At 32.0% G+C, this 137,567-nt stretch overlaps 12 protein-coding genes across 37 annotated transcripts; 7 read left to right on the plus strand and 5 right to left on the minus strand.

Moving 5' to 3' along the window:
- Positions 1–1,431: 1,431 nt before the first annotated feature.
- Positions 1,432–6,643, minus strand: LOC7478357 (developmentally-regulated G-protein 2). Of its 3 annotated transcripts, none has more exons than XM_052451243.1 (12): positions 6,522–6,643; positions 6,287–6,381; positions 6,140–6,207; positions 5,723–5,799; positions 5,106–5,286; positions 4,822–4,878; positions 4,146–4,220; positions 3,588–3,707; positions 2,862–3,032; positions 2,372–2,485; positions 2,083–2,253; positions 1,432–1,748 (listed from the first exon to the last, which is right to left on the minus strand). In XM_052451243.1, the coding sequence occupies exons 2-12, from the start codon at positions 6,354–6,356 to the stop codon at positions 1,650–1,652; spliced, it is 1,203 nt and encodes a 400-aa protein (XP_052307203.1). In that variant the 5' UTR covers positions 6,357–6,381; positions 6,522–6,643; the 3' UTR covers positions 1,432–1,649. The 3 variants fall into 3 exon arrangements, with proteins under 3 accessions (XP_052307203.1, XP_052307205.1, XP_052307204.1); XM_052451245.1 differs by having other exon boundaries at positions 6,287–6,418; positions 6,522–6,638; XM_052451244.1 differs by having other exon boundaries at positions 6,287–6,411; positions 6,522–6,582.
- An 8,729-nt stretch (positions 6,644–15,372) lies between these two features.
- On the minus strand, positions 15,373–23,711 carry LOC7475702 (uncharacterized). 8 transcript variants are annotated; one of them, XM_024597835.2, is made up of 11 exons: positions 23,536–23,711; positions 23,088–23,122; positions 22,871–22,989; positions 20,467–20,641; positions 19,864–19,922; positions 18,092–18,895; positions 17,435–17,569; positions 16,965–17,102; positions 16,157–16,444; positions 15,959–16,009; positions 15,373–15,780 (listed from the first exon to the last, which is right to left on the minus strand). In XM_024597835.2, exons 4-11 carry the CDS (start codon positions 20,594–20,596, stop codon positions 15,613–15,615), a joined length of 1,773 nt encoding a protein of 590 aa, XP_024453603.1. In that variant the 5' UTR covers positions 20,597–20,641; positions 22,871–22,989; positions 23,088–23,122; positions 23,536–23,711; the 3' UTR covers positions 15,373–15,612. The 8 variants fall into 8 exon arrangements, with proteins under 8 accessions (XP_024453603.1, XP_024453602.1, XP_024453597.1 ...); XM_024597834.2 differs by lacking the exon at positions 23,088–23,122; XM_024597829.2 differs by lacking the exon at positions 23,088–23,122 and having other exon boundaries at positions 22,871–23,033.
- A 4,902-nt stretch (positions 23,712–28,613) lies between these two features.
- LOC7478356 (uncharacterized protein At5g02240) lies at positions 28,614–31,491 on the plus strand. Its single transcript, XM_024597080.2, has 9 exons — positions 28,614–28,853; positions 28,944–29,030; positions 29,148–29,206; positions 29,290–29,385; positions 29,500–29,577; positions 30,526–30,588; positions 30,678–30,851; positions 30,986–31,081; positions 31,245–31,491. The coding sequence occupies exons 1-9, from the start codon at positions 28,676–28,678 to the stop codon at positions 31,326–31,328; spliced, it is 915 nt and encodes a 304-aa protein (XP_024452848.1). The 5' UTR covers positions 28,614–28,675; the 3' UTR covers positions 31,329–31,491.
- A 4,817-nt stretch (positions 31,492–36,308) lies between these two features.
- On the minus strand, positions 36,309–38,182 carry LOC7475701 (protein ELF4-LIKE 4). Of its 4 annotated transcripts, none has more exons than XM_024597917.2 (2): positions 38,104–38,182; positions 36,309–36,877 (listed from the first exon to the last, which is right to left on the minus strand). In XM_024597917.2, the coding sequence occupies exon 2, from the start codon at positions 36,837–36,839 to the stop codon at positions 36,495–36,497; it is 345 nt and encodes a 114-aa protein (XP_024453685.1). In that variant the 5' UTR covers positions 36,840–36,877; positions 38,104–38,182; the 3' UTR covers positions 36,309–36,494. The 4 variants fall into 4 exon arrangements, with proteins under 4 accessions (XP_024453685.1, XP_002303249.1, XP_052306939.1 ...); XM_002303213.4 differs by lacking the exon at positions 38,104–38,182 and adding an exon at positions 37,825–38,097; XM_052450979.1 differs by lacking the exon at positions 38,104–38,182 and adding an exon at positions 37,207–37,796.
- A 100-nt stretch (positions 38,183–38,282) lies between these two features.
- On the plus strand, positions 38,283–50,969 carry LOC112326972 (uncharacterized). 6 transcript variants are annotated; one of them, XR_002981017.2, is made up of 18 exons: positions 38,284–38,777; positions 39,133–39,475; positions 39,564–39,635; positions 39,744–39,806; positions 39,907–40,116; positions 40,560–41,162; positions 41,284–42,015; positions 42,493–42,774; positions 43,043–43,198; positions 43,365–43,786; positions 44,188–44,671; positions 45,005–45,334; positions 46,114–46,873; positions 46,988–47,046; positions 47,554–48,024; positions 48,762–48,800; positions 50,133–50,401; positions 50,484–50,969. XR_002981017.2 is itself a non-coding variant. In XM_024597911.2 (17 exons), exons 1-17 carry the CDS (start codon positions 38,425–38,427, stop codon positions 50,316–50,318), a joined length of 5,565 nt encoding a protein of 1,854 aa, XP_024453679.1. In that variant the 5' UTR covers positions 38,284–38,424; the 3' UTR covers positions 50,319–50,969. The 6 variants fall into 6 exon arrangements, 5 of the variants coding, with proteins under 5 accessions (XP_024453681.1, XP_024453679.1, XP_024453680.1 ...); XM_024597911.2 differs by having other exon boundaries at positions 50,133–50,969; XM_024597912.2 differs by having other exon boundaries at positions 44,188–44,590; positions 50,133–50,969.
- Positions 50,970–60,465: 9,496 nt separating this feature from the next.
- On the plus strand, positions 60,466–67,959 carry LOC7478355 (transcription initiation factor TFIID subunit 12b). 2 transcript variants are annotated; one of them, XM_024597596.2, is made up of 9 exons: positions 60,467–61,220; positions 62,094–62,309; positions 62,948–63,550; positions 63,673–63,747; positions 65,206–65,284; positions 66,138–66,202; positions 66,606–66,641; positions 66,735–66,983; positions 67,467–67,959. In XM_024597596.2, the coding sequence occupies exons 1-8, from the start codon at positions 60,600–60,602 to the stop codon at positions 66,915–66,917; spliced, it is 1,878 nt and encodes a 625-aa protein (XP_024453364.1). In that variant the 5' UTR covers positions 60,467–60,599; the 3' UTR covers positions 66,918–66,983; positions 67,467–67,959. The 2 variants fall into 2 exon arrangements, with proteins under 2 accessions (XP_024453365.1, XP_024453364.1); XM_024597597.2 differs by lacking the exon at positions 67,467–67,959 and having other exon boundaries at positions 60,466–61,220; positions 66,517–66,641; positions 66,735–66,882.
- Positions 67,960–68,873: 914 nt separating this feature from the next.
- LOC7475699 (uncharacterized) lies at positions 68,874–70,862 on the minus strand. Its single transcript, XM_002303212.4, has one exon. The coding sequence runs from the start codon at positions 70,860–70,862 to the stop codon at positions 68,874–68,876; it is 1,989 nt and encodes a 662-aa protein (XP_002303248.3).
- A 9,295-nt stretch (positions 70,863–80,157) lies between these two features.
- LOC112326996 (uncharacterized) lies at positions 80,158–83,032 on the plus strand. Its single transcript, XM_052451456.1, has 5 exons — positions 80,158–80,435; positions 80,507–80,606; positions 80,716–80,983; positions 82,551–82,760; positions 82,989–83,032. Exons 1-5 carry the CDS (start codon positions 80,377–80,379, stop codon positions 83,030–83,032), a joined length of 681 nt encoding a protein of 226 aa, XP_052307416.1. The 5' UTR covers positions 80,158–80,376.
- Positions 83,033–83,205: 173 nt separating this feature from the next.
- Positions 83,206–84,517, plus strand: LOC127905099 (uncharacterized). Its single transcript, XM_052451457.1, has 3 exons — positions 83,206–83,703; positions 83,786–83,896; positions 83,987–84,517. The coding sequence occupies exons 1-3, from the start codon at positions 83,563–83,565 to the stop codon at positions 84,515–84,517; spliced, it is 783 nt and encodes a 260-aa protein (XP_052307417.1). The 5' UTR covers positions 83,206–83,562.
- Positions 84,518–94,713: 10,196 nt separating this feature from the next.
- LOC112326971 (ubiquitin-like protein ATG12) lies at positions 94,714–99,075 on the plus strand. Of its 7 annotated transcripts, none has more exons than XR_002981015.2 (7): positions 94,720–94,989; positions 96,131–96,215; positions 96,322–96,380; positions 97,426–97,494; positions 97,595–97,657; positions 98,324–98,508; positions 98,609–98,789. XR_002981015.2 is itself a non-coding variant. In XM_024597906.2 (7 exons), exons 3-7 carry the CDS (start codon positions 96,182–96,184, stop codon positions 98,666–98,668), a joined length of 285 nt encoding a protein of 94 aa, XP_024453674.1. In that variant the 5' UTR covers positions 94,722–94,989; positions 95,100–95,230; positions 96,131–96,181; the 3' UTR covers positions 98,669–99,075. The 7 variants fall into 7 exon arrangements, 6 of the variants coding, with proteins under 6 accessions (XP_052307474.1, XP_052307473.1, XP_024453676.1 ...); XM_024597906.2 differs by lacking the exon at positions 98,324–98,508 and adding an exon at positions 95,100–95,230 and having other exon boundaries at positions 94,722–94,989; positions 98,609–99,075; XM_024597908.2 differs by lacking the exon at positions 98,324–98,508 and having other exon boundaries at positions 94,721–94,989; positions 96,145–96,215; positions 98,609–99,075.
- Positions 99,076–101,781: 2,706 nt separating this feature from the next.
- On the minus strand, positions 101,782–102,952 carry LOC18096868 (transcription factor MYB3). Its single transcript, XM_006385451.3, has 3 exons — positions 102,671–102,952; positions 102,411–102,540; positions 101,782–102,191 (listed from the first exon to the last, which is right to left on the minus strand). Exons 1-3 carry the CDS (start codon positions 102,822–102,824, stop codon positions 101,882–101,884), a joined length of 594 nt encoding a protein of 197 aa, XP_006385513.2. The 5' UTR covers positions 102,825–102,952; the 3' UTR covers positions 101,782–101,881.
- A 20,483-nt stretch (positions 102,953–123,435) lies between these two features.
- On the plus strand, positions 123,436–126,750 carry LOC7478352 (AP2-like ethylene-responsive transcription factor AIL1). 2 transcript variants are annotated; one of them, XM_002304102.4, is made up of 8 exons: positions 123,436–123,862; positions 123,997–124,654; positions 124,772–124,854; positions 125,201–125,289; positions 125,410–125,483; positions 125,573–125,623; positions 125,850–125,926; positions 126,213–126,750. In XM_002304102.4, exons 1-8 carry the CDS (start codon positions 123,703–123,705, stop codon positions 126,713–126,715), a joined length of 1,695 nt encoding a protein of 564 aa, XP_002304138.1. In that variant the 5' UTR covers positions 123,436–123,702; the 3' UTR covers positions 126,716–126,750. The 2 variants fall into 2 exon arrangements, with proteins under 2 accessions (XP_002304138.1, XP_024453035.1); XM_024597267.2 differs by having other exon boundaries at positions 123,997–124,854.
- Positions 126,751–137,567: the final 10,817 nt, after the last annotated feature.

A 137,567-nucleotide genomic window follows, 5' to 3' on the forward strand; every position in this document is an offset into this window, starting at 1 on the left:
GGTCATAGAACTTCATCTCATAATTCAGCATCGACATGTCTCCTTGCACTAAAGCCAGTAATTCCTGCTCCTTCACCTTACGATGGTACGATGAATAGATTGATGTTCAAACTGGTCCCTAAAGTTGATCCATGACCATGAATCTGTTGATCTCTTCGATCTCATTGTATCCTACCAAGACCGTGCTCTGTTAGAAAATAGATGGGTGGCACAATTACATCTGGTTCATCCAAAGGGGTTCACATCTCGGCTCCCTTATACTATTCACAATACACACCAACGTGACTGCAATATTTGCTGGTACTCTCATCACTAGTGTTGTCTACACTATCAGAGCCACTAGGGTTGTCGGGGCCGATGTATTAGGCAACGCTTCAATCATTACACTCATAATTTAAGCTATAAATGTTGGGTCAGCATTCAGAATAGGGGGCTACTGCAAGTACTGCCATTGTGGCTGAAGGTACAACATTTTGTCTTGGCTTATTCGACTTCCCAGGATGTGATACTACTCCCTACCTCAAATTAGCATCCCCTTGAGGTCCAATCGACTCCCCTAATCTCAACTATCTCAACTGAGGTGGTATTAGTGGCATGTAAGAGGCAATATCCTCCAAGTGGTTCTTTCCCTCCCTTTCCTCGAATCCCTCCTGCCAGATCTATTTTCTTATGGACGAATTATTTTTTATAATTTTTTAAATCATTTGAATTATATCAATAAAAAAATTATATAATCTTTTTTATGGCATTTCTTAGGTGCTGTCTCCGCATCTACTTACTTTTGTGTCTTATTTTGTCTCCATTTATTAAAGGTCAAGCAGACATTATAGGCATTGCATTGCAAAGAGCTTTGCTTTGAGACAGATGGTAAGAGGAATCAAAATGATATGTGATTGACAAACTAATATATATATATATATATATATATATATATATATATATATATAGAGAGAGAGAGAGAGAGAGAGAGAGAGAACATCATTTATAGTGCCAAGAGTTTCTTGCATGATTCCTTGTAAATTAATTCGTTGTTTGGCACTATGATAAATTTTACTTTTTAAAATACTTTCATATTTCTTCACCTATCAAAAATATTAAACTAATTTTTTTTATGTATTTTTTGATAGCTTTAACATATTAATGTTAAAAATAAAAAATAAATTGAACTATCATTTTAATATTTTCAATTTAAAAATAATTTACATCACAATATCATGATCAAACTCTTGTATTTAACTACAAGTTAAAAGGATTTTTACTCCAATTACATCATAACATGTTCCTTGATAATCCTAAATAAAATACAACTCAATACACATTTTCTTTTCAGGTTTTTTACTTCGGAAGAATTACGCTTCATTTAGGATAAGGCTTACTTGTTTTATGTTTTAGGTAAAAGACTATACAGTAACCAGTCACAAATGCGAGCAGTACATCCAAGACTCTAGTTCTTCCATGCCCTAAAAAATAATAATGTTGAAACAACGATAAGCAATCAAAAAAACAAAACAAAACAAAAGGAAAGGGATAATATGTTTAGCTAATGTTTCACAGTTAAGTATTGACACATTGTGCTATTGAGTTAATAATATTGCTGAATTCACAACTCAAAAGATTTGTAGCATCATAATGCCAAGCAGCTGATGTTCTTATGTCTTCAATGGAGCTTTCTTCTCTCTGTCAGATATGCGGGCAGGAGCTGTTGAATGTGATTTGAACCGACCCCTTCCTCCTCCATCTTCCCTTTCCTGGATAAACAAAATAGACAGCTTTCAATTTTCCAAACATATAACTTCAGCTCTTTGTGGTAAAAGGAAGTGTAAAGAAAAAAATTCAGATGAAAAAGCATTAAGCATTAATAGATCATCTGAAGTCTAAAAAATATTTGCCCGCATGCAAACTTTTAAGATCTTTGACTTTAAGAATGTCTAAAATGGAATCATACAGCAAGGGGCATAAGGTTTAGGGTGAATTCTTGGATGTGAAAGTTCCTAGTCATAAAGGTTATTGACATAGTTCTATACAGCATGCATTGAGAATCATGCAGTGATTTTTTTCATGATCAAGATACTGATGCCTCACCTTTTTCTTAACAATCTGAACTACATCCTCATCTTGGAGAACATGACCAAGGCCACAGTGCTGCGGGTAGTGCCTTGCGCTTGTACCCCACACAAGCACATATTTCACATCCTTAATTAAATTTCTGTGTATGTGATTGCAGAAGTCTTCAACCGTGCACCCACCTCTATCCTGTCATCCACGATGAGAACTAATTAAGCAACATGGAGCTAGGGACTACAAACATAAAGCATAAATTACACGTGAGATGCATAGATTAACTGAAGAAAAGGACCAATTTGTCACATACAGCTGAAAGAACTACAGGATCACTAAAATCAGGTTGCTGGCCTTGTGGTTTTGTGTAGACTCTCACAAGCCCCATTGCTTCCCACATTTTTGCTAGTAGTCTGTCAAAATTGAGCTGTTGAGGAAACAAGAAATAGAACACATGAATATGATGTTTATCAATCCAATCACAGATTGGAAACTTACAAGTAACATTTTGTTCAAATCATCTTAGCTTTAAAATTGATTTTGGATAAGCATAGATGCTATGAAATTGTGCTTTGCAAAATGGAGCGCAGGAAAAACATGCATCAAGTGCATGAAGTAAGATGCACCTGACAACAAAACTCAAGACATACAGCATCTTGTTGCAAGTTCGAATTAAGATGGTTGTTGGGTCACATTCTTCTGTTTGCCACAAGTTGTATACAAAAACCAAGTGCATCTTACACCCAAAGGAAAGAGAAAGGGAGAACCATATTTCTCAAAAAATTAATTAATAGAGAACCTGCCTTTAAATTGCAGCTAATGACAACAGAGTTTGGCTGGCGAGCTAACTTGTCCACGTCATCAATACCTATAACATCTATCTTGTTATAGACATATATGCACTTCATGTATTTACGATTACCCTCGATCACATCTATTAGATCATCCACTGTTGCATCCTCGCGGAATAGCACCTACAACCAAATTCATCAGTAATAAGCATCCAGGTTTTTGGTAGCTAGTGAAAGAGCAGATATAGTGTAATTGCAATAATAAAAACCGAGGTGCAAAACCGAGTTGAGAGACTACTGGAAAACATCAAAGTTGAAGATTAAACATAAGAGGCAGGAAAAAAAAAATAGTAAGCTCAAGAGGAAATCATCTTCGATGTCTTCATTATCATCCATAGCATTTAATAAACAATCATTTTGTATTGTAGGCAAAAGTGATTAATCTCTTTATTATCAAAAAGAGAAGAGAAAAGAGAGTTTGTCACACCAAAGGAAAGCACTAATTTGAGGCTAACATAAGCAGGAAAAAGAAAAGTTATGGGCAACTAAGCATAATAGCAACTCCCAGTGGCCTTTTTAGATCTCTTTAGTTCCACTATTCCTATCAGCAAAAGTTGTTGCATACCAAACAATTGCTTAGTCTGATCGACTTTCAAACTGAAAAACAAGTGTCCAATAACTTTGCTAACCGTGGGGAGAGAAAAACCATAAATGTCATCTGCAAAATGTAGAAAATACCTCTGCATTGTGAATTTTGTATTCATGTAGAATCTGATAACAAAGCTTCTCATCTACATGAGTTAGATGCAAAGTGCTGTTGAAAGAGATGCCCCCTGTTTTTTTCTTCTTGAAATAAATCTGACAGAGAAAGAGAAACGCAAAGCCAAAATTAAGCAAGTCAAGATCCATAAATCCTAAGAGCTACTACAAGAAAATAAACACATGTTTGACCTCTGCCACACAAGATCAGACCTGACTTGAAATAAAGTTTAACATCTTGCAAAGTATGACCAAAAGGTTTCCTAGTTACACAATGCTAAAAGAACTTCTTTGATAAGAAGAAAGTTGCAAGGAGATGAAAGTTTATCCAATAAAAAATAACTGAGACCTTAATTCAGGTCAATGTCCCCGACATGCCATAAAAGTAAAATAGACCAAAGGCACAACCCAACAATAAGTCATTTCTTAAGTATGCATCTGCACTATGAGTTTCAAGTTATTTTAGACTTTAACAACCAAAGTAACCATTTAGATTGTTATCAACAATTTAAATCACATTCTCAAAAATAAACTCACTTGAGGTGGTCTCTTGTTTAAGCGCAAACCTACAGCTTCTAGTTCCCTGGTTAATATTTGTCGATGACCCTCACTCTGCACCATTTAGCATAATAATTAAATTGATGCTAGAAGATCAGGGAAAGCATTAGCCAAAAGCAGTTACAACAAGGAATAATATAAATGTCATGCAGTTGAAATGCATGCCCACCAAGAAAAATCAAAAGAAAGAAAAAAGGAGGATGTCAATGTGGCAATATTTCCAATAAGTTTCCAGCAAAGAATCTGAGATCAAACATTTTTATTAAGGAAACAAGAAGAGGGGGGATGTTACAAGCAATTAGACCAAAGCAACTACTAGAGACGGAAGAACATTAAATGTCAACGATTGAAGCAACCCATGAAATATCCTGACAACAGCTGGTCATACTTGAGAAAGAACACAGGAAATGCTATCATGCAAAACATTATGCCAAAATGATAATATTAAATTTTCCTGTCAGTACTTGTATTTTGAGATGCACAAAAGAAAGTGGGATTGAATATGAAAAGCTCAAAGGTGTTTTTCCAGTTAAAAGAAGTGAACAATATGGTCTGTCCCATAATCTAATGAGTAAATATCAGTTTATCACAAGAAGATTTACATCCACTCATCACAAGGATTAGCAGTCAAAACACTGTGCAGGTAGACACTTACTTTTGAGGCATCAAGAACCATCAACACAATGTCTGAAGACTTGGAAACAGCAATAACCTGAGAAAAAAGGAAGATTTTATCAAAATTGTTCTTATTCCAATGTACTCGAGACAAGAAAAGATATAGAGAACCATTCAACCCAATAACCACCACAGCCCTCCATGAAGACATTCTATCAATCCTTTTAACTTACATGGCATCTCACACTCATCAATAGTCATATAAACAGGTGGTCAAATCCCATGAAAAGAGACAAACAAGCAGACAAGCAAGTCTTCTTTTACCTGTCTTCCACGTCCCTTGCCTTCAGAAGCGCCTTCAATAATTCCAGGGAGGTCAAGCAGTTGAATTTTGGTATCGTTATAATGTATAATCCCAGGAATACAGGTAAGTGTTGTGAACTCATATGATGCAGCTTCTGAATGTGTGCCCGTTAACATTGTTAAAAGTGTTGACTTCCCCACACTGCAACCACATAGGAAAATTTCTCTCTGGCATTGCCATTTGTACATGTAAACAAGCTACATTATTCTTATGTGACTAGCCAAACATTGATGAACCGATCACATTACCCATTCAGAGATAGTATCAGTCATGCAAATGTGCAAACCTACATACATGAAGCAGATTTAAAGATACAAAGAACCGTTTCTTTTTCTAAATAAGGCACTTCAAATTCAGGCTATTAAATTGGAAGTCCTGATATAGAAGAAAAACATTTGGACAAACCAACTAAACCACTAAACACTTACTGAGGCAGACGATTGGTCTACTTTATTGCATTTTGCAGGAAGAGGTTCTATTATAAAGTTAGTAAAGCCTATGTGAATGCGTGCACAAGCATAATTTTTTGATATGTCAATGCATGTTCACATGTTTGAAAATAATCAAGACACCAGACCTTGGAAATCCAATTAGCGCGACACGTCCATGGCCAAATTTTGTAACTTCAAAACCATCTCCAGCTCCACTAGAACCCTGATTCAGAAGCCATTAGAATGAAGCCTCGAACAGATGTAAAACAGTGGCCAACAAAGATAAGATGAAAAGGACACAGAAAATCCAAAAACCAAAAGCAACCCGCAGTCTACAATACGCTAGAGATACCAAGAAAACCGTAACTTCAAAATAACTAGCTCAACTTTTCACCCTTTTGGGCCAACCCAAACAATACCGTACAAGTTTCAAGGACAGAGCAATATTTATGAAGATTCAATCCACTGAAATAGCAAGCAATTTGCTACGAAGAAAAAAAGATTTAAGTGAAGCTGTGATCAACAAACACCCAATGAGTAAATGGTAAGGAAAGTTGCATTACTTTAGGAGGCTCCAATAGTTGTGTCCTTAGCTTTGCTATCTTTGCCTTGAGCTGACCAAGATGATACTCTGTAATATTACGGTCATCATTCAAACCAAAAAGAAAAAACCAATAAATTTTTTAAAAAAATGATAATAGAAACAAAACCTGTGGCTTTATTTTTCTGGGTACGGGCCATCTCGGCCTCGATTTCTTTGATCTTCTCAATGATCCCCATTTTTGCTTCTTTGTTCTAGTTGCCACTAATTTTTATAGATTGGAAAAGGTTCAAACTGTTAACTATCATAAAAATCAATGCAGAAAAGAAATTAGTAGTTTATATGAAGATATAACAACGTGAGCAGCAGAGAGATAAAGATGACTCGATTGATGGGTGACTCACCGGAACTGAGTGGAGGAGGCGGTGTGAGTGGCGAGATGGAAGTGGTGGGGGTATTTTCTCTTTTAAGCAGTTGGCCGAGAGAGAAGAACGAAAAAATAGGGCTTTTTAGAATTAGAATCAGAAAGGAATAGATTTTTGTTGTTTGGGGGCCCATTTTAAAAGATCCAAGACTATTCACTAACTCTCCATTCCTTTTTTATTTTATTTTATTTTATTTTATTTTTCGGTGTTATGTTATAAGAAAAAACATATTACCGTTTTTTTTTTTTTTTCAGTAAGGATCCGAAGAGTCTATTTGGCTTTTTTTTCTAGTTCTTACTGAGAAAAAAATCACAGTATTTGGTTAGATTTTAAAAATCAATCATTTAAGTTTTTAGAGCATTTTTATAAATAAATAAAAAAATTTAAATATAAATTATTTTTTATTACAAAAGGCATGAGGATTTCTTGTTTTATTTAAAAAATAAAATATAATCTTAAATGTTTTAAAATTAACTAACTTCAATCTTTTTTACTTTAGATGTAGTAATTAAATAATATTTAATTGCACAATTAGTAACCTTAAATATTTTCAATTATTTTATTTTAAATATAACGTCTCAGCTTTTATTGATTTTAATTAAATTATTTTGTAGTTCTATTTATTGAAAATATATGTAATGTTTTTATTATTGCTTCTTTTTACTTGTGTTTTTTAATGATATTTGTGTGTTTTCAAGAGAAAAATATTATTTCTTAAGCCATTCATTTGTTTTTTAAAAGAATATTTAAATTTTTAAATAATTTATTTAATGTAAGTTATGTTCTTAATGATAATTTTTAATATAAATGATTTTACAAACACCACAGCACATCACTTCATTATTAAACAATTTGATGTATTTAATTTCCTGAGGTTTTATTATGGATTCACATAGTGAAAAAAAAAATGGTCCTTGGGTTTTTTTCATTATGGTTCCTTAATAGTTTTTTTTTTTTATCATTTAACATTGTTTTGATTTGGAATTGTTATGTGATTGATTTTTCTGTCTACGTGTGATAACCTCACAAGATCGAGAGAAAATTACGCTACTCGGTTGATGCTTGATTTGGCAAGATCAAATTTAATTTCATTGATTTAAAAAAATTAGAGATTTAGGGATCGAAATTGAAAATTAAACAAATGTTCAGTCATTTTTATTTGCTAACATCAGGGAGTTGATTTGCATGGTCTGAGAGGGGGGGAGTTAGCAAAGTTAGACAAGATTGGAATGGGCAAGGGAAGTTTTTTTTTTTTGCCATCCAACTTTTTTTTTTTCTAATTTGATCCTTTCACGTTGACTTTTTTCTTATCTGAATTGGTTGTTTGTTTTGGTCCCCTAGGTTTTTTTCATTTTGATCCCTCATTTTTTTTCTTTTTAATTGGTCATTTAACATTGTGTTGATCTGGGATTGGTCTTTGTGATTTATTTCATGCTTGTGTATGGGAACCTCACAATGTCAGAGGAATATTATGACTCTCGGTTGATGCTTGATTTAGCAAAATCAAATTTAGTTTCATTGATTTTAAAGAATTAAAGATTCAGGGATCAAAATTGAAGATTAAACAAATGTTTAGTCCCTTTTATTTGCTAACATCAGGGACTAACTTACATGGTTAAGGGAAGTTTTTTTTTATCACCCAACTTTTTTTTTCTAGTTTGATCCTTTTATATACTTTTTTTTATTCATTCACACTGTAATATCAATTTTATACCTGATAATATTTTATCTGATTTTATTACATGCTCACAAAATTATGAAAACTGTAATTCTTATCGGCTGAATTTTGTATGTAATGAAATTATAAATAGTTTAATAGAATAATAAAAAATATTTTATATCAAGTATTATTTATTTCATGATGTAATAAGAGTAGTTAATTCTATAATATTTAAATTTAAAACCATCAATATTAATATATATATATATTAAAATTATTTTATAACCTCAATTTCAAAAGCATTTTTAACCAAACACATTAAACTATTTTTTCTTCAACCTCAATTTCAACCACAGTTTTAACCAAACACCTATTTTTTCAAATCAACATCAACTAAAAGTACTTTTTATAAACAACTTTTTTCAAACCACAACCACAACAGCTACCGCAATACCAAACACACTCTTAGTTAGGAGTGGGTCCATTAAGCCCAAACTTGAATGCTTCTTTTTAAAAAGCTCTTATTTTTAAAATTATCAATAAAATTCATCTAAATAAAATAATTAAAATTATTTTTGTAAAATATTAGTAGTTTAAAATATATTTTTTTAGAAATGTATTAAAATAAAAATTATTATTTTTTAAAAATTATTTTTTACACCAAAACAATCTGAAAAAATAAAAAAATTATTTTAAATAAATAAAAATTTTAAAATTTTTAAAAACACGGTTAAACATGCCCTTCAGCATGCTTCATTAGGTAGTATGATTGAAAGGACATTTGGAGTTAAAAATAAAAAAATAAGATTTGATACCATGAAAAGCATGGGTGAACCTAATGACAATATTAAAACCAAAAACACAAAAAAATTGATTTTCGCTACTTCCATTGTACATTATTATTTAACAAGTGCCGATCTACATAATAAGGACTTGGGTCTTTTGGGATTGCATTTTAAAATGGTGTTTTTTAAAAATTTAAATCTTTTTTTTATATTTTTCTGATATTAAACATAAATTTTTAAAAAATATTTACTGATATACTCCTAAACACTACAATCTTTAACAACGGAGGTCGGTCAAAAACTTGTAAGTGAAGAAGCCACCGAAGAGGAGAATTATATTAGTATAGATGATGAAAGTCTAACAGAATATCTTCAAAATTATTTTGACATTGAAGGGAGGTTTGCTTATTTTATATTATTTCTATCAAAATAATATGGGTAATTTTTTTTACTACAGAAGGCATATGAAAATGTCTCGAAGGAGAGATTTTCCGACAAATCTCTTTCTTGTATAGAAGCCTGACGTACTAAAAGCTTTGTTTGGATGTCCATTTCAACTTCAGAAAGATCTACTAATGCAAATGGTGTATGACTCTTAAATCCACCCCACCATTATTATTTTTTGGACAACCAAGTATATTGGGATATTTTATATGATAAAAATTGGTACGGGTTAAAAAATAAAGAATAAGTAAAAATATTATTATATATTTTCTGATACTCAGAATACAAGACAAGTAATCTATTTATATATATATAAAAAAAAACATTAATGGACACTAGAAAGCTCAAGTGTCATGAAATATCAAGAAACTAAACTCAAGAGTCATGAAGTCTACGAGATTCTAATGATCATTCAATATATATAATTATAGACTTTATATCTCTTCCACTTTAATGACCATGTATTAAAAATATGTCTCATTAAAACCTTATAAAGAAAAGCCTAATAAAAAAAACCTAAGCAAAGAAAAAGAGGTATAACATTCTTGTGTGATTTTTGAATACTTCAAAATTCAATAGAAGATTTTATATAGATAATTCAAGATCCATATATGAATACTTTATGATTCACAAAAAATATCAAATTGTCTCACTAAAACCTTGCAAAGTAAAACCCAATGAGAAAAACCTAAGCAAAGAAAAACTCAATGGGAAAAACCTAAGCAAAGAAAAAGGAGTATAATTTACATTGATTTCACCTCAAAAGTACATGTTTTATGATGAATCTTTAAAATGACGCATTCTAATATTATGGACAAGCTTTTTTAAAGTTGAGGCCGGTAAAGATTTTATAAATGAGTCTACTAAATTATTATTTTATATAATTTGTTTGATATCAATTTTTCATTTTGGTTGAAGCTCATGGGTATAAAAGAACTTTGGTAATATATGCTTTGTTTTGTATCCTTTAATGTAGTCTCCTCTAAGTTAAGTGATGTAGGCAAAATTATCTTCAAACAATATTGTGGGACTATCTTCAATGATTGACAATTCATATTTTTCTTTAATATACTGGATAATTGACCCTAGCCATATATATTCTCAACTTGCTTCATGGATTGCAATAATTTCTGAATGATTTGATGAAGCAGCCACTAATGTTTGTTTGACAAATCTCCAAGAAATTGGAGTACCTCCATAGATAAATAGATAACATGTTTGTAATCTTCTTTTATGAGGATCAAAGAAATAACCTGCATCTGCATATTCAATCAATTGTGAATTCGATTCATTATCAAAATAACCCCATTTTAGTTGTCCCATGGAGATAGCAAAGTATATGTTTAAACTCATTCTAGTGTATTTTATTATGCGAGTGGAACTATATCTTGCCAATAAATTGACTGCAAAAATTATATATGGTCTTGTATAATTTGCAAAATACATGAGTACTCCAATAGCACTAAGATATAGTACTTCAGAATCAAGAATTTATTCATCCTTTTCTAGTGGTTGAAAAGGATATTTCTTCGCATTAAGTGATCGAACAATCATAGGTGTACTCAAATGATAAGCATTGTTCATGTGCTTTAGGACCTTTTTTATATACATCAATTGATGGACAAATATTTCATTTGAAAGATGTTCAATATGTAAACCAAGATAAAATCTTATCTTTCTGAAATCTTTCATCTCAAATTCTTCTTTCAAATAGGTTATAGTTTTCATGAGCTCTTCAGAGTACCAATAAGATTTAAATCATCAATATATATTGCAACAATAGCAAATTCTAATGTGGTTTTCTTAATAAAAACACATAGGCAAATCTCATTATTCTCAGACCCTTTTTTCTAGGAGGTTTTCACTAAGATGATTATATCATATTTGACCAGATTGCTTCAACCCATAATTTTTTTTTTTGTTTAATATAATTAACACTTATGGGTTTATCATAAAAGGTTTCAAGCATTTTGAATCCTTCAGGGATTTTAATGTGGATATTTTTATCTCATGATCCACATAGATATGTTGTAACTACATTCATTAAATGCATATTTAGAGTTTCTAAAACTACTAAACCAATAAAAAATTTGAAAGTAATTGCATTCATAACTAGAGAATAAATTTCCTTATAATCAATGTCAGGTCTATGTGAGAAACCTTGTACAACAAATTATGCCTTTTATCGCATAATTTCATTGTTCTTATTTTGTTTTCTAATGAAAACCCACTAATATCCAACAAACATAACACATTTTAGGTGTATGAACTACAAGTCCAAATACTTCACGTTTTGCAAGTGAGTTTAACTTTGTTTGGATTGTTTTTTTCACATTGGTCAATTACTTTTATGTCGACATTTTTCAACAGTTTTTAGTTTGATTTCATCATCACTTCTGGTGATGCCAAAAGCAACTTTAAATGCAAATACATCACTTATGACAATTTTATCTTGATCCAAAATCTCTCTTTACGAACATAGTTTATAAAAATCTCATTATTTCCAAGTACCTTGATCTCTTTAAGAGATGCCTCTTCAAGAGGTTTCTCTTTAGGAGAATCAATATTAAGAGATGATTTGGACACAATATTTATCGCTTGTTTTATGGTTGAGGACTCTTCAAGAGTACTATTATCTATTTGTTGTGATTTTTGTTTTCTAGGATTTTTGTCTTTAGCGACAACAAGTCTTTCGCACTTCAAGCATATTATAAATTTATTTGCTGCTAAGTTGCCTTTTTTTTTTCTTTAAGGATTTCAATTCTAGATGGAGCATTTACAGCTGGAATGTGGAATTTAACCACTTTTTCATTGTTGGTGAAAACATTCGGTTTTTGATTTGTAATATTTTATAAATGAATTATCTTTTGAACTTCAAGTTCATATTGATTTGTTCTTAGATCACAATGAGGTAACTTCAGGTTATTCCAAGTATTGGTTGTAAATACTTCAGACACTAACTTTTATTTCCCTAATGATAAGAAAATGTTCTCATCAAAATGAGTCTTAAAAACATCATCAGTCAAATATTTAAGAAATCTAATAATAGATAGAGAATCAAAATCAACATAAATTTCTATTCTATGTTGTGGATCCATTGTAGTCTTTTATAAGTGTGGTACATGCCTATGTATTGTACAATTAAAAGTTCATAAATAAAATATATTTGGTGGTATACCAAAAACAAGTTGTAAATAAATATATTTATGGTAAGCATTTGATCTAATTCTAAACAATGATACAACATGTAATATAACATGTCCCCAAACAGGTGTATGTACATGAGCAATTAATTGAAGTCGCTTTATAAATGATTCTACTAGACCATTTTGAGTATGTACATGAGCAATAGGATGTTCAACATCAATTCCAATTGAAGTGAAAAAATTATCAAACGTTTGAGAAGTAAACTCACTAGCATTATGTATTTGAATTTTCTTGATTGGATAATCAAGAAATTACGCCCGTAATTTGATAATCTATGTTATTAATCTAGCAAATGTAACATTTCGATTAGAAAGTACACAAACATGTGACCATTTACTTGATGCATCAATTAATGTCATAAAATAGCTAAAAGGTCTGCATGGTGGATGAATAAGTCCACATATATCTCCTTGAATTCTTTCGAGAAAAGATGGTGATTCTATAACAACCATTAATGGAGATGGTTTGGTAATTAATTTACTTGAGAACATGCAGCGCATGAATTTTCATTTGGTAAAAAAATCTTCAGGTTCTTTAAAGGATGTCCATGTGAATTCTTAATAATCTATCGCATCATTATTATCCCGGATGTCCAAGTCGATAATACCAAAGCATAAATATTTTTGGGTTGGAGCACTTTTGATGTACCGCAACATTTGTTTCAATAAATTTCATGATCATATCATAAATTTCAGAAAAGAAAGCATGCAATTTTTCGAGTATAAGCTCCTGACCTGAAATACATGAAATAATATAAAGATATTCTTTTCTATCTTCATCTATTATTTCAATATAATAACCATTAGCACATGTATCATTAAAATTGAGTAAATTTCTTCTAGACCCAAGTGAATATAATGCATCTCTGATGCCTAGTTTTGTGTTATTTGGTAACAAAATATTAGCTCTTCCAGAACCTTTAATCATGTTTGTTGGACCTGATATTATAGTGACATTAGTTTTGATTAATGTTAAATATTCAAAGTATTTCTTTTCCTTGAGAATTGTGCGTGTTGTTGAATAGTCTGCCAGATATAAATTTTTATCATGAAAAGTCATGCTCTATTTCAAATATAATTAAATTTTATTATTTAACTAAAATAAAATTGATATTGTTTATTGAAAATACAATAAAAATATCATAATAAAAATAAAAAATATTAATTATCCTCAAGAATTCTATCATATTCTTTCTTGTCTTTTAGATAAAGGTTCCATTCATTTTAGGGAATAGTTTAGAACATGTGGGATGACATTGATGATTTTTCATCAAAAGTTCATGATTTGTTCAACCACGAGAATACATGAAATTAGTTCTAAATATCTCTTGAAATTACATTGTCTATATTGTTGCTGTAAGACAATATTCGCATGAAAAGTGGAGAATGTTTTTTCTAACATTTGGTCTTCTGTGATATTTTCACCACACAGTTCCAACTGTGAGGTAATTTAAAAAAATAATAACTATATTCATTAACCAATTTAAAATCTTGCAATCTCATGTGTAACCAATCATAACAAGTTTGAAGAAGTATGATAAACTTTTGGTGGTCATATCTTTCTTTTAGATTTTACCGCAGAATAAAAGAATCTTTTATTATGAGATATTCAGCTTTTATTTCTTTATAAAGATTATGGCAAGTATAAGAAAAGGAAATGAGAACATTAAATGATACTAGGAAACCCAGGAGTCATGAAAAACCAAGAGATTAAATCCAAGAGTCATGAAATTCAAGAGATTTTAATGTGCATTTAATATTTATAATTTTATATTTTATAACAGTTTGGATTGTTTAATGTATTTTTTATATAGACGAATATTTATTACATGCTAAACCTCCATGTATATTAATGATTTTTGTTTTCAACGGCACATTTACAGCTAATTTAGTTGATTAATTTTTTTTCCTTGCAGCACATTAACTAAACAACGAAAAGAATTAAGATTTTTTTGTTGGTATGAAGAATGAAGCTACTCTCAACAAAAAAAATTTCATCCTTTTTAAAATTTGTTCTTATTTTTTTTTTTTTTTATCCTTTTGTGATCTAATTCCCTGAAATAAAATGTAAAACATGGAGAAAATGCATGGTTAATTTAGAAGTTTTTAAAGTTTTCTTTTTTTATCAAAAGTTCATTTTATTTATAAAAACTCCTTGAAAAACAACAAGGAAGAGAGAGTTGGTTTGCTATATTCTTAACAGATTCCTCTTCACAGAAAAGAAAAGGTGGTTTTCCTCTCAAAACATGGTGGAAAAAACAATTGCAACAGGCAACTGGGTAAAATCTCCTTTTGCTTTGTCGTGAGCAATTCCTGATTTAAATTTGCAACATAACACGGAAGCCTAATGCAAATGAATTGGATTACTAAATAGAGATCTCCTTTGCTTTGACAAATAAAAATCCGAGCATGAAACCTCCACTGTAAAAGTGACATTCAATAATATGGCTTTGGCAAATATAGGCGACTTGCATTCCACCATTAAAATTTCTATCCGATTCGGGTCCTACTTGAAAATTGTTAGAGTAATAAAGTTCCTGGTTTCAGTATTTTATCAGCCCCCTTTCCATTTGCTGCCAAGTATACATTTACAAATACAAAAGAATTTCAAGCATTGAAGGCAACGACACAACAGAAGTCCGAGCAACGAGTGCTGCTGCCATGCACAAATATAAAGCTTCAGAGGAACTTGCATTGCACGAGGAGATCATGTGCATTTTGTGAAAGGAACATCCTGAATAAAACCTTCAGTGTCTATTATTTCTGCTCACAAGATAACACTTATCTATAGTTACATGAAAGCTTATGGCGAACTATTTTTAACTAAAAGGGGTCTAAAATCGAAGGTGTTTCTAAACTGTGACTGTAATAGTTAGTAGCTACACAAACCCCACGGTAGAAGAAGTCCACTGGAGTCCAAACTGGCATCATGGGTTATCAGCAATTTGTACAACTGAAATCTAGTAGATACAAAGCTACAAGAACCCCGTTTGTTTTTCATGTACATTTTTTCTAGTGCTCCCAGCAATCTTGGTCGAGCTAAGATTTGGCAGAACCTGTGCTTGCATCTCCGCGAGCTCTCTCACTTTTAACAAAATTGGAGCAGGAATGGGCATTGCACCAGTACTTTTCCGGGAATTCATCTATATTGTTAACCACAGAAAACCAAAAGCATTAAAGTCCATGCAAACACAATCAATAACACCATTTTATTTTTTTCAAAGATGAAATCAATAATCACGATTCTCAAGAGGACGTGGAGCGCAAATCAACATTAAGCAACAAGTCCTGCATTGGAGGGGGTTAGGAGCGATTTCTTACTCCGTTATCTTGAGGCGCCAAGCTGGCTTTCAGCAGATTCCTCCACTTGTCCTGGACATTAAATCCTTTCAGTAAAAAAATATACAGAACTGCATCTAAAGAAAACACTTGCTGAAATTGAAAGGGTACCAAGAATTCTTGGTGGAGATGTATTTGTATGGAAATACAAAAACATGGACCAAAGAACCAAGGAGATACCTTGAGATCAACAGAGGTGCGGTATGAATAGGATGCAAATGCAAGTCGTTTGATCTCAGACCACCTTCCAGCTCCATACCTAGAGACACCCTCAACCAGCTTCATCACCTCAGAGAGAGTCCAAGCTCGATGATGTTTCCTTCTAATTCCACCTTTAGGTGTAGGAACAGTAACTACATTGTCATCTGAATCCCTAGATGAATTAATGCATTTCAGCTCTGTGTTATGTCCCAAGCCAATCGCACTCATCACTGAGAACTGCTTATCTTTCTCTGGCACACCTATAAACTGGGTAATAAAACAGGTACCAATCAGCAATATAACTACCATGGAATTGGTCCACAAACATAAAAGTTATGGCATTATCTTTCTCTTATGATATAGCAAACCAACATGGATTTCAGTTGTCTAGTATGAATGCAAAACACTAGAACCAAAGCATAGTGACAAACAAGCAATCCAGCAGCATGTCACTCATTTGACTGACAGCGTTCATCTATCCAAAATATTGACATAGCACATGAAAATTGCATTCCAAGCTAATTCTGTTCCAATCCAGTTTGTAGAACCAGAAATTTATTACCGCAACAAGATCCACGCCTTTTTAATGTCGCTCACCTCTTTAAGTCTAGAAGGGGCAGTGGCAGGCATCTCTCTATTGACACAACCACTAGGTCTTAAAGAGTATTATAAAGCCCCTTCATCCCTCTCTCGTTATATATCACCAATGGATACCACTTCTTCCTCATGTTTCCTTAATTATTACAATATTATTTAAATTTGCATGACAAATTTTAATTGTTCTTACCTGATGATGAACATGTTCAGGGGTAGAGCTGGCTTTCAAGACTCTGCTTTCCTTCCCATCATCTAGTGGAAAACTATGATCACCAAGGGCTTTCTTTACCAACGTAGCTTCCATGCCCATGCCACTTGGATTGAATTTCTACAGAATGCCATTCACGTTAAACCATGGTTGCATTCATGTTGAAATACAAACAAACAAATAAAATTAGTTGAAATAAAGGTGATAGCAGATTGAAAAGCAACAATGATATTAACCCAAAAACATGCAAGCACTTGTGTACGTGCACAGAGATTCACATTGCTTAAGAGATGGTAAAGGCAAGAAAAAAATAATGGTTATAGTTCTGACACCATGCTAGAAACCAATCCCTCTCTCATTATATATCACCAATGGATACCACTCATACCTCATGTTTCCTTAATTATTACAATATTACTTGAATTTGCATGACAGGTTTTAATTGTCCTTACCTGATGATGAACATGTTCAGGGGTAGAGCTGGCTTTCAAGACTCTGCTCTCCTTCCCATCATCTGGTGGAAAACTATGATCACCAAGGGCTTTCTTTACCGTAGCTTCCATGCCCATGCCACTTGGATTGAATTTCTACAGAAAGCCATTCACATTAAACCACGGTTGCATTCATGTTGAAAAAAAAATAATAAATAAAATTAGTTGAAATAAAGGTGATAGCAGATTGACAAGCAAGATGATATTAACCCAAAAACATGCAAGCTCTTGTGTATGTGCACAGAGATTCACATTGCTTCAGAGACGGTAAAGGCAAGAAAAAAATAACAGTTATAGTTCTGACAGCATGCTAGAAACCATTCCCAGGCACTTGCTCAACTTAGATGCTGTCACCATCAGTCAAATTGAAAATACTTAGCTAAATCAGAATTTGATTTAGACACCCCAATCGAACATATGAAAGAATAGGAAGGGGAAGCAATTGCAACTCCAACTCCACAAATATAAGCTTTAAGTTCAGAGAAACTTCAATTAAAAAGCAGCAAGTAGTTCTAGCAGGAACCAAAGAAAATCAAGAACCATCATCTCATGAAGACAGTATACACAACAATAAACAAGTTAAAAAACATTATCTAATCACATGCATATTATACATACCAAAAGAGCCATGAAATTTTTCCTTGGACGGCTTCTTCGAACCCGAGAAACACATGGAACCTGAATCCCATATCCTCCAAGAGAATCCAGCCTTGTAACAACAGTTCTCCCACCTAAAGGGACATTTCTAACCAGCCTAACATGAGATTTTAGGGATATCAGTCCATGTCCAGAATTTTTAGCCAAATTCATTAACCTTCCATTAGACTCTTTGGACTCCACTTCTGAAAGTTCTTCGATATATCGCTTTGTGGGCTTCCGAGCTCTTTTAGCAGCTCTCTGTTCTGTTTGATGATCATCACTTCCAGAATTGTCATCTAAGTTGGGATTTTCCAGTCTTTTTTCAGGTACAACTTGATGATAATCCAATTGGCTAACAAGGCTAGTTGGTAAGTCTTTCTGATTGCCAATTGGTGGGTCCTCAGCATAGGAACCATCCATACAGTTAGAGATTTCTCCATTCCCTTTCTTAACCAATTTGTTATCTTTAATTATAAAAGAAGTCACTGAAACATCACAAGAATTTGTCAATCCCATGGAAATCCTTCTCTTAAGCCATTGCTTATCCTTGACAGTAGTTTCTCGGCCAAATGTTGCTTTAAAAGTTTCATGGAGTTCTTTTATTGATAGATTGTCCAGGCATATTTCCCCCTTCAACTTGGAAAAATCAGGTTTTGTAGTAACAACAGACAAAGTTGACCCACCAGCTACCAGTTTATCTGAAGAATGAGAGCACTCCCCAAAACTCCCAGATTGATTAAAATGGCTTTCACTCAAACTTGGTGCCAGAGAAGGGACAGTTTCCTGCAAGGGAATTTCACATTGGAGCTTCGCATCAATATGGAGCAATTTATCATGCTGATCACAACACTGGCTGTCTACAATCAAATAAGCAGAAGAACAATAAGGAGATCCGCATGCTAAGCGGAGCCTCTGTTCCTCTTTCACCTTTTGCAACATCTCCTTGATGTACTAGAAGAGATTTTGAAGGCTGAGACGGTCCAAGACATCAATGGTTCAAATTAATGTCAAGAAAATTGTACAAGCAGAAAACAGCCAGAAAAGGAAAAGAAGAAGATATAAAAAATTAAAAATAAGGAAAATAAAGAACAGGATGGAAGCCAACTGCTGGAAGAGTTTATACAAATGGTACACAAATGGATACCTGACAATATCACTGGCTTGCCTAAAAGTATGTAGTGTATTCTAAACTCCCGGGCCCACTGCAGATTTTCTCACCCAGGCTATATATCAGAGAGTGAATTTTACTATTTAAGTAGATCCTTGTGGTTTACACCTTTGATCACAGACCTATAAATCTAACACAAATACAAGGGTTGTCACAGGTTGATTTTGAGTTAACCTAGAACCATTTGACAAGAATTGAACAGTAAAGACAACACTGAAGTCTTACAGCCTACATCACTAGAATGGTGACCTCAACTTAAAAACCATGTGCCCCATATGACATGTAAACAAACGAAAAGATGATTGGGAAAAACAGTAGGAAAAGAAAGCCTTAAATTTTTGCACAAATGATCTCCGGAGAACTAAAAGTTTCCTCCTACATTAGCAATAATGATATTTCTTCAAAAGTGGAATACAAGAATGATGACTTGACTAATTTCAACAATTGAGACTCTACATTACAAAATATTACAGCATGGTGCCACCAATTATCAGGTACCTGAGAGAAATAGATTCATTACCGAAGCAGTAGCATTTGGTGAAGTGGAAGTGCTAACATCTAAAATAAAAAGAAGCGGACATACCTCAAGCCTTGCATTCAATTTATCTGGATCAGCTTCTTTGTTCCTAGATTGCAACAAACCTGGCATATATTGTTCATTCAGATATGCAGAGGAGAAACAGGCAGAAAGTAAAATAAAACAGAACCTAAATTTAAGGTAGAAAAAATTATTTGATCAGCCAAGATGACGACACAGAACAAACTGAAAGGCACACCAGATCTTGAATCTTGAATGAACTGGAAGAGGCCATACAACAATGTACTCTATTAGAGAACAAAAATTAAGCTCAAATAACTGTTTTCCTGTAGATAATATAACTAATAGTTGATTTTGAAGATTTGATGATTCTAGAAGGAAGGTTTATGGTTAAAGAGAGTTAAGATGGTTAGCTCAGATTATTTGGACGGATAAAGATAACACAACCCAGAAGAGAAAACCAAAGAAGGAAAAAGGATTCTGACAAATGAAGGATTTGAAAACAGAGACACCCAAAAACATTAGCCCATGTATGACACAGTATGCATGAACTCTGGTGAATCTACATACAAAACTCTGTTTGACCTTAAATTTGGAACTGGAAATATAATATCAACTATAAAGTAGCACTAGTAACAAAAACAAAACCTTCCAGGCTTTCTAATTGGGCTATCCCAGAGGAAGATCCTTCATTGGAAATGCACCCTACAGTCTGCCCAGGGTCTGCATAGATATGCATTTCACATTTGTCATCTATAAGCAGACTCTCTACCTCCATTAATTCATCATCTGTTGCAGGTACTATTCTCCCATCTCCTTCCAGCTGCAAATTTGATAGGGACATCAACCATCACAAGTTCATAATAATAACTTCAATGAAGAAAGCAACTTGAGATATAAATAATGAAAAAAGAAATTTGAGGCCAACACATATTTGGTCAGACAGAGGTCTGGCTTCCAGGAATAAAAGTTAATGCATATCGCTTCTAGTTAAATTCATTACTGATTACTAAAGGAAGAAATCACAATATCCTCCTAAATGATTTAGCAGGTGAGTTACCATGATCGGAGATCAATAAAACTCAATAACTCCTTGATACAATAACCACAGTTTCAAATTAACATCAACGTAATGAAAAGACAGAACAATGTTGACAATAAGCTGGGAAGGTAACATCAATTTAGCAAACCATTCAGAACATTACAAGAGTTTAAATCTGCAACATCAAAATATGAGCAGTAGGGTTGACAGTTCAAAAGAAAAGGCTAAAAGAACTTGAAAGATATGAGCATGCCCTTGTTATGTTTCCTGTCTTCACACTAGCAATGTGGAAAATTCAGAAAGTATTAGCTCATCTTTCTAGAGTAAACAACTTTCACAAATATAGAGTTCAACCATAGTCTGATAGACAGCATGGATGTGGGATATGGAGAGGGATCCTAACACCGTGATGCATAACAAGTGTATGTGCAGACAGGTAGAGAGTGAGTGGGGAACAGATTCGTATAAGGTTCAGATTTTCAAAAATTTAACCACATGCAACTTGGGCATTTCCCAACATAATAAACCTAAAACCTACTAGCAGAAACAATGAATCACACATATAAAGATAAAGCACCAGTGTGGTCATCAATTTTGTTATCTTTTTCCAATAACAGAACCAAAGTTTCTAAAAAGAAACAACCTACCAGATAAATTGTTTCAGCAGTTACAAATTTACATAATAAGATATTCCAGACGATGGCCCTGTGTTTTTTACTTGAATTTCAAGAATTTCAAATAGTTGTAAACTGAAGACCACCCTGGTCACATCGCTCGCACTGTTTACTGATATTCCCAGTGACAATAATAACATTTATCTCAGATGAGGAGGAAAGTCAAATAAAGCAAGTGGACATTGACCAGCCACAGAGATGTAAAAGAGGAAAGATAGAGAAGAAAAGAAAAGTGAACATCTGAACAAACTACAAAGGAGAAGATGCAGAAATTTCAAATTCCATGTCTTTCCTTCAGTTCTGAGAATGCAAAGACTAAATGCTAGAGTGAGAGACACCAAGCAAAACAACAAAAATAAATAGATATGTGATGTAAATGAAATTGACTAAAGAAAGATCCATTGATAATTATTAGCAACTGGACACCAAATCGCTTAAAGAATTTCTGGTTTACTTCTTCAAAAGCATGCTACACTTTCCAACCAACAGTCTAGGAACTTGAGCCAATGCCCAATGCAGTTCGATTCTACCAGTGTGATCTTGACTGTTCAGGTAAACATGCGGGAGAGGCAGCTGAATAGGGACCCCCAGAAGTAGCTTAGATAAGGTAGCCAGCTATAACTACTAAACTAGCCAACAAGCCAAAGAATGATTAATCATCAACTTGGTCTACATGCTTAAGGAAATTGGAATTTACACAAGCAGGGTACAACCTTGGTGGTAGGCATCTTGCACAGACAATGTCATCAAGAAGGTCATCACTATAATATGTTCAAGAGTTACATTTACTTGCCAATATTGTGTGGTCAGAACTCTTACGAAGGACATTCAAGAATATACTCGGATGGTTATAAATTTCAGCTAACTAATGACCAAGTGATCCAAATAACACCAGGGTTTCAAATTCCTGAGTTTACATGGAACAAATTCTTTGACTCCTAAAGATCAATAACACTAGAGATTTTGATATTTGCGTCATCTAATAGTAAAATGAACTCACCCCACATAACATGGATGAAAAGGTAGTTCTATCAATTTGAACTAACCCAACATAGCACAAGATGAAAAGGTAGATCTATCAATTTTTCACTGTTCGCTACTAGTTTGAATCAGAATTACTAACACAAGCAACCTCATTCTATGTTTATGCCCAAAACAAGTCCAATTTCCATATTTGCCTGCTTAAATTTTACTATAACATTGAAGCCTTGTCAATAGTCTTCATTTCACAGCTATAAAAAGAAAACCTAATAGCTAAAAAGTATCGAATACATAACCATAAGTCTATTATACAACTGAAACAAGAACCCAGTATAGATATATTCAAGAAATTTACCCGAACAAGCTTGTATACAACTGGGTCGGAAATCTGCTTGGGCGAAGACAAGGAAGAAGTACTGTTACGAATCCCACACTCCTTGAGCTTAGCTTCATCATTCCCCTCAACTTCAACCACTGTTTCCATGGAAAATCCAGCACATGCAACTCAAATACACAAACTGAAAACTCCAGACAATAAACAAAAAACACACAACAAATAGTTAACTCTTTACCTCTAAAAAATCTAAACTTTATCCATCACAAAGAACTGAAACATAAAAACTACACTAAATCAGGTTTCTAAAGAAGATTGCATCAAAATCCAAATAATCCCTAATTTCCACATGATCAATCAAAACCAAATTACTTCATGGCTTACCAACTGTAATTTTCCTAGTTCAGAATTTTACATGAAAAACTTCGCACTTTGCAGCTTAATCAAGTGTAAACAAAGATAAATTCAGAAAAAAGAAACTGATTTTTTTTAGTTAGTGCAAGAAAATTCAATTGCAATGCGCAAATTTAGGATTTCTAAGCTCTATTGAAAATCATTGAAAATGATGGTTAAAATCAAGCGTAATTTGTGAAACAAATTTGCATCTTTTGAGGCTCAGGTAATATCATATAAACTTAACAAAAAAAAATATGAAAAGGAAAAGGAGAGAGCGAGTTGAAACTCACCATAGGAAGGAAAAAGAAGCTAGAGGCCGAGTTGACTCAGTTACGTGCCACTGAGTTGATGTGAAAACCAGTTTTGAGTGAAATTTGAGTGGAGAGAGAGAGATGGTTTTGGCTTTCTGTTATGGCTCGCTTTTCCAGTACGCTGTGTTCACTGATACGTTTCTGGATCCCAAACTTCCTGTTATTTGGAATTTATACAAGCTTGGAATCCGAAAGATTGTTTATATAAACTCTTATTTATTAGCTGGAAAGTTGTTTTATTTTAAAATAAATTTTGAAGAAGTAAATTTTAAAAAAATAAATTATTTTTTGATGTTTGGTACTGTAATGAAAAATAAGTTGGAAAATATTTTCCAGTATTTGGTTATGTCATGGAAAATGAGTTGAAAAATAACTTATTAATATTTTATTTTTCTCAAATTTATTAAAATAATAAGGAACAAATCTTACAAATTAAAAAGTTAAATGAGAATGATATTGAAAAAAAATATAATTTCATAAATTATCTCAAATAAAATAAATAATAGAGATCAAATCTAAAAAATAAAAAAAATAAAAGATGAAGAAATTAAAATAATAATAATTAACATTTCATAAATTATTTCAAATAAAATAAGTAACAATCAAAAAAATGAGGACCAAATTTGATACATAAAAAATTTCAATAAAAAAATGATAAGGGAAAAGCAAATAACAATTATAAAAATAAGGACCAAAGTTAATATAAAAATTAAATTTTAAGAGATGAAATTGAAAAATAAATATTCAAAACAAAATATATATAACAATCAAAAGTTTGAGAACCAAATTTGATATAATCAGCAAATAATATGACATTTCTAAATTTTTTACAACTTCCGGAAAGTGTTTTCCGCCCAAATTTTTCAGGAAAACAATTTCCTGAAAACCAAACTAAATTTTTCTTTGACTGGAAAGTGTTTTCCGTTGACCAACTTTTCTAATGGCAAACAAACATAGAAAAGTTTGGAAAGTAGTTTCCTGGAAAATGAATTACAGGAAACAAATATAGCCTTAAAATATTTATGGGGTTTGTTTTTTTTTTTCTCTTTCTTTTTTTTTCTTCATTTTATGGGGTTTGTTTTGAGTAAAATAATTAGAAGAAATTTTCTATTTTTTCCAGAAATACTGTTCATATAAAATATTTTATAATTAATTTATAAATTTGATTATTTAATAAAAAATATCTCAATTTAATAAATTTTTGTTTCAATTATCATCACTCCACTACTTTATTGCCACTATTATTACCTACACCATATCATCTTAGAATTATCATTTCATCTTCGTCACTTTTAATATTATTATCATCATTTATTACTCTACTTATAATAATATTTTTTCAGTACTTTTATAATATCTCACATTAGAAGCGAGCATCTAAAGTCAGCGTCTTATTAGTAGTGGTGGTTGCTAACATCTTTAGACGCATTTTGGGACCATGCGTGGTTGCAAAGAACAAATCCATGAAGATGGTAAGGCCCAAAATGGACAATATCTGGCAAGTTGAGCCGGACTATTACAACTCTTACTTTATCTCCAAATTTATTTTTTTATTATTATTACTATCACCTTATCATCATTATTATCTAATAATCTTATTCTATAATTATTTTATTTTTCACACCATTAATTATATGCACGATTTTTTTCCATTACAAAACAAATGTCTCCTAGCATGAAAAAAAAATCACCTACATGCAACATTGCAACTAGAGAACATGGTTTTTAAACCACGTACGATCCTAAGATTGTTATGCCTTAATTATATAATAGGAGTATCTCCAACCCCGTCAATTATCTTATGAATATATTTTCCCAATAATTTCAATTAAGAGCATCATTATGCCTTTTTATATAATAGAAATGCTTCCACAAACACCTTCATAATAGGGCACAATAAAACTTTACATGATAAAATATAAATAGCTTCATGAGAGAATTATTAATTGTTGAATCCATTGAAGTGTTGAGAAATATTTTATTATTTTCACAAAATATTTCTTGTGTGCTCACGAATAATACAGCATATTTCTCATAACTTTATCAAGAATTTATTACTTGTTGAATCCATTGAAGTGTCATTAAATAAGATATATTATTTTATTTATTAGAAACAAATCTCAAGTAAAAAAAATGTTGTATTGATATTTTAAAAATAAATAAATAAATTTGTGAACTAAAGTTAACTCTCTTGACCCAATCTCTAGTCTCAAGCTTAATAAATATAAAAAATACGATAAAAAAAAAATGCATGCAAGCTAGGTGTGTTGGCCAATCCATGCGCGTAACCTAAAAAATAGCTTAACCTAGTCAACTTGTCAATTCCACGACAACAAACATAAAATTTGGATAACTTATAAAATGAAAAGCAACAAAAAAAAAACAAGCATGAAGATCAATTCTAAAAAAAAATAATATAAAAGGATGCAATAAAAAAATAATTTTATAAAAAAACCTAAAAAAGACTAAAGTCAACTCATGTTAACCTTTTAAACCCATGACTCAATAAAAAAATATTAAAGGATAAAACATTATTTTTAAATAAACATAAGTAAAAAGAATGAGGGGAAAATTCGACATGAAAAAAATTAAAATCAAATTATGAGGGATGAAATTGAAACAAAATTTAATTAGTGGAAGAACTTAAGAATATCAAAAGAATAAAAATAAAATTTGATATAAAAAATTAATAAAATATAGTGATTAGGAACGAAATTAAAGAAAAAATCAATAAAATAAGATAAAAAATAAAATAAATAGCAATAAAAAAACTATTAAATATAAAATATAAATAGTAGGACACTCCATATATTTATTTATAAAAAATCTAATTGTTTTTAAATCAACTTGAGTAAAAAAAAAATGAAAGAAAAGATAAATAAGCTTATAGAAAAACAACTTTATTTTTGTTGCCTCGTAATTTAACCGTGCTTAGAAAATAAAAAGGTCTAAAAGACTCCCCGGTGAAGTTAATATTTATTTGCTAATTAAATCATTTAACTATTTATAGTAGAAATTAAAATTAAAATTTGTCTCTAATCAATTGACTAATAACTAACTAATGTGTCTAGCCGTAATGTTAGTGAATGTTTTATGAAGAGTCAAAGTGATGAAAGTACTCTTCATGATATAGTTATCAAATCACTAATATAACTATAATATAACAAGTTGAAGATAATTACGCCAAGGCATGCATCATGTTGTCTTTTAAAAAAAATAAAATGATACGTGTTGTTTATAAATTTAATCCGGTGCGTTTGCTTATAGTTTTGAAACTCAGCTTAGCAAGTCGAGTTAGAATTCGATCAATCCGAGACTGGAACCAGATTGAATTTAAAAAAAGTTAAGGAAATGAAAAATTCAGGGTGACTCGGTGACTCGGCAAGACTCGATAAAAAATCCGGTTGCAACTCGTTGATTTTTGTTTTTTTACTGAAACGATGTTGTTTTAATTTTTTTTTAAAAAAATTGATCTGGACGACCCGGAATCTGGATCTTGGATTGGACCGGTCACCAGACCGGGTTTAAAAACTATGATTTCATGCGAAATCTTAGTGGTATATTAAGCTAACCATTAAAACTCTAGATTACATTCCTTGCTTGAATAAGTACGAAAATAAAATATCATTGATAGTATATTTTAAACTTTAAAGTATGGTAGTATATTTTAAACCACACTAACAAAATAATCAAAGATTGGTTTTTATATTTTAAACATAAAAAATGTTCCCAACTTACCCAAACGATAACTTTTTATAAATAAATTAAGAATTTATTTGAAATTATTGTAGATGTTTTTTTTAAAATATTTTTTATTTGAAAATATTTAAAATAATAATTTTTTATTTTTTAAAATTTATTTTTAACTTCAGCACAATCTAAAAATATAAAAAAATTAATTTAAAGCTAAAAAAACTTTAAATGTTTTTAAAAATACAATTAAACTATAATACCAAACGACCTAAATAACCATTTATAAAAACCATTAATCATTGTTACCATTGGTCATCATGATTATATCATGTCATGCAATGCAACGCAAGAGTATGAAGTCTCCTTATGTTAATTGATTGAGAAAGACAGATATCTAAGAAATTAAAATTAATTGTCTACTCGTTTGTTTGCTGAAAAGTAATATTTTTTTAAAAGTAAATTTTGGAAAAATAAATTCCGAGAAAATAAATTATTTTTTGATGTTTGGTAGTGTAATAAAAAATAAATTAGAAAACACTTTCCAGTGTTTTGTTATGTCATGGAAAATAAGGTGGAAAATAATTTATTTTTCTTAAGTTTATCAAAATAATGAGGAATAAATCTTATAAATTAAAAAGTTGAATGAGAATGAAATTGAGAATGAAATTGAAAAAAAAATATAATTTCATAAATTATTTCAAATAAAATAAATAATAATCAAAATAATACAGATCAAATTTAAAAAATAAAAATAAATAAAAGATGAAGAAATTAAAATAATAATAATTAACATTTCATAAATTATTTCAAATAAAATAAGTAGTAATCAAAAGAATGAGGATCAAATTTGATACATAAAAAATTTTAATAAAAAAATGATAAGGGAAAAGCAAATAACAATTATAAAAATGACGACCAAAGTTAATATATAAATTAAATTTTAAGAGATGAAATTGAAAAATAAATATTAAAAACAAAATATATATAACAATCAAAAGTTTGAGGATCAAATTTGTATAATCAGCAAACAACATGACATTTCTAAATTTTTCACAATTTTCAAAAAGTGTTTTCTGCCCAAATTTTATAGGAAAACACTTTCCTGAAAACTAAGTCAAATTTTTCTTTAACTAGAAAGTATTTTCTGTTGACCAACTTTTTTAATAGCAAACAAACACAGAAAAATTTAAAAAATAATTTTTTAAAAAGTGAATTTTAGAAAAGAAATATAGCCATAAAGTTGAAAGGAAATTGAGTCCTGGGGGCATATTTAACAAATTCCTTGATTTGGGAAGCAAAGTGTACGGCCCTTCGAACTTTAGGAGGGTTTTGTGATGTAGCCATGCTGTAGTGTTATCTACTACTTTCAAGCGGGAATGGAAACGGTTGGACAAGAAAACAGCACAAGCTCTATAGTCTATCAAAAATGGCCACAGCTCTTCCTTCAACTGCTTTTTGCCAAACTTCTTTCACTTTCCCTTCTCAGAATCCATGCAAAGTTAAGAGTCCATCTCTCATATTCCGTACCAAAAGTCATGGTCTTATTCGTTGTTCAGCCAAGAAGAAAATAAGCTTCGTGGACCAAATTCTTGATTACATTGAAGGTACAGCATAATGTATGTCTGAGCAAGAAGCATTCCTTGGTGGTCAGATTCATAATTGAGAAATGACCGTGCCTCCTTGTTTAATTTCAGGGGGGCCCAAGTTAAGGAAATGGTACGGGGCACCTGATCTTCTGCCAAAAGATGGATCTGATACGGAAGATGAAGATGAATTGCCAGGTAATGCTTTGGTTATAGCAATATGTGGGTGCTTATATTTATGATTCTTTTCATGGTTTTTTCATTTCAATTGCTTTTCATTTGTTTTAAGAAATCTGGTCTCTTTTTCAAACACAGAAAAGAATGAAGTCAGAGACGCAGTTCTGGTCACAGATGGAGATAGCGAGATTGGTCAGGTGTGCTTCAGTCATAAATACTGATGTGGTTAAACAAGTGTTGATTACATTAATCTAAGCCTTGTGATATCTAGCTTATGTAGATGATAATATTGTCATTGATTGTAAAAAAAGCTCGAGTTAAAGCATTGGTGAAGGATAAGCGGACTGCCATGGAAGCTTTTGGAACTTATGTTGAGGTAGATGCATGCTAAACAGTGAGAATCTCATGTTCATTTATATATCTTTCTTAACTGGCTGATGATTTCATTTATCGACTTATCATGGTTCTTGTGTATCTGTCTGCGAGAAAGTCAATGGCAGGAGATGCAAGTAGCAAGCCATTCCTTAAGAAAGCTCTGAGAGGTGTTCGTGCAATTATCTGCCCAAATGTACGTTTTTATGGGAATTCTATGTTTTCTCCATTTAGTTCCCTCATTTTTCTGTTCAGTGACAATATAATTTCGCCAATAGAAATCTGACTTCTTCTCTTTATGTGTTTCTGTGCCGACTGTGATAGTATTGATTTGCAATTTACCATCGTAGCTGTTACCTTAGTGTTGAGCATATCCTCAATCAAATTAGAGCTCTTACTTATCTCTGCACTTTGCTCATTAAATAAATTTATCAGGAATCCGACATTAGTCACGCACTTCATAGTGTAAGGTGCGCTTCATCAATCCAACTGGGCTCGCTATGCAGATTATGATGTCGGCATCAATCTAGATGAGTGCGTTTTGAATTTCATGAGAATGTATGAATATCCTGTAATAGTTTCAAAAGAAGCTATTGATCAAGATGGTTGCGCTCCAGAGCACACCCTGTCAAATCTTTTTGAGTTAATTTGGCTTTGAAATCCTACTTCTAGGCATATGGTTTTGGATAGTTTTTCCTACTTTATTGAGGCCATATACAGTATTGAAATGGTTCAAATATTGGTGCAAACCAGCAGCCAAGTAACTGGACTGCCAGTCCACATCTCAGTGGGATGTCAATTGTCACCCACTCGCAGCGGATGAGCACGTGGGAATGAGACAGAAAGTTGGTGTTCAATCCTTGTACAGAACTGATATGTTTGTACGCAGGCACGCTCATATCTTAGCGTTCTTGTTGTTTACTTTTAACCATTTGTCTTTTCAGTACAGGCAGCCAAGCCGATAAAATTCTTCAGAAAATTAAGTTAATAGTGAAATCATTACAAGCTGGTATATACTTCTGTGTAAAATTATTAACATTTTATTAGATAAATAAAGGCAATCACTTGTAAATGACTCTCTATACTTCAAAGTATGCGTAGTAATGGGCTTCCCTGACTACATGTAAATGGCTTTCCATACCAGGAAGGCTTCCTGTCTAATGGTGGGGACTTGCAAGGTGTAAAACATGTAATCCTCTTGTCCCAGGTATCTCTCTTTCTGTCTCTCTTTCTCCCCGGGTCTAATTAGGAGAACACCATAATTTCCAATAATGTTGAGGTTTAATAAGGGTACAGTTATCTGTATATAGAGGTAGCGGTGGCATACAAGCTCTCATGAAAAACAATGCAAGAAAATTGGCTGAGAAAGATGAATCAACGCTCGTAGCCTCGGGAATTCCTTACACCATCATCAGAGTTGGCATGTTGCAAGATACACCTGGCGGCACACAAGGTTTCAGCTTTGAAAAGGTATTTTAGTTTCAACGAGGTAGCCTGATGTTTTTTTTTTTATGGATGAAGCACTGGCATGAATTTAGCCCATCAAAACCCTTACTGGATTTGGGCAAAAACGCTTACAAGTTGTGTAAAATTGATGATGACAGGGTAGTGCAGAGAAGGGGAGTCTTAGCAAAGAGGATGCTGCCTTCATCTGTGTGGAAGCTCTTGACGTCGTCCCTCAAATAGGGTTTACATTCGAGGTCGGTGAAATATGAAACTAGTCTATCCATTCATGAATCTTCCGTACAAGTCAAGGCTTGTTTACTGCATCCTTATTTATTTATTTATTCCGACCATGCCATTATCTTCCGATCTTCTCTTATTTATTTTAGCAACTGATTGTCTGCTTCATTCTATAAACAGGCGGTCAACGGAGAAGAGAAGGTTTCAGATTGGAAAGAGCGTTTAACCAGATTGATGGAGAAATCAGAGCAGCAGCATCCTTGATGTTTCTCAATTCAAGGCATGTAAACGTGTTCCTATTTCTTCATCTGCTCCCTCAGCTTAGAAACCCTGTATTTTACAAAGAACTGGCCATGGGTGACCTCTGTTGCCATGAACAATTTGAGCAGCTTAAAACTATCCATCAATCCTCAGTCCTTTTACACCATCATGTTCGTACTTCGCTTTCGAATATGACTTCTTTTACTTTTAATGAAGCTCAAAAATCGCACGTACTTGGTGTTGGGATCCTACTAGCCCACACCCACAAAGTACATCTTCAAGTTGAGCACTAGATGTCAGTGGGTTTTAGCCGCCGTACTCAGAGCGCCTGTGTAATGATGACCGTTGTTTTTTAAGTCTTTTTTTAGAAATATATTTTTAAAAATCAGTATAGGAAAACAATTTAAAAATAAAAAGAATAATGTAAAAAAATAAATTTTAATTTTTTTTTAAAAGTGGGATAGAAATGCTGTCCCAGGCCTGGTCAGCATTCAGATGTTGTCCCTAGAATACTACGGCTCCACCGTAGAGGCAGGAGGTACGGAAAGCACTCACTCTCTTCCACTTCTTTTAAACAGTGATCCAGCCCTGCACATCATCATACCGACATGCAGCGTACTGAAACATGGAAACTGTGTTCGACGGGGATATAATTTTTTTAATTAAAAATATATTAAGATAATATTTTTTAATATTATCGTTTAAAGATATTTAAAAATAAATAAAAAATACTTTAAAATCTAAAAATACCGAAAAAACCATTAGAATGCAGACACAAAAATCTGTCTTTAGGGACTGATGCCCTTTAGGCTTTAGGCTTCAACCCTACTTTCCGCGGAGAACATGTCAGAGTTTTTTTTTTCCTTTAATTTTTTAAACCAAAATCTTCTTGTCCATCCTTTTCCATGACACCTTGGAGATTCTCCATTTACTCGCACTACTCGTTGATTCAGATATTATTGTATTTGAGAGTGTGTTTATGTTTTTTAAAAATTTATTTAAAAATATATTAAAATAATATATTTTTATTTTTTAAAAATTATTTTTGACATCAATGTATCAAAATAATCTAAAAACACCAAAAAAATATTAATTTAAAATAAAAATAAATAAAAAAATTTAAATTTTTTCAAAAGTACTTTTAAAACACAGAAACTAGCAGGATTTTAATAGAATATACAAGGATAAATTATCACTAAGTCCCTGTTTTTTTTTTATTCCGGTATTTAAAAGTTTTGATCGAGCTGGATCAACTAATTAAAAAATAAAACCCTCTTAATAATAATATATTTTATTTATAAATCTTGAATTCAAACCTTGTTTAAAAAAAACCAACCACCAAACTACTTGAACTAACCACTTAATTTCTATTTGAAAACAAATTAATTAGTTCTTATAGGAAAAAAGAATAAAATAGTCATTTGACTGACCATGTTATAAAATGGTATTTTACTCAAAATATATTATTTTCTCCTCTACCTATCTATCCTTTTCTTTTCCTTTGCTATTTCTTAAAAAAAAAAACATGAAAAGGATTAAATTATAAATGGATTTAAGAATATGAAGATTAAATATATAATTTCAGAAAGCATGGAAACTAATTTATTAGTCCTACAAGAACTGAGTTATAGTTAACTCAGTACAATAAGTCTGCAAAATAAGCAAGCAGAGGAGGCCTTTCGATTTTACTTTGTACTTGGGTTGAAGACATGTCGTCGTGCAAGCTAGAGAAGGCTATGAAATAGCTACAAGACGCACAGTCTGTGTTTGGAAAATGATGATTTTTTAAAATGTTTTTTTTAATTAAAAATATATTAAAATATTTTTTTATATTTTTAATATCAACTTTAAATCAATTAAACAAATATTTTCTTAAACAAAAAGAAATTTTAAAAGCAGAACATACCATGCACAATGTCAAATGAGCAATTAATATAGGTGATAAAGAAAATAATATAAAATTATTTTGAAACATATATATATATATATATATTTGTGGATCTATATATAAGTAAGTAATTACAACTACAAACTAAAATAATATCATTTTTTACCATACTGTGTTATTGAACAGTGCTATATTTTATTTTTATTTTATCATCAAATCTTTTATTTTTTATTTTTATAATTTTATCCTCGTATATTATGCTAAGAATGTTTTATTTATTGAGATAGATTCTTTTTGCATTTCGTGAATGTGAAGTATTGGAGAAAATTTCAACCACTAATTAAAGATAAATTTTACAGAAATAAATTTAAGGTTATGGTTAAACAAATAATAAATTAAAAGAGTAAGTAGCAAGAGAAACAAAAAATAGAGAAAGCTCTTTGTTCAAAAGGTAAAAGAAACTTCCATTTTTCCCATGAAGTTTTAATTTATGCATTATTTGGTCTATGAAGTTTTAGGAATTTACTTTTTGATTTTAAAGTTTATTTTTTCACGTTTCAATCTATGAATTTTAAAATAAAAAAACAAAATTACTTGAAAAATAAAAGGATAAATGAAGGGGTTGGTTGGAAACATTCTCATTATGAAAATGACTAATCTTAATGTCAATGAGTTTGTTTTACAAAAACAAATTCTATGAAGATAGTTTGAATTTTACATCTTGCTAAAATTATATTTCAGAATCTAGAAAGGTTTTTTTATTCGGTTTAATTTTGAATTCTTAAACCGATTAGAAGGTTTGTTTTGGTAAAAATAGACTTAATAAGGTTTATATGATGTTTTTAAAATATTTACATGTGAACAAATTTGAAAAATAATATTTTTAATTCAAAATCTCATTTTCCAACTTTTCAAACACCAAATATTAATTATAGTTTGAACCAATAAACAATACATCATCTGCATAAATAAATAAATAAATAAATAAATAACATTTCATCTATCTTATTAAAAAAAATTAAACCATGCTATCCACTCTTTTTTGAATAAAAAAATAGAAAAATCCATGCACGCCTACTTGTTTTTTTTAGGCCAGGCATGGTGGCTTATCCTCCTAGGTTTAAGTGACAGAACTTTTTTTATACTGGCCTACAATTTTTTTTAAAATTCATTTTTAATACTTTTAAATAAAAGTCATTATAAATAAAATAATTTAAATGATAGTTATTATATATAAATCTAATATGCATTTTTTTAATAAAAAATATGCTCTTAAATATTCAATAAAAATAAAATATCTATTTTATTATTATAATTTTTTTTTAGATTAAGTATTTTTCCCCTTTTATCAAGTGCGAATTATCAAATCATGATTTTTTATTTTTTTAATCAAAATTTACCTTTAATAAGTTTTTATTTATAAAAAACAAAAATGATTTTTATAAAAATATTGTTGTAAGAAAAAATACAGAGTTTAGTTGAGTTTCAGTTAAAGAGATGCATTTTTTTTCTCCATAATTCAAATAATTAAAATTTTATCAAATATTTATCTTAAATGGCTTTAGTTTTTATTTAAAAACATCTTACCGGAAGAAAAAACACACGAATAAAAAAAGAAAAAATACATATTTTTTCTCCATAATTTAAGTTAAGTTGTGGTCTTCTTTTGTAAATATTTATTTTAATCACATCATAACTGATAAAAATAGATTTTCAAAACTTTCCCGTGACAGAGAAAAACTATTCCTGAAAGAAGCCGAGCCTAGTTGTGGTGTATAATTGAGCGAGCTGTATCAAATAATTGGGGAAATGACTAGATCCAAAGTGCCAAAATCAAGACCAAAAAACTACCCTTTTGCAGCAATCATAATTCATCCTCGTGTCCGTCTCAATCAAGAAAGCTAATAAATGATTCCACGAATCACATACAGAAACGCAAAGGTTAATGGGGTCCTCAAGAAAAGCACTTGTTATATCAAATTGATTGTCTGTTTCTGTCGCTGTTTGTGGTACAGTCATTAAGAAGACAGGAAGAACTGTGTAATGTAATGTAATGACATCACCAGCATGGGGTGTGAAAGTCTATTAACAAAATCAAAGCTTCAGAAGAGATTTTGATGAAAAGGGAATATATCTGTAAGGAAGAAGATAAGGACCTTTAGTAGTAAAAGATAAGCAAAGTTCTCCCAGCTCCACTGCTGAGAGAATCACTGGGCCCTTCAGCACCTGCTTGATTGATTACCTTTCTTCCTCTTGAAGTACTCATGTCTTCTCTTAAGCAACCCAAGGTAGCATCTTTCTTTTGATCTTAATTGATCTTTACGAAAACTGAAACTATCAAGGGATTGCTGTTAATGGGGACAAGGTAGTGGTCAAAAGAATAGTCATTACTCACCCAAAACATCAGATTCTATGCTTGATGTGCCTGATGCAAAACCAGATAGATATAAATAAATAAAGTTGCTTTCTGCAATTGTCCCAAAGGAACTATAATCCAAAAGGACAATAATGCTCAGGGTCACAACACAAGTGCCTGCTTCCACTTCCCCCACAACGTCAAAAAGGCTGGGAATAGTTTTCAGGTAGGAGCTTCAGGAGATGGGGTTTACGAAGTTCCAAGCAGCCTACCCCCACCCCCCCCACTACTCTCCACCCCAACAGGGAGTTGTAGACATCATGAGGAATCCTTTGACAAACATAGGAAAGAATAAAGGGGGTTTGGTGAAAGTTCCCATCAAAAGCAGATCAGTGGATATGATCAGCAAATTGTGATGATCATCATCAGTAAACAGACAAATCAGGTTTGGGCAGCTCTAACAACCTAAAAGATGAGTGGCCCTTTATCTTTTTAATTAACAGTTAATGATCAGATTATGGTCAATTAAACAATATAGTATCAAAACCAAAGTACAAATGAGGAATCCCACCACAGCACATCAATAAAGAACGAATAGAATATTAAATTAAATAGAAAAGAAATGTAACACATCAATCATTGTTAATTTAGACTTTCTATCACAGGTTTTTTTTTCTTAGTAATAAAAACCTACAGAATTAGAAAGGCCTCAGAAATACAAATGTAATCAAGATGCATATTTGAAATTAATTCAGCAAGATGATAACTTTATGTGAATTAGTTAAATTGTTATTACAATGGATATGCAAGAAATTAAACTGAAGCTTAAAGCCTCAAAATCAAGTTCTTTTCCTCTAACATCAAAATGTTCTTATTCTGCTATGAAAGCAAGTGGAGAATCTCCATGACAGCTCAGTTGAATCGATTACCCGGATCTAATTCTCTTCGAATTTGCCTTTCCATTGGACTTCAATATCCCGCTTGATTCACCCTCTGATGAAGGTTCCATTGACCTGGTGAAATTGCTCGAAAGATCAGCATAAAGATCCACCACCCTTCTAATGTTATTGTTTAGCTCCTTGATCAAACCAACATTTCGAGTCAGGTTGTCTGGGATCTTCGACTCGTGGTTTTGGTTTATTTCATTGATTAGCAACCTGTTTTGATCCAGAATGTCCTGGACTTGCACAAAACTCTTCTGGAATGTTTGCAAAACCTTACCATCTACTTGGTTTCCATTGCTTAAACCTGGAAATAAATCACCTTCCATCTCTATCTCTCCTCAATCGATCAAGACCAGTTTTTTTCCTACATAAAAAGAAACTCAGATAAATACCGGATAAAGGGAAAAAAATAGAATACAGAATCAAAAGGTTAGCTTTACCAAATTTGATATCCTCTACCTTGCAATTATTTTATCTTATCTCTCTGAACTTTTACAAAGAAAAATCACATAGACTACACGCAATATAAACCTATCAGGTAACAAAGCCTAATGCAATAATTGTGCTTGGTCTGAAGTGATCAGTATACACATTATTTTTTTTTGCCTTTTCCTTCATTTTCTCAACAACCAAGCACAGATGGACAAGACAAGGTATAAAGCAGAGATAAAAAAAGAGGAACAACAACCATACATGTATTACTACCACTCGCTTTATAACATTCAAAAGAGAGAAAAGAAAGCAAACTGCTCTTTCTTTTTTCCACAAAAAGGAACCTTTTCTCTAAAAACCCAATCCCAAGTTGAAGACCTTGTGTGGAGAATAACTGTAAACTATGAAAAACCCCAACAAAATCAGTCAATGCCAGATAAATTCCCATAAGCAAAAAGAAACAGTACTCTCACAAAAAAAAAAAAACAAGAAAAACATGAAAATGGATTGAGAAAAACAACAATACCAGATCAAATTAAATGAGAGAGTAAGAAAGAAAGATCTATATTTCCTGAAGTGGAAGAACAAAAGCAAAAGCCAAAGCCTCTAGGATACAACCAAGCAAAGATTATATTTACAATACTAAAAGAACAAAAAAACCCCAATGACTGATAACATTAAAGAGAAAATCTTCACGTTTTACACTTCAGTTCATATCTCATATTTTATGAGATAGACTGAAAAATGAAACCCGGAAGGCATAAAATTATCTTTCAGAAAATCTCTTAATTTTGAAACAGAAACACTGATAAGAAAGAAGAAGAAAAATAGATAAAAAAAATCTCATATTGACCGTCGTATATCGTTGACTCCACTTACCTTGAACAGAAGCAGGAACATTTTAGTGGGTTGGAGGTAGAGAGAGGAAAAATGAATTTTCTCACGAAAACACTGGATTTTGTGGAGAAAGATTGAACGAAAGGGGAATGGAACTTTTGTGGGATTTTGAAGAAAGGCACAGAAATTATGAAAACCGAAAAAAAAAAACAGAAAGAAAGATTTGATTGACAGAGAAATAAGAAAGAAATATTCAGAGAGAAGCACAGATATAACGATTTTGTTTTGTTGTTAGATTCTTTCTCTCTTCCTTCCTCTTACCTCGTTTATTTCACCAACAGTACTATCGTTTTTTTATTTTATTTTATTCTAGGCTGTAGGTTTTTATAGCCTGCGACACAACCAAACTTTAGTTTACTGCAAGGTTTAAATCTTAGCCGTCTATTTAAACCGACACCGTTAAGAGTATCCGAGTTAAAGCTCCGAAGAATGACGTCGCATTGGACCTCCACTTGCTAAGGTTTTTTTTTTTTAATTTTTTTCAGGCGCCCTGCCAGTGGTAATTTTCCGAGAAAAAACACAAAAAAACCCTCAAGATTTTCTCAGAAACCAAACACACCTACTCAATCACCACATGCCTCCATGGACAATCTCATCTCTTCAGCTCTCGAAGAGATTTGTTACCATGGTCCCAGCGGAGTCTCCCTATCCTCCCTCTGGTCGACATTAACGCCAAAACCTTCTCCTTCAGTCAAAGCCTCTCTATGGACAAACCTGCTTTCAATACCTTCTCTTCAATTCACTGTTCCTGGATACGATCTTCCGTTTAGTGCTGACGACAGTAAAATCAAGCGTTGTGAACACGCCGAGAAGCTCGGTTTGAAAATTGTAGCCAAAGAGCACCTTAGGGATTCCTTTGTTGGTCTTTACGACACTCCGTCTACTGGAATTTCTTCTAATCAACGCAATGCTCTTAAACGACTTGCCGTTGCTAGGTTTGTTCATCTTCGTCTTCCTGATTTTACAAAATTTCCCTGCTGATAATGTGTAGCTTGATAATCATGATCAACGAATCATCTGGATTCTTGGAGTTTTATCCTGCCATATTTTCTTGATATCTAGCATTACTCTATGGCAATAATACGATACTGCTTTCCAACTTAGTTGCAAGGCTTCCAAACCTTAACTACTTAAGTACCAAAGGCTGCTTTCGCTAGAGTAATTGTTTTACTCCATTTTTTATTGAGAATTGAATCATATTTGGTTGCATTTACTTAACTACTTAATTAGTCGATTAATTAGGCTTGCGTGAGAGTTAGAGTGATGTTTAGTGGTTATTAACATGTGCAGAGGGAATGGGATTACACAAAACGCACTGGCAAAGGACTTGAAGGTAGAAAATAATAACTTTTTTTATGTGGTGAGGAGTCTAGAATGCAGAGGGTTGATTGTGAGACAACCTGCTGTTGTGAAGATGAAAGATGTGAGTGTCACTACCAATATGTTGTATTTATATCGTCATGCGAAGCATTTAGGTGTTCAACAGAGGTTTGAGATTAATGAGGAATGTGTGGAGGAAACTGATATACGGGGGGATGGTTTTGATGGAGAGTCTTCTTCTAAAGTGCTTGTGAGGGATTATTTACCGGCAATAAAAGCCATCTGTGACAAACTTGAAAAAGCCAATGACAAGGTAAACTCTTTTTTTGTTTTGCTTTTTAAAGTGTTTTTGATCTTGCCAGTTATGATTATGAAGTATGATGATTTTTGTGTTATTGAAGGTCCTTGTCATTTCAGATATCAAACAGGATCTTGGTTACAGTGGAACTAAAGGACACAAAGCTTGGAGAAATGTAAGTTTTAGAAGTTATTCATCTGTACTGCATATTTGAACTTGGTTCTGTTTCCTGGTTATTTCTGATTGTTTTTGTTGTAATATACTTTCCTCGATGTTCTCTTAGATATTGCGTAGGTTGAAAGATGCCTGTGTTGTCGAGGAGTTTGAAGCTAAAGTTGACAGGAAGGTTTGCTTAAAAAAACCCTCTTTGAGGACTGTTCTACATGGTTATGTACAAAAAGTCCTTGAGTTTCATTCATCACTTCTCTAGTTTCTGTTTTTGGCAGGTTGAGTGTTGCCTACGATTGTTACAGGAGTTTTCCCCTAATAATTTTGAGCCCAAAACTCGTGGGTGTGGCGAAGATTGTGACAACAAAGTGCTAGTGAAATTTGGAAAGATGATTCAACAAACTGATCAACTTGTAGAACTTTCCCTTGACCAGCAAATTTATGATTTGATTGATGCTGCAGGATCCAAGGGGGCTACTTTTAGAGAGGTGGGCATTGGTTCTTGTACTTGTCTCATTGATTCTGTTGCAACTCTGTAGGTTAAAAATGCACTTTTCTTCTTCAATATTTCATTTATGGTTTTCTATTGACCAATCAATAAAAAAAAAAGAGAAGCGTTTTCTACATTTTTCTATATCCATGACCCTTCCTCTCCCTACTGCCTCCCCAAAAGTATATTGTTGACCTTTCACTCCAATTATGTGCTACACTTTATGTGCATTTATTAGCCAAGAAATGACCAAATTTTCCTATAATGGCAAATTGCTTTACTTTCACCATTATCTTTAGCACTTGATATTTTGTTGTCTTTTTTAGTGTAATGCTGCTATAATTTGATGGTATCTTTGCAAATATCTTGTGCTTCCTCTTTTCTCACTGATTTTTTTTCTGACTTCAATTATTTTTGCCAAATCAATATATCTATGAGCAGGTGGGTAGGAGGCTGGGACTTGATAAGAAAAGAAACTATCCTCGGTTTGAAAATATGTTGTCTATGTTTGGGATGCACAGGCAGGCAGAAATCAACAAAAGAACTCCAGAATATCGAGTTTGGACTGCTGGAAATTCAAATTCTGACACACCAATTGCAGTTCTTTGTAAATCCAAAGCTGTCCTTGGTGACAATAATATTTCTGATTTGAATACTAGCAATGTTGATGTACCTGTCAGATCTGATGTAGGTTTATTAGAGCATGGTAATTCAACCTTGGGAATTTATTCTGCTTCGTCTGGAAAACTGAATGAGGAAATTGATACTGACGTATATAGTGGCTCACCTGAGGATGGCAAAACTAACCATATGCAGCTCTGTCCTGGCAATGTGCCAGACTCACTCAACAGGCCAAGAAGTACAGCTTCCAATGCCGAAATTTATATAGAGAGCATGCAAATGGAACCAGATGGTGCTTCATCAGTTAAAACAGCACCAACTTTGTTGACGCCACATCATTCTGGATCCTCTCAGACATATCCGCACATGCCTTTAACGGCTGATAGCGCCTTCAGGGAGAAGAAAATTCTTGAATGGTTACAGGTATTTCATCATTCACTTCATGAGGCTTACGCCAAGAGATTAACTAATTCTTGTATCTTCTTTGATGTTTCTTGTAATTGTCTTTCTAGCAACTCATTTTCAATATGCTTGTTTTGTGTAGGACAAGATATTCATTTTGAAACCTGAGATACACAAGTGGCTTAAGAGTCTTGAGGACAAGGGTACAACAATTGACAGGAAGACTGTTGATCGAATTCTATATAAGCTTGAGCGGCAAGGACACTGCAAATTGCAGCACATTAATGTCCCTGCTGTCACAAATTGCGCCCGAGATCGTACCATCCTAGTGGTTCTTCACCCATCTGTTCAAGGTTTTCCTCCTGAACTAATGGGTGAAATTCATGATAGAGTGAGGGTTTTTGAAAAGCAAAGTCGTGGAGAGGGGTCATCCAGGCTGAAGATTAAGGAATCAGTTCCAGTGTTAAATAGTGTAACAAGAACTCAGATGCATGTAGGTTCAGAAGAAAAGACTGCTAAATGGGAAGCCATGCGAGCCAATGGGTTTGTGTTAGCAAAAATGGGCCGTGCTCGGCTGCTTCATACTTTTTTGTGGAATCATCTAAGTAGTTTGCCTGAATGGAACGGTGATTTATCATCTGGGGCATATTCATATGCATACAAGTTGTTTGAATTAGAGTCTGTTATTGATGCCATTCCAATTGAGCTGTTCTTACAAGTGGCAGGATCTGCTCAAAAGTATGATGATATGATTGAAAAGTGCAAGAGGGGTTTGCGTCTCTCTGATCTTCCTATTGAAGAATACAGAAACTTGTTGGATAGTAGGGCCACAAACAGATTATCATTGATCATTGACATTTTACGTCGATTGAAGGTATTGTTTCTTGGTCAAAAATGACTTTGCACACATTCTTAACTTCTTGTTTCATGATGTTTGTAGTACTTTATTGATTTGGCTTGTTTATCACTCTTTCTGTTATTATGTTGTGCTTTGAAAGTTTTTGATTCAATAAAATCTGTACCTTTACCCATGTCTAGCTTCAAGTAGCAATATTTAAGATCGTTTCAAATTCATACAATCATTTACCTATCTACATGTGAAAGGGTTCTTCAGTTGGATAAAAGCAAAGAATATTGTATGTGGTTATCACAATGCTAAGGCAGCTGAGGTTTGGTTTCTTTCCATCATATGCAACAGTCTTCCCCTTTGAACAAGAAAATTGTATTTACATCACAGTTGTTTTTTCATCAATGTGCATCAGTCATCCTACTCACTTTACAATTGTCTCTGATGAATGAACATCTGTCATCTTCAATTATATCATACCTCTCATCTGGTTCTGTGATGCAGCTGATTCGTTTAGTACGTGATGGGCATTCAGAGGATGGTGTAAAGGCTCCACATGCCAGATCCAGACATGCAATGGAGCTTAAACCTTATGTTGAAGAACCACTATCAATAGTAGCAGTATCTAATTTAAGATGTCTTGACCTTCGTCCAAGAATAAGACATGATTTTTTTCTGTTAAACAGAGAAGCTGTTGATGAGTATTGGAAAACTCTGGAGTACTGCTATGCTGCTGCTCATCAAATAGCTGCTAAACATGCATTTCCTGGATCTGTTGTACCTGAGGTATGTGCATGGTGTTTTGTTTGCCAAGTTTTTCTCGCGTAGGCATAATCAAAAGTTTCATCACGTGCAAATTATATTGAATATTGTTTTGTATCACTTATAAGCAAGAAATTATACTTATTGGTGAGCATTGTATTCCTTTGAGTCATTATTGATGCATCGGTTGAATCCTATGGTGACCATTATACGTGGACACTTTCAATCATGTACTTCATGAAACACAGAAACACTTACATGTGTGTGTCTCATTTGAAATGGACTGTTTCAGGTTTTCCATCACCGATCATGGGCCTCGGTTCGAATTATGTCTTCTGATCAGCGTGCTGAGCTCCTAAAACGGATAGTGATGGATGATCAGAGCAAAACTCTGTCGTATAAAGATTGTGAGAAGATTGCAAAGGATCTTAATTTGACTTTACAGCAGGTTTGATTCTTTACACTCGGTTTTTTGTCCTGTTGTTGGTAGTTTGTGTTGCAATTTGCTTGACCTGGTCTGAATTCTTTCTCTGCTCTGTCTTACTAGAAGGATGATAACTATTTTGTTTGGAAAATGCTCTCTGATTTTTTTCTCATCTGAATATTTCATGCAGGTACTTCGTGTCTATTATGATAAGCACCATCGTCGTCTTAATAGATTTCAAGGTGTTAAAAATGCAAGTGAGGAGTGTCAGCTGCCACAAAAGATACAACCTTCATCCTCTAAGAAAAGAAAGAAACCCTTGGGATCTAGCTCAACAAAGCGTGGCAGAGGTGATAACATAAATGCACAGTTGGACAGGCAGAGGCTTAGCAAATTACCTGATGCTGTTGACCAATTCACAGTAGAAAAAGATCTTTCTTCTTCTGAACATGAGCATTTGCCAGAACTCCAGGATGATGATCACCTCGATATTCTGGAAGGACCAGGACTATCTGAAGATGAGGAATGTCCTTCTGTAATCAACCATTGTGCTTTTTCAAAGATGAAGCCAACACGCCGATCCAGGTTTCCATGGACAGATGAAGCTGATAGGTAAGTGGAAACTACTCTCTCTTTGTGGCTCAAGGAACACCTGTCTGAAGCATGTAATGGATTAATGAAGCATGGTATCTTATGATTGTCTGCTGTTAGTTCCATGTAGGATGCCTTAAAGCAAGGAAGTTAACTTTGTTGCTTGTCTATTTGATTCATTTGGGAAATATAAATACATGAAATGAATAACTTTTTTGATTAAACCACCTACTTGGTATTTTCTGGATATTTTCTTCAAGTTCAACCACATTAGTCTACATTTGTCACCCTCTTATTTGTCTACCTGGTCAATTTGAGTTGAGTTTAGATTAGTTTTTTTTTGTTCCTGATGACTTGTTTGCTATTTTGGTACGAGTATGCTCTTTAATTTTCTGTATTTTTATGTTTTTTCCTTCTTACAGGCAATTGGTGATCCAATATGCAAGACATCGTGCAGTTCTTGGGCCAAAGTTTCACCGTGTCGATTGGAATGCACTTCCTGACTTACCAGCAGAACCTGGAATTTGCTCGAGAAGGATGTCATCCCTGTTTAGGCAAAACACAAAATTTAGACCAGCTGTAATGAAGCTCTGCACCATGCTTGGTGAGCGCTATGCAAAGCACCTGGAGAGAACCCAGAACAGGTTTCTTAACAAAAATGACTGCAGAGGTCTCTTGCGATGCTCTGCCAGTGAAGGCCTTCATGGGAAGTTCTCCAATGCTGTTGAATGTGATGAAGAAGCAGGTTGTGAGGAAGCGTGTTGGGATGATTTCAAGGAAAAAAGTATTAGAAAAGCCTTAGAGGATGTTTTCCACTACAAGCAAGTGAGTAAATTGGATATCTCTAAGAGAGTTGGATCTGGCTCTGAAGAATGGTGTGATTTAAACACAAATGTTGAAAGACATGTACATCTCTGACACCTCTACAATCACATTTTCTTTCTTTTCATCTTTCCAGCATCTATAGTAATGCAATTGAAATATCATTTTAGTTAGAAATAACTAGACAATTAAGGTTGGCCTTCCTCTGTATTTGGTTTTGGTGAATACCAAGGCTGAGTAGAGTATTCTTATTTATCTGTTGTTCTCATTGACCATGTGCATGGCTTTCCATATGAACGCATTTCATTTATTGCAACTAACAACAGTTTCATACTAGCTACTCTTTTTTTGAGAATGGTTGCTACTCTTGAGTGCTTTCTCAAAGTGTATGGCTCAAATACATTTTCTTTCTTGCAGAATCGAATGGAATCTGAAACGGTTCTGTCAAATACTCCCAAGAAGGACATGCAGAAACTTGGCATTGGAAAACATAAAGATTCTGCTCAAAGATCAAGACAATATCATCTTCATCAGAAGTTTACTAAGCTTTTAGACGAAGGGACTAGTGTTCGTAGACAAGTGCACAAGTCATTGGCTATTTCTAATGCTGTAGAACTATTAAAGCTTGTCTTCTTGAGCACCTCAACAGCACCAGAGCTGCAAAATCTTTTGGCAGAAACTTTACGGCGTTATTCTGAACACGATCTGTTTGCAGCTTTTAGCTACCTTAGAGTGAAAAAAATCTTGGTAAAGCATAATTTTCTATTCTCAAGTTTATTGCAGTTGTTATGTCTGGCTATGTATGTGAATTGTGGCCAAAACATGTTGAATGCTTCCTTCACCGTATCATGAGATGAGGAGGCATATAACTATTTTCTGCTTAGACTCATTTGGTTTTCTAGTGTTGTAGAAAGTACTAAAATATTATCACCCTCTTTAAAGTTCCTTGCTTTTGCATACAGGTGAAGTATTGGTCTTTTGTTCATGTTTCTAACATCTTAGACTAATTGATACCACTGCTCTATCTCATATATGCATTTATCTTTTTTCTCACCCTATCATTCTTATACAAGTACCTACTAATTTCGGAGTCCCTGTAGCATGTCGGAAAGTCCACACTTTGCTATTTGCTCTTTAAAGTGGTTGTCTTCCAGAAAATCAATTCTTAATGTACTTGTTGCTGATGCCTGAGAGGGTTTGTGCAACTGTGAACTCTGATATAACATCGCAAGCATATGAAAGGTTATTTGAGTATAACTCTACGGCTTCTTGTGTTCGAAACAGACATGTACCTTGTTAATAATTTTACTTGGTTGAAAGGTGGTCATTTGTGTAAATTTGATAGTAACTTGTCTTTCAATTCCCCTGGTCTCTTGAAGCTCATGTTTCTTGCAGATTTAATTCATTATAAATAACCTTTTTTGACTGTCTCTATTTCCATTCTACCTTTTCTCTCTTATAATTTTTATTAATATAAGTTAACCTTTTCACCCCTTTCATTCCTTCACTTCTTCACCATTTGACAGATTGGGGGCAGTGGTGGTCAACCTTATGTGCTATCTCAACAGTTCCTGACCAGTGTTTCTAAGTCTCCATTTCCATCTAATGCTGGAAAGAGGGCTGCTAAACTTTCCAGCTGGCTTCATGAAAGAGAAAAGGACCTTGTGGAAGGAGGGGTTGATCTTACTGCGGATTTGCAGTGTGGTGACATTTTTCAGTTGTTTGCTCAAGTTTCTTCGGGTGAGTTGTCCATTTCTCCATGCATGCCAGTTGAAGGAGTGGGAGAGGCCGAAGACCTAAGAAGCTTGAAACACAAAAATAAGGAAGATGAATTTTGTGATTGTGATAGGGGCAAAAAATTGAAATCACTGGCAGATAGTGAACTCTTTTCTCGCAGAGAAAAGGGCTTTCCTGGTATTGTGGTGTCTCTGCATCGTGCAGCAATGCAAACCATTAATTCTCTAGATTTGCTCAAAGATGGGGAGACTTGTAGCGGTGAACTTCGTTGGAATGATATGCTCAATTCTGGTTTGGGTCAGGAAATCAGCTGGAGTACATCTTGTCACAACAATGGGCAGGAAATTCTGAATTTTGGCAGCACTATCCCTACAGCAGCATGGCCCAGCAAGGCACCTTGGGAGGCAATGACATGCTATTTGGAATATCTGGTGCCAAAACCTTATGATCGAAATCAAATGAATCCTGATGTCTTTAGGACCATTTATGCTGCTATTCAGAAGGCTGGTGACCAGGGTTTGAGCATGGAAGAAATTTCCCAAGTTACAGGTATGCCAGCTGCTTCAGGCCTTTTCTTTTCTCCCTATCTTGTGGCTTTTTACTTCAACTCTGAAACACACAACATTTTTCCATAAGCTCTGCTGAATATTTGAAGTCTTTCAGGAGAAAATATGCATATACAGATAATTGATGTGCTCCAGACATTTGGACGAGTTTTGAAGGTCAGTTTTACTTTTGACCATGGAGAAATTCTTTTATTCTAATTAAAGAAATTCTAAGATGGTGTACCTGCAACAGTGCACTTAGCTGGGGGTGTTGCAATTTTCAATACATCTTCTTGGGGTACCTTCCACTTTCCTCATGTCTGCCTTCTATTTTGTTATTTTATTGATGAATATAATTAATTTAATAGAATTTTCTCAAACAAGAATAGCCAGTGTTTAGATGGCAAATGTGAGAGTTAAATATCTTGGTTTGGGTGGCTGTGGGGTGATTTTTGCTCTGAGTTTATGCCAAATCCAGTGTCATCACCAAGTAGTTTTCCCATAGTCCTTGTAAAAGACTGGGGAAACAGGTTGAGGTTGCTGACAACATGCTTGCGCACAAACACATTTATATCCTGGACTTTATGTCATAAACTCCCTTAAATTTCATTTATCAACTCAGGCCAGGTTTGGTGGCATAAACTTTAACTCAAGAAAAATTATAATGTGCTGCATTTTGTGCAGGTCAATGCTTATGAATCTGTTCGTGTGGTTGATGCATTATATCGTTCCAAGTACTTCCTGACCTCAGTGGCTGGTTCTCGTCAAGATCTGACTGCACATTCAGTGACAAAGTCCTTGGAGAGCATTGATGATGGCCATCTAACTTTGCAGCCTGAAAATTATGTAGTTGGTACTAGTTCACAAAGGGAAGTGGTCATGGATAATCATGATGTGCACAAAGTTACCATTCTTAATCTTCCTGGAGAGTTTGCATCTTTGAATGAAACCCAAAATAGCATTGCACATGAAAGTCATTTACAAGAAAATGTAATTTCACCAGAACAGGTTATTGACGGTGAAACCTCATCTGGTGAGATATGTATGCCAATATTGCCATGGATAAATGGAGACGGGACTATGAATAAGGTTGTCTACAATGGACTTGTACGTCGTGTTCTTGGTACTGTGATGCAAAATCCTGGTATAACAGAGGTATGCTGCCTTTTCAAATGTACAACATTTCATTCATTATCAGACGTTCTCTTTCCAGCATAGAATGTTATTCTAAAAAATAAATATAAACAATAAGCAGCGAATGTTGCTGATGCTTTGGTAATATCATAATGTCATCAAAATTTTAAGGTACAAGTATGATCCAATACCTCTTGTGATGTAAATTTAGCCGTGTGCTATAACTGTTAGCAAAAATACCTAGAAAATTTAATATATATGGAGTTTGCTTCTCGAAGTAACTTTTGATTTTGTCAACTTGCATGTATTTGTACTTTATGCAAATTTGTTTAATTTCAATATAACTCATAAAATGTTGGATATCTGTTTTATGTCTTACATTTCAGTTCAAACTAAAGTATTGGTTTTAAATTGTTGGACAACCAAGTTTCATTTTTATGAGATGTTAGTGAAATTTTTGAGACTATTATTTGTTTTTGGTCTGTTTGCTGCAAGCTTGAACAAGTTGCTCCTTTCAGAGATTGGTCATCAAGGTTTTATTTTCTAACATGTGCCTTAGGGACACATGTTAAACCCAACAAATGGTGGCTCTTTACTTCAATCAAGAAACATCTGAATCAATAATGCATTATTGCAGATTATTGGAATTTAAACCTTTCATTTACTTTCATTAACATTTGCCCTTGAAGCACATGTTAGAATTTGAAAGACTCATTTCTCTTCACTTTTTCTCACTTTTGTCGTAATTATTTTGGCAGGAGAATATTATACTCCATGTTGATGTATTAAATCCCCAGGTATGCTATTGTATTTGTTATCGCTAAAGTTTTTTTTATTATGTTCTCTGATTTCTAAAATGTCCCATGTCAGGTTAAGAATTGTCCCACCATCTGTAATTGATGAAATGGACTCTTTGATTTAAAAAATACTCTCTACAGATTTATCTTCTGCTAGGATCAGTATTTATGCACTCACAGCTTTGCTGCAGCCCCCCCCCCCCCCCCCCACCCACTATTCCTCTATGTTATCAAATTTGCTTTTGTAACTAGGCTCATTGGAAGGTCTTGAAAATCATACGATTTTACAAACTCTAAACAGTAAGTAACAACAACAACAACAACAATAAATTCATGTAATTATGCTAGGAATTAATCATTTTTCTAGCAACTATTGTAACCAATTAATTTTATTGTTAGCCGAAGATATATAATTTAATCATGCTTGTGTTTATGAACTGATATTGTGCTCATGCAAAAGAAAGCTTGGCTACACTTAATCAAAAAAAAAAAATTGTTCCATGCAGACGAACATTCTTGGATATATCAGGTAAATCTACGGTATAAGGTTTAATCAAAGTAGAATTAGATTAGGACTTTCACAACACCAAGGTTATATCAAATCATGCAACTCATGCCTCTGAACCATGTTTGGATTATAGGAAAAGGATAGAAAGAGGAAGCAGTTTTTTTGGGACTGGCAGCATAGAAGTCTAAAAAAGTCCAAATGTCCTATTAATTACTGATTCAATAACCTATTTTACCATTTTTAATAACCATGCTTCTAAGAGCATGAAAGTGTGTCTCAATACCATCTAATATTGCTCAGGAATGTGTTTTCCTTATTTAGCATCAGTATGTCAAGATGACATACTTTTAGCTTCCATAATCTTTTTTGGGGGGAGAACGCAGTACGCATATACTAGCATGTTCAGGCCTTGTGTTGTTTTAGCCTTAGCCTAATGAAATTTCTAGCAAAGAAAGAATGAAATAAATTTTGTACTGATGTCCTCCGTAACTTTTCCATGTGTAAATCAAAGCTGAAGCGAACATTTAATTATTGTTCTGTAATATATATGTTTGCTCATATTTGATGGGGTCAGTCGTGTAATGATTGTTGAAGTTGGATTTGTCAAAGGTAAATGGCCTTGTTTCCCCCCCTTCATATGTTGCCGTTATAAGTGGGTTGGACCTGACAGATAATTCTGAAATGTAACTTGCCATCATGAACGCATCATTTCTATTATTTTGACCCAATTCCATTATGAACATGAATATATACAACTATTTGGTGAAATATTTTTGTGCGATATATGCATCATTGATGTTGTGTATTTCTAATTGTTTTTGTAGAGTTGTAGAAATCTACTGGAGTTAATGATTTTGGATAAACACCTCATTGTGAGGAAGATGCACCAGTCTACATCAAGTGCCCCCCCTGCCTTACTGAGAACTCTCCTTGGGAAAAGATTCAGAGAACCAAAGTTGGTATACCGCGAGCATTTCTTTGCCAATTCTATGAGTGCAGCCCTGCTGTAGAGCAGCTTCATGTATTGTTTTTCAGTATTTTAGGGAGCAGCCTCCAGTTTTCTTTCGAGAGGCACCAAACTAGATGTGTGTAGGTAATGGTATATAAAGTTTCACTACACAGGATCTGTAATTTAAGGATTATATCTTGTGGTGAAATTGCAAATATCTGTACAGTATGCTGTTTTTAGGTGTTTTATACGGCTCTGGATTCCAGCAATCATTCCTTTATGCGGAAACGACATGAAGTAAAGAACCAAAGATTATTAGCCAAGGTCTTCGCCTTCGCATGGCTGAATGCCTGATTGCTTGCCGTGGGGTGCACAATTATCAAGTGTGGTCCATCCAGCTTCCTTTCGTTATTGGCAGCCACCCAAATCTCATGCAGATATCTACGTGTGGCAATCACAACGCAGTAAGTTAGTAAAGTGAATAGTTTGTCTTTGCTGCTTTAGATTGTAGAGATTTGCAGTGGTGGCTGGGAAGCTTAAGCTGACACGATGAAACCTATGCTCAAAGTGGTTAAGCTGCATGAACTCTACTTGTAATGATTGCAATTATTGTTTCCTGAACTGCAGTTTCGGGAATTGAAGACATGATTTATATATCTATATGATCTATAATGATAGAGGAACTCAATCCTTATATTATTAAATTTCCTAATGAATTATGTTCGTAATTAATCTTCACATTAAAAATAAATAGAATTAGCTTTATTTTTGTATTGTGATTTCATTTGCAAGACTTAATTTCATTTCTAAATTAGTGTTGCAAGCATTTGTGTATTAATCATCTAATGTCTAACTCCATGTCTATAAATACCAAACCCGAGCCTTAGTGATGCCTTTAAGGACATTCAAGGAGAACTATAGCTTATGCAAACTCGAATGACCAATTTGTCTAAAAAAGTGGAACCCTTGGAGATTTTTCAAAAGAGAAACTCCAATAGCATAAAAAATTACTTCAATAACCATTAAAAGCAAGTCGGCCGGGACACCACCGATATGAATATCATTTAGGTTACTCTAACTAGCATAACCCTAATAAGTGAGTTGAGACCTAATAAAATAAAGGCCCTTACTTTTGATAGTCATCATGACCCTTGAATTTTTAATTAGTGGATTAGTGATATAGATAGCTTTTTTGATTGATATAACTTATTTAATAATAGAAGAATAAGTTTTGCCAAGATGAAGCTCATTGGTGAAGCTTAGTTTTATTGGGAAAGTGTTGAGAATTTTTTAGAAAGGAGAGGTAAACTTTCTATTACTGATTGACCTAAAACGAAACACAAATTATAAAAGAAGCACCTACCTCAATCTTATAGAAAAACAATAATAAGAGAGTCTAATGTGTTTGGTTTAGTTGTAAAGGAAGCTTTATGAGACTCTCTAATAGAACTGCCTGAGGAGGTGAGTGTAGTGTTAAAAGAATTTCTAGATATTTTTCCTCTGAAGATCCCTAATTCTTTGTCTCCTATGCTTGACATCCAACATGTAATATATTTTGAGCGACATGTTGAGCTCCCTGATTCTTTACCCTCTACACGTGATGAAGAAAATGAAGATAATCTTAATTTACGAGGTTGTGTCCAAATTATATCTAGTAAGGCTTGGAATAGTCTCTGCTCCATTTCAAAATCTCAGTCATATAGTGTTCATAGTTACAAATTTAGAAAGTCTGTAGATTTACTTCCCATGTTTGCTCATATTAAGATGTCTTATCCAATTAAGTCTTTTGTATGTAGAGTTTATAATTTGCGTATTGAGATCATAAAACAAATTCAAGAAAGTAATGAACAATATAACTTTCAAGTTGATTTACATAAGTATCACGATACACTTAATGTTAAATATTATTTTATTATACAGATTAGACCTGAATTGTATCATTTGAAAACTAATCATAAATTTCAAGTGAATAATGCTAGACCATTCAAAGTGTCACAAATGATTGAATAAATAGTTATGTAATTAAATTGCTATCAAGCTTTAATATTAGCTTTATTTTTAATATGAAGGACCTCGTTGTATATGAAACACAACCTATCCCTGATGCTTTTTTTGATACCCCTTTCTCATTATCCGTATCATTGACACAAAAGAAACATATTAATGCTACTTTAAATGTACAAGTTATTTTTACCAGGATGTTGAAATTTAATGGATCCCATTTTGTGGACTAGATGACCAGTTTAACCATATTTTTATCGGTGATCCAGATTGTCTTTGGACTTGTGAAATCAATCGATTCACGTCGGGTAAGCTCACACATAGTTAAATTAGAAACTCAAGCTAGGTAAGGAGTTAGATCGAGAGATTTCAAGATTGATTCGCTTGACCAGGTTTAATGACAATGTCAAAAAATTATCCATGTTTTTGACATTATTTCAAGATCGATTTACTTAGAGTGCATGGCAATGACCTAGTAATTAGAAACAAGGGAGAGGACGAGATTATGCACATGAGAGGACATCAACTCGGGATGCTCATTCGAGAATTGCAAGTTTTTTGGGCACCGTTCCTTATTGTTAATATCACCGAAGAGTTGGTTTGCCCTGCATTGTAATTTAGTTGTAAGGATTAGTCTCCTATACCAAGAGTCTGATTTTACTCAAATCAATTCTTTTGGATGCTGAGAGAAGCATTTCTGCTGCTTTTGGATGATGAGTTTGTAACTGTTTTTTATGAAATTGAAAAGTTGTCATTCCTACCTTTTTGCACAAACACAAAAATCTCCACGATTCTTTATATATCAATCGATTTTTAATTACATCTGTGATTAATATAATTATATTATAAAAAATTAACATAACTATAAATTAATCATGTAAAAACTTGTGAATTTCTACAAAACCATCAAATTCATTAACTTTCCCTCCTTTTACTTCACATGAAACAAATATTATAAGCTTGTATGTGTATAATTGAAACCTAATCAAGATGAAAAATAGACAGTGACTTTAATCATTATTGCTCTTATAAGTTGAGACTTTTTAGATTTTCTCTAGATTTTTCTCGCAAATCTAAGTGTGTTTATGGTTAATAGGCTAAGGGGATTCACCTCTATCTAAATTAACTTCAACTCTTTAAGAATTAGTTGTTTTAACTTTCAAGTCTTTATAGTAATCTTAAATCTTAACTAAGTTTGCATTCAAGATTTGATTTAGACTATTAATTTTTATTCACTTCACTTGAGTCCCTAGATTTCACTAGATTTATGGCACATGAACCACTTCAGGCCAATAAATTTTTTTTGACGTAACAAAATGATAAGAAAAAAAATCTGAGACCCGAGTCATTGATTCAATTGGTAATTTAAATAATATGAATAAAAAAAAGTGCAACTACAATAAATAAACTAACAAAAAAGTGACAATGAAAAAAGGTAAAAAGAACCAGACCTGAGCCCATTTAGAGTATAAAAAAACTCAATGTTAAAGGGCAAAATTGATTTTTTTTTTAAAAAAAAGCAATTAAAAAATCCATTAAACCGGGTTAATTCGCAAAATCTGTGATCATAGATATAAGATTGAGATAATCTTATAGAAAAAAAAAATAGGAAAAAAAGTTCAAAAGTCAATTCCTAATAATTCAAATGGGAACATAATAACTCTATAGAAAGAAAAATGAAAAAGAAAAAGTTGAAGCTATTCTACCAAATAAAATGTTATGGGATGAAAATCAAGAAAATACATATAATTAAAAAATAGGTCGAAAAAACTCGATTCGAGCCCATCCAGGTCAAGATGCAAAATCCTTAATCCAATCATGATACCAAGATAATCTCATTTGAAATCAAATTGAATAAAATCATGAAACTCAATTATGACAACCCAATGTTGAAGGACACAAATAAAAGATCAATTTCCAACAAATAAAATGTGGAATGATGAAATTGAGATAAATAAATTTAAAAAAAAACAAAAAAATAAGAAGATATTCATGCATTGTCAATATTTTTAAAGAAGTAAGAAAAATTTAAGATTCAGGTAATTAAAAGAGACTGCCTGTACTATCAGACTGGCAACACAGAATGCAAAAAAAAATATATCATAAAGCAAGTATCACATGCTTATATCTAATCAATTGATTTAATTTAATTAAAAAAACAAAAATACTTTTAAAAAAGCTAAATTTAACAAAGACAAAAAAAGACCAAGGTAACCCGTGTTTTTTTTTTATATATAAAAATAAAACTGAAAAAATCCAATAGGAAGCGAATAAAAAGAAAGAAGATATTTGAGGATGAAACCGCAAAAAAATGAGCTTAAAAAAGGGAAAGAAAATCAAGCAAATCCAGGTGAACCTTTTAAACCCAAGTTAATCTCTCAAACCTGCAATTCATTAAATTCCAAACACGAGCTCAATTAAGAAACTTAATACTCGATCAATTTAGTATTAAAAGATGAAATAAATAAATTAAAAAATAAAATTTCTTTTTTAAAAAATCTAGATTTAGCAATGGCTATTCTAAAGTTTTTTTTATGGTCAGGGGCAATGTTGTAAAATCGCTATTCCAATGAATAGTGATTTGTTTCTAGAGGCACATTAAAACCTCATTCTCCTTTAGTGTTTTTACTAGATATGTTGCTCGTGCATTGCTAAGGCCCGAGAAAAAAAAATTAATGTAAAAAAAGTGATAGGATAAAAAAAATCCAAGCCTGGAGTCATTGATTCGAGTGGCAATTTAAATAATATATAAAAACAATTACAATAAATAAACTGACAAAACAAAATAAACAAAAAAAGATAAAAAAAAAGCCATATGTAAGCCTATTAATAAACAACATAATGCTAACCTAATAGAAGGAAAAACACAAAAGAAAAAAAAAGTAGAGCTTGAAAAGAAGAAGAAGAAATATCAATTTTAAAAAAGAGGGGGGGGGGTCAAGAAAACTCAAGCCAACCTTTTAAACCTAGTCTAATATTAAAAACTTGTAACTCATTGAATCATGAACCAGAGTTCAATCAAGAAGTTTAATTATCAACCGATTTAATTTTGAAGGATGAAATTGTTGAAAAAGTATTAATAAAAAAATTTGCAAAAGAAAAAAAAACGCCTTTTATTATGTTAAAGTGGTGTTCTTGAATTTTTAAGGGTCTGGCTAAAAAATCTAGGTGGGGAGAGAGTGGGGGTGAAAATTTTTTATAGATAAAAATGATTTTTGTCATAGTTTTAAAACTCGACTCGGGGTCGACCTAGATCAAGACACGGGTCACAAGTCGGGAGGGTCAACTCGGGTTGACCAATTTTTTTTAAAAAAATCAAAGTAACCTTGTTTTGACCAAAAAGAGTCAACAGGTTTTTGACCCGTGTTTTATCCTTGGTCAACCCGGGTTTTGACCGGGTCAAGTCTACTCAATCCTTCCATTATTTTTTCTTAGACTCGGTCCAGTTTAAGCTTCGAATTGGCCAAGTCCTGTGTCGACCCACCAAGTCAATCTAGGCTTTATAACTAGGGTTATTATAATATTATTAATTTTAATACTTAATATAAACTAAAGTACAAAAAATAATATCTAATTTTTTTTAATATGTAAGTTTGACAATAATATATATTAAGGGTAACATAGATTTTTATTAATATTTTATTATGTCCTGTCTATCATAACTAAATAGAATACAAAGACAATTATTTTATCTTGTACACCACTACCAAACACAATTCTAATTCTGTCTCTATTTCTTTTTGTCTATACTATCTTTGTCTCTCATGTTCCGAGTAAGTAACCAAAAGTTACCTTATATTATTTTACTCTCAAATGAGAGTAAGTCCTTAAAGACTTGGACTTGAATACAACCTGAACATATATTTATACTAGTTTATGATAATTCAAGAAACTTAAAAAGATAAACACATCTTTAATAGTTATACATATACCTAGAAGACATTTAAGAGAACTAAATGAAGTCTTCAATATTAATTTCAACACTCCCCTTTAAATTTAAAAGTCTCATCACTCTTAAAACATGAAATCATCTTGTCATAACTTGCTAATAGCATCTCATTATCATCTCTTCAACCTTCCTTCCTTAAAAAATAACATTTGCTTAAACATGGCTTACCTAAGCCCATTTTTCTCCTTTTATGGTGGCTGCCATTTTTGTCCAGCCAAAAATCTTTCTTCTAATTTTTGGCTTTTCAAGTGGCTGTTTTATTTTGGCTCACTTTTCATTAGCATGCTGCTTTTTTCTTGTTATAGCTCCTTAACTATTTTCCATTTTTTTTTAGAAAAAAAGTCTCTCTTTCTCTTTTTCATGTGTTATCTTCTTTTTATAACACTATCTCTTGTGCCAGGATTTGTTAGCTTGCATTAAGCCTCTCTCTTAGGCTTGTTCTACCTCTATTGATGTAAGATATCAATTCTCTTATTAGGCATTATTATCTTGCACCTCTGATTTTTCTTATTTAGATATAACTTGTCTATCCACTCTTTCTTAAGATTTTTCCCTTTCATCTACACACATGCTTTAATTTTTCAATTGCCTATTAGATCAAATTAACTCTAATACCATGTTAGAAATAACGAGGGGGAAATGGTAGGAAATGAAGTCTTATATATCTTAAAACTTGGATTGTGTTGGTGATGCTTGGTCCAGGTCTTGGCTACCTCCTTTGCACTTTAAAATATTGTCTTGCTATTATTTCCCTTAGCTTTCACACATTTCATCAGCTACTATCTTTGTTTCATGCTTTACAAATTATTGTTGCTTTCTTTTTTTTCTTTTCATCTTTAAAGTGTTCTATTTATACCACTATAATATTTTTCATTTTTCTCTCCATTGTTCTAATTAGACAACTACATTGTTGCCGATATTTCTTGAATCTTGAATCTTCATCTTTAGAAGATCTTTCTTGTATTTGTCTTGGTCACTCCTCTCATCATGGCTAAGTAATTGCATCTTATATAATTCTTTTATTTATGATAACTTTTAATATCTTCTTTCATTTTTTTAATTGTTACATTGTTGCTATGATTTTCTTCAATTTGCTTTTCTTTAATTATTGTCTTTGTCTAAACATGACTACTCTCAGCTAGATCTTATCTATTTATTCCCTAATTATTTCTAACATGGTAGTGGAGCTAGTTCAATATAGTGGGGGCGTTTGGGAAATTCAAGTAAATGTGTAGATGAGAGAGTGAATGAACAAGTAACATCCAAAAAGAAAAATGAAGGTGTAAGATGATAAAGCTCAACAAGAGAATTAAGAAATTGCATAAAGAGAGATGGAAGAAGAAGCCTAAAAAAGAGGCTAAGTGCAAGTTGATAACTTTTTGCATAAGAAATGAGATGTGATATAAGAGAGATAACACATGGAGAAGAGAAAGAGAGAGCTCTTTCTAAAAGAGGTGGAAAATGGCCAAGAAGAAGAAGAAAACAACCTAATAAATAGTGAGCCAAATATATAGGTCACTTGGAGAGCCAAATTTTGAAAGATAGATGTTTGGCTATAAAAATATGACAACAACCATAAGTGAAGAAAAATAGCTTAGATGAGCCATGTTTAAGCAAATACAATTGCTAAAGAAATGGAGATTAAAGAGATGATAATGAGAGGTCATTACCTAGTTGAAAGGAGTGACTAAGATAAAGATGCACGAGAGATCTTTTCAATATGAAGATTGAAGATCCAAAAAAATGGTGATAACAAGCTGATCCAACTATAATGAGATAATGGCTATAACAAAATAATAAGTACGTGCCAAGGGAAATGTTAACAAGAATAAAAGTTTGTAAGCCCTTATAACACATTTCAAATTTCAAGAGTTCCGAGACTTTCAAAATTAAAAGAGTGTTGGAATCAAAATATCAATGTGGCCCCTACTTTGTCATAAGCTAGATTTTTTTTTCAATATAGAAAATGAACATGTAAGTTTTTTTAATGGTTTTTTTTTACACCAATAAAAAATTCTAATCATAAATTAAAAAATTGATGCATGCATTTAATTAAGTAAATCAAGAATTATTTATATCAATAAATACAAAAAAAAAATTTAACGATAATCAAATACTAAAAAAAAAATTAAGAGATAAATATAGATTAAGATGTTTCATCTTTCAACATGGGCTATGAATCAAATTTTGTTTCTTATAATCAATTTTATATGTAATCAAACAATAATAAAAATAAACATAATTAGAAAGTTGAGAGATAAATGTGGATTTAGATATCTGGTTTCAAAACATGAGCAATTGACTCGGTTGTATTTAATAATTTTATTTCTTGGAATCAACTTTTTTATTTAATAAAACGATAATATAAAAAAGAGACCCACAAGAAAGCGATTGGATAAAATGAAAGAATTGTTTTTTTTTTAAATGATGTAATCTTGTCCATAAACTATGTAAAAAATAAACGATATTCTATTAAAAACATCATAAAAGTTTGTTTAATTAATTTTTTTAAATAATCTCGATTAAAATCGAATACCCACTAGGTTGGGCATCCCATACATACACTTAATCAATTTATTTTAACTAATTTATAATTAAATAAAAAATAAAAAAAATCAAAGTTAAAAAGAAGGCAGACACCTGAACCTTGATGGCCTAGTATGCCTAACTCATTTATAGAAAATGGCACATGCACAGGCCTATAAGCCAAGCCCCGCACGCTTGGTCTTTTTTTATTCATAAAAGGATGAACAATATGCCACCTGCCCTTATATTTTTGAAAGAAATAAAAGCAGACGATGTATTGTCTGCCTATCTAGAATCCAATCGCATACTAGTGGCTAGAAAACTCAAGGGGCTATTTTTTGGTTTAAAAATCCATTTTTAGCCAATCTTTACCTAAAAAAACAACTAATAAACATATTTAGAACATCAAAAACCAATTTATAAAAAAACCCCGAAAACAGTTCGAAAACACAAAATTAAATTGGTAAGATTTTTTCTCTTTCGACCTCAACTATCTTTTCAAGCAAGACAAATGTTCAAAAACACCTCTATGAGATTCTATTGTCGAATGAAACTTTTTGATACCAAGATTAATTTTTTATCGTGGAGAAGTGGCAAATCGACAATTTCTTTTTATTTTACCATAATTCAATGACTTTCTCTTTCCACACTTATATCTAGGGACTGAAAAATTAACAAAATGAACTATTAGAATAAAATTAAAATTTCAAAAATTATAGGGATTGGAAAAGAAAAAAAGAAAAATAGGTGAACTTAAAAGTACCTTTTCACTTAAATTTAAGATTAGCCATGATATTTCTTCTTGTTTTACATTTGGGTTTTTTTGTGGATTTTTTTTTCTTTAAACATTTTGAAAATTTAATTATTAATTTATTCATAGATGGCTGCAATTAAAAAAAAAAATATTTGAGGATAAAATTTATAAAAAAACTATAGTACTATAAATTGCTATAAAAATTACTATAGTGTGTTTTATAATTGTAATTATAATGCAACGAAGAACAGTTGCATGGCTAATGATTCTCAAGGTCAAGGCCATGCATAGTGTAATTAAAAGTCCTATTATAATCGGAAGTGAAACTGTTATAAGAGCTGAAAGATACGTCCAAAAGCTTTGCACAAAGAAGAACAAGAACCAATATGGGAGAAGACCTGGGGGGTGTTTGGCACGGTTCAACCAGAGTTTTTTAAAATTTTAAAATTATTTTTATTTTTAAATCATTTTAATATATTAATATTAAAAATAAAATAAAAATAATATTTTAATTGTTTTATAAAATACTTTAAAAATTAACCTGAGAGAGTTGTTACTTTACAAATTGAACTCCATTGACCCAGAAAAAATCAACCATTTGTAATCTTTATTTATTTATTTTTTGTTGAAGTATATTAGAGGGAGAACTTATAAGTGAGTCGCTCGCTCGCTCGCTCGCTCGCTTTTTCTTTATTTTTTTGGTTCAAAAAAGAAAAGAGAAAATTAGATTAGCACTAACTACTAGAGTACGCCCTTTGATTATTTGCTTCTTATTTTATGGTTGACTTTTCATTAGTTAAAGTCACTCTTCAATCTAATCAAGCCACATGCTTTGACCGCCAAAGTCTATTGACCCACCTCCACACGTGTACGGCCTACAGTCCATATCCCTCCAGCCTCAAATTCGACAGCTACGTGTATGGCCGAGATCACCCACATGCATCATTCCCTCTGCTTATCAGGCTACACTGAGTCATCCTCCTCTTGTCTTCCCCTCTCCTTCTTTAATTCTGCAAGAACCCAGGCTACAGTCACTCAATTCATCGAAAGAATGAATTTTTAAGTAAAATTAAGAAAACCCATAAATCTTCGGTCTCAACCCAATCCAATCCATGGCAGAAAATGCAGCTGCTGCTGCTGCAGCCTCTTCGCCTAAACCTCTCCCTTCTCCGAATACAATTATAGACCCATCGTCACAACCACAACCACAACCACAACAAGCAGCAACCTTGACGAACACTAACACGACGAACTTAACACAGACACAAAACCTATCCAATTTACCTCAAAACACACATATCTCTTCCTCTCCTTCACTGGACCACTCCCAAATCTCCTCTTCGCCTTCTCTCCAACCTCCACAACAGCAACAGCAACCGGTTTTGCAGCAACAACCGCAGCAGCAGAATGTCACCGCAATGTCAGGCTATCAAATCCAACAAACCCTTCAAAGATCTCCTTCCATGTCACGCTCGAGCCAAATTAACCAACAACAACAGAACCAATACGGTGGCGTTTTGAGGCAGCAGCAGCAACAGGGCTTATACGGGCAAATGAATTTTGGTGGGTCTGCTTCAATTCAACAGAATTCGCAGCAGAATCAACAATTGGGTGGTGCCAATTTGTCTCGCTCAGCACTTCTCGGCCAGACTGGCCACCTTCCTATGTTCACCGGCGCTGCTGCTGCTGCTGCCGCCGCTCAGTTGAACTTGCCCTCACAATTGTTGGCTTCAGTATGTGTTTGATTGGTTTAAAGTTACCACTTTTATAGTGTTTTGCTTACGAAGTCGCTGTTTTTGGTTAATGCGTTTGTTGAACATAATTGTTAGTGTAATTTGTTCTCTCGATACATTTGTTTGCGTTGGTAAGAATTCTGGATGTTTGTTGTTGTTGTTGTTGTTGATGATGATGTTTTATGTATTGGTGTGAGTTTGTCAGAAAATTTCAATGGATTATGTTAGTGATCTGCTTTGGTTTTCAAAGGCAGCAATTGAGATTGTTTTGTTTTAGGAGTTTTTTTTTAGGCAGTTCATGAGTCAAATTAGTTTTGATGAGGGTGTTTCAGAGTTACTAATTATAGGGTACTCAACAATATGCAGTAACGATAGTGATCTATTCATTGAATTTGTGGCGCAGTTGTTTGGCTAGGTAAAGGCTAGGTTTTTGTTTTTTTTTTCAAGTTGAAAAATTATATTAGTATCGATCAAATTATTGTTTATTGCTATTTGGGATATGAAATCTACTTATTGTAGTGCTTAGTACTTACAGGTGATAAATTACTTGAAAATTTTTGCTGGATGTCAGTGGTATATGAAAATCATTTCTACGTGATGATCAATTGATAGTATATTACTGTTTAAATACTTAAATTTTAAAAGGATATCCAATTACATAATATTTCTGAGCTCAACGAATTGAATTCAGCAGATGATAAGCTTAGAAAACAGTGTGCTTCTTTTTAATCATTGTAGTAGTTGATTGGATCAATAGAATCTGTTGCTTCCGTCTCAAGCTGATTATTTAATACATTTGTGATTAAGCCAGCAAAATAATATAAATGATCAGAATAACGATTTTTTCTAAAACAATTGCACTTTTGGATGTAGCCGAGGCAGAAAGCTGGGTTAGCCCAAGGGTCCCAATTCCATTCTGGTGATTCTCCGGGGCAGTCCTTGCAGGGGATACAAGCAATGGGAGTGATGGGATCATCGCTAAATTTGTCACAACTAAGACCTAATGGGGCACTTGCATATGCTCAACAGCGAATGAGTGCAGGGTCAATGAGGCAGCAACTGGTGCAACAAAATTCGCTCACCTCTCAGGTTTGAGTTTTCTCTGATCACATCACCTTCTTCTCTTTCCAGTAACTGGATTTGATGACTCCAGTTTCTGTAAAGCTCGGTTCAAATTTTTGTAATTTCAAAATGATGTTCTTAATCATTTTGTACTTGTATAATTTTTGCTAGCAAGTCCTATTTCTCTGAAGAGTCATACTGTATAAGGCAGTTGTTTTCTTGTAAAGGGTGGTTTTTCAACCTTGGCTCTCTTATGCTTCTGCAATTTGTTTGTGTTTTTCATGATGCGTGGTTCTGTAATTATACTTAATAAGCATAAATGGATTTGAATGTGAGAAGTAATGTGTATTCTCATGTTATTTGGTTCTTGCACTTGTTGTATGGGATATACATGTACTTCTTTTAATGAATTGATTAATTGTTTTTTCTTTCATTAAAGCACCGAGTGAATAAAACAGCATATTACCACTCACTTTAGCCATTGGGCTTTCCAAGAATCAAGTAATCCTCTTTTCTATGATCGAGTATTTGATCCTTCCTTCTGTAAGAACAGAAAAATGTTTACTGATCACTCTCCTTTTAGTTTTGTTGTTGTAACGTGTAACTTTTGCACTCATGTGCTTTACTTTTGATTTGTGTGCATGATCATCTCTCTGAAATTGCAGGTTCAAAGCCTACAAAGAACACAATCACTGGCATATATGAACCATCAGATGTCAGGGCTGGCTCAGAATGCACAGCCAACTATGATGCAGAGCTCTCTGTCACAGCAACAGTGGTTGAAGCAAATGCCAACTATGTCTGGTCCTGCCTCACCTTCACTCCATCTTCAACAGAGGCAGTCACAGGCTTTCTTGCAGCAGCAATTGGCTTCATCTGGTCAACTGCACCAGAATTCAATGGCACTGAACTCACAACAGTTATCCCAGCTGGTACAGCAGCAGCCCCAAATCGGACACCAACAACTACAGCAGCAGCAGCAGCAGCAGCAACTACTACAGCAACAGCAACAGCAACAGCAGCAGCAACTACTACAGCAACAGCAACAGCAACAGTTGCAACAAGTGTCTTTGCATCAGCAGCAGCAACATCAACAACAATCTCCAAGGATGCCAGGACCCCCAGGCCAGAAAACTCTTAGTTTGACAGGATCACAGCCAGATGCAACAGCATCTGGAACAACTACACCAGGGGGGAGTTCAAGCCAAGGAACAGAAGCAACTAATCAACTTCTCGGGAAGAGAAAGATACAGGACTTGGTTTCACAGGTCTTTTCAGCATTTCACTTTCTCTTCTCTATTCCTATTCTGTTAGCTTTATGCCATGTTTTTTCTTGTCTTCCAATTCTTCATGATAAATGTGCCATGTTTTTCATCTTTCGGGTACTCAGGTGGATTCACATGGAAAACTAGATCCTGAAGTTGAAGAACTTTTTCTGGAAATTGCCGATGACTTTATTGATTCAGTGAGGCTTGCTAACATTCACAACTTTTTCTCCATGTGTGTGTGTGGCTGTATGTGAATTCCTTCAGATATAAAGATTTAGTCTCTCTCTCTCTCTCTCACACACACACACACATGACATGGCATGTTTGCGTAGTTTTCTGTGCTATTTTTTCAAAGTTTTACTGCATTTAGATTTTAAGTTTAGACACTTCACAATATTTTTACTCTGCATTTATATGAATATTACTGACGAGTTCATGATTGAGTGTGGGGTTTTTACTGTTCATTAAGGCTTCAATGCAAGTGGGAATTGTAGCACAATGTGAGTGAAAAACAGGAAGTTTTCCTCCAGATGTTTTGCCTGATTTTTAATTGTTGCAAATCACTGAATCTTGCATTATAAAAGTATTGCTTGGTTGTAGATTTACTTGGAAATATATTACTGTTATAGACTGTTGAAGTTTAACCATTTTAGGTTTCAGAAGACCTTTCCTTTTGGTTTTCTTTTCCTTAACTTCATCCCAATAAACAAGGAATTTTCAAAGAATTTACTTATAGTTAGATATTAAGGGCCATTGACTGGTGCAATGGTAAAATTTTATGCCTTGCAACAAAGAGGTTGCATGTTAGAAGTTGAGAGGAGCTACTTATTACAAAAAAGCTAAAGGGTTATTATCTCCAAATTAACCTTAGTGAGAGAATATATGATCAGAGAAGAAACCTTCTCCTAGTGTTTCAAAGGCCCCTTAAGAAGCTTTATTTGATGTAAAACTTGATAGTTTGAATAGCAGTATCAAACATAAAAGCTTGTTCTTGATGTCATCAAATGTCACCTTCTATGAGAACCTTCATTAATGTACGAGCAATTTCCTTAATTTTCTTGCATGAAAAACTTCTGTAGTAATTCTTGTGCTGTTTAACCTTCTTTATTGCATTGCTCAACTGTTCTTGTGGATAGCCCCCTCATTTAGGATGAATTTTGATAGGGTCAACTACTCAGGTTTTGTGGCGAAGCGTGAAAACAGTGGTCAATGGTACATGCATTCATTTCAATATGTAGACTACTCAAATCCTACTTTGTAGTTTTCTGAAATGCAATATGCTGGATTGTTTTTACTCCTTTTGGTTCTAATGGTCCTACACACTCCCTAAATTAGTGGAAGAAGTCTTCTTTTGTTCATGGATTAGCGATAGAACTGGTTCATTCAGGTAAAAAAAAATAAACATGGATAAATTATAAATCATGTAGGATAAGCAATTAAATATTGCTTGGAGTTTTTGGTTGGATCTGCTCTATCCTGAGAAATGTTAGCCTATAATTCATGGTATTTTTATGAGTAGTTATTGCATTCATGATCATGTTATTACTGTTTAACTTGTCTACCAAATATTATGCAATAACATTCGTGGAGGATGAATTAAATCCTTTACTTTCAAATGTTTGTTAGAGAAACTTATTTCTGCTATCAAAATGCAGGTGACCGCATTTGCATGCAGTTTGGCTAAGCATCGGAAATCTTCAACTTTAGAGTCCAAAGATATATTGCTGCACTTAGGTTTGGGCTTCAACATATAGTATTTGCATCAGCAATTTTATGTCATATGTTGGAACATTGATATGGTGTGCACAGATTTAGTCTTTGGTTTTATAGAATGCTCTTATTGATTAGAAAGAGAATGAGGGTAGAGTATCTGATTAAAAAAAGTAGGAGCTGCGCAAGTGGTTGTGGAACATGCATGGTGAGCAATGAGTGAACTCCAGTTGCTGTAAGGCTTACCAATGGTTTCATGTAATCCATTTGACTTCATTGTTATCATATATACTTTCTTTTGGTTTCTTATCTACACCCGTGATGTCATGATTTGTTAATATGAAAATAGAGAAAGGAATAATTTTTGCTTAGATGTGTAGTGAATAACTTTTGTTCAGCTGGCTGAACTTTAGGTTTCTGTCAAGAATGTTATAGTTAAAACTGTCTTTTAAAAATTCTTTGTCGTGAAAAAATCTGATTAATTTTGGTTTGTATCCTGTATGGATCATATATATAAAGGGTAATGAGTCCATTGATGAAATATTTATTTATTTTCTCAAACCAAGTTTGAACAACATTACTTGAATTTGAAAACTAGAAGTAGTCAAAATCACTGTGGCCCTTTGGGTGATTTATTATACAGGGTAGGAATTTGAATTCATATTTCCTTTTTTACTGCATAGTTTGAATGATATGGCTTGGCTCATTGGACCACCCCCCCCCCCCCCCCCCCCCCCCATAAAAAAAAATGGATCTATTAATAGCATGCACTGCATGTTAGTTAACAATGATATTGATAAATTGCTTTTGCTTTCTTATTTTGAAGTGAAGCATAAGGAGTTTTTTTATGAGTTTGATACTTAAAAACTGTGTGCAGAGAAAAACTGGCATTTGACAATTCCTGGATTTTCATCGGAAGAGAGGAAGCACCAAAGTAAACCTGTAAGCATTTGGAATATCTGTTAATTATAGTATTTTTTTTCCTTCTCATAATCAATGTCAAATAACTTCATTAAGATGAAGTACGATGTACGTTGGATGAATCTGATGGAAGTCCAAAGTTTTGTATCTACAGTTCTTTTTATGAACTTTTGATATTTTTTAAGGTAAATTATCATAATAATATTTTTTTTATCATGCAAATTATGAAGCTTATCAATTATTATTCTAGAACTTCATTTGATTTGATTATAAACCATTATAATCCTGTAACCAGTCATGTCATTTCCTACTAACACACACACACACATCTACAGGTGATCATGTTGGTCATTCTTGAACCACTGCAAAAATTCATTAATATTTCATGCAAAATACATGTTGACATTGGGTTTAAAATATGCAGTTGCCTAGTGATCTCCACAAGAAGCGTCTTGATATGGTAACTACACTCTCCATATATGTTTTTTTCTTACACCCCCCCCCCCCTTGTGGGGTTCTAAAGCTTTTTCTTTCACTCGTAATGTTGAGTCAGATTCGTGCATTGATGGAGTCCTCTCAGTCTGAAGAAAATAATATCAATCCTAAAGAGATGATAAGACAAGGACATGGCAACCCAGCTGTTACTAATCACCTGATAAGACCTTCACCAAGTTCAGAGCAGTTGGTTTCGCAGTCAACTGGTTCTCCAATGGTGCAGCAGATTACACGGTTTTAATTGATTTAGGTTTTTGTTTCTGATATGGACTCAATGCAGTTTGATTTAACTGCCTAGACTTTGCTGGTGAGAATTTAATTTCATATTTCAATTGTGTGTGTGTGAAATTTACAGTCTGCACAAATTAGAGATTGCTCTGCATGTCCTTTCAATGCCGGTAAAACTGCTTGCCAAGAATGTAGTTCCCGGTCTCTTTGCATTGATGACAAGCAACTAACATGGGTCTAGAAAGAAAAGTGGTGCATAAATTCATCACTCATCATTTAATGCATGGAAGGATATGCCTTTTTTGATTTTCTGATTTAGTACAATGCCTAAAATCATGTTGGATTTGCATGTAAGAATAGCTGCATGTTTTCACTGATAGAATTTTGCATGAGAGAGAGATGAGTTTCATTTATTGCAAGGTGCATTACTATTGCTGCACTTATTCAATATGTACTAACTTCTCATGGTTTAAGGGTGATTAAATGGTATTTGCTATCACTGCAAGCATATTAGTATCTCTGTTCCTACATTGCTAAAACTTTTAAGCACTTTCTTCCACAGTTTGGATTGGTAGCAGCAAAGCTGTAGTTGGATTGGAGTCCAGCAGATCTGTAATTATATGGAGTAATCCCCTAAATGGCCGTGGAGATTGCATCAGCGGACCATCTAATTTATTATAGTTATCATTGTTGTGTATGATCATTTGATTTGGTGGTGAATAGCTCGCCCTAGTTCAAGTTCATCTAGCGGCTTAAAGAGTGCAAATGGAGGTTCCAGTTGCCTGTCATTTGTTTATTTTGCTTATTCAATGCTGTAAGTTGACATTAAAGCAAAGTACAAGAATGGATTTCGCAAAAATTCTACACCATTGGATTTTGGGCCCCACGTGCGTCTCACGGTTTTGGGTTTTTCTTTTCATTTCTTTGGGGGTTGGGGCACTAATGAGACGGTGTAGGATTTTTGTGAAATTCGTTCCTCAGCCTGCTTTCATGTAAAAGGATTTTCTTACGTTCAGGATTTGGTGATCTCGTATCTTAGCATATTATTAGATTAATGCTTGCTGGTGGATGACTCTGAAAACTACTACTCAATACTCTCTAGATTGCATCTTGTTTGCACGCATGCAAATAGGGTTAGGTGGATCTGTTCCGACTCCAAGTAGATTAAATGGCTTATTGTTTTTCACCTGAGAGAACATTGAACGTTTTCTGAAGTAAAAGATGTAATGCAATGACAAGTCATTTTCTTCGAAGCAAAGTTCTGCTCATACCGTGAGCCCTAATTTCAAGCACAGGCATTCTCTCAAGTATATCTGATGGTTGGTTTCTTATTTACAATCAATTTGTATACTGAAATAACCCAAAACTGGAAGCAGCAGGAAGGGGCTGATTTATTTTTCTTTTTTCTTTTTTACTCCATTAATATTGACAGCATTAATCATCACTTATTGGAGGTCTGCAACTTGTAATGGTTCATATTTCAAAGAGAAAGCAAGTCGATTTTTCCATCACTATACCGCACCTGGAATCGAGAGAATATATATATATGCTCATGGTAATTTCTCCTCGTAATTGTTGCTGCTGATTAAGAAAAATCATGATACATTTGCTTGAATCTAATTATCATATTCATGTACCATGTGGTTCATTACAGGGAAAAGAAGAGCAGCTGGTCAGAGGAAAATACGATATGGAAGGTGGAATCTCCAACAAGAGTTCTCTCCTTTTGCCTGGCAAGAGTACCAATGAACCTGGAGCCCATTGCTGGTAGAATCAGCACACAAATGCATAATCTTGACTGTATAGTTCGTAGTTCGCAGTTGAAATTACATAATACAGAATGTTTCACAGCTTGCAAATGAATAAAAAATAATTCGAAAAAGATCATCCAATCTTTTTAAAATAAATCATCTCAACATTTCAACCTGTTAATTACTGGACTAATTTGTTGAAAAAGTATCGAATGCAGTCAACTAAGAAGAATTTCCTGATATTGTTGGCTTAAACCTAGGTGTGCCATAAGAAGTCGGACATGAGTGAGTAGCTCTCCACCACTTTTAAGTTGCTGGGCATGGTCTCTCCATTCGCAATGACCTGCAGCGTAAGTGAGCATTTCAACCCAAACCTCACTTATGACCTTCCACTTCTCTGCTTCCAACTTCTGCAATTGTTGAGCTAGCTTACACCCATGGACGAGCAGGTACTTGCTGCTTCCATATGCTCCAGGAATTGTTGGCGTCGTATCAATAGGAATTGCTATGGCATCTTCCAACTCCTCCTGCTTCGCTTGGAACAATGTCATGCGAGCTTCCCTTGCAGTACCATTTGATGGCTCTTTCTTTCTTACTTGGAAAAATCTCTCCACCTCGTCACTCGCATCTCGATATCTAGACCCTGAATCACTAATTCTCTTGGGAAGCATATTTGGTTTCACGACCAGAAGATAGAACATGTAATCAGATAGTAATTTAGACATCCTTTGTTTCGAATGGAACTTCTGATCAACATAGTAGCAAAGATCAGTAGCAATGTGCCAAATAAAGAGGCTTTGGTTAAATTCCACAGACGTTGTGCACCAGCGGAATTCTTCTAGCCTTTTCATCTTCTCAAGCACACCATCCCCCCTTTGAGCTAGTAGTCTAGTACGTCGGTTCTCCTTATCTTGGAGATGCTCTATAATCTCATTCCCCTTCTCAAGAAGATTTTCGAAGATCAGATCTTTCAAATTGTCATTTGTATGCTCCCAACTTACGTGCAAGTGCTTCAATGTTTCTTGATCGATTCCCATAAACTTGCTCAAACTCTTGATTGTTTTGATTGCAAAGCTAGAACTTATCAGGTTGCACTGTGCCATGGACCCTGACCACCTCTTTTCATTGGCGAAATATGCACGAAGGGAGTAAATGGCATTACCAATGGGATTACTTGGTGTGCTTGTAAACCTAGTTAACCAAATCATTGTCCAATCAGAGAAAACGAGTTGTAACATTGCATAAACCTCCAAACCAAGAGCTCCAGCTAGTAACAGATAAGTTGTAGCAACATTGATGGGTGAGCAGCGATGCTTGTCAACGAAGAATGAGAAGGAAACTAGTGTAATGAAAGAGGAGGAGAAGGTAAGGAAGCGAAGAAAAACTCCTTTTCGGGAATAAACTATGGGAGCCTTAGTATAAAGTCTGTCAAAGATGAATCCGAGCTCCAAGTCTACCAACTTGAAAGCATCCTTTGATGATTGGCAAGAAATGATAGAGTGGCTGTCCTTCAGTTCAGTAAGGCTGAGGATAAGATTTTCAAAGAGATACAAGGACATCTTGAATAGATAATAAGCTTGATGAAGATAGTTGGTCTGATCAGGAATATGGTGTCCTCGCGGAACAACCATTATACTCTTTGTATCTAATCGCAGGCGAGGCGGGGTTGAGAGCAAAGAGTTTCTGATGTTCTCGGTACTTGAAGATCTGAGCGCCCAAGTCCTCTCCCCGTACTTGGCAATTCCGGAAAATAACATAAAAATTGTTATAAATGAGAGGACACTGAAATCCCAAGACTGTAAGACAACATAAAAAGCCACAGAACCTTGAACTAGAAGGTTAAGCAAATGCCTCAACCACAGCTCATTGTCTTCGATGGAGAAAGCTGTGATTGTGTCTGGGCCACCAAGGTGCACGAGAAGGAAAGGTGCCCAAAACGCACGAAGTGAACTGTTTTCTTCTGCAAACTGAATGTCACCCATTTCTCCAAGCTGGCTCCTGGAAAGAACACCCAAAGCAACAGTGGCTACCATGTCTGCCAGCAAGTAAGAAGACCAAACAAGAATTCTGATCCAGATTCTTGTAATGCGCTTCCTCCGAGAACCAAACATGATGAGAAGGATTTGCAGAAAAAGACTAGATAAAACCATCCCTACAATCTCCCATTTGCTCCAAAGTTTCTTGAGTTGTCCAGGAAAGTGTGGCATTTTTATAGTCATCGATCTCCACATGAAACAATCAGGTCAGCAACTGAAAATTTGTATCATGCAGTTTCATGATTAATTATGTTGCTCCTAAAACGTAAGATAATAATCACGACTCATTTACATATATACAATTAAAATCATTTATTATGCTACGTACGTGATATATATATACACACATGCAGTGGGGTACTCTTCTATTCAGAATGAAACTTTACTCACCTTGAAACAATTAGTTAGCAGTATATCGATCCGTGGAAGTACTTACTAGATAGCACTCATTCAACAACAAAGCATCTGTTCTTCTCTCTGCCAGATGAATTAATGAAGATTGATTTCATATTATACCTAAAAGACAAGCTAATTAACACGCGCTGCATGGAGCTCACTAAAAAGACAGAAAACCATGCATTCTGTGTAAGAAATTGAAGTGCACGTAAAGCGATTCTTATTCAATTATTCCATCACAAAGTATGAACGTAGCTATTTCATGATATATATATATATATAATAGTTTAATATACCAAAGCCAAATGCTAGCTAGCTCCTTGGACTGAGCTAGGCTTAGGCACGCAAAGTATAAAGCTAGATTCATTAGGAAAGTACTATATCATTCCCCATAAGATAGCAAGCAAATACTTTTTTTTTTTTTATTAAATCTAATTTTTAATTAATTTAATATTAAAAGATAAAATTAAAAATAAAATTTAATTATAAAAATAAATCGAATTAACTTGAATTAATCTATCAAACCTAGATCATGAAACCGAGATAATCCCATAAAAAACAAATCGAATTCAATAAATTATGAAACTCAATTCTCGATTAACTTAATATTGAAGGATAAAATTAAAAAAAAACATAAAAAACCACCGAAGTTAAAAAAACTAAACTCGTGAACCGAGTTAAAAGAACAAGATAACTTTATCGAACGCAAATCAAAACAAACATTAAAGAATGAAATATAAAAAAAATCAATTAAAAAAATAACAAAAAAACTGAGCTAATTAACACTACTAAAAACAGGGGGTATTTGCATCTGAATTTAGCAACGGATAATTCCGTTGCTAAATTCAGTAACGGATTTGCAACGGATGAGACATATATTATTTTTTTAATATTAGCAACGGACTTTAGCAACGGATAATCCGTTGCAAAATTTACGTTGAATTTAGCAACGGATATTCCGTTGCTAATTGAAAAAAAAAATTAAAATGTTAATATAAAACTAAAATTATATAGACCGTTGATTGCATAGAATCTGAACCGTTTATTTTCACTCTCTCCCCCCACACCGAAATACAGATCCAACAACCATTTACGCTGAAAATTAATTCACTTCCACTCTTCCAGTATCCTTCTTCGTCCCCAATAACATCGATTCCTAACTGTTCAACAATCACCCTCTCTTCATCGATTTCATCTTCCTTTACCCGAAACTGTTCATCATCTTCGCACTCGTCTTCAGCAACCCTATTTTATTTCTTCATCTTCTTTTCCTTCATCTTAACAGTTTCAATATTTCTCTGCAAACCAACAAAAACAGAGACCCATGGCAACATCGCACCAGATCCATCATCATCACCATCGAACATCCTGTTTTACCCCTTCTCTGTAAACGGGTTAGGTTTTGCATTGTTTTCTTCGATAGCTCAGGTAATTAATTTATGGTTTTTGTTTTCTTTGTTTCAATTTAAGTTACACTAAACAGTTCTAACCTAGCTTTCCCAATCTCAGGTGTTATTCTGTCGTGTTGATCCATCTCCCTCACCTGTAACTGAAGAACACATGTAAGAATTTTTTTTCCCGATACTGTGAATAATGGTTTTAGGCTATTAATTCGAAAATATAAGGTTTATGAAATGTTTTTACCATGATTTATATCCTAATTATGCACGTTTAAGTGAAAATTTATGAAAACCCCCAAATTAATTTTTAGGGTTACAGTTCATAAATTGAATGCTGGCAATTCTTGTGTCTGGAAGAGAGTGATTGATGGGAATTATGCATGTTTAATTAAAAATTTATCAAAACCCCCAATTTAATTTTTAACAATTAGTATTATTGATGCTGGGTGTTCTTTGATGTCTGCAAGTCTTTTTGTCCTCCTGTGTGCAGACACCTAGGTGTTTTGAATGTATTCATATGCTTATATATATATAAGGAAACTTGCTTGTTGATGTTGTGTTTCGTTAATAAGATTGCTGTTTTATTTTTGTTTCTTCATTCATTATTTTTTTTCTTGCTGTTTTACTTGTTATATATATAAGTAGCAGAATTGTGTAGTGAAAGAGGTTAGAATTCATGGTTGCCTCCTCCTTGCATGGTGATCAGTTAATTTCCCACATTAGCTATATATGTTGCTGTTTTCATTTGATTGTCCTGTCTTGAGGTCAGCATGCATGATTTGGAAACGTTATTGATCACCAAATGGTTTAGGTGGCAGGCTTTTAATATGATAGTCACATTGAGAATTTAAAAAAGTTAGAGAAACAATGTAAGAAATGGGACATGATTTTTTAGTACATGAAATATAGTAATTTCACTATTTAATTTCATTTATTTTTTTAATATTCTTTCTCTGTTTTTAAAAATTTTCTTAATTTAACAATTTTTTTATTTTATTTTTTTCAACTCAAAGGCATTCTAGAGATAATAGGGAGTTTGGAACTGGCTATATGACTCATCTATATGTATGCTTCAGCTATTGAATTTTGGATAAAAATCTGTAATATTTGCTCATTTTGTTACAGTACCTAATGCTTGCTTTGTTATTTGGCTTTTTTTTTTTTTTAATTTCTGTGTCCTGACATGACTTTGTTCAATATTATGGCTTAGGTTTTTAAGCGTGGCATCAAGTTATCTTCCTCAATAATTAATCAGCCTTTGGGTTGTTCTTGGCATGAAAGCGGTGTGTTGCGTTCTTACTATTATTTAATATGGTCTCCTTAATGCTTTGTCCTTTTGAGGTCTTGTGCTCTTATACTACATGTCATTTACATGGAATATCATTTAATGCATCCAGCTTCCTTTGTTCATGCAATTTTTCTACATGTCATTTACTGTTTTTATACAAACTGTTACCATTTTCTGCATCTGCTACCATTGTTAATTACAGTTAATTATAATTTAGTCTATGCATTTTTATGATTTTATAAGTTAGTCATTATGTTTTTGGAAACCATAAGTTAGTTCCTTGTTATAAATTAAATGCTAGTTATTTTAAAATTTCAAAATGAATCATGTTTAAGATTGAAATTTTTCAGGTTAGATCTTAGAAGAAGAAAATTGTGATGAGAAGACAAGTGCCAAAAAAATATTAAAAATTAATAGTTTAACTTGGATATCCTTTCTGTTTTTCATAGTTTAACTTGGATTTGTTTTAAAAGACTAGCAAGTGTTATAACTGGATGGGTTTAAGATGTTATAAACAATTCCTTTACCTAAGATGTACACTAGTAGATTTATCAATGAATGTCTACTGGAATTTTGTTTGTTGAAGCTTATTTTAGAGTTAATTGTTATGACATTCCATTTCTGCAACTGACCTCATGTGTCAGTTATTAACTAAGAGGTGGAATTGTGTATTGTATCTTCTTGGCAGGAGCAGTGGATTTCAAGTAGCATCCACTCATCGGCCATGTACAAAAGGAACTGCCACATTAGAGAACTGACCTTGATGGAACTCAGTACAATCTTTTACTGTTAGACAGTAAAGGAATAGATGCCTATGATCAAATAGTAAGCGCATTTACCTTATCAAGATGAACTGATGATTGTTGTGCTGGTTTTATGTTTTAACAGTTCAAGAATTGATGAAATGGCTAGTAATAAATTTTATTAATTGAAGAATTTATTTTCTGCGATTCCTTCTTATTTATAATTTACACCATATCCTTTTTATATTTCCACACAGCTGCTGTTTTGGATTATGCAGTAATTGTTGTTTTGGATTACCCTCAATCTATTTAATAAGCTTACTGAATACATGTACTAGAATAGTGTTATGAATCTACCAAGTAGCTTAGCACATTAATTACATGATATAATTGCATTTAGATATTGAAATCCTAGGTCCTGGTTGCTTGCTGCCACAGTAACCTCATCCTTCTTCTTCCCTTCTTTTCTTAGGGCTTACTGACTTCCTTTTAGCAATTTCGTGTAAATGCTTCCTTATATCAAATAATTAGGCCTCTCGCTGTGGCAATGCATGAGTTTCATCGTATGTTCTGTTATGTGAAAAGCTGGTACAAAAGAAGAACATTATTTAAACATCAACCTTTGAAATGGCACAAGTTCACTTCCCTGTCATTGTTGAGAAATACACATCCTTCTTCCTAAAATACCTAATCCAGCAGTTGTTACTTTGTGGGCTGGACCTTCAGACTCTGTCTGTAAATTATTCACACTTCCAGTTATTTCCTTTCCACATTCCATGTTTTAGATGACTCTGATTGTTGCATGAACTAAGTAGCAAATTGTTTGGAGCCAACTTGTGTAATTGCAGAAACAATTGCATGTTTTTTAGCAGGTTTGTCTGTAATGATACATGTAAAATGCACCAGCATTGTGCAATGGTTCATTTTTTAGTCAGTTAGCTGAGTTTCTCTGTGTGAATGATGCAAACTGATGGTGAAAATCTTTGCTTGCTTAGCCATTATCAGTGGATATAGGATCAGTTAACAAACTACAAGCAATCGCATGGGCTTGTTAGAATTATTTGTGGAAAAGGCTAGGGTCAAGTGCTGTGAGGTCACTGGACTTGACCATTTAAATTGTGAAATTGGAAATATTAGACACTCTTTTGCTGTTTTCGGTTCACAAGGTCATGATCTTGTTTGGAATGAATATAAAAGATGGGAGCTTGATGTTTACACTGTGAAGTCAGTTCTAGCAAAGCACTAATTAGTATAGATCCATTTCCAATCACACAAAGGATAAAGGATTATAGAGGAAAGCACTAATTTGTTTTAAAGACTAGCAATTGTTATAACTTGATGGGTGTAACATACTGTTTATGTTTTTTATTTTTCCAGCAATATGAATGGCTTATTGGATCACAATATGCTACATCTGATTGGGTTGCAATAAGAAAACCTCCACCTTGTGCCATTGATTCTTGGGGCTTAGGTAAGTCTATTTTGCTCCATTTTTACATGGTTGCTTAATTATATCGTGCGTAATTTTTCTGTTAGGCATGCCTATTGTAATCTTTTCAAGTAGTTGGAACTTTGCCTTTCATTGGGACAATATTGACAGTTTGTATAAGAAAACTAATGGAATGATTTTCTTTCATTACATCTGATATTGAGTACAATCAAACTCTCAGAAACATGATTACACATTTAGGTTTGTGGTAAATAACAATACTTACATTACAATGATGGAAAAGTTGATTCCTTTTACTATATGCACAACATAATTGATAAAATAAGAATTCTGTTGAAACAGCTTGAAATCTGTTGAATTTGATATTGAATTCTGTTGATCGGATTTTGAGGGAGAGATGGGAGAAATGGGTGAGAGATATTGATGTTTGAAGGAAATGTTTAAATTGTTTTTCAACACTTTGGAAAATGCAAAACCACTTTTAGGAGTTTTACGGAAAAGTAAGTATTCTTTAAATTCGGTGATTGCAATTATAATTACGCGTGGAAAACATGTATACCCACGCAAATTAAATAATGTCGTGTGATTTTTAATTGAAATTATATTAAAATAAATTTTTATAATTTGTTTAACATTGTTATATTACAATTATTTAAAAATATAAGAATATTAATTTGATTTTTTTTTTAAATGTCATAATACAAAAACAAATCCTCATCCAAGAGACTAATAGTATTCTTTAAATTTGGTGATTGCAATTATAATTACGCGTGGAAAACATGTATACCCACGCAAATAAAATAATGTCGTGTGATTTTTTATTGAAATTATATTAAAATAAATTTTTATAATTTGTTTAACATTGTTATATTAAAATTATTTAAAAATATAAGAATATTAATTTGATATTTTTTTAAAAAAAATGTCATAATACAACAACAAATCCTCATCCAAGAGACTAATAGTTAATTTACATGTTTAACTATAAACTTTGATTACACAACAAAATATAAATAATAAGTATTTCATAGAAAGAGGTTTAACATAAATATATTCACACCTCCATTACCTTAACCATAAATATTAACAATATTTATTGCTCGTCCGTGTAGAACTTGTAATCAACTAAATTGGATTGTGCCTACAAAATTTATAAAACAAATGTATTTATATTTTAATCCACCAGTATTATAATTATTATTTAATTATTATTTCACTACGACATAAAAGATAGATACAATGTATATGATAAGAGACAAAGATACAAATGTGAGTAACTATTGTAACACATAATAAATTATGTTTTTTTTTATATTGCATTTTTATCTTTTTTAAAAAATGAAAAAAATTCTTTAATCTTGTATTACCTCGCATGTTTCTGATTTCATTTACCATTTCTTAGTTGAGCAAAAAAATATCCGAATAAAAATAAAAAGTTTGATGGATCCAATAAAAATAAAATGATCCAAATAAAAAAAAAAACTACTTGAGGTGGTAACAAAAGTTAGAAGGACCAATAAAAAAAATGAACTCCAAAACTATTATAAAGATAAATTTATTTAATATTTGTTCAACTAAATATATTTTTTTCTTCATCCATTTATGCTGTATAAAATACTAACCGAACATAATCTAAAAGTCTACTTTTGTCACTAGTTAGAAAATATAAATGAAAATATAAAATACTAACCGAACATATTTTATTTTAAAAGATTGTTTAAGTACTAGTAGTTAAAGAAGTATGCTTATTTCAAAAAATGCTTATTGGTGTTGTCATGTTAATTAGATTAACATGGATGATCGATCGTGGATGTATCGTCGTCTTATGGATGGTCGCCTTCGTCCTGAATACATTACCGGTGTTAGAAGATTTATCAATTTTGCATTTTCAATTGATAAAAATATATCTGGGGAAAAAATTAGATGTCCTTGTGTGAGGTGCAAAAATCAAAAGTTTTTAAAGGAAGATGATGTTTGTAAACATCTATTGACAAAAGGTTTTTTACCTTGTTATGAAAATTGGACTGTACATGGGGAGCCTTATGTCGCAGAACCAATATTGGTTGGACCTTCATCGATTGGAATGAGTCATGTTGTGAATGATGTTTGTCTAGAGAATCCATATAGGAATATGGTTATGGATGCAGTGGGGTTGGGTGATGCATTCTACAATGATAATGTGTCTAGTCCTGTGGTAGCAGGAGAAATTCCAAATCCGTATGCAACTAAATTTTTTAAGCTTTTGAAAGCTGCGGAGGAGCCGTTGTGGGATGGGTGTACCAAGCAATCCAAATTATATGCTTGTGTACAATTGCTTAATATGAAGTCAACTTTAAATTTGACTCAGAATGCCTTCAACAATTTCATTGACTTTACAAAAAGTTGCATGCCTAATGATGAAAATTTGGTTTCAAATTTTTATGATGCCAAGAAATTTATGCGGCCACTTGGACTTGGTTATGAGAAAAATGATGTGTGTCCTAATTACTGTATGATGTACTATGGGGCAGATGCAATGAAAATAAATTGTGATTTTTGTGGAAGTTCACGATACAAACCTAGAAATCCAACTAGTAAAGGTTCCAATAAGGCGGAGAAGCAACTCCGATACTTTCCTCTAACACCAAGGCTTCAGAGACTATTCATGTCTCCATATCATGCCAAAGATATGACATGGCATCATTTTCATAAGTCTGATAATGGGGTTATGGTGCACCCATCTGATGGGGAGGCCTGGAAGGAGTTTAATCGTGTCCACTTAAGCTTTGCATCAGATCCGAGAAATATTCGGTTAGGGTTGTGCACTGATGGGTTTTGTCCATTTGACATGTCTTCAAATACATACTCTTGTTGGCCAGTAATTGTGACTGTTTATAATTTGCCTCCGTGGAAGTGCATGACTAGACCATTCATGTTTTTGACAATGATGATTCCTGGGCCAAAGAATCCGGGTAAAAAGCTTGATGTTTTTCTAAGACCTTTGATTGATGAGTTAAAGAATTTGTGGTTTTTTGGTGTTGAAACATATGATGTATACAGAAAGGAAAATTTTCAATTAAGGGCAGCTTTGATGTGGACCATTAGTGACTTTCCAGCATATGGCATGTTATCGGGGTGGAGTACTCATGGAAATTTGTCTTGTCCTTATTGTATGGAGCATAGCAAGGCTTTTAGATTAAAAAATGGGGGGAAAACTACATTTTTTTATTGTCATCGACGATTCCTACCCATGAACCACCCATATAGATTTCAATCTGATAAGTTTTTGAAAGGAGTAATTGAAAGGCTTCCTCCTTTACCTCGTCCATCTGGTTTGGAAATGTTAAATGAAGTGTCCAAGTATACTGAGGGACATAATGGAGGTTCATCATATAATGATAAAATTCCTGGCTTTGGTGTTAAGCACAATTGGGTGAAGAAGAGCATTTTCTGGGAGCTTTCATATTGGCATACAAATTTGATTCGTCATAATCTTGATGTCATGCATATTGAGAAAAATGTCTTTGACAATATTTTTTATACAGTAATGGATTGTCCGAATAGAAGCAAGGACAATTTAAAGGCTAGGTTGGATATTCAATTGTATTGTCAGAAGCCAAATTTACATTTGCAACAAGATATGAGTGGTCGGCTTTACAAACCTAAAGGCACTTATTGTCTGCACAAGAAACAACAACAAGAAGTTTTGTCATGGATGAAGGAATTATCATTTCCTGATGGTTATGCTTCAAGCATTTCACGATGTGTGAAAGAGGCACAATGTAAGGTTTCGGAGATGAAGAGCCATGATTGTCATGTCTTCATTCAAAGACTTCTTCCAACCGCTTTCCGACCTTACTTACCTAGGCCACTGTGGGAGGCATTAACTGAACTGTCCATATTTTTTTGAGATATTTGTTCAACAAATTTAAATGCCCAGCACATGGAGTTAATGCAGATGAATATAATTGAAATAATTTGCAAACTTGAAAGGATTTTTCCTCCATCCTTCTTTGACTCCATGGAACACTTGACGATACATCTACCTTACGAGGCAAAAGTTGGTGGACCAGTTCAATATCAATGGATGTATCCATTTGAACGGTATGTTTTCATACTATGTTAATTTTATTCACTTTTTATTTTTTAAAAATAAACTAATTGACAGAAATGATATAGGTATATGTTTTATTTGAAGAAGAAAGTGACCAATAAAGCTAAGGGTTCCATATGTGAAGCATACTTGATTGATGAAATTACCAATTTTGCATCTCATTATTTTGGTGATGACGTGCAAACAATTTGGAATCGAGTTCCACGGAATGATGATGGTGGCCTTAGAAGTGTAGATGGATGTCTCTCTATTTTTTCCTATTCAGGGAAAAAATTATCCAAAAGATTTTATAAAAGGCAGTTGTCACATGCTGAAATGCAAATTGCGCATAACTATGTGATATTCAATTGTCAAGAACTGAAGCCTTATTTAGAGTAAGTATGAAATATTATTTTGTACTAAATTTATAATAATTTATTATTAACTTAACATTTTAAAATTTTAGGCAATGTCGACAAGAGCTAAAGTCACAACAACCATATGCGAGTGATGGTGAAATTGAAAAATTATGCGAAGCGATCTTTCCAAATTGGTTAAAAAATAATGTAAGTATTTTAATAAAATTAATTTATATTTTATGTCAATTAGCTACTTTAAAAATATTATTAATCTCTTTTAAATCATTATTTCTTATGGAGTTAACTATTATGCTAGGTGGAATACCAATCTAACGGAATTGAAAATCAGCTCTTTGGACTTGCTATGGGCCCTTCAACTTCAGTGAAATGTTATAATGGGTATTATGTGAATGGTTTTAAATTTCATACTCAACGTTATGGCCGTTTTAAAAAGACAATGAATAGTGGAGTTTGTGTGAAAGGAAGTTGCTATGATGATAATGAACGTGATTATTATGGAATGCTTAAAGAAGTTGTTCGGCTAAAATACTTGGGGAGTAAGTGCAAGTTATTTATGTTTAAATGTAATTGGATATGATACAAAACGAGGGATTAGAGTGCATCCTTCGAATGGTTTGGTTGAAATCAAGCATACATCTCGACTACATGGAAATGAAGATTTTGTGTTAGCACAACAATGTCAACAAGTCTACTATACATATCCACCTGGTAATAAATCATCTGAATGGTGGACGGTTATTAAGACAACTGCTAGAAGTCGTTATAATGTTGACATGGGTGAATTTATTGAAGATGCTTACAATGTGAGATCATTTGATGTTGATCAATCAGATGAGATTTCTCAACTATGTCGTGTCCTTCCTACTCCAACACTTGATGATCCAAATATACTTGTTGAATCATCTTATTATGAAGAAATTGGGCAACATGAATTGATTCAACTTGACATGAATTGGGGAAACAAAGATGATGAAGATGAAGATGAAGATGAAGATGATGAAGAAGAAGGTGATGGTGATGGTGATGGTGATGGTGATGGTGATGGTGAAGAAGAAGAAGAAGAAGATGATGATGATGATTGTTATGGTGGTGATGGTTAGGAATGATGATAATAATGAGTAGCACAAGTTAATTATATTTTGTAGTATATGTAATGAATTATCTTTATTATATGTATGAATGAACACATATTATTTCACAATATTTAGGCTTTCAATGTTTTTTTTATTATTTTATTCAAGTGTGTGTTATGCATCACATTACATAAATCATTTTCATTCACCTTTGAAACCATTTATAACCTTTCAAGTATCAATCTTTAAATTGTGATTCTGATGTTATATTTTATTTTGTGATTCGTTTTCTTGCTTACAGATGCTGAAGCGTGAAAGAAAGGGTTCTTCCTACTCAATGTTTTGATTTATAGGACCAAACATTAAGGTAAGCATACTTATAAATTTTGATTTCTGCTTAATTAATTATTTAGATTTTTATTTTTATTATTGTTTGTGTTAATTGGCTTTTGACAATTTAAACTTCATGGCTGAGTTTTGTCATTGCAAGGAATGCTTAATGAAATTGTCTTGATGTTATTTATATATTTGGTTTTGTTACAGTAATTATTTTATTTGAAGTATAATATTTTTCGGAGTGATGACTATTAAGTGGACAATCTATACTGATTTTGAACATCATAATCTAGATATTGTTTGTAATGAATTGGGAAAAAAATGAGATTTAACAGTTTGTTTTCATTCTAGTTATGGCAGTCTTGGAAAAATATCTGTGAATTTTTTTGTTCCTGATAGTTTAAATATGAGCTAATTTATTGTTATGTTGTATATATTCATATTAAATGTTAGTTATTTTTTCTGGTTTTTAGCATGCCTCGACGAGGATCCATATTAGAATCTAGGAGTGACAGGTCCACATCAAGGAGTGACAGGTCCACTTCATCCAAGTCATTTCAAACTACATCAAGGCATAATAACAAAGGATCCACATTTCATCAACCTGTGTATCAGAACGTAAATGAGTATTATATACCCACTTTGGGGAGTACACATCCTCCTCAACATGATTATGGGAGGGTTGATGCATATCAATATTGTGAGGGCTTTCGTTTTCAAGATTTGCTTCAAACTCAAGGAGGTTTCTATCGAGATAACCAACTTGTTTCTGGAGGACATAATTTATATGGGACTTATGGGAGAGTTGATGGTAATGATGATGATGTGAACATTAGAAATGAAGATGAGGGAGACGGTAGTAATGAGAGAGGTGTATGTGATGAGAGAGATGTATGTGATGAGGATCAAGATGGTGTTCCATCATATCACGGTTCATCATCTTCTCCATACAATTATGATCAAAGTGTTAAAAGGAAGGGTTTTGACACGCCAATAGATCCAATAACAAGAAAAAAAGAGCTTTGTTTGTATGGAACAACAGAGTAAGTTCAAACTTTTAATAACTAACTTATTAAGGTTATATTTTCAAGTATGAAAAAAATTACTTATTATTGTGTAATTATTTGTTTAATATAAGTTTGTTATTATATATTTTCAGGTTCAATAACGCATCGTGTGGCCGTGCAATCGGAGATATTTTGAGGTCCAATTTTAAGGGAGCATGGCACTCTTGGGAAAAAGTAGATCCAATGTGCAGGGAACTCTTTAAAGAGTTTAAGGTAAGAACCAACACTAATTGCCATAATATTCTTTTCAATTTTTTTCACTTTAATGTAGAATTATGAAAATTATCAACTGAATAGCTATGACTGATTTGTGTTATAATTTGTTCTTATTTCTTGTTTACTCTTTAATATCATTTAATTTCTTTAGTTATTACATCATCTTGCAAATTCTGAACAAGATAACACAATATGATTAATTATTTATATAATTTGAAATTTTGTGCACTCTTTTTACTTGGTATATATATTATTTGGTAGAAAAAATATTCCTTTCCTGAGGAAGATGAGTCGATTGTTCGTAATATTTGGGAAGATAAGGCTAGGATAGCTTTGAATCAACAATTGACACGAGCTCGCAAGAAAGCTATGTCAAAAGAAAACACTACAAATATTATAGATTGTCTTGATAAAGGTCCTGCCTGGATAAACAATGATGACTAGAATCAAATGATCAAAGATGTTTGGTCCACCCCTGAATTTCAAAGGAGATCTGAATCTGCTAGGAGGAATCGATTAACCAAAACAGATGGCAAAATAAGCACTCATTCTGGAGGAACAGTGTCATTTGCATCATATCGAGCTAACATGGTATGGATTTTTTTTTTTATGCTTAAGATAATAAATTAAAATTTGTATATTTATCTTTTATAATATTTATTAATCTTGAAAGCAAGAGGAAGCTGGTGGAAAAGAACCTCCATGGGATGATGTCTTTTCAGCTTTGCATCAAAGTATTAAGCAATCTGGTAGCTTCGTCGACAACAAGTCTAAAAAAGTGGTTGTATGTATTTTTATTTGATTATTTCTTAATATAACTTAAGTATTATTCAACATTCAAATTAATTTATTATTGCATGTATTTTATTTGTAGGAAAATTATAAAATGGAGATGATTTCAAAGTATGGAACTGATCGGGAAAATCATCCTTCATTTGATGGAGCAGCTTGGTGTGTGGCTTCAGGAGGAGTTACAAAGGGTAGGGTATATGGTGCACCTCGTATGCCAAAATCAAAAGTTAGTACAAGCTCTTCATCACATTCCTACTCGGTGGAGTCATCATATCCCAGTTCATCGTATCGAGCATTGCAAAAGGAGATAAAGGATAAAGAAGAGGAGATAAAGAAAAAAGATGATTTTATTCTTGAAATGAAACGGCAGATGGATTCCATGAAAGAATATCTTGTGAACAATCTTGGATACCATTGTGGGACATCAAATATTGATCAAGGTATGCCACCACCTTTGACTCCATCAATACCGCCACCTATGACTCCTCAGATAATGACACCTATGGGTCCCGCATCTCAACCAATTTTTCGACCTACACCTCGACCTTTATATCCTGATCAATCTTGTATTGATCCACAATATCATGGTTCGTCTTCGCAACCAGCACCATGATTGTATCTTTTGTTGTTTTTTTTTTATTGTATTTGAACTTAATTGTATTAATGCAAGTTTAATTAAATTTTTATAATATGAATATTATTTTTATTTTGTTTTTTTATTAATGATATAATTATTTTTAATATTAATTAATTTATGTTGGTTATATAAATTCTACAACTTTTAAAATATCCATAAATAATTAAATTAATAAATTAAAAGTCATTTTAATAAATAAATAAAAATTAATTTAATAAAAACAAAACTGATGCATGAATCAGCAACGGAGAATCCGTTGCTGATTCACAAAACTAGCAACGGATTTATCCGTTGCTGATTTGGCAGCAACGAATAATCCGTTGCTAGTTTTGCAATGGAGAATCCATTGCTGACAATTAGCAACGGATTATCCGTTGCTAATTGTCAGCAACGGAATTGTCAGCAACGGATTATCCGTTGCTGCCAAATCAGCAACGGATAAATCCGTTGCAAAAAAATCAGCAACGACAAATCTGCATCGGATTTTTGCCGTTGCTGATTCCGTTGCTAAATTGTTTTAGCAACGGATTTTAGTGTTATTTGCAACGGAACAGTCCGTTGCTAATTACTCCATTTTTTAGTAGTGTAACCTAACTTGTAACCCGGGTTATAAGACTATGATAACCTAAAAAAAATTATAAAACTTAATTTTTATTTAATTTAATATTAATTTTTTTAAAAAATACCCAACACTGAAACTATAAAAGGAAGAAGGTTCATAAACATGAGTGTCTCCCCATGTAAACCACATAAGACTGTATACAGACACATGTGTCAGCTTAAGAATAATAAAAGAAGACATATTGCCTTTTGTGCAGCTAGAAATGGACTCTGCAAGGCAGCAAAAAGAGGGAGAAGCAGAAACAAGTGGTGAGAAGCTGTAGTGCCCATATTTTTTATACTTGCTCAGTAACACTAACCATTTATATAGGATTAGCATTCTCATAAACATAAACAAAAACAAAAAAAAATCTATTCACAACAAGTGTTTTTGCAGAACGTAAAAGACTTTTCAAAAGAATTGAATTTAGACACGAATACTTGTCCAAGTTTAACTTTGGTCTGTTTATTTTTATATTTTAAAATTATTTTAATTATGTTTTTATTTAAAATTAATATTTTTTTGGTATTTTCAGATTATTTTGATGTGTTGGTGTCAAAAATAATTTTTTTAAAATAAAAAATATTATTTTAATATATTTTTAAACGAAAAATATTTTAAAAAATAATCATTGATATACTTCCAAACACCCCGAAAAATCTTTGATTTTCTTTTTTTCATGGGTATAATTCTCACCGTGATAAGTGTATATTGTATTATTTAACACCATCCTCAACAAAGAAAGAAGCATGTTAATATCGATTAGCATATTCCTAGCTTTTCTGAAGGTTTAAATTAATCTATTACATTTTTATTTATTTTAGTCAATAAATTTTATATAAATAGAATTAATGTTCACACATGCTGTATCCAAATATTATATACCTTTTGCAACTACACATATTTAAAGAGACCTACCACACCCACGTTGGAGTTGAAAATCAAGAATTAAAATACGTTTAGTAGTGAAACTAATCGAATGTAGATATAATATATGAGTAAAGAGTATGTTTCTCGATATTATACTTTTTACTAGCTATTTAACTCTTGTTTTGTTGTTGGTTATAATTTTTTTTTAAAAAATATTGGGTGTAAATGCTACTTCAATGTATTTTTTTATATAAAAAATTCAAAGTGTAAATTAAAAAGTCAATGCAAATATCTAATTAAATAAATCGATAACTATTTATGTAAATAAAAAAAATCATTAACAATAACCAAGAAAAAAAATGAAAAAAATTGAGAGATGAATGCAAATCAAGGTATTTAATTATATAAAATAAAACATTCACCCGATTGTGTTTACTGAACTTATTTATTTAATCAATAAAAGATAAATTCACACCCTAAAAAACTCATTATTTAAAAGATAAATACAAATGAAACTGACTGAATAAACCCACATCATAAAAAATATTATGTAATGTCGAATACAGTAGCAATATTATTTTTAAAAAATATTTTTTATTTTAAAAAACAAGCTTCATTTGTATAAAAAAATATAGATGAATTAGAATAATATCTTAAAAAATCAAACAGAAACAGAACAAAAAAAAACTTATATTAAAAAAAAACATGCAAAACCCATGACCTAAGTCATAAGACCGAGATAAACCCATAGAAAAAACTTGAAGAAAATCACAAGACTAATATTAAAAAAAAACTAATATAGAATGATAAGATCGTACAAAGCAGAATTCCTAACAAATGAAATGTCGAAAGATAAAACCAGGAAAAAATATCAATTACACAAAAAGATCTAAAACAATAAAGGTGAAAAAAGCATTAATTAGAGGAATACAAATTTTCAATTGGAGTGTTAAATTGAATTGAAAAATAGATTTAATAAAAAGAAAAAACAAATCAAAAGAATGAGGATCATACTGGAAAAAAAAAACAACAAAAAATTTGATTGAAAAATGAAATTGAAAGCCATAAAGACTTCAACAAAAGTGCCAAGGAAAACTTTTTTTTAAGAAAAATGAGGAACAAAATGAAAAATAAAACATATGAGAAATTGCAATTGAAGGACTAAATTGAAGAAAAAAACTTCTATAAAAGAAATTAGAACAAAATAAGAAATTAAAAGAATGAGGACTGATATTAAAAAAATATGACAAATTGTAATTGAATGACTAAATTGAAAAGAAAAAAAACTTATATAAATGAAAAAAGAACGAAATAATAAATTAAGAGAATAAAGTTTGAAATTGAAAAGTAAGAAACAAAAAGAACAATGTTATACATTACATGTCAGGAGAGAGAAAAGAAGAGAAAAAAATCAAATAACCACCAGTGACAATCCGACCATCGTAAGCTTTCTCGCGCTATTCCACATGGAAGAGGACATAGTGATGCATCTAGGGAGACAATGGAAGGCCAGTTTTGGCCATCGAGTGACATCACACATGCCGTTTGAATGACGCGAACGTCATCCATTCACTAGCGTATGTTGATCATATGCCAACTTTTTTCATTAAAAAAGATTCTAAAATAGTTTGAAATTAAAAAAATACTCCCAAATAAAAAGCTTAATTTTTTTTATATCTTTTTCTAAGGTTAAAGATGTACTTTCATTGTATATGAATATTTAAAAACCCCAAAAAACCCTTATCCAATAGCTCAATAAGTTTTTGACCTAGGGGGCAAATAAGTATTTTTATTGTTAAGAAGTTTACAAAATGTCAAGAAAGCCCTTAACCAATAATTCTAAATTTTATTGACTTTAGGGGTAAAAAAATATTTTTACTGTGCTGAAAAATTCAAAAAGACATAAACAACTTTGTAGAATCTGTTAATGACCAATGAGCCAATGAAAAGTCAATATTGAAACCTCTTTGTTACTACCCAACATGAATTTGAGACCTCTGAAATTAAAAGGAAATTATAGAAAATAAAGTCATCAACTAGTTCTTTAAAAAGACTACAAATCCTAAATATAAATTGGTTCTAAAGATTCGAGTAAGGATTGATCATGTTTAAGGGAACATAAAAATCACCCTTACCATGTCATTTCAAACAAAAAATTACTTTAGCTTCATGTTTTCTTCTAAATTCATTTTTACACATGCTATTAATTGTGTAAATTGTTTTTTGAGCTTATTTGCATATTATTTATTATAGGTTGATTTTCATATAGTTAATGTTGGACTCTATGTATTGTAACTTAATGATTTTTTCTTATTTTAATTTAAAAGGATCGTGTTAGGCCTACGTTGATCCCTATAACTAGAAGACTCGTCGACCTAGACATTAAAATCGAAGTCATGTCCAATTGATAAAAACTTTGTCGATGCATTTTGAAACCAAATTTAAGGTTAAAAATATTGTGTTATGCCTATATCAATCCCTAAAACTAGAAAACTCATCAATCTATTAGTTAAAAAAGGAGCTTAAATCAAAATATTGTCAACTAGACAAAAACTCGTCTAGTTATCATCAAACTTATTTTAGAGTTGGAAACATTATGCTAGTTCTACATAAGCTCTTAAAACTAGTAGCATGTCAGCATAACAGATAAAACCAAGTTTAATCAAAACGTCACCAATTTGACAAAAACTTACCAAAAATTTGTCAACTCAATTTTTATTCTTTGTTTTAAAAATAAGTATTTACAATGAAATTATATATTAAAGCCATCAACACGCAATATAACAAATTAAAAATGACATCAACTCCAAACATAACAAAAAAAATCCACATACAACCTAACAATTTAAAAACAACATTAACACACAAATTTCACAATTCAAAAACAACATCAGCACACATCACATTTCACACCGAGACCAAGCCACTATGCCTCGAATAAACATGTTGCAACCCAATCCTCCCAACTCCATCGCAAGGTATTAATTCCAACCATATTTTATCTTGAAAAATAAATTCTCAACGACATCATACAACTAGGGTTTCTATATAATGGTGTGAACCCTAACACTTCAAATATTTTGTAACAACCATCCACAACAAATCAAAAATCATAAAAAATAACAAATGCAATATTCAATAGCATGTTACAATTGTTTTAAACTTCATATGGTTTTTTAAAATTGACCTTCTAAAGCTATTGGGATAACACTGGAGAAAAATGGGTAGACAGTGTTGATGCGTGATCAATATGTGTTGGCCTATTGAGAAGGTTGTGACTATTTGGATCACGTGTGCCTGCTTATTGTCTTCCTTTTTACTCTAATGGCGAGCCTCGATGCCATCTGTAAAGGAAGATAGGGTCACTTGAAGTTTTAGTTTCTTTCATCTCTCTTGGTTTTTCTCTCTTCCATGTGGGTTAGACTGTTTTTTTAGTACTAGAAAGGGGTTAACAATGTTGGTGGTGGCTATGGTATGACTGAAGTGTTGGTGGAAGGTTTGATTTTAGTAAAAAAAAAAAAAGGACATGGAGGGTCTGATCGATTAGAAAATGGTGAAATAGAGGTTATAAACATGGAGAGAGAAGCAACGACTTGAATTTGGAGGAGCGAGAAGCAAATGTAATGTTGTGGTGGTTGTGTTGTTGTCAGTGGTGTTGGACAACGTGGATTGTTGCAATTTTGTTTATTTGCCTCTCTTTTTTTCTTGATTTCCTTTTCTTCCCTCTCTCTCGCACACTTTTTTTCTTAAAAATTTCTCTTTGCACAAAAATTCTCTCTTTTCTTGCACTACTTTTTTTTTCTCTCTAAAATTTTTCTCCTCCCCCTCTCTTTTCTTTTGATTTTTTTGTCCCCACCTTTTTTTCTCTACCATTCACACATCTTTTATACTACACTATCTAAGAATATTTGTATCTTTTTTTTTTCCCCCTTATCCTCTCATTCTCTAATTCCTCAGCGAAGGGGTTAAAAAATATATTCATTTTGGTCCCTCTTTCCATGCTTGATTATTGTTCAACTCACTAGTCTTTATTTTGTTATTTCTTCATTTTCTTTGATTTTTAGATTTTATTTTTCAATTTTTTTATTTTTTTTAAATTCATTGATACTAAAATGATAAGCAAAAAGGTAAAAAATTATGAAATAACCATAATTGGTTAAATTGCATCAAAAACATATTTATTAAAAAAATTCCTAGTTTTTAAATTTTTGAAAATGTTATCAAAAAGGAGGGGTCAAAATCGAGTTATGACACTCATTATTTAAATCCTTGCCTAGCTCGGATTTTAAATTAAATCATGAATGAGTTGACCTAATGTGATCCAACCAACTTAACAGGTTAAAAGGCAATGAGAAAGACTAGTAAAAAACTGGTTTCATTACTAAAACGTAAGATTGATTTTAATTTCATTACTTGACTAATCTCTTGCATTCAACAAAGGAGCTCATGTTATCCATCCATAATTCTACTTGAGAATCTAGAATCTTTTGACTATTAACAAAAACTCTAAAACTTGTGGGAGTTTCATTGTAACTCAAGACATAGTTTACTATGAATTTCTATAATGAAATTACCATGTTACCCTTAAGTGGAAAAAGATGAAGCCTCGAGGGTAAAAGTGTTTTGGTTTTTTTCACTGATCCATTGGCCATGAAAAGATTCCAATAGGGGTGTTTATGTTTTTTTTATTTATTTTCAGTATAGTAAAAATACTCTTTTACCCCAAAATCAATAAAATTTAGATCCATTGACCAAAGAATTTCTTGACTCTTTGTAAACCTCTTAACAATAAAAATACTTATTTGCCCCCAGGGTCAAAAAATTGTTAGGCTGTTCGATAAAGGTTTTTTGGTGTTTTCAAACATCCATATACAATGAAAATACATCTTTAAACTTGGAAAAGACAAAAATAATAATAAGCTTTAATTATTTTTTTGGGTTTTCAATAAAACAAGGCTAATTGCTTTTCTTAAATCAAAAACATATTGGAGATTCTGAATATTTTCGATTGAACAAAAAAATTGATTTTTTTAGGGTTTTTCTAGTTCAGGATTACATTTCAATAGTAATATATTTAGGATTTTTTTTGTTATATCAAGTAAAACATAACCTATATATTCTAATGAATTAATAATGTTTAGCAACAACAAAATGCACTAGTAGTGATTTTTGAGATCTCAATTTGAAAAAAAAACAATTGAAAAGTTTGATGTTGAGTTCAAGACGGTAAACATGAGAGATCCCAACAATGCAACATGAGAAGAGATAACTCATTACTGAAAAAGAAGAAATCATACCAGAAATCAATTATAGAAATTGATGTTTGAAAAAAGACACACCATCATTTGAAGAGAGAGAGAGAGACAGAGAGACAGAGAGATCATTTGTCATTTGGTCACTTTATATTATAATATAAATGAGAGTAGTTTGGTCATTTTATCTTATTTGAAAATTTATGATGATTTATAATGTAAACTGTAATTTATGAAAGAATGAATGTAAAACAAAAAAAAATTGACTAAACTACAAGATACTCAAGGTAATTTTTCCGAAAACTAAAAACACTTCTCCCACTATAATTACTATTATATTACACAATTTGTGAATCACTTTTGCCTAAAATAATTTTTTGTTCAAATAAAATCTATATATGACACATAAACACAAGTACATGATGTTAATTTTAACATGATTACATAAACATTATAGTTTCTATAAATATATTTATGTTAAAGAGTTTCTTTTTAATAAATGTTAAAAAAACATGAGATGATTAATTTGGACAAATTTTACTACTTAGGTTATGATTTAGTAATTTGATAAAATATAGTAAAATATAATTTTTTTTAGCTTTATCTATTAACTTTTATTAACCTATTTTTATGTTTTTTTAAAAGTTTGATAGTAAAAATAAAGTGACATTGAGATACTATATAGGTAAGGATAATTTAAGAAACTTATTTTATATTATTTATAGTCTTATATGATGTATAGATATTTTTTTTATAGATATTGTTTATAGCTCTATATGATGTATAAATATTCATTTTTTTTAATTTCTAAAAAACTTAATTTCTTTGGAAACTTTTTTATATATATATAATTTCAAAATCTTTATTGTATTGGAAAAGAAAATGATATGTCAAAGTTTGCCACGATTAGTACTATAAATATCCATATTTAAAAAAAAATGATTAATCAATTTTTTAAAAAGTATATTAATTTTTTAGTCTTTTTCCTAGTTAGACATAGACTAGATTTGTGGCCTTGATGAGGAAAAAAAAAAAACTTTCAACGTAAAAAGGAATACTATGGTAAAAAATTTGAGAATTGGGTTAGTGGTTCAATTGGTAATTTAAATAATATAATTGAAAAAATATAATAACAATGAGAAAAATGACAGTGAGAAAAAGATAAAAGAAACATGACCTAAGCCTACCTAAATTACCAAACAACTCAATGTTGAAAGGTTAAACTAAAAAAAACAAAACAAGTTAAACCGGGTTAAATCGCAAACTTCACGACTATGGATATAAGATTGAAATAATCCCATAAAAAGAAATGTAGCAAAATAAGTTCGAAAACTAATTTTTAATAAATCAAATGAGAACATGATATCTCTATAGAAAAAAATAAAAAGAAAAGGCTTGAAGTTCAATCTCTAGCAAATAAAATATTAAATGATAAAAATTAAGAAAAAAATATAATTAAAAATCATGAAAGCAAATTAAAAAAAGGTGAAAAAACTCGATCCGAGCCCACTCGAGTCAAGATATAAAATCTTTGACCGAGTCGTGATACTAGGGTGACCGCGTTTGAAAGCAAATTGAATAAAATCATGAAATTTAATTATTGAACAACTTAATGTTGAAGGACAGAAATAAAATAAAAATTTTAAAAAGTAAGGAAAAAAATATGGGTTAACCCATAAATCCTGTGACTATAGGCACTAGATCAAAATAACTCAATAAAAAGGAAATGAAAAAAAAATTATGAAGATCAATTTCTAATAAATCGAATGTTGAAGGATAAAATTGAAATAAATAAATTAAAAAAAAGACCCCAAAAAAAGTCAATTCATGTTAACATTTGAAACTATTGACTCTGGTTATGAACTCGGGACTAACTCCATAGCAACAAAATAAAATATGAGTCAATTTAAGTTAACCCGCAAACCCCGTGATCATGGATACAAGATCGAGATAACTCAATAAAAAAAAAAGGAGAAAAAAGGTAGGAAGAAAAATCTCAAATAAATTAAATGGTGAATGATGAAATTGAGATAAATCATTTAAAAAAAGGACCCAAAAATCAAAGTCAACCCACGTTAACTTTTGAAACCGGTGACTCTGATTATAAACCCGAAACTAATTTCATATAAGGAAAACCGTAAGATATAATAAAGCAAAACTCTAAAAAAAAAGTTTTGAAAAATAACATTAGCTTTAATAAAGAGAAAAAAAAAAAACTAAGCCAATCTAGGCAAATCTTCTAAACCTGGTCTAGTCTCTAAAACTTGTAACCCTGAAATCTTTGATCTAGGTTCAATTAAGAAGCTTAATTCCCAATCAATTTAATTTTGAAGGATGAAATCGTATAAGAAATATCAATTTTAAAAACTTGCCAAATGAAAATAGATAGCAAAAAAAAAAAAAAAGAATGGAGATCAAATTTGATAGGAAAAAATCATGGAGGATGAGATTGTAAAAAAAAAAACCTAAAAAATGATTTCAGAAAAAATAAATAGCAATAAAAAGAATATGGATCAAATTTAAAAGATTAAAAAATAAAATGGGAGAAATTGAAATTTGTTTTTGTAATTTTATAGTTTATTAAAAAATAGTAATATAAAGAATGATGACCAAATTGTAAAGATTAAAAACTGAAAGGGAATGAAATTGAAAAACATCTATAATTTTATAACTTATTCAAAATAAAAAATATTATTCAAAAGAATATGAATCAAATGTGAAGGAAAAAAAATTGAAGAGGCTGATACTGAATTCAAAAAGGTGAGAGAGAAGAAGAGGAGGAAGAAGAAATGGTCGTTAGTAATAAACTAGAGGCATGTTTGTCCACGCGCCTCGCCATCGTGTAAAGGGGTTGAGACCTTCCAAACACTGCCTTAAAAAAAGGCTCTGCACGCACGACCCGAATGATGCTGAGGTTGTCCACAGGCTGAAAGAGTTTTTTAAAATAATATTTAATACAAGTTAATTAAAAAAATTTCATTATATAACCTTCAAATCTGCAACAAAACCAATGTAGAATGACTAAAAAGCTCTTGTAAAAGAGTTACGTTGATTTTATCTTTAAGGACATCAATGTAATTATATTATTTTGAAAAAAATTAAAAAGATCAAAACGCTCATAAGTAATAGACATTATTTATTCCAGAGTTAAATTAGTAATTTTACTGTGAAAAAAAGCAAAATGACCAATGTAACCTTATATAACTTGTAAAATATAATTGCGTGATGGTGAAAAGATGACCATTCCTCAATGCCTGGTTTAAAGTTTTTTTTGTATTAAGGACAATACTGTCATTTTACTATTCTAATAAATAATAAAATATATTTTGGGTTATAGTAATTTCTCCTTCTCCTTTAACTTTTTTTTTTAATTTTAAATTAATTTGAATTTTAATAAATTTTTATAATATTCTTGATTTATTGGTTAACCCAATCCAAAATCTTGAATTATTTTAAGTTCGGACATGATCATGTCGGGTTTTAAATTGAATAGGCTAGTTTTTCGAGCAGAATTGGGTCGTGTAGATAGGTCGGGTTGATATTTGCAACCTGAATCAAAGTAGCTAATTTATCTTTCCTTTCTTCTTGGATTTTGTTCTGTAACTTGCGGACACCGGGCGCATCCTAATTTCTTCCGCTCTTTCTTCTTCCTCCCTCTTCATCGAAATCACAATTGTAAAATATAACTGGAATTGCCAGCTCGAGAACATCACTTCACTACTAAGGTGCCCCTCTTTTATCTAATTTTTTTTTATTTGCGTTTGTGAAACCCTAGGTTTGTAGAGTGAAATTATGAGTTCGAAGCTTTTTAGGTTATTGTTTTGTGAAACTCTAGGATCTAGTGTGCGAGGCTGGGAAAACTCTGAAATATTCTTACGAATTGTGATGTTTTGCTGCGGGGAAGAGGAAGGAAGCTGTGACCTTATAACCCTAAATTAAGAAGCTTTCTCTTTGCAGACCTTTTTGGTAAATGCTTTTAATTGGAAATGTTGTGGGATTCTTTTGTAATCGCGCATTGTTACCTTATGATCTGCGTGAATTTTGAATATATTTGCTTTTAATTGACGAAATGGTGATGATGTGATGTGAAATAATGTTATTGTTGTTGCTATGGAATGTGAAATAATGAGTTCGGGAAATCAAATGGCTATTCTGTTCAAGGTGATAAAGTTTAAAATTGACGAAATGCTTATGATACTAATTACTTTGCCAGGCCGAGGTACTAAGGAAGATTCTTAAGTTTTTCTTCTTCTTCTTCTTCTTCTTCTCTTCTTCTTTTTGCATAGCCGAGATAATATTGCTAATGAAGCATTTGCGTTTTTTTTTTTAATCTATTCTTCATTCATGAGCTGGCTAATTATAATTACTAATTATTTGTTTGTTCTCAATTTATATATTATATGCACAAATATACAGTGGAGTTAGTAGAAACTTGGGAATATATATGACATTGAAATTTGAACTTAGTGGCAGTTTATGTTCATCTTGATCTTTGGTAATATATATTTTCATGATTTTTGGTGATATGGGTTTTGGATAGTAAATAATTGGCTGGAAGTTATATGGAATTCTGATTTCAATAGGAAAAGTAGTGAACTAGAAAACGTGATATCATTATGGACTATGGAAAGAAGGGTCAGCTACTTGTGTACTTAGCATAAATTCTTGTATATTATATGCACAAATTCTTAAGATTATTGCATTTAGCATACAGTGGAGTATTTATAACACAGTGGAGTCGCAAGGAATCATTTCAGGAGATTATTCTGCTACTTGTGTACTTTGTACTTGAATTTAAAAAATTTGAATGTTTGGGATATTGATCTTAAATCTTTTGTGGACGTGTCAAAATCCTTGACTTCCAAGTTTCAACTTCTAAGGCTCATCTAGCTCTCAAATTGTAAACTGACAGCAACAATGGCAACTGAGTCACTGAGTTCTGCTCGAAAAGGTGAGCCAAAACTTGCTCAAGTTAAAACCCATATATATACTCTTCAGTTATGCTTTTTTTTTTTAACTAACTAATTAATTAAATTTGGGTTTGTGATTTGATGCAGTGATTGTTCAGTTAAAAGCCACTGCCGATGCGCCTATTCTCAAGCAAAACAAGTTCAAGGTGTAGTTTTCTTTCACTCATATTTACATAGATTTATATATGTATTTTTTATGTAATAAATTCTAGGTGGTTTTGTATTTCTGTGTCTATTCTTGTGGGTTTGGCAAATAAGGATAAATTCTAGATGCCAACATATTCATTTTCTTATGAAATGTTGGCTAGTATAAAGAACTATAAACTCATAGAGATAGAATGAATCAAGGGATGATCTTGCTGCTTTGTTATCTTGATATAAGCTGGGATTTCATTGGAGAAATTTTTTAGATAAATAATTGTATCTAGTAGAACTGAAGTAAGAGTGCACTATGGAAGAATAGGGTTTTGTCTAGGAGTTTTGATTTTTTGTCAGGAAGCTATGTTTTGGTTCAATACATGGGCATTTTTTGCATGCGAATGTGATCATGTATGCTGCCATTGAATTCTATCCAATTAGAGATATTGTAGCCTCAAAGGTATCTTCTTTTTCAAACTTATAAATAGAGTGCATGCAGGGGCGGAGCCAGGGGGAGCAAAAAAAAAAAACCCTTCTTGGCTCCCCCTTGAACAATTAAAAATTTAAGTCCCCCTAAAAAAAACAATTTAAAATTTCAGGGCCAAAACTAGTAAAATTTAAGTCCCCCTAAAAGAATTTCCTATTCCGCCCCTGAGTGCATGTGTGCCTTGTAACCATTGAGCATTGGGCAACAAATCTAAAGCTTGGAAACGAGTTGCATGACAAACTGCATGCTGAAACAAACCCTTGATTCATAGCATTCTTTTGCTCTTCTAGAGAATAATTTTACTGCTATAGCTTTGGACTCCCAGAAAGAGCTTAATCAATGAGGCAGGGCTTTTTTGGTTTTTCAACCAAAAAACATTTCATGAAATTGCATAATACTTCTTAAAATCAGAATAACTGCAAGTTGATGTGTTTCAGGTTTCGCATACAACATGTGGTTTAATGCTTCCAGAGATTGATTTTTTTATTTATTAAAACTTTCTTGCATTTCATTATTAATTGTTATGATGATGATATTTATATACTTTGAGTACTTGGATGTGGCAGATACTTGGAACTGATAAGTTTGCTAAGGTGATTGATTTTTTGTCCCGGCAACTTCAAAGGGAGAGCATGGTAGCTTATCAATGATATTGATTTCTCTCCAATTTAGCAAAAGAATTAATAAGTGGGTTTCTGGAATAGTAATGTTGTCTGTTTCTCCCTTGTTCTTTAGTTTGTATACATCAACAGTGCATTCTCACCAAATCCAGATGAATTGGTGATTGATCTGTTTAATGTAAGTTTTTGTAGCAGTTAATTTTTGTTTTATCAATTTAATGTCATCTCTTTGGTTGTGGCTGTTTTAGATAATTCTGATTTGAAAAATACAATTTGGTTTTTTATCGGTTCATATCCATTCATGTTAAATTTCAAGTTACAACATGTACTAGATGATTGCACCCCATATGCATTAGAAGAGCATTGATTAGGTTTTTTTATTTATTTTTGTGACAAAATTATGAAAGACCCAGTAATTGCAACACAGTTATGTGTTATACTGATGATTTTAACCAAGACATCTCATCTAATTTATTATTTGTTTGTTCATTGTGCTTAATTTTGGAACGACAAACATTTATTTATCAACACTACCGGTTTTAAGAATGAAGCATTTGGTTAATACGACACTCAGGCAGAAAACAAATGGGCTACAGGCAAATGATTCGTATGAAATAAGTTGCTACTTCTCCAAATATTGTGCCCAACTATCCATGTTCTGAGCTGTCATTGAGCACAAATGTTACATGCAAATGACGTAAATGTAGATTCTATCATATGGTATCTGTCCTTGCCCTTAAGCGAAATTTGGTAGTCTGTAGTCAACTCTTGATGAACATAAGGTGTGATGTATCATTTTGTATTTCATTAACATATATATACACATGACAATGTCATTTTCAAGATTGATATGTGGCAATGGAAAAAGATGGTTTAGTTGAGGAGAAAAGCTTCCATGAAGTTCTCGTGAATTTTGCAAGGCTTTTTTTTTACCTCATGAGCATAACATGACTAGGACCCCCGTTGAAGGTTTGTTTGGATTGTGTCGGTTTTCTCTCACTGAGTTGCTCCTAACCTTAGTTAATTTAGGTTTGTAAGTCTGTCATTTTTTATCGGATTCATATTTGCTCTACCTGTCCTTGACTCTACCTATTGTAAGTTCAAACTAATTTCCACTTTATCAATTCAGAATTTTGGCGTTGATGGTAAACTGCTGGTCAACTATGCTTGTTCAGTGGCGTGGGGCTAACTTTCGGCAATGCCCGAGCTGATTTACGCTGTTAATACTTGAGAACTTTTGTTACATATTATGAATATTTGTGGTGTTTTCTTGGACCCAACGAGTAATAAGGAAACTTCATTGATGCAAACCCTGCAATATCGTTTGCTCCGTGTACTTACTTCTACAATACCGTTCTGTAGATCTCATGCAAGCAAGCGCCGTACATAACTAGTTGATATACTAGAAGTGTGATTGAAGAGATGGAGATTTCAATCATAGAATTCACGTGCATTTGTAAGATTTCTTTTTTCTTCTTGTTTATGGTTAATTTCCCACTTCATCCATTTATACCCCTGCTTCAGTGATGAGTCTAATTATACAAGACCTGTACTGGTTTAAGATGCTTCTATCGAAGGCTGGAGATTTGTTTTTTATGATTTGGTCTTCAACTTTTCGATGCGAGAGTGATGTGATAATGACATGTACCTGTAGCACACACTATGCCTTTGATACCTTTCGGAATCTTTACAGCACGAAAGATGTCCATCAGAATTTTGTTCTCATTGTACCAGTCTGTAAAATGACGAAACCATTCAGAAATTGTTACAAACTGCATTCGAGATTCCATATATTTTCACACGAGATCAAGAAATTGTGACCTGAATAAATTCCAACTTAATGTCTGTGAAGGTCAGTTATTACCAGAGTTTTGGGTTCTTCTGCATATTCTCACTCCTATGGACTGTAACTTGAAGCCTGGATTCATTAAAGATTGTGGGGTTGCTGGAGATGCCTTTGCAACTATATATTGGTTAAAACCTTTTGGCTTGATATGATTTAATCGTGATGATGTCTGGCAGTATACTGTATCTTAGATTTGCTAAGGATGTTTGGTGAGCGAATTAAAAGAAGATGCAGGTCTCTCTCTATACTTGCTACAATATTTTCACCGACACAGCTTTAACTCTCGGAAAGGATGCAGTGGGTTACACAAATTGGTATTTAGAATTGAATTTCAACATTCAATTTTAAGATGCAAAGGAAAGCAGTTGCCCTACTTTTTGTAGCCAATCGATTCTTTGACCTAATTGCATGTTAAATATAGCTCATGTTTGTTACCTGTCAGGCAGGACCACTCTGGTCCACGAGCCAAACTCCCTGAGCTCATAACCGGTTCTTGTTTATCGAGTTGACGCCCTGTGGTTCATCATGTATCACTTTGACGGTATCTGGAAAGGTTTTAGAGACAAGTTTTATCGAGAAAAAGTGCCTGAAGGGAATCCTCAGAAACTGGTTTAGGTCAGTTGAAAGCTTGATCAAGCCGGCGGCTGTAATGTTTTCCTGTGATTCTTCCCTTTCAACTTCTCCAAAAGTAGACCTTGCCTGTATGTCCTGGTATGGCACATGCTGGACTCACCAACCAGTTTGAAACTGAGACTGATGAAATGATTTGACAGGTTTGGCTTAAAAAGTGATTTTTCTTTCACGTGCTAATATTTTAGTAGTATGAAAAATTTGGTGACCTTTTTCTCTAAAGGGAAGCGATGCTGCCACGTTGTACACTGATGGATCGCCATCGTAAATAGCCATCCTCTATATGATGAACAGGTTTTTGAGTTTCCTAGTCAATCTTCGCAGAAATGCTTGGTGCAAAAGCAGTTCACAGTCGTGGATTTGCCCTATAAAACGGTCTAATCAAGCTCGAATGAGACAAGAGTCTGAAATCTGATTCTATTTGTTTACTGCTAGTCGCTAGCTTAATTACGCATACATCCTGCAAAGCATGGTGGATCTCAGCTTTGCTGCCCTTGCTGTGAGTTTGATTATCAAAAAGAAAAAAAAAAGGGTTTGCCACCCTTGAAAATAATAATAATAAAAAATAGAGTGGCCCTGGAGCTAGCAAAAAGGACTATTATTGTGAGTTTTGCGACTCACAGGCACCTTTTGTCGGTCGGAGTAGCATGATTGTGTTCCGTTCATAATCCTGCAGACAGGTCCTTTCCCACTTTAGCATAATTATTTTTTTGTCTGTTAGACCACCACCCTTCCACAGTTCAATGACAGAGAATCTGTATTATTCCCTGTTTATTTTTTAATTTTAAAAATATTTTAAAAAAAATATAATTTTTTTTTATTTTTTTTTACTTCAAATTAATATATTTTGATGTTTTTAAATTATTTTGATATACTAATATCAAAAATAATTTTTAAAAAATAAAAAAATATATTATTTTGATACATTTTCGAGTGAAAAACACTTTAAAAAATAATCACAATTACACTCCTAATGTTTTTAGATTCTTCTTTTTATTTTTCACATTGATAAAGAATTGCTCTCTTTTTATTTTTCACAATTATGATAAAGATAATATTAAATCATTTCTGATTAATTAATATTAATTATTTTCCATATTAATTTAATATTTATCAATATTAAAACTTTATTTTACATAATTAAAAAAAAACATCAAATTTAACTAGTATTAAATAAAAAAATATATCATAGAGGGACTCCATAATAAAAAAATAATCCGCAAGTACAACTTAATAATAATAAAATATATTTTAATTAAAATAAGGATTTGCATATATTGTCATTACAGAAAAAAACAAGACGTTGAAGGACTATAAAATATTCTTGATTCCATTCAAGCTTAATCCCTGTCAATGTAGATACAGTTTTTATGCTTACTATAAAAGATTTATTGTCACAACTCGAGATTAAAACTAATATTTATTAATTTTTATGATATTTTCTTTTATATATATATAAATCTTTTCTATACTGCAGTGATAAAGATAATGTCATTTATTTTTTAAATTTAAAATAAATTTCTTGAAAATTTAATATAGTTACATTAACTCTTAAGTTGTAAATATCGTAACGACTGGCTAAACAGTGTTATTTCTCTCGTTAAATTTTGAACTGTGTTATTTTATTTTATTTTTTATTTTATTTTGTGTTTTTTTCTAGTATGCTACTATATATATATATATATACACCGTTGGCATCTAAAGGTATGTGGAAGGGTAAAAATCAAAGAAAATCAGTGCAGAATATGATTGCCAGCCAATACGGAAGAAGAGGCCAGAATACACAGACCACATAAACTCTAGCAGATTCATGAATCATCATCATGCAGCAGGAATGTCAAATATATAGCCCATGACTAATTAGTAGTTACACTAATAATTCAAGAGAGAGGACAAGATTTACAGACTGTTGTGGCATACCAAAATCTAAGCCTTATCTATTTCAAGGAATCGGCTCATCCATTCCAGGTTCAAGGGATCTTCATTGGAGAAATCAAAGAAATCATCCACGTTAAAATTCAGTTTTGACTCTTCTTCACCCCTTTGGCTGGATTTATTGTCTTCTTTCAAATCCAAATTGTTTTTTATTATATTTTTCTCAACTCTGTGATCTTCTTTAGTTGAAACTCCAGTTTGTTTCCCTTTCTGGCTTATCTTCTTGCTCAAATGAGAATTCCAATAGTTCTTAATCTCATTATCTGTTCGACCCGGCAGTCTTCCAGCGATCAGTGACCACCTGGACAAAAAAAAACTCAAAACTAGTAAGTGTTTTTCTTGAACTAAAACTAACCAAGGAGCATCTAAAATATGCTCAAGAACGCTGAATATATTAGACATTACCTCTCCAGGAAAGGGTACTACTGTGCAAGATACAAACAGCAAGAGTAATTACGGAAATTGGGAGAGTATAACTATTAGGAGTTGGTGTTTCTCAATGCTAGATAACATTAATTACCTGTTTCCTAGTAGTTTATGAAGCCTAAGTATGAGGTCCTCTTCTTGGTCAGAAATGTTGCCTCTCTTGATGTTTGGTCTTAAATAATTCAACCATCTTAGCCTGCAACTCTTACCACACCTATTGAGAGCTGCAAGAACACAAGGACACGTCAAGCTTAAATCAGATCGCAATACATAGTGCATAATTCAACTCAAGTAAGTTGTTTCTTTCCTTGGTAAAGATTATATATGAACAACAAAGTATGTGTGTGCACTTACCTGCTTTGGCTGCAATTGTCTTCCATTTTCTTGCGCCATGGATTGCAATAACCTCAGCCAATTTCCTATCTTCCTCAGCTGTCCATGCCCCCTTGTTGGGCATGTTTGTCATGTTTTCCATGGGCTTAACCCCCTCTTTCTTCATGGTAGCCATCAACGAGCTTGTCTTCTTCTGCGAGTGAGTGTGTCTGACAGAGAGAGAGAGAGAGAGAGAGAGAGAGAGAGAGAGAGAGAGAGAGGAAGCCGTTGCTTCTCTAGGGAGCTGTTTTGGCTAACATTCCAAGTGGGGGAGAAGGATATCAACTTGCATTTATTTATATTAGTTTGTTCGTGTCAGGCAATGAAGGGTCGTTCGTCACTGATTAAAATAAAGGAACTATATGAGACCCGGAAAGATATTGATCATGGCTTTCATGATTGCTGTAAAGTTTTTGTCAAGTTCCATGCTATACTACAAAAGGCTGCTGGAGAGAAAATATTTATTATTCCTTAGTGCGTGTATACCTACCTTGTTCATCTCAAGTCGTCTGCAAGGAGACGAGCATCGAGGGGTAAAACTGATCTGATCTGACGATTGTAATAAAAATCATCAGCTGCGTATGTACGGAGAGGTTGATCTTGTGGCTGTGGATGGAAAATCTTGACGGAACACAGTTTTCTTCTTGTTTTTTGAAAGTACGATAACGAAGGCATGCTATCTGCTTACGAAAAGGTTAATTTAATGACAGGACACTTGCGTATGCATTCGATAATTGAACATCTTACCGTTATCATTACCAAATAACCTAAAATCTAAATACAAAAAAAAAAAAAAACGAAGAGCTTGTCCAGCTTTGGGCTCCTTCTTCTTTTTTCTTTTTTCTTTTTTCTTTTTTCACGGTGAAGGAACCCACAGACGGGCAAGTTTCTGTCCATCAACTTTGATGAACAATGTTTTCCCAATTTTGGGCTCCTTCATTTTGTTTTCATTTTCACTTTGCAACCAGATAAAACAAAACCTAAAAACTTGAAAAAAAAAAACGAAAAGAGTTGGAAATTAATATTTTCCCACGGTTGATGAACAACAATCTTTCCACTAAACTTAACACATACTGTTTACATTGAAGAGAGTACCTCTGCATTGCATAGAGAAAGCAATTGCAAGTGCAAATAACACTAATAATATATACCCAAATAAGAAAAAAGCTAGCAAAAGGGGACGATATAGGTTTACGCACGGTAATTTGTTCTGTTTAAGGGTTTTAGTTGGGAAGAAAGGAGGTGCCATTTGTTGAACTCAAGTGTAACATTGACAGATTTTACGGTTTACATCGCTTACGAAGCTTGGAATCATGAACATGGTCAAATTGATCTCCTCTTCGATCGGAAGGTGATAATTGAGATGATGAACACATGACTGACGCATGCGGGTGACAGTAAAAAAGAACTGTATATAATGTTATTAAAGCAGAAGTAGACAAAATCTTGTGACAGATTAGTCTGCTAAAGGTCAAGTGCAGAAACTTTTGATTATATTATAAGTAATTATGTAATTAAACAGTGGTGACTGCATTGGTATCATTCAAAGATTTCTGCTTTACCCTACTGATTGAGACGTATTTGTTAAAGATTACATCCATCACGTAATAAGAGATTGATTTGTGTCCATTATTGATCATTCTATCTCTTAAGAAAAAAAAAATAGAGAGAAGGGGTGGAATTATGTTCTTATGGTCAACTTTATAATCTGATAGAAACCGAGTTTGGTCGAAACCGACACAAAAATTCATCCAAAGAATCTTATTCATGCCCTTGGATTAGTTTATGAACCCAGAATCCTAAAATTGATTACTGAAAATATAAATATTATATACAATGAGTCAATCGACGGACAAGATCCAGCGTATTATTGAACAGAACATGGATTTTTGAACAGTGCTTGGCATTGTTCATCAAGGGACATTTGACTATTCACTCCTAGACAATTTCTTTTTGTTTGCAATGTGATTATTAAACTTTATTTCTTTGTTTTATCATCCTTGTAAATTTTGTTTGCATGGTTTTATGTGCTGGGATTTATTATTCTTTACATGCTTTGATATATACGATGTGTCAAAAATTATTCCAGTGTTATATTAAATATTGCTATTAAAAAATAAAATCTTGAATTATAATAAAAAGTAAAAAGTAAAAAAAAAACAATGATCAAAACTAATATAAAAAACAAAAGAGGTGTTTTTTTTTTTATTTTCACTCTTTAATGGCTCAAAAAACTTATTTTGGTCCCTTAAGTTTTTAATTTGCATATTTGATTCTTATTATTTTAAGTTCTTATATTTCAACCCTAAACATTATTTTTATTAGATTTCAGGCCCGGAATATCAACATATGAGAGATAAATTCATCATAAAAGGAGAGGAGAGAGAATGGATTCGGACGGTCACATTCCGGTCATAAAAAGATAGATTTTAGAATAAATAAATTTGTTTTTCTCATTCATTTTTTAATATTCAAAGAATGAAATATCAAGAAATGAAGTTTTAGGATTGAAACGTAAATTCTTAAAACTCTAGAAACTAAATATGAAAAAAATGAAAATATGCAGGGATGAAACTGTGTGTGTGTGTCTATATATATATATATATATATATATATATATATTGAAATTCATGGTGTTTTGTTTCCCGGATAACAATAACAAACACTATTCAAAAACCCTAAATCTTTTTGCTTTATTTATAATGTTCTATTTATCACTCCATGGCCTCAATGCTACTATATATGACGGTGAGGTTGGGTAGTAATAGAGAGGTTCGCTATATTGAGAAGAGTATTGTGAAGGCACTACAGTTGATTTGTGGGTTGTGACGGTGAAGGGAGAGAGTATACCGATGGTGTTATGGCTATTCAATGGTAGTTGATTAGTGGTTGCCGTAGGGAGATGGCAGTCGGGAGGAGAGATGCTGTGTTTTCAGGGGGGTTTGTGTGAGGCTGGTGGTTTGAAAGATAGAGCTGATGTTGGTCATGGAGGGAGAAGAGTAAAGGGTTTTACGAGTTTATTTTTCTACTTCTTTGTTTAATTTGTAAATAATTTCTCCGAGAGCTCAAGTCTTTTCGTCCATACCAAGTAATTGCTCAATCAAAGACTTGTTTATTGCTTAATTTTAGAAGAATAATGAACACAAGATTAAAAAAAAGAAAAGAAACATTATACTAAGTAATGATAGGACACCAAGGCTTATAATTATGAAGGAAATCTAATTGTTTAATATAATACTTACAAGTAGAAGATCATTAATCAACTGGGACAGATCATTAATCATGCACAATAATTCCTGGTTACATAGAAAATTAATCGCTTCTTGTCAACTGACGTATCTCGTAGGTATAGTATAGGAGAATAAAAAGATTCCGTAGGATTATCATATTTATGGGGAAAATATTAAAGAATTATTTATAATAACTATATAGTTTCGTGTGGCTAAGCTAGGCACTTTTAAAATAAACTAGAATATTTAATTTAAACCCTAGAAGGAATGAACTTATTGGTGATGGTGATGGTGATCATGTAGCTCCTACTTTCAAAGACTCCGACGAATGAAAAGTTGTACCTATAGCTTGGAATCAATTCCTGTGAGAAAGCTAGCTATTCCTGCAATACAAGAAAAACAAAATTGAAAAAGGAGCAATCCACAATATTAATTAAGTTGCGTCTAATAATTAAAATTAAAAATTAAAAAAAATTAAAAAAAAATTGAAAATGATTTTTTTATTCAAGAACTAGGAGACTTGACTTTCCAACCACCTAAGTTGGCTAGTGTTTAAACTAGAGACGAAGTGTTGCTACATTTTTATTTTTGGAGAAAAGATTTGAGCGAACAACATGATGCGATTCGATATCTTAATATTAATTCTATTACTTTATAATTAAATAATTCTTTTGAAGAGCTTCTTGCATGCATGATGCGATTCAATATCTTAATATTAATCTTTGTTTTAATTTAGTGGCTTAATTTTTTATTAGCTTTAGAAACTTTTTTTATATATATTTTTATATATAATTTATAATTTATTTTATTATATACAAGTATTATCATTTTAATTTGAAATTAGATTTTTTCTTGGTGATGTAAAGTGTGTTGCCAATGCTGGCATTTTTTTTTTTTGCATTAACAAGAAAAATTTTGAGTACAACTCAAAGTAAAGAGTGTAACGTGACTAATTATATATTAACTGAATACTAAAAAAAAGGTATTTTATCGTACCTCTTCTTTCATTATATTATTAATTAGAATAATATTTTTTTAAAATATTTTTTAATTTTAATTTTACCGTTTAACAATTGATTTATTAGGAATTATAACTTCATTATTTTTTCTCAATTTGCTTTTTTTTAGGTTATCTCAGTCTTTAATCCGAATTGCGGGTTAACTCAATTAACTCAAGTTTTTTTTTTCTTTTCCTGATTTTTTTTTTAATTTCATCATTCAATATTGAGTTGATTGAAAATTAGGTTTCATAATTTATTTTTATTTGCTTTTTACGAGGTTATGGGTTTAGCGGGTAAGAAGAATTCACTACTCCAATCATTATTTTTGTTCTTTTTTTAATTATTTTGTATGTCAATTTTATCTTTCAAGATTAGAGTGATTGGATATTGAACTTTATAATTTGTTTCAATTTGCTTTTTAATTGGATTATCTTGGTCTCATGACTCGGATCGCGGGTTTAGCAGGTTAACCTAGGTTGACTTGAGTCATTTTTTATTATTTTTTTAATTGATTTTTTTATTCTATCCTTCAACAATAAATGTATTGAAAATTTAACTTTATAATATTTTTTTATTCACTTTCTATAAAGTTATTATTATTTTATCACTCAGTATATAATTGACAGGTAAATACAGGTTGACTCGAATAAATCCAATATATAATCATCTTAATATTTATAAAAATAATTTCATTTTAAATATTTATTTTAAGTAAAATTATATTTGTAATGTTCATCCAGTTACCTTGAAAACTGATAAGAAGTCATGCTATATTTTTTTTGTATTAGAAGCTAAATATATAGCTTGAGGATAATATAGTTACACGTACGGAGGAGATGATATAGTTGACCAAAAATAATTACGTAAAGCAATACATTATTATTTTGCTTTGCTTTGAAATGACCTTGGTCCCACACCTATGGCCTTTTCAGATTTCCATTTGTGCATGAATTATTATTATTATTATTCAGGGGGAGCTTTTGTTCAAACTCCATGCCATTACAGGCAAACTCCCCCCCAACACCTTTACCAGATGAAGACAAGGTAGGAACAGGACTAGGCAGGGAATATTATTGCGCTGCGCATCCACGTTCATCCTTACCATGTGGACTAGGCAGGGCACCCTACGATCCACGATTGCTTTTAACCTATGGGCTATGGTCATGTTTACTGTTTAGTATGACTTTTCAAAAGAAGGCTTGCTTTGGTGCCAGCTAGCAAGCATAAAGTGGGGAGAAGTTCTGTTTTGTCGGAACATATTTTGTGTCTTGTTTTAGCCAACATTTTCCAGCTGGCCTCCTCTTTCATTGCAGGTGTGTAGGCAGGCCAGTTTTCAAGAGAGTTGGGCTGAAATTACCAAACCCACATGAAATTTGCAGGCTGATCCAACACCGCAATGTCCTCTTGGTATTCAAGTTACTAAAGTATATGAATTGTTCGGACATCTTACCTTTGCAGATTAACTACTGTTGTCCTCTCAAGCCGGTAAAGACTTAACTTTTAGAAGTCTTGAAAGAAAGCTGTAGATTTTAAATGTACCGAGGAGAGGGTGCAGGCTCAGAATATTAGGCAGAATACACTGAAGAATTTGAAGGAAACATGTCTGTGATTTATTTCACACCACGAGGTATTCTGATCATATTGAGTTGTTAAGACTATGAAGTTATGCATTATTTGAAGAAGCTCACTGATTCTTCCTGCTTAATAGAGAAAAATTGCTGTTCCATGCTTTCTGTGCTTTTATGGATCGTATGGTCTGATGGTACAAATTTAGGGATTTTACAAGAGAAATTCTATTTTAGCTTGACTTTATGTGTTCAGATTTTTTTAATCCTCACTCACCTATGCTAAGTATCAAAGAATATTCTGATATTAAATTAAATATCAAAATTACAAATTAAAATGTTAGGTTATAATTAAAAAAATTAATTGAAAGAACAACTATTAATTTTATATATTAAAAAGAATCCCTTTTTGTTTTTTACTATTCAAAAAGCATAGAAAAAATCATTAGTCCCCATTGAGCTTCAAATTATATTTATTTCATCTTTGTTGTTTTAATTAAAAACTTCATGTTTATTCTCTTTTCAGTCATGGATATTAAGAGAAAGCCATTGGAAAAGATCAAGAAGAGATGATGTTTTTTACAGGTGATATTTCGGCCACAAAAAAATTTGTTCATGTCAATGACTTTGTTTTTAAAAGGGAAATTCAATGAAGGTGATTTTTCCATACAAAAATGTTTTTTTAAAAAATAAATCGGGAGACATGAATCTTGTTTTAACTCGATTTGATTTATGATTTTTAACCAAATTAAATGGTATTTCAAGCTTGGAAATGGTTATATAGATGTTTTTAGGTTAAAACAAGTTAAAATTTGAGCTTATAGAGTACATAAACTCATATCTCAACTTTCAAGCCATTAGAGGTGCTCAAAACTTGAATTAGAAAACGACATATTGTCTGTCATTTGTTATATTAAAAAAACCTATGTTGGACAACGTAATGTCTGCCTATTAAAAAGAAAATGAAACCGGATGCCTAAGCCTAACCTCCCAAATCAAAGCGTACTTGGGTATTTTTTGGGCCAGGTGTGTGGGCATGTTCTTCCAAGCATAAGGGCATTGAGCTTTTTTTCAAATAACTCTCAACCGTTTTTTTTAAAAAAAATTTAGAATAATTTTTTAAAATAAATTTAATAAAATAACATTTAAATAATTATTCGGTTTTGAATAAGATTAGAACTTTAATGGTAATTTTAACAATTACTATATGAATAATTATATATTACCTTATCATGCAATAATTTTTGAAAAACTTTCTAACTAATATTAGAATATAATATCTATTTTGTTATCTTTATTGTAAATGATTTATATAATTTTTCCAGACTTATTATTCATAGATGAAAATGATCCATTCATGATTTGTTTTAAATCTTCTTTCATTATCATAATAAGTTTATATTTAAAAATAATGATCATAATAAAAAATGTATTTTCATATAAAAAAATATATGAATAAGGAAATGGAGTTTTTTTTCTTAAGATAATACATTTTTTCTCTTTAATTTAAGTCATTAGAATTTTTATGAATATCTTTTAAATTACAATTAGGTTTTATTCAATAAACCATGTTTTTAATAAAAAGAAATGTTATTTAAAAAAAAACATGAATTAAAAAAGATAATTTTGAAATTTTAATCACTATCTTTCTTATAAATATTTATTTTAATTTTTATATAATTAAATAAAAGTAAATTTTAAAATGTATCTAACGATAATGCATTGACACTATACTAGTTTTCTCTATTGCTCGTTGCATGTAGTTATGAGCCCTTTGTTTCATCTCAATAAAATTTTGGAATAACTAGTATGTTTATATCTTTATCTGATCCAAGCATATATCTTGATCAATATTTCAAAACTAAAATAATGTTTGTTTTGCATAAAATATTTTACTTGAAAATATTTTTCTAATTATGTGTATTGTTTTTTCATAAAATATTTTATTAAAAAAATTATCAATATAAAATATTTTATAATTAAATTTTAAAATTGATTTATTTGTTGATAAACATTTTCAACTAATGAAAATCTATAAAATATTTTACAGACATTTCACTCGCAATCTCATTCAACAAATTTGACCATCACCACCGTATAACTAGCACCACCTTCATTGTTGTCACTGCCACCGCCACTTCATCACTCCGCCACCGCTACTTCATCGCTCCACCACCACCATTGATGCAAGAGCTTTTTAGAAAAATAGATATTTTTCTATTTTTCTTTTTCTATTCTTTATTGTGATTTTTTTCTGGTTTTTTTCCTATTTGAAGGGAATGTTCTTCCTAGTTTATTTCTTTTTTATTCAATATTGTTAAGATTTTCTAGTTTTTTTCTATACAAAGGGTTGTAATAGCTTTTTTGTAAGTTAAGATATGAATGAATAAAATTAATTATTTTCAGAGTCTTCCTATATTTATGGTGTTTTTTTTTATCTTTGAGGGTTTTGACATGTAACATATTCCTATATCATTCGCTTTCATCCATATCAATTTGTATTAAAGGCCAAAGAACATTGGTGGTTATTTTTATTTGTTGTATGCTGCAAAACAACTATGGTTAGAAAAGAGCCTAACGATCTTTTGTGATTATTTTGCTTTGTTGTGTGTTACAGAACAACCGTGGCTGGAACTGAGTCCAACAATCTTTAGTAGTTATTTTTCTTTGTTGTGTACTGTAAAACAACCAATGTTTACAAAATTTATAAATAGAACATTCTTGTATAGGAGGGGATGAAGAGATTCCCCCTAATTTATAATCTCCACCAACACTAATTTATAATAATAAGACATCATCATCATTGTACTATCCTATTGTTTATATTATTACTTGTCAAACATTGAAGAAAATTTTATATCTATAAATTATTTTTCATAAAACAAATACCCCCTTTAAAATATTATGCATAAAAGTAAAAGATAACAAGATTTCCAAAAAAAAATCATAGGCTAAGACATGTGCTCTACTTTCCTAGAAATCAACTGTTTTTTTTTTTTCCTCACATTACACGCCACTGGTCGGATCATGTTTTTTTCAACCTTAAAAAAATATAATGGCGTTGGTAAGTCAAAATATTGATGCATAATGATTGAAATACTTTTAAAATACTTAAATTATGATATATTGGATGGCATATTGTTTTTTTTTTAAATATTAAAATGGTGTCATATTACATCGACCCGTGCCAATAATTATTAACCTATGAAACTCATGATCTAGGGTAGACCTTGACAAAACCATGGAACCCATATCAAAATAAATTAAAATGCCCAATTATAATGTACCAAATATCAAAGGCTAAAAAAGGAAAAATATTTAAATTTTAGAAAAATTGACCAAAGTAAATCTATATAAGTGGCTGGTGCAACATTAAGGGCCAAGCTAAATTTCTCCACACATAAAAAAAGAATAAAGTTAAGGCTTTGCTAGTATTTCTAAATAAGGAAAATAAATTCAAGACTCGGGTCATTGAATCAACTAGATTTAATAAGTTCGGTTAATCTAATAACATGAAAAACAAAACAAACTCGCATTAATCTCTTAAACTCATGTTAATCTTTTAAAATTATAACTCATGAAATCTCAGACACGAGCTCAATCAAGATGACCAATTCACAATCAATTTTATGTGAAAGAGGATGAAATTGCAAAAAAAAAAATCAATGTTGTAAATTATCTCAAATAAAGAAAATAACAATCAAAAGAATAGAGATCAAAATTGAGATATGAAAAAAATTTAAGGATGATGAAGTTGAAAATAATTTCCAATTTAAACAATTTTATAAAAAAAATTGTAATAAAAAGGCTGGTATGATTTTTTTAAGGGGTAGTGCGTAAATTGAGCTGGAGGAGAAAGAAATGGAAAGGAAAATAAGAAGATTTAATCGCACCAAACCAAATAGAGTCACCATGAATGCGTTGTCTAAGGAGGAAGAGGAACCCGAGATGAATTGAATGACATGGCAAAATAACAGTTTCTACCACCATAGTTAGTTGCATGTATTGCCTGAAGGCAGTGAAGCAGCTGACACGTGCAATGTATGAGTCATCAATTGTTTGGTTTTTTATTTTATTTATCAAATTACACATTGCCCCTAGTCTTAAATAATAATTATAAAAAATGATTTTTGAAATTATAGAAAAGCCCATGTAGTTAAGTGTTTGTTTGCTTTTAAGGGTATTCAAGTAATTTGAATATGCAAAAAATGAGAAAAGACCAAGTTGCCCTTAAAAAAATTCTAGAATGATAAAAAGATGATACATAAATACCATATTTCCACTTAATGCTAGTTTTTCCATTTTTTTTAATCAAGGGAAAAAGCATAAATTCATTGTTCCAATCTATAGTGAATCAATCATTTGCAACAACACTTTCGGCACATGAAATAAGTTCTGTTAATACATGAAATGAGTACATGTATAAGTTATAATGTTTTTGTCACTATATCTTTGATATGATGTAAGATAATGAAAAAATGATGTAATGTAACGAGATGATGTATTATATTTTTGTTGGTGCCCGACTTTTATGTGTTTGATATTGTAGTGCAGGATGCTTTTTACTTGAAAATACATTAAACTAATTTTTTTATATTTTTTTTTGGTTGACATCAACACACAAAAACAATAAAAAAAAACCTCAATTTTATACTATTTTAAGTGAAACACACCCAAAAACAAAAGTTACCAGACTCCCAAATACTATAATCTATTGCTTGCTTTCTGTTTTCTAACATGCTCAAAGGCATAATTAGAATTTTAAAGGATGGCAATTTGGCCTGCACCGACATAGATAGAAAGTCACTCTTTTAGTAATATAACTAGTCAATTGCCTCATGTTTCACCATCGAATAAAAAAAATCAACTTAAAAAGGGTAATAATTGCCAATGTGTTTTATAATAGCAAGAGATTTTTTTATGAACTAAAACTTTTATGAGCCAATATTAAAGCCACCGGTAAAGATTAAAAATAGTTGTTAATGATAGCTAAAGACCAAGTCAAGAAGTTGAGAGATAATGCATATTAAAATATTTGATCTCGTATAGCGAGGAGCCCTTAAATTATTTTTATTTAATTACATGGAAATTGTTTTTTTAAGAAGAGAAATAATTTAAATTCTATTAAAACAAAATGATTTGCTAAGATAACTTAGTGATCTCAAGTTGAAGGATCACTTACATAACTATCACGAAAGCCTTTATATAGACGTAAGTGATCTCTCTGTATGAAATTCTCTTGCGGGTCAGTTCAGTATACATGTCATATGACAAGCACTTGCATATTAGTTACAAGTATCTCTCATACCTCAGTTTATGAGAGTAACTACTTTGTTTCATAAAGAAAAGAACATAATATGCATTAGTCTCAACAGCTTTAATTAATACTCAATCTTAATAGAACATTGATCAGGAATATTTAGGAACAATGCTTTGATGCAATAAGAATCTTATAATTATAACAACTTTTATAATTTTCTTTACAAAGCATTTTTGTTACATGAACTTTATCTTTACACTAGATTCATTATTCAAATATAAATGAATATTAAAGATAAAGAAAGCTTTTAATAATAACAAATATGTTTTACATGAATAGAATTAGTGTAATGTATAACAAACAAATAAGCCACGGGGCATATTCACTAACAATTTTTTAATAACACTTCACCCTGATGCCTGATGGGTTTTTTTTGTGTTTGAAAAAATTTGTTTTTCCTAATTTATGAAGTAAAGTCAGCAGCTGATACTAGATTTTCTTTCACTTTCTCACCTAAAGAAAATCACACGTTAAAGAAAGAAATGGAAGAAAGGAAGTGCAAAATTGTTTTTAATGCATTGGGATTTTCCTATTTTACCTTGAAACTAAAACCACCAAAGTCTTGATAAATACTTGTGCAAACAAGTTGCAAGTGAAGAAAGAAAAACAAGTGTGGCTACTTGAAAAGCTTTTAATATGTAAACAGGGAATACTTTGTAATGAATTGAAGTGTCCTTGCTTTAAATCATTATGATTTTTTTAAAAGAAAGGGAATTAACAAATGGAGGCATTTAAGACAATGTATGAGAAAAAAAAATAAAAATCTTTCACTAGCCATGACTTATGATCAACTACTAGTTGAAATTGTTAACGGATCAGGCTATTGAATTCAAAACAATAAGACTTTCAAAACATTATCTCATAGTGACTATTTTTCATGAAAAAGAAGTCCCATAGGCCAATCAAATTTGTTGGTTAATAAAGAGAAAATTCTGGAATTTCCACTTTAGCTCCTAAAAGTTGCAATTGCTTCAAACTAGGCATCGAACTTTGATGCTATTATTTGATTCTAACATAATTGTGTCTATTGTCCAATTTTATGACAACAATTATAATTCTCAATAGGAAATTGATTGTTGAAGTTGCCTCCCTTTTAGTTTCTTTGTTTGTATAGGATAATTAATTGTAGCTTTAAAGAATCCTCTCAAAGCACCCTTCTTGCCTTCTTTTAGCTTTTGTTGTAGGATTAGGAAACTCCCAAAATAAGTTGTCATATCCTTGTAGGAAAAGGATCCTTGCTAAATAGGAAGTCCACAAGTCAAAAGGAAGTAAACAATAAAATTCACATAGCTTATTCTAACCTATATCGTAAGGCCTTTCTAAACTCTGATTGACCTAAAATTGTACCCCAACATAGAATAATATTCCAGGAAACTCTGGGTAAATATTTAGTTCGACTTAACCATCAGATTGAGAATTATAATTATTGCTGTAAAACTGGACAGTAGGCATAATTACGTTAAAATCTAAATTTTCTTGTTCAACCATTTCTTAAATCATATCATAACTCCTTTGTGCCAACAAATAAGCTAAGGTATCTAAGATCTCATCCTACCGAGTAATTATTGTTAATCTCTTTGAAGATGCTAAAACTATAACATCTTTTAGAGATATTAGTGAGCATTGAGTTTTTGTTTCTCATATAAAACCCAAATCATTTCTAGAAGCCGAAAAGGATGCAAATTGGATTTTAGCCATGCACGATGAGCTAAGTCAATTTGAAAGGAATGATATGTGAGAACTAGTCCTTAGACCTAACAATCAATCCATTATAGAAACAAAATGGGGTTTTCAGGAACAAAGTTGATGAGTATGGGATCATAGTTAGAAATAAAGCCAAACTAGATGCCAAAGGTTATAATCAAGAATAAGATATTGATTATAAAGAAACCTTTGCATCCGTGGCTAGACTAGAATCAATAAGAATGCTTTTAGCTTTTGCATGTCATGTTAATCTTACACCTTTTCAAATGGATGTTAAAAGTGCATTTTAAATGGTTTTATCATGGAAGAGGTGTATGTTGAGCAAGCTCAAGGTTTTGAAAAGTTTCATTTTCCCTATTGTAACCCATTTTTAGGTCCCCGCACAAAGAAAGAGAAAATACAAAAAAATAATATATATATATATATATATATATATATATATATATATATATTTGAAAGAAATAAAAAATGATAGCAGTGAGAAGAGGATGTCGAAGTGCTCAGAAAATAGTCAGAAATTGGTTAAGGAGATTCAAAAATACAAAGTTTGAAATTTGACAGTATATTTTTTACTGATGAAAGCCCTGTTGACAAAGAAAATTCAATTTGAGGAAGAAAAGTCTAAAATCAATTGTTTATAGACTCAATTAAATTTTATTAAATGTTTAATTGAGTTTATAGAGGGTTTGTTTGCAAGAAAAGAATATTTTTTTAAGTCAATTTGGGTTTTAATTGGAAGAAATTAAAGTTTTGGGGTCAAGTTATAATCTTTAAGAGTTAATTTGATCAAATCAGGGGCTTAATTGCATAAATATTAAAGTTTGATGGCCAATTGAGGACTTGATTAAAGAAATCCAAAACCAATGACCAAAATAGAAAAAGCACGCAAATTGGACTGATTTGAAAAATTAACGTTTTGGCGCCATTTTCTTATAAATGAAATAGCGCGTTTTGGTCAAAACAACGTCGTTTCATGTACTATTCATAAAAAAAAGACAAAAGCCAATACGATGCCGTTTTGAATGGCACTGTGGGTCTTCTTCTTCCCCTATATACGCAGAGGCAGGGGAAGAAGAAGTTTCTCTCCCCTGCAACGCCACTCTCACTCTCCTACTTGCAAGAAGACTGATACAACCTACGGCCATCACATGCAACCAATATGAAGATTGGACAAGGGAGCCATGCTCTGAGAGCGGCTCTAGGCGGTTGCACAGAGGCCGCCTCAGCCACCCTACCCTGTCCCATGACCGGACAGGACAGGGTGAATCTCTTTCCTTTTGCCTATAAATACTGAGAGGCAGAGAAGAAAAGAGGGGGCAGAAATAGAGAGAAAGAAGAAGGGAAAATGGCAGAACAGAGGGAGAAAAAAAAGAATAAAAACGAGCGGGAAGGATGAGAGATTGAAGGAAGAATTGATTGAGATACAAAGGAGAGAAAGAGAAGACAAAGAGAGAGAACGAAGGATATTGAACAAAAAAAAGGAACAGCCAGAACAAAGAAACATAAAAGAAAAGAAAAAAGAAGGAAAGGAGTGAGAATAGAAGGGATAGAAGAGAGAAACCGAAGAAAAAAAGAAAGAGGGAGAAGCTAAGGAAAACAAGGGAGAACAGAGGAGAGATAGAAGAGAGACCAGAAAAAGAAGACACAGGGATAAGGGGGACGAAACAAAGACAGTGACATGGGAAAGATCAATCAAAACAGAAAGATATAAGGAAAAACAGAGGCTTGAGCCTCTGCACAGGGAAGAAGAAGAACAGTCACCGCTGCAGCGACCACCATCGATTTTTTGCCACCTCAACCCACCGCCAACGACAGCAAACATGCTCTTTCACTCCTTGTAATCTTCTCTCCATCTCTTATCGGTCTTGCTAGTTTGTTTCATTTGCATGCAGAACGTGAGCAATTCACGTTCTGCAGCAAATGAAATATAATTAGTCGGTTACTATGCTACGCACACTAACCAGCTAATTATAATTAACTGGTTACTATGCTCAACACAGTAACCAACTATCTTCTCGGGCTGGACTTTAGTAGTCCAAGCCACACAGCTGGGCTGAGTCTAGACTTGTAGAAAGAAGGTTTTCTTTTTGGGCCGGTTCTGGCCCGGTTTTATTTTGGGCCGATCTTGGCCCAATTTCTTTTGGGCTAGGTTCGGCCCATTGCAAAAAAATTCAAAAAAATATTTTCAAATATATTTGTGATTTTCTCACGTATTTTTCTGTCCATTTTGATTAATATCGTTTTATATTTTTATACCGTAAAGATACGAATCCGGTTTTCGTCAAAACATTGCAAAAATGATAAAACAAAAAAAAATATCTTGTTTTCATGTATACGGCCAAGTCTTAAAAAATCATATCGTATTTTCATATGACAAAAATTCAAAAATATGTGTTAGCATGTATTTTGGCTTTAATAACCAGTTTATTAAAGCCACGAGAACTTGACCAATATTTCAAAAAATCTCAAAAAAAATCATTTTGTTTTCTTTTAGTATCTGGGATTATGAATTTAATTATATGTAAAATGTATTCTCAATATTAAAAAGGTAGTTCTTTTTATTGACGTTTGAATGGTTAGATTTTACCCGATAAGTTAGGATTTTCGTACCGAGGAGGACTTTTCTTAAACCATAGACGAACCAACAATTAGAAATACAAACAACACCTTAGCATATATCAGACAATTAAAACAATGCAGCCTACCTTAGGTAGGGCGTATTTAAGGTATTAATACCTTTCCTGTACGCAACCAGTCTCTGTGCCCGATCTATAAGACCAGTTAGGGTTTCTAATGACCAAAATACTAGGTGGCGACTCTCATTCCTGCTTTTCACTAATAAAAGACAATAATTCCTTATCTCCCTATATTTTCCAGATAGATTACATATAAGAGTGAACGATATCACCGCGACGCCACACATGTGCGGCATTCCCGATCATGTTTTCAAGCTAAAAAAGCTTTATATGGTTTAAAACAAGCACTAAGAGTTTGATATATATATTAAAGTCTTTTCTTATTGAAAATGATTCCAACTTTGACAAAATTGACACCACTCTTTTCACAAAAAGAAAAGGTAATGGTATCTTGATTGTGCAAATATATGTTGATGATATTATATTCATAATAACGAATCTCTTTATGAGGAATTTGCAAAATACATGTAAGATGAGTTTGAAATGAGCATGATTGCAAACCAAGCAAACAAGAGATGACATCTTCATCAATCAAAGCAAATACAACAAGGATCTATTAAAGAGATTTGTGATGGCACATGTCAAAAAAATCGAAACTCCCATGGGAACATCAACCAAGCTTAATATGGATGGAAATGGTAAGAATGTAGACATCATATAATATTAAGTTATGATTGGTTCACTGTTATATTTAACTGCAAATAGACTCGATATTATGTTTAGTGTTCGCTTGTATGCATGTTTTCAAGCATGTTCTAAGCAATTCCATGTTAGTGTTGTAAAATGAATTTTTTGATGTTTGCATGGTACAATTAATTTAGGATTATGATATCCGAAAGGAAGTGAGTTGAGTTTGATTAGCTATTAATATATTGATTTTGCTAGGTGTAAAGTTGATAGAAAAGGTACTAGTGGAACATGTCACTTTTTAAGATCATCACTAATATCTTGAGCTAGTAAGAAACAAAACTTAGTAGCCCTATCTATAACTGAAGTAGAATATATAGCAGCTGATAGTTGCTGTGCACAAAACTTATGGATGAAACAAATCTTATAAGATTTTGGACTTAATTTTGATCATATACCTATTAAGTGTGATAACACTAGTGCAATAAGTCTATCTAAGAATCCTATACAACACTCATATACAAAACATATTGAAATGAGACATCACTTCCTAAAAGATCACATGATGAAGAGTGATATTATACTTGAGTTTGTAAGAACATAACATCTACTAACAAATAATTTTTAAAAGCATTTAGCTAAGGATCACTTTTGCGAGATAAAGAGGAATTTAGGCTTTATTCATGCTAATGACATTTGAGATTTTATCTTTATGTGTATATATTATTGAAAATAAGTTGGACATGTTTTAGTGATGAAATGTATACCCTTTTTAGCATGAAAAATTTGTCCTGCTACAAAATTCTCTGACAATGTAGATCTTGGATAAACTGGTTGACAAGTTCGTTATACTAATTCAACCGGTTGAAATAGTGAAATAAAGTATTTGCTACTATATGAACAGTAACATTTTGAGGTTTCAGTTAGGTTTAATTTTTGAGACAACAAGTTGGACAGATGGTGTTTTTTGGTCGCATAAAACATCTGAAATTAGGGGTGATCATTTTCAGTTCGATTCGGTTTTTACCCATAAAAAACAACCAAACCAAAACAGAAAAACAAAACCAAAACCTAACCGAAATCGGTCCAAACCGACCAGTTTCGATTCGGTTTTTGATGCCCAAAACCGAAAAAAACCTATATGCCTTTTCGGTCGGTTTTTTCCCAATCCCAACTGCTGTGAAAACTAAAAGAGCACATGAACATGCACAAGCATACACAGATAGGAGGGGGGTTTTAGATCCATTGAATCATAATGCCTTTTTTTTTCACAAGGAAAACTTCAAAGTAATACTGAATCACTGATGAATTGTTATAAAACAAAATAATTAGCAAGTCCAACACCCAATTTCCTATACCCTAAACCCAATGATGAAACAAAATCAACAAAAAGTTGAACAATAATTGAGGCAACAGTAGAATCACAAAGCATATATCAAAGGAAGGGGGCGGCTGTGCGAACGAGGACAGAGGCCTAAGGGAGGGGGCGGCTATACGAACGAGGACTGAGGACCGAGGCCTGAAGGAGGGGGCGGCTGTGCGAAGGAGGACTGAGGACCGAGGCTTGAGGGAGAGGGCGGTTGTACGAACGAGGACTGAGGACCGAGGCCTGAGGGAGGGGGCGGCTGTGCGAACAAAGATTGAGGCCCGATGGAGGGGACGATTGTGCGAACGAGGACTGAGGCCTGAGGGAGGGGGCGCTGTGAGAAGTGAGAACGACTGAACGAGGACGAGGTTACTCTGCTATGGTTAACTATTAAGTCTTAATGCCTTATTATAGAAACTAGAAAGCTTTATAGCCTTTTTTTTTAATTTCCAAACCGAACCGAACCAGACATTTTCCTAAATATTCTAATCGGTTTAATCGATTTTTTTTCACGATTCGGTTTTTTCGGTTAATTTTTTTTTCTCGGTTTTTCAGTTTTTTGCTCACCCCTATCTGAAATGGTCAAAACCAGAAATTTATGTTCTTTATATGAGCCGGTTGACCGGTACAATTGGCCGACCAATTAAGACAAAGCACATATAGCTTGTCTACTACCTAAGATTTCGGTTTTTGACCCCTCGATTTCCTTAAGTTTTGGACTTAACTTTTACATGGAAAGGGCATTTTTTAGGTGTATAAGAAAGACCACAAAAGAAAATTAGAATACTTTAAGGTTGAGGTTAAACCGGCCAGTTGATTTAACTAAATCAATGTTATAAATATTATTGTTATTTTCTAGCAGAGACAAAATCCTTAAAATGAAGAACCCTAACCCTAAATCGAAACCCCACTCTCAAATCATTTAAATTCCACTAGATCAAGCTTAATTGAAGTTAATTTCTTGGAGATTCAAGCTAGATGGCACCTAAGAAACGTATTAAAGATGTGGAATCAATGAGAAAACGGGTAAATGATCCTAATTTTCTTCAAAGTGATAATGTAGAGAAGTTTATGAATTTATTTTCAAATCGATCTATTGTAGTTAAAAGAGGTTTAACAAGTATGTTAAGTAATTTTAAGATAGATACAATATTTGATTATATGGGTTGGCATAATTTTTTCAAGATGACTTTTCCAGGCCCCAATTTATTTTTTATACTAAGATGAAAAATCCAAACCACCTCTATAGAACTCCTTTCTTTCATACAAGCCCGTGAAAGTAAAGATTGATCTTTTTATGGTTGAAATGTGCGTGAATGACCTTTTTTTTTTGTCCTTTTACTTTTCAATATATTTTTTATTCTCTCTCAACATTTAGGGATTAAAAAATGAAAAAAAATTGAATTTTAGGACCAAAACATAGAATATTAAAGCTTTAAGGACCAAATAAACACATCAACTAAGACTTTAAGGACAAAATTGAAGTTTCCTGCACCTTCTGAATAGTGAGCTCTATTGTTTATTTATTTATTTTGATCCTACTTATACTAATATTTTTTAATTATAGTCTATAATTTTATTTTATAAAATTGACCAGTTGGATTTTTCACTTTGTATATGTAAAAGCATGGAAAAACAAAATCACAATGCTAATATAACCTGGAAGAACAAAATTACAAAGAAATTAAGTTGAGTTGAATGAAAAAAAAAATCACAAAAAAGAAGAAGCAATGTTCACGTGAACATTACAATGAACAATAAAATAACCCAAACCTTTTTTAACAGTAATTAGGAATAGAAATAAGCATAGTTTTTAGACCCGGCCCGGTCTAAGACCTGAGTTCCGGATTTTGACCAGGTTGTCCGGGTCAAATTTTTTTTTAAAAAAGTTATGATGTTATTTTAGTAAAAAAAAGACAACAGATTGCAACCGGGTTTTTGACCAAGTCTTGCTGGTTCAACCAGATCGCCGGGTTACACCGGGTTTTTCCTTCCTCTATTTTTACTTCAATCTGTTTTAGTTTCAGTCTTGAATCGATTGGATTTTAAAACTATTAAAATAAATAGAGGAGGCAGAAATAAGTGGTTAAGATTGAGTTATAAAATTTTCAGGCCCGGTTTTCCATAAAAAGTTCGGCCTAGCGAGTGTTCAAACGAGATCAACGGTTATGATGGGGCTACTTAGCCACTACTTTTTTGTTTAGGCTTGAATTTTAACTCATTTAATATCAAAGACATTTGTGTTAACCTTCACTTTTTCATCCAAAAATTAAGGATTTTTACATTAAAAAAATTGCATTACTTCACATGATTTTAATTAGACCATCAATTTTGTACACTTGACTTAAACCCTAGGTTTTACTTAATTTTGATATATAAAAAATAAAAAAATGTAAAAGAATGATAGAGAAATAAGAGGCAATTTGTGGCTAAAAGATGGTTTTGGAGAGCGGCGAAAGTGGAAGGTCGGTGGCTGGATCAGGTTGGAGAAGCTGTGAAAGTTCAATTCAGTCCCTATATTCTAGAACTTTCAATCTAATTTAACTCCTATAATTCTTAATGTTTTTTTATATTAAACTCTTAATATCCTACTTTGATTTAGCTTTTTATTGATGATGATAATGATGAAAAAAACTCCTTAAATATGGATGTGAAAAATTATTTTGTTTAAGTGATGAGCCTATTTTTCTTCCATTTATTTTTACCATAAAACAAGAATACACATGCAATGTTCGAACTTTTACATCAACCATTCTTCAAATAAGTGTAAAATCTAAGAAAAAGAGCTAAATTGTACTAATTAATATTGAGTTAATTATAACTTAATCCTTTTAGTTTAGTAAAAATAATTTATTAGTCCTTGTAGTCTTAAAAACTATATATTTAATTTCTATATTCTTAAATTCATGTGTAACTTAATTTTTTTCCCATGTCATATTCTTTTTTTAATTCATCTTGATTTCCTATTATAAAAATGATAAAAAAAGTAGATAATATGAAAAAATAAGGAGAAAAAATCATTTTAAAAAAACAAAATACTAGCAATAAAGCATAATCAATGCTGATAAAAAAAATTATTTAATTATTTTTATAATATAAAGGTTAATTAGTTTATTTTAATAAACTATAAAAACTAAATTACAATTAACTTTGTAAATGAGCATTAAATCTGTCCACACTTGCATCCTATAAATAAATAACGTGTCATGGGAGTTATGTACACCTCTGCAAAGGAACTTAGTGGAAATGAAAGAGAGGGCACGAAACCCGAAAACCGCAGATACAGAGGTGTAAAGGCTGCGAATATAAGACGAGAGAGTGAGATAGAGAGAGCACTGTTCACCAAATTTTTTTGAAGTTTGAGCTTTAAAACCAAAACCTGAAGGCACAGTGAATCAAAGAAACAAATGTAAAGGAGGGAGACGCATTAAAAAACACAGTTTGTGAGATTGTTTGAGAGAGTGAGAGAGAAAATCGCTTGTAGATTTTTGTGTGTGAAGATAACATGAGTAAATGGTTGGGGTTTTCTCTGACTCCACACTTGAGAATTGATGAAGGGTTTGGTAGAGAAGACCAAGCTCCTGGTTTCTCTGTCATGCCTTTGCGTTCTGATGGATCTCTTTGTGTTTTTGATCCCTTTAGACGTCCATCTAATGGTGCCCCAGGTACTGCATGCTCCCCTTTTCTTTCTTTCTTTCTTTCTTTCTCAGTGCATGCGTTATTTTTTAAAATGAAAACTTGAACATGATTTGTGATGATTTTGCTGTAATATTTCGTCCTATTTGATGGTAATTGGTAGATTGGAGATATGAAAACACTATGGATGGAGGCAGTACAAGTGAAGATGGTCCAAAGCTTGAGGATTTCTTGGGGTGTTACTCAAACTCACCTTCTAATGAGACCAAAGTTCATTGTCAGCAAGAAGATCACCAGAGTCATCAAAACCATGCTAATAGAATCAATGTTGATCTAGCACCAAGCTTCAACACCAACGGAGATGTAAAAACTGGGGAGAATAGTCTCACAAGCCGTTCTTCTTCAATCCAAAGTTACCATTTCAATGACAATCCACAAACCTCAATCCCTAGTCACTGTCTTCAGCACTGTGATTTAAACCATAGCCATAGCCATAACCATAACCATAACCATGAAAGTGGCATGAACCATGTGCCTTTTGAGAGTGCTAGTTCAGTTTCTGGGTTCAAGTCTTGGCTTAGGCAGACGGCGCCATTTTCTTCTAGTGGGAAGTCTCCAATTGAAGCGAACAATAGCAATTTTCAATCATTATTGCTCACAATGAGTCCTAGTTCTCAGAATGGATTGGCTACTATATCTCCATTGCAAGTGGTTGATAACCGTAAAAGGCCAGTTGTAAAATCACTTGCTAAAGAACCAGTTTCTCATAAATCTATTGACACATTTGGACAAAGAACTTCACAATATAGAGGTGTAACAAGGTACTATCTTCCTTTTCTTCTCTTCTTCAAGTCGTGGCAATACCTTCCTTTCAACTTCGCTTCAACATATACATGTGTGTGTGCAATTATCTGTTATATACGTTCTATGATTGTTAGGCATAGATGGACTGGGAGATATGAGGCCCATTTATGGGACAATAGTTGCAGGAAAGAAGGACAAACGAGGAAAGGAAGGCAAGGTGTGAGAGAAAATAAGCTTTTAATATTTTCTGTATTTCTCTCTAGTATACATACATATGCCGTCTTCTTTCTTTTTCTTCAAAAGAATATACTAACGGTTGCTTTTCTTTTTCACATACTTTTTGGGTATATTCACCTTTCAATGTCACTCAAATCTTATGCAGTTTACCTTGGTAGGTGTAATTCTTTATTATGTCAAATATTATTTGTATGCTGTATTCTTTAATTATACCCAAGAATAGGATTTATTAATTGCTGATTAACATATTTTTGTTGGTCTTAAATACGTTGGATATTGTGCTTGTTCTTCTCCTTCATTCCTTTTGTTTTAAAATCGTGTATCAGGTGGGTATGATAAGGAAGAAAAAGCAGCAAGGGCTTATGATTTAGCTGCCTTGAAGTATTGGGGTCCAACAACGCATATTAATTTCCCTGTAAGTCTGTTGTTAGTCATCCTAAGTTGGTGTGTACAAAAAAGATCAGCCATTTGTTCTGTAGTGTCTGTATCTGTAATATCTCAACTTTTTTTTCAAACAAACAAAACAAAATGTTAGTTGAACACTTATGAGAAAGAGCTTGAAGAGATGAAGCACATGACCAGGCAAGAATTTGTAGCCAGTTTGAGAAGGTATTTGCCATTTTACAGTCCTTAATTAAAGAAAAAGAGAAGGAGAAGAGAGGGGAGAAAAAATGATTGCTTTGTTCAAATTTTGACAGGAAAAGTAGTGGGTTTTCAAGAGGAGCTTCTGTGTACAGAGGAGTGACAAGGTAATGGCAGAAAGCGACTTCAATGATAAAGTTTTGTTCTTTTTTTTCCCCATTATTTACTGCAATTGCAGGCTTTTTTTCAATCATCGGAGGCCATAATAGGCAAACATTGTTAACCATTTGCCTATAATATCAAGTGCGCATTTTTAGTATATAATACTAAATATGATTCTTCCACCGTATCTTTCCCTCCTTTTCGCTAAGTTGCTTTCCTTAATCCTGGCAGGCATCATCAACATGGAAGATGGCAAGCAAGAATAGGAAGGGTTGCTGGAAACAAGGATTTGTACCTTGGAACATTTAGTAAGCCTTCGTCACTTTCTTTCTCTCTCTCGTCCTTTTTCCCTTTATTTTCCTTCTATTAAAGTGTGCGATGTGTTATCCATTCTTATGGCATTACATCCTACTCTTTGCACATAACTAAGTGTGAAGGATTTTCACTTAAGCTCATGGCGTTTTAACGTAAATGTATGTCTTGGCCACAAAATACAAGTCAGCCTTGATCAACTTTCAACGATTTCATGCACAATAACTATTTTATAGCTTGAGAAACTTAACTCAAATAGTCCAATCGCTCGTTACGATATAGGTACACAAGAAGAAGCTGCAGAGGCCTATGACATTGCTGCAATTAAATTTAGGGGTACCAGTGCTGTTACAAATTTTGGTATAAGAAGGTATGATGTGAAGAGAATTTGCTCAAGCTCCAAACTCATTGCTAGTGACCTAGCTAAGCGTTCAACAAAAGATTCGGCTCCGGTGGCCCTCGAGGATTACAATTCCTGTGCTTCATCAACATCTTCTCAGCCCCACTTTGCCATAGCAAGCAGTGAAGCCTCCCATGAATTGACTGACATGATGTGGAGTGAAAATACAGGGGAACATCAACAGCAACAAAGTGCTAACAACAATAACAATGGTGTAACTTTGGTGGCTTCAACTAGCAGGAATCCCCCCATTGCTGCTAGTCCAAAATGTTCGGTTGGCTTAGCTAGTGATTTTGGCCTTGGCAGCGAAAGCTATTCTCAGGGCTACTTTCCATTGCAGGGTGGAAAGCATCAAGTCCCTATGTTTGCATTGTGGAATGATTGAAAAAATACTAAATGAAGATGAGCAAGATTTGAGAACTCTATATCAAATATATAATAATTATCATTATAAAAAGATTTGGAACTCAAGAGGGCTCGATCATTTCCTTTTTGACGAGACAGGAAAAACAAATCTGGTGAAAGGCACTTCAGTTTCTAATGATAAAGCAAGAGTGATGAACCCGAACAAATTGAAGTACAGAAAAGACACGAACAACTTCGAAGCACTTGTTACTCTTTGAAGTTTGAACTATCCAATCCAAAGTTTCAAACCACACAGTAAACTTGGTTTCTGCCCCCTTCCTGTAAAACTGAAGGCCGCACCAATTGCTTTGCATGTATTTACTTGCACCGCCTGAGACATGGCACAAGAAGTAGGCCCTGTATGCAATGTCTCTAGCTATCTAGGCCATCAGGGACCACAAAATCTCCGTTGGGATGCCTGCCACAAACACAAAGATCAAAACGACCACCTTGTTTGGTCTTATTGCAACAGACCAATACATAAGACATGTATTATTAATATTATTATTATATGCTGTGGAATTTTTGGCTATGGTTAAAATACTGACTAACTTTGCTATAGAGCGCTAGCTCTTGCTGTACGTATGCATTATGGGCACCATAAGGCAAAAGGTCAAAGAACTTTGGGGATGCAGAGAAGCAGTAATCCTCCTCCACTGGCAGGTTTGTTTGGAGAGTCATTTAGATCATAGCATTATAGCAATATCAAATCTGACCTAGCGAGAGCGAGGCTTTGTGAGTCCATTTTGTGGAGGTCAAGTTAGTAAAAACAACTATTTCTTTTTACCTAAATAATGTTATTTTAAGTTTATTTGAAATGAAAATGTTAGACTCGGGGAAACTCTCAATTCATGACCCGGATCTCAATCGGATAATTGGGTTTTAGAATTATAAATTATTATAGGTGTTAGAATCTCATTTAAATATTTTTAGAATATCTAAATTTGTAATGCTAATGATTATTTTTTTAATTTAAATTAATTATGTTTAATTTTCATTAACTTGCACTGTTGTAATGTTTATATTTTGAAAAATATATATTGAACAAATCTTTTGGATCTTTCATTCAAATCTATGATTCTGTTTATTTTTATATTTTAAAAGATTTTTAAAAAAAATTAAAATTTTATTTATTTATTTTTATTTTAAATTAATTTTTTTATGTTTTCAGATATTTTAATGTGTTGATATTAAAAATAATTTTTTTTAAAAAAAATATTTTAAAATAAATGTAAACACTAGATATAATATATTAGGAAGAAAAAAAAATAAAGGATATATATACTGTATATGTAAATTCTATTTGCATAAACATCTGTTACACACTTTGAGACAAAATAAAAACATGACGGGAGGAACTATCTAGGTGATGGTTTAGTGATAAGATCTTGGGATTAAGAAGTTTGTTTTCTTTGTGGTCTCAGATTCGAGCCCTGTAATTGCTTATATGATGGTTACTGGAGGTTTACATGGTCGTTAATTTCAAGGCCCATAAAATTAATCGAGATATATATAAATTGACTTGTAGATCCATCTTAAATTAAAAAGAAAAATTGAAGGGAGGGAGAGGTACAGAGAATCTAAGCCTACCCGTTGAAAAGGTGCCTTAAATTGCGTGCCCTTAGCCTTATTGCTGTTATTCTTGGATCTTCTTATGCAGTGCCAGGACCACTCCTCTTCATGGCGCGTAGCATCCCAATTAATATTTTCCTATACGAGTTTTTTTTATGTAAATACTTTACACATAAAGTATTTTATATAAAAGATGAGACAAATTTTTACAATTTTCTTATTAATAATATTGTAAAAAACATAACCATAGCTGGTTATTAGAGACGGCGATATGGCTGCGACATGCTTATTTTTAATTAATAATCAAGTTATATAATAAAAAAAGATTAAAACTTAAAAATATTCCTACATTATATTGAGTTTTTTTAATTAGAAAATTATTTTTAAAAAATTGGAAAATTAATATTAAAAAACCATTTGATAAAACCCACACTTTTCACTTCTAAACTTCTTAAAATATATATAGCAGTTGAGAAGTAACCTAAACTCTTACGAGAAAAAAAAAAAGATAAGAGAAAAGAAAAAAATAATAACAACAATATCCTAAAAACACACCATAACGACAACAACAACTATTATAGTGACTAGTTATTTAATTTGGGTTCTTTTACGAATTGTAATTTGTTTTTCCAAAAAATATCAGGTAAGCAGTCTATCTTAATGTGTTTTATTACATAAAAAATCAAAGTGTAAATTGAAAAGCTTATACAAACATTTAATTAAATAAATTGATAACTATCAAAATAAATAAACGAAAAAAAATCATTAATAATAACCAAAATAGAATCTGGAAAAATTGAGAGATGAATGTAGATCAATATATTCAATCACATAAACTGAAAATATTATTTTTACTGAACTTGTTTATTTAAATCAATAAAAGATAACACAAATAAAAACACAAATAAAATTAATTGAATATTTTGCAAGGCTGAATATATAAGAAATATTATTATAAAATGAGTATTTTTTATTTTGAAAAATAAAGTTCATTTGTATAAAACAAAAAACAATTATAAGAGAATTAGAAATATCTTAAAAAATCAAACATAAATAAAACAATTTTAAAAAAAATTTATTCAAAAAAGACATGCAAAATCCGAGATTTAAGTCATGAGACTATGATAAACTTATAGAAAAGAAATCAAAGATAATCACAAAACCAATATTAAAAAAAAAAACTAATACAAAATGATAAGATCATAAAAGAAAATGAGCAAAAAAAAAGGATGTTGAACGACATTACATTTTCAAACTCGAGACCCGAATCATTTGATCAAAAGCGCTACAAATGGAAAAAAAAAGCTAAATCCCTAACAAATTAAATATTAAAAGATAAAATTAGAAAAAAAAACAATTGCATAGAAGGATCTAAGAAAAATTTTAATTAAAAGAATGAGGTTGAAAATAAAATAAAAATTAATTAAAGGGAAAACAAAAGTTTTTAATTGGAAGGTTAAATTGAATTGAAAAATAACTTTAACAAAAAGAAAAACAAATCAAACAAATGAGGGTCAAATTGGAGAAATAAAACAACATAAATTTTGATTTAATGATAAAATTTAAAGCCAATAAAACTTTAACGAAAGGGCCAAGAAAATAAATTAAAAATAAAAAGAATAAGGATTGAAATGAAAAACAAAACATATGAAAATTTTTAATTGAAGGACTGAATTCAAATCAAACAAAACTTTTATAAAAGGAATAAGAACGAAATAAGAAATCAAAAGGATAAGGATCGAAATTGAAAAAGTAAAAACAAAGAACTTTGATTGAATGATGAAATTGAATGCCAATAAAACTTTAACAAAAGAGTCAGATAAATAAATTAAAAATAAAAAGAATAAGGACCAAAATAAAAACAAAAACATGAGAAATTGTAATTGAAGGACTAAATTGAAAAAATAAGAAAAAATTTTACAAAAGAAATAAAATCAAAAGAATGAGGAATAAAATTGCAAAAGCAAAAACAGAGAACTTTGATTGAATGATGAAATTGAAAGCCAATAAAACTTTAACAAATGGGCCAAAGAAATAAATTAAAAATCAAATGAATAAGGACCGAAATGAGAAAAAAAAACATATAAGAAATTGTAATTGAAGTACTAAATTGAAAAAAAAACTTGTATAAAAGGAATAAGAACGAAATAAGAAATCAAAATAATGATGACTGAAATTGAAAAATAAAAAATAAAAAATAAAAAGGACAATCATGCACTTTATCTAGGAGGAGAGAAAAAAAAAAAAGACCACTGACAATAATCCAACAACCATATGTCATCATGTGTCATACCATAAGAAAGAAGACATAATGATGCTTTCAAAGACATGGCAAAGGGTCATGTTTAGACATTGGTTGGCATCGCACACACCTTATAAATGGCACAGACGCCACCCAAATGGTAATTATTAATTCACCAAAAATATATAAGGAGTAAGTGTCTCACTATAGTACTAGACATAGTTTATTGTGGATTACTATAATAAAATTATCTTTTTGCCATTATGTGGAAAAAAAACAAAAGAAAACCTTGAGGGTTGGGGGTGCTATGGTCTTTTTCACTAGCTTATTGGTCATTATAAGATTTTTGAGGGGGTATGTTAGTTTTTTTCAGACTTTTTGTACAGTAAAAATACAATTTAACCCTCAAGGTTAACAAATTTTAGAGCTTTGGTCTTTCTTTAATGTTTGTTTATATGTTAATTGGTCGCTCTATTTCATTTTGATTATTATATTATATGCCCCTTTCTCACTTTTTTTCTTGCACTCAAATAATGAAATTTTATCCAAATTAAATTAATTATTTGCATTCTTTAAAGCACGGACATCCAAACTAAGTAAATCTAAAAGGTGTGGTTAATCCATTATGCAAAATGCATTATGGATCCCCTCACATGGCACTATGAATAAATTGTTCATGGTGCTTTTTTAATTTGGCTCTTATTGGACCAATTGTAGGTCAATTATTAGGGAAGGGTGTGATTGAAAAATGGGGGACCAAAGTGAAAAACACAGAGGGAATAAGTAGTTTTAACAAAATTTGAATAAAATATTTATTGTAATACCCATACTTTCCAAATTATAAATATCGGGTTTCTTCAATTTCCAAAATTTAAAGGAAAAATGAATTTTGATTCTAAACTTTATTTTTCTTGTTTTTTGGTCTTTGATTTGAAAGAGGTGAGAGAAAAAAAAAATTTGGTACCGATTCCGACCATAAAAATAGTTGATATTGGTGTTAGATTATTCCATTTGATTAGGAGGTTCACATTAGATTTTTTTTTTTTACCTTGAAATTGCCTAGAAAAACATATCTGAGCTCGGTAAAAGTTTTTGTGCTAGGTTGATTGCAGGTTTTGGGATAGGTTTTTTACGCCATGAATGTGTTTATTAAGTTGCTTGTGATGTTTTTTAGGTGCTTTGAGTAAAAAATGGGTTGAAAATGGGTTCCTAGGTCTAAAAAGTTTTGACCTGATTTTCTGGCCACTATATTGACAAGAAACTGGACAATGTCAAATGATGCGTCATCTGACTTATTAAAAAAAAAACTAGGGTAAACCACATGTAAAAAAAATAAAAATAAATAAAGGCTCAAGTGTGTTGACCTATCTTTGCAGGCTCTTGTGCGAGCCTTTACTAAATGAGTCGGGCCTAGCAGCGCTTGTTTTTTTATTTTTTTAAAAAAATATTTTTAAATTAATATTATTTTTATATGTATTTTTTCAAAATATTTTTTAATTTTTATTTAAATTAGTACCTCTTTTTCAAAAAATTAGGGTGGACGACATGCTAAAATCCAATTGATTTTGTTTGTTTAACCTCTTTTAAATAGTGTTTATTTTTTAGTTATTTTGATGATGTTATTTTTTAAAGATATTTTTAGAATTCATCTATACTTTTTTTATGTTTTATATAAATGAAATTTATTTTTAAAAATAAAAAATTTATTTTCGATAATATTTTTAATATGTGTAACATTGAGTAACTTTTTTTTTCTTTTATTTTATTCAATCAATTGCATGTGTGGCTATTTTTATTATCATTTGATTAAATAAAAACTCGATTTTTATGAACATGGACATTAACTACAACTGTGTGAAAGGCTTGAGTCGAAGATTAAATATCTTGGTTTATATTTACCTTTTAATTTTTAATTTTTTATCTTTATTTGTCATTAATAATTATTTATTTATTTATTAACACATATATTTCTCAATTTATTTATTTATATATATATATTATTTTAAAAAAATTTATATAAAAAACATATAAAAAAATCCAGATATTTATTTTTTTAAAAAAAATCTGTCCGTGGCGAAGAACAGGTAAAATAGCTAGTGAATAATAAGTAAGGCTTGCTGTGTGTAGTGTTGCTCATCTGTTTGATATTTATTAATGAAATATTTATTAATTAATTTATCAAAATTCCAATATCTATCAAAATACAAACAAATAGTACTAGGACTAAACTAAAAAGAAAAAGAGATCCTCATAAATAATTATAAAATCAACACAAGAATTCTTAAACTAAATAGAAAAAAAAAATTATTGAGTATAATATTTAATTTTTTAAATTAAATAAAAGATTAAAACTAATAAAAAAAAATATTTAATTTTCTAACTAGTGCTACTCGTTAATCATTGTCCATCATATATAGAATATGCATGATTCCAAGATCCAACTCACCTCCATTCCAAGATTTGATGTCATCATTATTTCCAAAGACTTTTTAACTATAAGAAGCTCACCTTCGTTGAGCTCCATGTTTGATATTCCCGTTTGACATGTTTCACTTCAAAAAAGAGGTGATCCTAGGTGATGATGATATTAACGAAATGTGCCTATGGAAAATTAATGATGATGGTTGATGGATGATAAAGTTAGTGATAATGATTACAAATAAGAGATTGGAGCTTAAATTATTTTTTTCAGAAAAAAACAATTAATATTAATTAAGCTACAATTTATTGACTAATATCTCAAAAACTTTTCTGCACAAAATAAAAATCAAAGCATTAAAAATTTTTTTTTGTTATATTTTTAATTAAAACTCAATGTCGTGAGATGACAGTACTCTCTCTTCTCACCCGTGGGGTTGTTGTCTCTAAACTCACCAATATCTCTCTCCCCATTGTGAATGACCCATTTCACCACTATAACACCATTTTCACTGCCACCACTTATTTTGGACCATTAGAGATATATTTCATACTTTCCCTTTATTAATTTCATAGTATTTATGCTAATTTTTTTATTTTAATTGTTTTAGGGTTAGGGTTAGGGTTAGGGTTTTTTAGGTTAATTTAGGATTTTGGTGAATTAGGTTTAAATCATGTTAATTGGCTATAAAATACATCAATTAAGTTGATGATTTTGTTATTTATGGAGAAGATTGATTAATTTGAAATGTTGTCGACTATATTATGGTTAGGATTAGGGTTCTTAAGGTTAATTTAGGATTTTTATTTGAATTAGGTATACATTATGTTAATTACCTATAAAATACATCAATTAAGTTGATAATTTCATTATTTGTGGAGAAAATTGATGAATTTGGGTTGTTGTTGATTATGTTATGGTTTAGGGTTTCGTTAGATAAACTTTTGTTAAAATTATATACCTTGATTAATTTGTTATATTGATAAATAAAGCTTGGGTTTTTTTTATATTATTTGACATAATATCTTGTAGTATTGGAATACTATACTTTTATGATAGTATTATTATCAATATCAATAATGGTATCACTTAGAATGGAGAAAATAACAGGTTGCTAACAATTATATCACTTACCAAGCTATTTAGATTGATATATGATCGAATTGGATGTGATTTAAAAAAAAAAATTAAAGTTGACATTACTTGGATTACTCAAATTGGAGTGTATCTAACTTGTTATATTAGTGTACTTATTTCTAGTTATGACAATGTGAATTCAATGTTTGAATTAACACTTGAAAATGGATTGTAAATTTTAGAGCTGTACTTGAATAGTAGATCTAGATGAGAAAAATCTTCTAGTATGGAGTTTACTCAGGTGCCAACTTACACTAAAAGGATCACACAAACATAACAAGCAACTAGTCTTTCTAGTTTAGGTGGCGATACAATGAATATAATGTCACCATAAAACCAATTAATGAGACCTTTCGTTCCTAAATTTGAGGATGTGAGTGGGTATGCCCAAGCCGCATACAATGATTAGGCTTTGACTATTAGGAATTCAAGCTTATCGGGTGATGAATTGGATGTTGGATAAAAAATTCAAAAACAAGTTTGAATGTATTATTGCAGTTAAGTGGTGGTATATCAAGAATTCATTGTAGTACAAGAGACAACGTTCAACCAAAACTTATGTGCAATATAGTCATAAACCAATATGTAAATGATATTTGCATGACAAAAGGTCTGATTCATTTGAGATCTCAAAGTTAAAAAGGCTACACACATATCAAAACCTATTAGTTCTGTACACCCACCATCATATTGACTTCAAATCTCAATGCTGAGGTGATATTAATAATTGTGAAAGTTAATATAAGCATAAGTGTTACAAATATTCAAGTTACTATATATATGGATTATAAGCATCATGTCTCACATTACAAGATATGGATGACTAGACAGAAAATGCTAAGGCTGTTGTTTGGTATACAAGAGGAGTCCTTTCAAATGTTTCTTAAAATTCTATTAGCTTTCAAATAATAAAATCTAGGTGTAGTTGTATATTGGGATCATTAAATAGTTGATGGTAATAAAGCAATCTTTGAGGGAGTATTTGAGGTATTTAAAGCTTTAGTTGATAGGTTTTAATATTGTCATTCACTTATTAGTATTAATGGCACTCATTGTATAAAAAGTACAAGGAGAAGTTATTGATTGTAGTTGCTAACAACATGAATAACGGTTTATCCATTATGTTTTTCTATGATAACAAAAAGACAAACATTAATTGCATTTGGTTTTTATATTTGCTTCGTCAGTATGTCATTAGCAGTCAAACAGATTATATACTACATCAGATAAACATATTGTGATTAAGAGTTTCATATGGCATGAATATTTATTAATCTAATTAGGCATCATCGTTATTGTTTGTAACACTTTGTTGGTAACTTCAACACTAATTAAAAAAATATTTCCTTAGAAAGTATGCTTCATAAAATATGTTGAGAACCTTTAAAACAAAAGTTTTACACTTTGTATGATGATATGATTAAGATAAATGATGATATCAAATAATGGCTATAAGTTAAACCTAAGAAAGATATGCCCTCTCATGTGATGGTTGTCGTTATTATGGCAATATGACTATAAACTTGTCAGAGATTTTTAATAATATATTAAAAGGTGTATATGGCTTGCCTATAACAATTATAGTGTAAATGACCTCTTATAGGTCAAATAAATATTCTTAAGGTGTTAGGTATTGTGACCTCTAATTATACTTATTTAATTACTTGTTGATGTGATAAGATCAACAACACATGTGGTAATTGTATTTAATCTTGTAAGGGGTTTATTTTAGGTTGTGAACTCACTAATAACTGGTATTTAAGGAGAGATACACAAAATGGTTGATATTTATAAAGGAAGTTGCAGTTGTGGTAAATAAAAATTATACCATTAACCATGTTCACATCTCATTGCACTTTGTGAAATGTTGACCACGTCCAATTTGATAACCCTTTCTTTCCCAATAAAATGTATAAAAATACATATACTCCCCTTTTTACCCTTACATAACACATTAGTATGGCCTAAATATATTAGACCAATAATATATAGATGTCCAACTAGATGGAGAACAAAAAAATAACAAAGGAGATCCATTCATCTGCATAGGTTAGTGTTAAAGTGATGTTTCCATTAGTAAAAATATCACTAATGGATTTACCAAGGGAACCATGTCATTGACTAGTGTCCTGTGGTGATTTCATATTAGCTAGTAATCTTATCATTGATTTAAACACCGATGAATAAGCCAACAAAACACATGTTTCGAGATTCCATTAAAAACTAAGGATGCACTCTATTAAACTGCTTCAAAGCTTCATTATCGAAAGGGTGCACCATGAATCCATTCTCTAGATCATGTAAATGATGTCATATCATGTGCTCGGATGTCTTCGGAGACAAATAACATTTGCAACTTAAGAGTGATTGTGAAGTATCTTAGTTTTTTTATACAGCAAGTGTCCTTCCTCGATCTGTATTGGGTTTATATCAAGCATGCCCTCAGGTTTTGCACTTGGTTAAATCTACATCTTCACAATAGTACAACATGCAAAAATTTAGGCATATATTAATTTTTTGATATCTCGGGTCAAAGGCTTTTATCATGGATTTTGTAGCATAGAAGTTCCTTTTCAACTTATTTCCTATAAGTAAAATGTTTTTTTCTCATTCAATTATGCCATTATAATCAGCCTCGCTCATACAATAATCATATTTGATGGTAAACACTCATGCAATGACCGATAATTTACTGTGATTTATGCATCTATTCTATAATGGTTCATCAGAATCTTTAAGAAGTTCAAAAAATCTAGCTGCATCTACATTTGATTCTTCATCAATATATGAATTTTCACTTGAATAACCATGATTTATTCTTATTGCATTCATCATCATACTTTTATAACAATTACTATTATCATCAGAATCCTTTTTAACATGGTCTTGTAAGAAGCATAAGCTTCTCAATGTGCAAACCAACACAAATATTTATCAGCGAACCCTTTTTTTTAGAAGATACATTATCACAATATCTATTTGGAATAACTTTTTTATTTTACCATGTTAACATTTAATTTTGCCTCTACTAATATTCTTTGAATTTAAAAGTGCAAAATTAATAAAACCCTCAACCCCTTTACAACAATCTTCCCTAGACAACCCTTATGGTGAATATCGATGCATTCAAGAACGATCATCCATTACTTCGGAAACCTATATAGAATAATGATAACATTTCTTAATAATATAACAATCAATTCAAAATTTAACTTTGGTAATTAAAAATGAATTCACAATCTAATAACCAATTATTATTGTTGTACAAAAATATTATGATGTGTCAAAATATTAACTAAATAAATCCAATTAGCAAAAATTAATCGGTACCCAACTAATTATCTATTATTTGTTCAATTCAAACTTATTCAATCTAAATTAATATCATTTAATTGTTATAAATTCCATGAAAAATCAATTTCCCCAAAATCTCCAACATAACAATAAAATTGACAAAATATG

This window comes from Populus trichocarpa, chromosome 3 (assembly GCF_000002775.5).
Source record: "Populus trichocarpa isolate Nisqually-1 chromosome 3, P.trichocarpa_v4.1, whole genome shotgun sequence".
NCBI lineage: Eukaryota > Viridiplantae > Streptophyta > Magnoliopsida > Malpighiales > Salicaceae > Populus > Populus trichocarpa.

Bases quoted from the DNA above. Each gene is read 5' to 3' on its own strand.
- LOC7478357 (XM_052451243.1), bottom strand. From the start codon at position 6,356: ATGGGGATCATTGAGAAGATCAAAGAAATCGAGGCCGAGATGGCCCGT. The intron at 6,208-6,286 runs GTTTTGTTTCTA...GTAATATTACAG, and splicing joins CCAGAAAAATAAAGCCACAG to AGTATCATCTTGGTCAGCTC. The intron at 1,749-2,082 runs GTGAGGCATCAG...TTGTTTATCCAG, and splicing joins TTCAGATTGTTAAGAAAAAG to GAAAGGGAAGATGGAGGAGG.
- LOC7475702 (XM_024597829.2), bottom strand. From the start codon at position 22,999: ATGGAAACAGTGGTTGAAGTTGAGGGGAATGATGAAGCTAAGCTCAAG. The intron at 17,570-18,091 runs GTATGTATAATA...GGCTTTCTGTAG, and splicing joins AAAATTTCATGGCTCTTTTG to AAATTCAATCCAAGTGGCAT. The intron at 16,010-16,156 runs GTATCTCCTTGG...TTTAATGTCCAG, and splicing joins GCACCTCTGTTGATCTCAAG to GACAAGTGGAGGAATCTGCT.
- LOC7478356 (XM_024597080.2), top strand. From the start codon at position 28,676: ATGGCCACAGCTCTTCCTTCAACTGCTTTTTGCCAAACTTCTTTCACT. The intron at 29,031-29,147 runs GTAATGCTTTGG...TTTCAAACACAG, and splicing joins AGATGAAGATGAATTGCCAG to AAAAGAATGAAGTCAGAGAC. The intron at 29,578-30,525 runs GTACGTTTTTAT...TTTCCATACCAG, and splicing joins GTGCAATTATCTGCCCAAAT to GAAGGCTTCCTGTCTAATGG.
- LOC7475701 (XM_024597917.2), bottom strand. From the start codon at position 36,839: ATGGAAGGTGATTTATTTCCAGGTTTAAGCAATGGAAACCAAGTAGAT.
- LOC112326972 (XM_024597911.2), top strand. From the start codon at position 38,425: ATGGACAATCTCATCTCTTCAGCTCTCGAAGAGATTTGTTACCATGGT. The intron at 42,016-42,492 runs GTATTGTTTCTT...TCTGTGATGCAG, and splicing joins ACATTTTACGTCGATTGAAG to CTGATTCGTTTAGTACGTGA. The intron at 48,801-50,132 runs GTATGCTATTGT...TTGTTTTTGTAG, and splicing joins TTGATGTATTAAATCCCCAG to AGTTGTAGAAATCTACTGGA.
- LOC7478355 (XM_024597596.2), top strand. From the start codon at position 60,600: ATGGCAGAAAATGCAGCTGCTGCTGCTGCAGCCTCTTCGCCTAAACCT. The intron at 63,551-63,672 runs GTCTTTTCAGCA...TCGGGTACTCAG, and splicing joins TACAGGACTTGGTTTCACAG to GTGGATTCACATGGAAAACT. The intron at 63,748-65,205 runs GTGAGGCTTGCT...ATCAAAATGCAG, and splicing joins CCGATGACTTTATTGATTCA to GTGACCGCATTTGCATGCAG.
- LOC7475699 (XM_002303212.4), bottom strand. From the start codon at position 70,862: ATGCCACACTTTCCTGGACAACTCAAGAAACTTTGGAGCAAATGGGAG.
- LOC112326996 (XM_052451456.1), top strand. From the start codon at position 80,377: ATGCAAATTGCGCATAACTATGTGATATTCAATTGTCAAGAACTGAAG. The intron at 80,607-80,715 runs GTAAGTATTTTA...CTATTATGCTAG, and splicing joins CAAATTGGTTAAAAAATAAT to GTGGAATACCAATCTAACGG. The intron at 80,984-82,550 runs GTAATTGGATAT...TTCGTTTTCAAG, and splicing joins CAAGTTATTTATGTTTAAAT to ATTTGCTTCAAACTCAAGGA.
- LOC127905099 (XM_052451457.1), top strand. From the start codon at position 83,563: ATGATCAAAGATGTTTGGTCCACCCCTGAATTTCAAAGGAGATCTGAA. The intron at 83,704-83,785 runs GTATGGATTTTT...TAATCTTGAAAG, and splicing joins CATCATATCGAGCTAACATG to CAAGAGGAAGCTGGTGGAAA. The intron at 83,897-83,986 runs GTATGTATTTTT...TTTTATTTGTAG, and splicing joins ACAAGTCTAAAAAAGTGGTT to GAAAATTATAAAATGGAGAT.
- LOC112326971 (XM_024597908.2), top strand. From the start codon at position 96,182: ATGGCAACTGAGTCACTGAGTTCTGCTCGAAAAG. The intron at 96,216-96,321 runs GTGAGCCAAAAC...GATTTGATGCAG, and splicing joins ACTGAGTTCTGCTCGAAAAG to TGATTGTTCAGTTAAAAGCC. The intron at 96,381-97,425 runs GTGTAGTTTTCT...TGGATGTGGCAG, and splicing joins TCAAGCAAAACAAGTTCAAG to ATACTTGGAACTGATAAGTT.
- LOC18096868 (XM_006385451.3), bottom strand. From the start codon at position 102,824: ATGGCTACCATGAAGAAAGAGGGGGTTAAGCCCATGGAAAACATGACA. The intron at 102,541-102,670 runs GTAAGTGCACAC...GTGTTCTTGCAG, and splicing joins GACAATTGCAGCCAAAGCAG to CTCTCAATAGGTGTGGTAAG. The intron at 102,192-102,410 runs GTAATTAATGTT...TTTTTTGTCCAG, and splicing joins CATAAACTACTAGGAAACAG to GTGGTCACTGATCGCTGGAA.
- LOC7478352 (XM_024597267.2), top strand. From the start codon at position 123,703: ATGAGTAAATGGTTGGGGTTTTCTCTGACTCCACACTTGAGAATTGAT. The intron at 124,855-125,200 runs GTGTGAGAGAAA...ATCGTGTATCAG, and splicing joins AACGAGGAAAGGAAGGCAAG to GTGGGTATGATAAGGAAGAA. The intron at 125,927-126,212 runs GTAAGCCTTCGT...GTTACGATATAG, and splicing joins TTTGTACCTTGGAACATTTA to GTACACAAGAAGAAGCTGCA.